Consider the following 113,178-nt stretch of genomic DNA (forward strand, 5'->3'; position numbering starts at 1 on the left):
CACCCACACACACACTCACACACACACACACACACACACACACACACACACACACACACACACACCAGTTTGGTATGGGACACGTGCGACGCAAACACCTTTTTTGCTGAACCAAATGCTGCTGGAGAATAAATTAGAGAGTCTTGCCTGGAATACAAGAATAGAATAAGTGTGTACTTTCATTTCTCTGGTTTGGCAAATACATCCTTTGCACTGCACAGATATTTCACTTAGTCATGTCTGGAGTAAATGCTTTTCATACTTAAGGTCTGTGTACGGATTTTCTCTGTGCCTCCCAGCGTGACACATGCTTCAAAAATGTTAGTTCCAGGTAAGAATCTTTGATTTTTAATCTCCTTTTGGAGCTCAAGTCTTGAGAACAGGAAATGAGATAATATGCCTGTGTGTGTATGGGTGTCAACTATGTAAACAAAACTGTTGAGGAACGTTTTTATCAGTGCTACACCTGCTAATGAAAGATACCGTGTCACATGTGCTGCTGTCAGTGAATGGCTCAAACACACAGTCTCTCATTTCTGCCGCTAGGAGTTTCTCTGTCAAAATAAAGTCAAAAACTTAGCTAGATGACGTTGTGCAGGAGTGAGGGATGAACGTTAAATTGTAGAACCGCCATCATAACAGCAAGAACTACAGCCTTGCAATGTCGGTGTATTCCAGGGTATTCCTGATTATGAATGTTTGTCACAGTGTGTGAAGTATAGAATACATGGGTAAAACATTTGATTTCATTATTTGTGTTTACCATCACAGGGCCATGTGAAGTCTGATGTTTAGGACCAAATTGTTAAGTCTTATTTGTTTAGCGTATATACTGGGGATCTGCACAAAGCCACAGACTGAATGAAGGCTTGAACCCTGGTTCTGACAGTTGCCTTTAGAAACGCAGTCAGTTTTCATAACCACTGTTCCCGCTCTTGAAGTTGATGTATTTTGGGGCCACTTTGAGGTTTGCCCAGTTGTTTCAAGTATAAAAAGGGTGCTATTTAGGTTTATATGTTTAAAATAATTTTTTTTTAATAATTTTTTTTTTATCTCAAAACAAGAATAAGCAAGATGATTTGTCGGACAGACATGGTAACAAAATAAATCTGTCAGTGGAGCAAAGACAAACACATTCTGGATTAGAATGGCTGACCTCCTGAAGACGGTCTCTGCTCACAGAGGTAAGCTACCTGAAAACAGTGCTGATCTGAGTAATGTGGCCTATCAGCACCTTCAGTCATTTCAGACAAAGGCAATTAGTTGCCCGTTAAAATGTCAACATAGTGATGAAACTATACCATGACATGTCAGAAAGTAGAAATAAAAGAGCAAATAAAAGAGGCTGACGATACATGGCAGAGTGAAACAAACATGACAATGTTAGGGTAAGGATGGCTGAAAGAAAGTTGGAAAAATTCACCATTGGTCTTTAGATTTAGGGAAGCAAGTTATACCAGTGGGAAATAGTGCATGCTGTATAAAAATGCTGTTTTGTCCCTATAGGTTTATTGTTGAGTCTTGTGCTGTGGGTGTGTTTTGAGCACACAAAGCTGAGTCTTTGACTGGAAGCAGAAGAGGATCTGGGTTGCAGGCAGCAGGATTTGACATCGGCTTATTTCCTGTCATTGACTGCGGGTCACATGGTGAGTGCGTGGGCGCAAGATAGTGGAATGCGTTAGTGGGGTGAGGCTCTTGCCACCACACACACACACACACACACACACACACACACACACACACAGCAACCGGATACATGCTGCTCTAGAGGAAGACATACAAGCTTATAGGTTCTAGAAGTGTGCCTCTGTATGCTTGACTACACACACACACCCACACACACACCCACGCACACACACACACACACACACACACACACACACACACACACACACACACACACACACACACACACACACACACGCACGCACACACACGCACGCACACACACGCACACACTCTAGTCTATATACGCAGAAGAAAAGGTAGAACAGAAGCAACAGCAGTCAGAGTGAGAGAAGGGTTCAATGGTACAGCAGTAAAAACAAATGATGTTCACAAATGAGCTCCAGGAGAAAGCATGTGCTTGCATACACCCACACACATACATAATCACGCACACTATGCAGCATGTGTGTCCAACAGTCTGCGTTTCCCACTGTTATAAATCTGCAAGTGAATGAAATGTTGCCATCCAATCACATCACTCAAAGGATATGCAGATGTCCCGCCCCTTTTCTAAGTTCCCTCACAGTTTCACTTAACTCCATTCTCTCTTTCTTTGTTCACTTTTAGCAATGGACTAACATTTTATCTGCCTGCCTCAACCTCAATTTGTATGCCCCCTCTTCTTCTTTTGTTTGCACAGTAATTGGTTGTGATGGGCCGCGGCCTGTTGCTGTGAACTCCTCTTCAATATAGGACAATGCAAATATATGTATATAGGTGCATGTTTGTGACATTGTGTGTGTGCTCACAATGAACTTCAACATCCTCTCTGATGAAACTGAGGGGGCCTCTTCTATTACACCATTGTTTTCCCTGTATTTACTTCTTTTTAATCACACTGACTGAGGAAATACTATATAGGCACTTAATGTATGTCACTGTAAGCCAATGACACCCCATGTGGCCCCACTGTAACCACACACATGCATACACACAAGCACATGGACGCTTGTGTGCCAATAGTGCAGCCTTGATGTGGGCTGGTGTGCTGTGTCTGCTCTGAGTGTCTGCAGCTGGAAGCCAAGGCTGCTGGAAGAAGAGAGGAATGAAGAAGAGAGGAGAATAAAGATATATGGACAATAATGAGATGATACAAGAACAAGAGAGAATCAAATATGAAATGTCATTGTAAAGGAAAAAGGGAGAAAGTATAACCAACGAGAGAAAAGTTTAATTTGTTAGGCCTGAAAAGAAAAGCAGGAAAATCATTTAGTACCACAAGGAAGAATGCAGAGAAAGGGATAATGTGATCAGTGGGTGGAGGAACAGTAGGAGGCTGCAGGAGGCAACCAGTCCAGAGGGGTTGAGCTGTGGTGAAATGTGGCAGTCAAGGACTGGGAGGCTGAAAATGGAAAATGTGACATGCTTTAACACAGCAAGAGGGCCCCCATTTGAGGCTGTGTGGGTGTGGGTGTGTGTGGGTGTGTCGTTCAGCTGGAGAGTTCTGGATTTGCAAAGGTGGTCCAAAACAGGCCAAACCAGGCTTTCCAATAAATAGAATCTACCCTGGCAGGCCTCATGAAAGCAAATTTTATTGATTCTTTTGGAGACTTTAAGTCACCCTATTCATAGTTAACCTTGGGGACCTGTATTAGCCTTCTGGAACTCTTCTTTTGTTTATTTACATCCCATAATCTTATCACACTGTTTTGAAATGTTTTGAATAAAAACACACATTTGCATGTATATATTATTCAGTGTCATAATTTCTATAAGCCAGTTATGTTGATTATGAGTGATCCAAGAAAACATTAGAAGCAATTAAATAAATTATGATAAATTCTACCTTTGCATCATCTTAAGAGGTATTGGTATCTTAGATATTCCACAGTAAAAACGCACTGAAGCCGGACTTGAACTGGTGATATTCTCACTGTGAGGTGACGGTGCCACACCATCAACCCTTGATTTTGATTGTTTGTAAATGAAATGGAGAATGGGCAATGTCTGACATGAATAGAAATATCAATGGAAGTAGAGGCAAGTAAAGTAAAGTTGAGTGAAGCACTGTTTCCCACTTTAGCCATAAAGGTGGATGATGGATTGATTGATGATGGAAAAAGAAATACTGTTATCCATATTTTCTTTCTACTGTTCGATGGGCTTTTCTTTCTTTCTTTCTCTCTTTTTTTTTACAATAACTGATTAAATCCTTAAACAGGTCTCTGAAAAGCATTTAAAATACAGAGACAGAAATATAACTCTGCTTTATTGAACTGCTCATAGAAGTGCAGAATTTAGATATTTTCTTTCTATTACAGGTTCGCCATCCAAGTCAAACACGATTTATTACTGCAGACAATACAAAAAGAAAAACATATATGCATGAAGCCCGTTTAATTTGTTGCACAGGTGATTTTGCATTCAGTGGGGAGACTTCAGAGCGTTTATGGCGCATTGACTCCATCTAAAGGTGAAAAAGAAACGTGCAGGCTGAGAATAAATAAGTGCACTGGCCGAAGATGAGAAAGCAGGAAAGTTTGAGGTAAATCCAATTTTATGTGTCCGGAAAAGTATTTTATAACATGATTTATCCAATATAATCCGTGCAGTGTTCATTTCCTTATCAAAGTGGAATCTGCACTACGTGGACCAAACACAGCTTGAGAGCTCCTTGAGATATGAATCCATGTCAAATTTGTCAGATCATGTGTTGTGATCAACAAAAACTCTTTTTGTATGAAAATAGAGGATAAAAGCTTAGTCTGAAGCATTAATCATTGGCCTTGGTTCTCCCAGTGAAAGAATCCCATGATGAAGTGCACACCAGTGGAAAAACTACATAATCAGCGTCTTCAATGGTGCCACCACCAAACCCTGCACTTATTTATGCAGCTTACAATAGATGAATTCATCCAGAGTGCAGTTCAGTTCCAAGTTAACCACAGCCTTTCTGAGGACGGGCACGCAGAGAGAGAAAAACTCCTGCCTGAAACACTTGAGAAAATCTGTGCACTGAATAAAATGCGAGAATATAATTATTCTGGAAATCAATTAGCTTCACCAAGTTGTTGATTTCTTTTTTAATCATCCTTTCATGGACCGTTGAGGGATTTTGAGGAGAGACAGTCCCATACTGATTGCCTTTAAAAAAAAAAAGAAAAAAAAAAGCTAATAACTTGAGGTAAGTTTATGTACAACAATAAATATTGCTTGTTCTTCATATTAAATGCTAAGTTTCAATCTGATTCATTGGAATCATTTTCCTCTCCACAGTGCCCCCCTGAGGAATGAAAAACAATGTGAAAATGTTCTCATGTTATCCATTTATCAGTCTCACACACTCCATCATTCAACTTAGTGTCACGTGGTGCTCGAGTTTGTTAAAAACAAGATACATCCTGGAATCACCAGTCCAACACAGGTTTAACACAAACACCCACTCATAGTTAAAAATCCCACCTATGGGCAATTTAGACTCAAAAATTGACCTCAAACACATTTTTTGAACAGTGGATGAAACCTGGAGTATCTGGAGAAAAGTCATGTAAACAATGTGGCTACAACTTGAACATGAAGTGGGAACCTTCTCTTTCTGAGCCAAGAGAGCCAACCACTGCACAGCACAGTCAAGCCATCTCTCTGATATTGATACTGGGCTCTATCCTGAAGGTAACGACATTCCTCAGCCAGTTTCACTCCATCATCTGTGTCTGTACCTATTTTGTTCTCGTATTCTAAAAACTGACAAAATCATTGAAGACGGAGGAGCTGATTGCCCCCTGGAAGCTCTGTAACTCTGCCGAACTCTGATGTTAACGGTCAAAAGCTGTGTTTCACAGCCCGGAGGTCTGAGCGCGTCGACAGCTGGTGTGTCATAATGTAAAGAAGCACTTTCCATTCAGCTATCCTCTTACAGTTTCGCATCTCGGATTCTCTTCGACACAGTGAAATCCTCACCCTCGGGGCCGCTCGGTGCATGTATGTATGATGATGATACTGTGCTGTGCCTCTGCCAGGTGGACCTCTTCTTACTCCCGGTGTCACATGGGAGGAGTCTGTAACTGCGTGCAGGAAAGCAAGCTCCTCTCATTTCACTGGCAAATGTTGTCGCCACAACCAGTCACATTTCTCTCCTCCTCCTCCTCCTCCTCCTCCTCCTCCTCCTCCTCCTCCTCACTGTCCTCCTCCTCCTTCTTCACCACCACCTCTTTCTCTTCCAGTCCTCTCCTCCGTCTTACATCCTTGCACTCACCGTTTGCCTGTCAGACGTCCCACAGAATCTCCAGAGGGTAAGATGCCATGGAGGCCACAAGAAGAACAGCGCTGTACGTCTGCTCTGTTCTCTTCACCCTGACAGGTGAGTGACGCGGCGCTGGAGTTGACAGTGTTGTTTTGATGCAGCAAGGCTGCTGTCTTTGCTTGGCTGTGAGGTAAAACTGAGGGGTGAGTCAAGGAAGTTTGATTGCGGTGGGCAGTACAAGAATGTTTATGTAAATCTCTCATCTGTGATGGATTCGTTTTTTGAGAAGAACTTGTGAAACCGGGTTGCAAAATTGGAACGGCAGAGAAATCGGTAATTGCTGGCACAAAAAGTCTTTCCAAGGCGTTTGCTTTTTATAGAATAGAATCTTCTTACTTGAAACTATAATTGTTCCACAAGCACTTTGTCTCCTCTCCAATCTCTTTTCAGTCGAGTCTTGTGCTTCTTCTGCAGTCTCTCCATGGTTGTTTTGCATGTTCTTTCCATAGTCACCACTGCGTGACTTTACAGAATTAGCTCTTCTCCTGTTTGCTGGAAGTCAAGGCACACAGACGGGGTCAGTGGAAAGGAGAAGTGACCTCAACCACAGCTCTGTCACTCAGACATAACATGTACGTGCGCTCAAGCCGGAAGATAAATCGAACAGAACAAGTGTCTGAAAAGCCGACTGTCCCCTGCTTTGATGTTTCTATCATTAACCCTCCTTGAGGAGCTCAATTTGTCCGATCTGACAACGAATAGGAGATGTTGGCATTGGGACACGCACCCGCTGACTTTATTTAGTATCCAAACAGCTTGGATGTGTGTGAGGGTGATAAGAAGCAGGTGCTTGTGGGTCTCCACATGTAGCTGTTTGAATCTATGTGTGTGGGCATGGCTACTGAACTAAAGATGGCCCATTGTCATAGTAATCTCCTCTCTATCACCACAACAATATGCATAGTGTTTGGGGACAACAGTGAAGGAGCGGGCTTCTCCCTCAACCTCTTCCTCGGCTCTCAGCTGGTGTAAACACAGGCACACGCCTGCTACTGACACACACACACACACACACACACACACACACACACACACACACACACACACACACACACACACACACACACACACACACACACACACACACACACACACACACACACACACACACACACAAACACACACACACACACACACACACACACACACTTACGGACAAAGAGCCCGGCCGGAGGGCCAGTTCGTCTGGAGCGTGCTGCAAGAACGTCCGCAATGGTTGTATTATTTAGGACATAACAGCAGACACACAGAGGATCTATTGTAATCAACAACATTGGCACTGAGTCCACAGAGACCTGCCTGACCAGTAGACATGTAAAGGAATAACATAGGTTTAGAAGGAAAACTCAAACTTTACTTTTCCCCACTTGTTGTGTGTCAAAAAGAAAAGAGAAAAGGAAAACAACATAACAGTTTGTCATGACTATTATCCTGTCAATCTGTGCATCTGAAACAGAAAGAGAGAAGTTTCAGAGACAGAAGTGAGAAGGAGATTACTATGAACAAAAAACTGTGAGGTTTTAGTAAGTTTGTTTCACAGTAGCGCTGCCTACTCACATGCTGCTGCTTAACTCAACCTGGCATCCACTCAGACGCCAGCGTTTCGCCTCACTTTTTAACTTTAAAATGTCAAACGAGCATGGGTCACATCTCAGAAGAAAGATGCCTTTCAGACCAGAATAAATTCAATGATTTAAAAATCACTAACTAACAGATGGTGTTATTTTAATTCAGTCAAAGCATTTCGCTCAGATCTGTAGTTGTCACAGCAAAACATCGATAACTTGTTATATCGTTTGTTTTTGGTTCCTGTAGCCAGCGAACAAACTTCCCTGGCAACCAGGCACAGAATAAACACACTGCAAGGTGCAACAGATCAACAGTTGTAGTTACCTCGAACAGCCCGGACGTTTGTTCAGGGACGAGTGTGGATCAGAGAGAAGCCTCATTCTTGTCTGACAACAACTCTGTAGGGAGCTGGGTCAATATTAACTTTACTACATTTTCAGGACCTGGACAGTTTGAAGACTAGGATGCAGATTATTTGACGAGACTGTCAAAACGCAAGTGACTTTCTTTCGTCAAATGAAGTTGCTTGTTGGCCCCACACAATTGGCTTGTTGGATTGGGGATATTTTTCCTGTGTTAACGTCTGTGTTGAAAATAACTTGTCGTAAAGTAATGTGTAACATTAACTCTATTACTTTTGACAGTTTTGCGCCAGTATCAGATTTTTTATTCAATTTTTTTTTAATTAGATAAATAACACGGTTCTAACAGAAGTTTCGGTGGGCTTATCGCACCCCCAATTAGATTACCGTCATAAGACATGTCTGCATGTTGATAGTTAATTATTCATTCCTTCAAGAACAGGTGTTCAGTACTGCATACCTGAATTACATACCCCCCCCCCCCCACTTGAGGGCCTGTCTTTGAAAATTTGAAACACTAAGAGTGACTGACTCATGCAGACCAAATCAATGTTTTTGTGCCACCATCTGACTTCCAATTGACCATGTAAACTTCAGCTGAGCCTAATGAATGACTCAGTTCTTCCACTGCCCCACACAGTGCTGTCAGCTGATGTGTCACAACAATTCAGCCACGAGCGCCTTATTAAGACATCTTCAATATGAGAGGCAACTAACAGCAAAGCACAAGTAACTTCTCAAGGAAGGCATTTTAAAGTGGTAAATTCATTAAATTATAACCGTATTCTTTCTTTCTTTATTTTTTTTGCTTACTAATTAACAGTGATTAATATGCAACGCAGCCTTGGATAATACAACAGGTGGTGTCTATTGCCGTCTCAGTTGCTGTTTGTCATTTTTGGTCATATTCAAAATAATTTAAAGACAAAGTGGTGCTCGATGATTTTCTGTTTTTGCAATTTCCTTTTCAATTCGTGGTTCAGAATCCCAGTAAAACATATGCTGCATCACTGGAAATCTCCGGACGTCCTCTTGAAAACACAACAGGGATCTGTAGAGTAGCTCCAAGGAGTAAAGAGAGACGCCTGCACTGTGAATAATATGGCCACCAACCAAGGACTCAGTTCAATAGGCTGTGCCTCAACATGACAAGACTTCATTGTAAGAATGCAAATTGAGAATAGCAATATTTCGTTGTTGTCAAAATCCATTAATGATTGTCTTGGCGCAGCATTGAAGAAACCCACACTTTTTAGTTTGTCCTCTTCGTCATTCTTTTCTCTGCAGTAATTGCTCCTATTCAGTGCAGAATGATAAAACTCAACATGGGGGCTTGCCCTATTTTTCATGTGATTCACTCAGTTTGGACTAAGATTCCAAACCACCTTAAAATGAATGTTTTAGTGTTTCACTCAAGACATCCTCACTAGGTAGGATACATTTCTGGATGCTCAGTTTTGCTCCAGAATATTTATGTTCCAGCTTTGCATGTATATTCATATTGTCTATCAGGTGTTAAGCTGATCGGCACTTTATAAATAGATATTGCAGATATTTGGCCTCTCTTCCACATCACAATGGAGTACTCAAGTAGTTTCACGAAGTGTCTAATGTATGTGAAATACTGTTGATCTATGTTCTTATTTATACAAGCAGTAATAATTTGAATGGATGCTTTGCCACACAAAGGTAGCAACTGTAATGGGCACAGTGGAACATTTAGCAGCTCAGAATTATTCACCACAGAAGTTGGCAGTAATTAAAAACAGTGAAATGAGACAGCTCCAAATGGATACCAAATCCACTCCATCAGAGATGTTCATACAAATTGAAAAACTGCCACCACAAAGTCATTCAAGTTTAAAAATCAGACTCAGGATCATGCAGTCTTTTTATTTGTCTGAGGAAGTAAACGATGTTGGACTGGAATTAACGATCTCCTTTCATTTGCCCATTTTGTCAAAACACATGAAACGCACACTGATTTCAAGGTATAACATGATAATAATGTTCAGAGTGTGGGAAACTAACTGAAGGTGCAGCAGGTTATCCAGAAATCACAAATACTGCTTCTGTCAAGACAAGATCAAAAATTAAAAACTAAACAGACAGACCAAAGATAAAACACAGATACTTACTCATACGGAAAGAATGGAGACGTGACAGTCAAGGTGAGCCAGACAGTAAGAGCAAAGAAGTCTTATGAACCAAACAGACTGAGAAAAGACCTGAATCAGACCTGAACCTTGAACAAATGAGACAGAGACAATTCCCGAAAAATAAAGACTCTGGTAACATTTACAGTTCTGAATTATAATATTCATTATCTAGCTCTATAATAATGTAACGTGGTTTCCATAGTGTGATGATGATGAGGAATCTGACGAGGCCTTCAAGTGCAGAATTTTTCTTTGGCCAATTTGATTTTCTCTCATGGGCCAAAAAAAATGCGTTTTGAGGTTCACTAGTCACTCTATATTGCCTGTAGGTGTAAAAAGGAGAGTTAGTCCTGTGATGGGCTGCTGAGCTATTCAGGAATTGGCTGCAGCCCACTGTGATTCGGACTTGGACTGAGCACTATAGAAGATGGATGAAGGGGTTGTAAAATGATGAGTGCATGCTGTCCGAAACAAGCTTGTACTGAATGAAGTCTGATATTTGAGAGAACCTCACAGTAACTGTACTTTAACTCTGTGTTGTTCCAACTCTTTCCACTGCAGAGGTCAGCTCTGAATACATACACATGCCCTCTCTGGTTCATCGTGGCATTGAAGGGAACCCGCTGTTCCTGTTTGTGGAGACTCTCTTTCCACTGGAAGACGCTGAGATCCAGGGCACCTGGTCTCACACAAGGCTCAGCGGCACCAGGACCACATTGGTGACGTTTACCAAAGAAACTGCAATCACTGACATGATATACCGCAACCGCGTCCTCTTCAGAGAACCCAACATTTCTCTGCTGATCCAGAACTTAAACCAGGGCGATGAAGGGACGTATCATCTGAGCCTCAACATAGAGTTTCACAACAAAACCGGACAGGTCATCAAGGAGGAGAGAAGTGTTAATGTTACAGTGGACGGTGAGTTCTCATGTTTTAACATTTATTTGTTGAAGAGTTTAATAATGTTTACGAGACAGGGCTCCACATTAAACGTTTTTTTCTTGGTTTTTTTCTCAGTCCCTGTGTCGACTCCAGTCATAGAAAAGAGCCCATCGCATGCGGTTGTTGAGGATAAGGCGAATGTAACGTGGATTTGTTCGGTTGGGAAAGGAACACGGGTTGTGTTCCAGTGGCTCCGGAATAATGTGTCGCTGGTTCCCAGTGAGAGGTACCACTTCTCCCGAGGCAACTCAACACTGTTAATCAGCCCCGTGAAAAAAGAGGACAAGGGAACCTATCGATGTGTGGCCAGCAACCCTGTCAGCCGGGGCGAGGACAGCAGAAGTCTGGATCTCAATGTCTACTGTGAGTAAACAAGTCTGCCCGTTTCCCCCAACGTAGATCACCAACATATGACCAACATAGATCAACATAGTTCAACACATTTGGCATCAGACCAGCCACGTTGAACTTTTGGAGGAAATGTTATTGGTCCTTGCTGATTTCTGGTCTAGGTTTTTTTCTAAGCCTTTTTCCTCCATTAATTCCACCTCTTAAATGTCAAAACACGGTTTTATTAGTGGTGAATATTAACATCAGATAGTTCGCTGCTTTTTCAGTGGACTTTGATGCACCAGAATAATTCTGTGATTTCCTTATACAGCAGTTTCATTTGACATTTGTTTACCTTTATGCACATTAAGTTGGATTTTCCATCATGACAAAGTCCATTGCAGTAAATTCTCGTAAACTGTTAAAGATCTTTTTTTTCCTCTGAATTGTAAAGAATATCATAATGGCGACTCACATACTCAATTTTTTCCCGTCACACACACGCGCTAGGTATATTCTGAACTATGTAAATCTGTGAGCTCAGCCTTACAGACGGCCGAAAGCACGTGGCTCTTATGAGATATTATTTGCATAAGAGCTGACTTATCTCACAGTGCTCGCCTGTTCTGCCATGAAGGGTGTAGATGCTCTGATAAACCTCACTGGTCTTTTGTTAGGTGAAACTGAAAACCAGCCAATCGCAAACCAGTCCTTGTGAAATCATAGCGGGGATCTTCTCGAGAATAAGAATTCTGTAGTTAAATATTTCACTCACAATTTCCAGGCTCATGGGCTTTCTGTGTGGAGTTTGCATGTTATTCCTGTGCAGGTGCTTCAAATACTCATTCTAATACATACCAAAGACATGGTCGTTGGATTGACTGGTGTTCTCAAGTTGTGAATGTGTATTTGTGTCTACCCTGGCGACCTGCCGGCGGTGTACCCTGCCTCTCGCCCATTGTGATGTGGGATTGTCTGCAGCCCCACCATGAGCCTGAGTTGTCATAGAAACTGGATCGATGGATGGATCTTAGCACGCACACAAAGTAAAATTGCAAGGTTTTGTTCCTGCAGCCAGGAAAGAATCAGTCATGTCATTAGCATTTCTTTTCTCTGAAGGCTTTTGTTTCAAGAAAGCCGTCAGTTTATGACAAGTGATGATGTGACATTATGGGTAATAAAATTGTAGCTCCACAGAAAACACGACGTATCTTACATGAAGTTACGTAAGAACTTTTCTGTCACTCACTTGGTATTTGGAAGAGTTTGCCTGGATTACTGTAACTGTGTTGGAAAAGAAATTTGAAAATGTTTCTTTCTTCCTAATGACGAGTAGCGTGGTGTCTCTGTTGCATGTCGTATGCCAGCACACATTCGGCGACGCTCTCGTCCACCCGCACAAGTCCCACACACTGACAGCACTAATATGGCCTAGTAGTACATTGGTTTGATTTCACTGATCTCCGATGGTACTGACATTTTAAAAATTGGTGTTCACGGCAACCTCAAATTATACTCATAATGAGAAAACCGGCACCCAGGGAGAACATGGACACTCCACAGAGGGAAGGGCCGATAAGTTAGTCCCTTTTTTTGTATGTTTTTCTTCTTCCCTGCCTCTGTCCACTGTACAAGACAATGAGATTTGTGTAGCAGTATCCCTACAATCAACTGAAATGTTTCCTGACCCGCTGTCGCCCCACACAGATGGCCCCTACAATCTGGAGGTGAGCTCCGTCCAGGGCCTGCGGACAGGGGAGGTGTTCACCATCAACCCCGGAGAGCAGGTCTTCTTCAAATGCCAGGCCGACTCCAACCCCCCCAACAGCTACGTCTGGCTCTCCAAGAACACGACCCAGGTCATCAACAAGGGCCCGTGGCTGGAAGTGCGCTCCTTCAAGCTGGCCCAGGCGGAACAGTACCTGTGCCGTGCGTTCAACAATGTGACGCAGAAGCAAGACGAGGCGCAGTTCACTCTGGTGGTGGCCAGCTTAGGAACAGGTGGGCAGAGGGTGGAACGTGGCCGAAGGGAGCAGAGCGTGGGTAGGGTTTTGGGAGTCTTCTGAGATAAACACTGTGTAAACAGTTTGTCGTGCCAAAAGCAATTGAGTGTGGTGGGCTTTGAGAAATACATGTTGCCAAAATGACAAACACTGGCTGGCTTTGAGAACAGTCAGGCAGATAAGCTACTGGAGCTGGAGCAAAACAGCTGAGAGGTTAAAAAAAAAAGAAAAAAAAAAAGCAGATTATAGTTATAAGATGAAATATGCATGGTTTTATCTTTGTTGCTAGGATCCAACGTCTGCTGCCTCTATTAAAGTTCACTGGCTGGGAAAGTCAACAGTGGATAACAGCTGTTGTGTTTGTTGACTAAGTTTTATAGCATGTGGAGTTCGCCTGTGTGCTGATCTTCAAAATAGATATGTTGTCTTGGAGATACTGAGAAAGGCACATTAGAATTTCTACTGACGCTGAACATGATTTAAAATGCTGTTTATGGAGTCAACACAAGTCTTCTCATTCATCATATTTTGATGGACGTCTAAATCTCTCATAAACTTATCGAAAGAATCTTCTCGGGACGACAATTGTACCAACTTTTTACAATCATGTTACATACATACACAACACGTGACTCCGATATTAGAGAGTCAGATACTTCTGAAGATAGTTTTAGAAGTAGAAAATGTAATTTTGATGAACGTGCAAGAGAAAATAATGAAAACATCCACATGATCGAGCCTTTGAAGAACATCCACCTGTACGAAATGTTCTTGTACATAGTTGTTGACATTATATTGCACATTACTAATTCAGACACACAAAACATGTAACCCTATACAGTCATATCTCGATTTATGTACCGCTCATATCAAGCCTTTTCTTCTCTTGTTTACTAACACGGAAAGAGAAGCACATCCAGGCGGGTGAATCGGTGTCTCATCTGGCGGTCATCACTGTCTGCTCTTTGTTTGTCATCGGCTGTATGCTGCTCTTCTTCCTCAGGAGAAACTGCCATCCTAAGAGAGGTCAGACAGCATCTTCCTTTTCTTTTTGCTTTGTCATGTTGTTTTTCTGCCACATATCAGTGGTGGTGTCAAATCTTTTTCTTTGAGGGCCACCATCCTGAGGGATTGCTGTTTTTTTTAATTTTTTTTTTATATATATATATTAAATCTCTGTAAAATACTGCCATGTGTGTTTTATATTTGAAAGCCAGTGGCCCTCCAGGACCAGGATGCAACAACCGTATTCTTAATCCCCCTTTCTTCAGCGCCTCACATAATGTTAAATGTGAAATCCTGCATTCAAACGCCCTAGTTTTTAGGTTGATAAAATAGTTTGCTGCAACAAGCCTCTCAATAGCGGAAATAATCTTAAATGTAACGAACTTGAAAGAAATGTCAAACATCTTCATCTGTACATTTGTCAACAATTCATTCTGCCTTTTCTGTTTTTCAACAGTGCTCATGTGCATCTACAACAGGTAAGAGACTTTAGTATGAAATGAAAACGTGCACGACGCTTCAATCGGTCCATAAGCTTTGGGTAACTTCTGTCTTTGGCTCTTATTGACAGACCATTCACAGAGCAGAAAAGACCACATCGTTCAGGTAAAATATCCTTTTTATGTGCTTATGTTTCCTTCAGCATGACTTCGCTATGCAATGTGCTCCTGTGTGGACGTTGGTCTTACATTATTCTTCACATCATAAAATGTTAATTAGTAATGGCCAGTGGGCTCTATAGGCAAAGAAAAGAAAAAAAAACATGTCATAGTTATATGCCTTCAATTTGAAGTTTTAGTGACATCCTCTCAAATTTAACAAACAACTTATTTTATTATTCTAAATAGTTTCCATTACATTTGTATTTTATATTATTACATTCCATTTGAGATGTTTTGGGGTAAAATAATAAATACTTTTAAACTCTATGTATTGCTTTGTATTAAAATGACTTTTAGTTAACCCTTTAAAATGCAAGTATAGATGTAGTGATGTTACAAGTCAAATCAAACAGAATCTCAGCTGCAAGAATATCGAAACATCACCATCACAATCAACACCAACTAAATGAATTTCTAAGTACAGAAATGAACGTGGCATAATTCAATCAACCCATTTGCCATATTTAGGATGGTATGTCCACTTTATATCACACAAACAAATTATACAATAAAGTAAAGCAAAATCTTCTCAGATGAAGAGAATTTAATGGTAAATCCCCCTAAAACTCTGTAGGCCCTCCTCACACTTCTACAATAGGACGATGCAACAATAATCTTTGGTTTCTAAAGTAAGCAAGCTTAAGATTGTTGGAACTTCAAGTAAAAAAGAAGTTATCATCTTCACAGTAGCTCTAACCTTCATTGTTCTGTAATTTACTCCAAATCACCGTAAAGCTTGATGGCATAAACAAAACATTATGTGCTAACAGGTCACGAGGACGCAACAGAAGACTTTGGAATCTACGAGTTTGTCTCCATACCTGGGAAATCTGAATCTGCACAGGTAATTCACATTTTGCACACCGACTAAACACAAACACATAAAGAAGCACGTATGTTTACTTTAAAAGAAATATCCTAATCTCTGTTTCTTTCCAACCAGGCATCGTGCAGGTCTCTGGCCCGCCTCGAGTCAATTCAGGATATCCACACCACCATTTACGATGTGATCCGGCACGTTCCTGAAACCCCGAGTCAAAGTCTGCTGAAGTAACCTGAAGTGTTCGTTTCACCATGGAGACTCATGTTCAGCTTTATTTTCTTGGGTCTGTGTTGCCAGAGTGTGAAGCACTGATTTTGGTGGCCCAGCTTCTTTTTTCTTTTTTTTTTTGCACAACAAGGGATGAAGGAGATTTGTGTGAACACACAACCTGATCATGCACTGCTGTCATTAAGTCTAAGACAGATCTTCACTGTCTTCTGCTGACACTACTGTGAGATGACAATGTATGAATGTTTGTTTGGATTTCTCATGTGAAAGTTTGAATGAAGATGGAACTATCTTGCTTTTTTTTTTAAAAAACAACAACTATCTTTTGTTTTAAAAGAAACGAGCCTGTTAAACCATGCAAGTTATGTCGAAGACCAACAAGATGCTCAAAATACAATACTTTGTTTATCAGTTAAATGTGTATTATTTTCAACGCTGATTTATCATTAATAATAACTTTCTATTGTAATATTTCCGGCTAAAAGTATGTTTTGTGAGAAGCGTTGCAATGAATGTTTTTTTCTTGTATGAAATTTATTCAGGTCAATTGTAAATACTGTACACACAGATCATTTTGCTAAATCTTCAAACATTATAGTCTATCACTTTGTTTTGGTTTAGTCTATTTATTCCTCCTGCTTTCCTTTTCCCCCCATTTCCCCAAATGTAGCATTCCACCCCCCCCCCTCCCCCGCTCAACAGAAGTCATTGTGAATTGCTCAACCATGAAAAATCATAAAGAAACAGTAAATATTTGTACAGTTTGCATTCACATGTTTGTTTTGTACTTTATTAAAGATATAACTGTTTACTACTTCCCTCTTTTAAAAATATGCTTTTGTTGCCGACAACCAAACCGAGACAATAATGCCCTTCACTCTTTAGTTCTTTTTTTTGTATCTCGGTTATATTACTCTTTGTGTTTGCCTTGTCTTCATAGGAAGGTGATAAGAAGCAATGACTGGAAATGAACACTTGTTCATTCACACACCCTCACAAAAAACAAGAGAAAGAAAGAAAAGCAAAAGCCAGCAAAGCTGTCAGTTGTTCTGTTGCTTCACAGTCAGTCTTTGTCTGATGTCTTGGCTGCGATCGCTCTTCTGAACTAGTCGAATTCATCACTGCAGAAACTGTTGCCGTGTGCCTATTTCTCCGAGGCCCGTTGTCTTGGTATGCTGTATACCTGGCGTGATGAAGACACAGGCAGCGACAGACGGATGGTTCAGCATGTGGCAGCGTGCCCTCCACTCGCTCCTGCTGACATCTTGTCACGAGCGGATAAGAGCATTCAAGCGTCTTTTTTCTCTAAGTTTATATACAGCACATACATTGTTCTATCGGTCTGTAAGCCCCTATACATTTTTCATGTTTTCATAGGTGGGTTACTATTAGACAATATAGGGTCAGTGTCAAGGTTACTTAGTTTTGATGGTTAGGAATAGGAGGAAGGGCTGGTTTCCTGCTCGATACAGGTTAAAATTTCCAAGGTCAAGTCGAAGAAATGACCAATTAACATTCCCATTAGTTTTTAGTCTTGTTTGCATGTGTCTGTGTCGAGAAAAGCAATGCCAACAAGCTCCGAGATGACAAAGTATTTAGGAGAACAGGGGAAACAGGCATAAATCACCGCGATTGGAAAAGTAACTATATACCAGGGATGAATCTCTTTTGTTCCCCATAACCTTCGGATGTCTTATTTCCGAAGAGGGGCATTTGTTTCTAGTATGATGCAACTCACTACCAACATCCTGCTGCCTCCTCGTTACGTCTGTCCCATGCTGAGTGCTTTAGTCAAGTCACAACAAATTAAACATCTAAATACATTTGATTTAATTAAAATACAAAATGATTAATACTTGATGGATTTCCCCCCCTAAAAAAAACAAAGTTTCAAAAGCCTATTAAGAATAATCCCCATTACAGAAAAACCAACATATTTTCAATTTTATATCATTGGCACATAATGATAACCTTACAAATAGTTCTTTGTCATTCTATGACTCTTCAATTGATCAATTATGTGTCAAAAGTCAAGATGATCCTCTTCTCTCATCTTGCATTATAAAGTGTGGCTGATCATAATGCTGCCCTGCATAACAACAAGTAGTTTATTAAATCCAGCTCTAAAAATAGCTTCTGAACTGCCCAACTGTGTGTGCCGTGTCTTTGTGGTGGCATCTCCGGGTAGGGGCTGCCATCTGTTCCGCCTCAGTGTATGCTTTAAGGGAGGATCCACACTGTGGATGAGTGCCTAACAAACAACAGTGGAGTAAATTCACCTGAGGAGAGCGACCTCACCTTTCATTTGACTGGGAAATAGCCCGAGGCATCATTAACCAGGAACTAGAGCTCACGGTACCTGCTGTCTGCTGCATGCTGTCTGCATTTAATCAAGAGCTGCTTGACATAACACCTAAAGGGACAATTACAGACCAAGATGAATTAGTCTGGCTGCATCGTTTCTGTAATTATTTGGAACAGTTCACAGTGCAGTGTTAGGTCTAATTGCTTGTTTGGCAGAGATTGAACTACATGGCACTGCTGTCATTTCATGGCATGGCTACTCTTGCTTATTGAAGTGAACGTAGTTTACTAAACAGTTGGACTCAGAAATAGGACCCAAATCAAATGAAAGATGAGGACAACAGCAAACATACACGGTACAAACTTTGTGTGAGGAATCGAACTCTATAAACCTCAGGGCACTTTATGTACAGACATTTTTGTGCCTCTTGTTATTTTACTGTATTCCATCTGTTAGCTATTCAACACTTCTGTTCTTGTGTATAGCATATAATAAAGTGTGTATAAATTCAGAGCTGCGTTTTATCCATCCATCCATCCATCTTCTCCCGCTTATCCGTTTCCGGGTCTCGGGGGTGGCAGTCTGAACACTGTCACCCAGATCACATTGCACCGATTAAGAACCTTTCCTGCAGGTGGTGAGCCCACAGGAAGGTGGCGCCCGGCGTGGGACTGCTGCGTTTTATCTTTTGTTAAAATTTAACATGCAATCATTTATCAATTTCATATATGCCCTTGTATATATGAATTCGTTCATGCTGGTGGTACTTTGGCATATTAAAATCGTATAGTGCATTTTAAGAATGCATCCTTTCTATCTATCTATCTATCTATCTATCTATCTATCTATCTATCTATCTATCTATCTATCTATCTATCTATCTATCTATCTATCTATCTGTCTATCTATCTGTCTATCTGTCTGTCTGTCTGTCTGTCTGTCTGTCTGTCTGTCTGTCTGTCTGTCTGTCTGTCTGTCTGTCTGTCTGTATAATGTTCTATATACCCTTTTTGTCTCTGTTAATTTACTACCACCCAGTGGTGTGTGGCAATTATGCACCTATCGCGTTAACAGTTTACACTCCTTTTTGAGGCATTTTTTTTCAAAATATTTTGTTATTGTTGTTTTTTTATTCTCTCACAACTGAACAACAAGGAGTCTCAGTGTCACTCATATATTTTCAGTTTGTGTGTACAGTGTTATCACGTTACAGCGTGCACACGCAGCAAAAACTACATCTCCCAGAATGCCTCACTGTGTCTGTGCCTGCCTTCCCGGTCACGTGACAGTCAACCATGGCTTCCTCCTCGTAGTGATGGAGCCGCATAGTTGACAGCAACACAAAACTGAGTCTTCAGTCAGTCTGCCCACGGACACGAGTAGGACTTACGATGCAGAAGATCAAGTCTCTGATGGCCCGTCAGGTGAGCAAACCACGCCGGCGGAGTCCGAGCTGCTTGGCGGTCTGTCTGGCAGGCAGCTAGCATGACAGCTAACGGAGCTAAGGGGCTAACTTGACAGCTCATCGTGTGGCTCATTAAAAGGCTCGTTCAGGCGAACTAACGTCAGTTTAATCTTCACTGAATCACATGAAGGGCCTGCTTATCTCTTGTCCTTTCCCATATGCCCAGTTCGCCTGTAAAGATGAGCACAACAACATGGCATCACAGTGGAGACTGGGCGATTCGGGAAGTTTGCAGTTTGCACATGTAGTGATATTTCACAACACATCTCCCACACTAATCTGCTCGTCGCTTCCGCTTTCTGCTGTATGCTGTATAGGGGGCAATAGACAGCAAACTGCGGGACATGGGGATCGTGCTACAAATAGAAAAAACACATACTGACTTAATGTATGACTTGGATTTTATTTTGACAGGGCCTGAAAAGCCCCCAGGAGAGCATGGCAGACTTGAGTCCTGTGGAGAACCTGAGGATCCCCAGCAAGGTAAAACTCATAATAAGGCTGGCATTGCTGTCAAGTGGGGGCCTGATGCATGTTCATAGCATCTTCCCATAACCTTTTACTGTATCTCACTGTCATACACTCTGAGCTGTTCTCATAGTCATTGTTATGCTTATTGGGTATTCAGTCAATTGCTTTCCCTGTGCAATAGTCATCAAATTGTTATGGTGGAAACATACATTATAATTCCTGCACCTTTTGTAGGCTTCATGTGGGTCTCAGGTTTCAACAAGTCCAGATATCTTAAATCTAGTCTTCATAATGTTTTGAAGTTGTTTAAACTGGTTGGCTCATACAATTAGAGCTACGTTGGCAAAACTGCATCTCTACCAATAAGGTACAACTACCACCTAATTTGCATGTAATTTACTGGGCTTCGTTTTCCTTGATTGCCCTCTGTTGTCGTTCATGGTTCAATAGTCATTGACCAACAGACGTCATAAAATGTCAAAATTTTTCAGTTTGCAGAAGGTTTGTTTGTTGCAAAGTGACTCAACAAAATCTCTACAATTTTAAATGTACTATTGCGTATGAATTTACACTTTTGTCCAGCTTGTTGCTCATTTTGAAGTACACAAACCCTAAAGAGGTGGTGTTAATAGTACTGATGCAGCAGGCTGTGTTAATGATGTATGCTTCTGGGCATCCTCCACTATGCACAGCATTATGTGGACATTCATGGCTTTGATTAAATGACACCTACTGTCTTACTATTTTTTAGACTCTAATGTACAGAGATTGAAGGACATCATTTCATTTACTCGAATGGATGGAAACATCAATTTTCCCTGAACTGTGTGAAGTATAGTCTGCTGAAAAAGCATCTTACTGTTTCAGCACGACAGCCTTCGAAAATGTAATTAGTCATCCTTTGTCACAGGAAGCATTTGTCATTATTCACTTGTACAAATGGAATTTGTCAGGAGTGGGCAGAGCAAAACCGCAGATTGGCTCCATATAATGTATTGTCACTTACTTACACCTCAATGCACTGCTGGTTCTTTGTTTTTGCTGTGACTTTGCTTCGCAGTGATGACCTTCTACTAAAGTAGCTCAGTACCATTTGGAAGGTGACCAACTCCATTTATTTCCGGTGGGAGCTGATGTCAGCCAGGTCGATTGAACTAGACATTTAATTTCTGCCCCTCTAAACACTCAACGATTACATTAGACATGTTGTTTTGGTTCGCACCTCAATCTGGCCTGAACATGTATAATAAGTAGCACTGTGAATTTAAATATTCTTCAAGATGAAAAAAATACAAGACAACATAAAATTAGGTTTAAGAGATAGAATGGGGAAAACAACAAAATAGGAACATCAACATGCCTCGTGTACTGAATATCAATTACATCCCAGAATTTAAAATGATTCAACGTACTTCTTGGGTTCCACTAATCACATTAATAATGAATCTTCATCAACTATCAACTAAAGACTGTAACAGTGGAAAGAGCTTATCTCATCATTGTTGCTATGACAATAATGATGCATATGTATGGTGTATATGTAAGCAGCATATGCACACCATACATATGTATGGTGTGCATATGCTGCTGTTCTACAATCCTATTGCTACATCATATACAATTTTGAGTACTGATGTCCTGCAGTATGATAAGTAATTTGCAAGAAAGAACCCTAAATATAATTGACTACTTGAAAATGGACCATTTGAAAACAAAAAACTGCTCAATGTATATAGTTCCATAGATGGTGACTTAACCATCCCTTTTTTTTGGAATAACTTTCATTTTCAAGCAAACTTGAACCCTTTTAATTAAAAAAAATATAAAATTTTTGCTGTGATATTTGTGGTAATCACCTGGGATTTAGTGTCTTACTCAGCTCTAGTTTTGTTCTCTTGGCATGCTTTGCTGTGGTATCATGGATAATTGCTCCAGAATTTGAAAGGACTGCTAAAGATAGAGCTGAAAAAGAAATAGATTTCTTTTTGCCCGTTCATCCATGAGCGTTATGAGCGATCATAAACACAGGCTGTCCCTTTTGAAAAGCTCTTAACAGATTTGATTTCTTTGTCAAAACAAGGCCTCCGCTCATGGCGCATAATAATGTTTTGAATTATTCTTCTAATAGTTTGAGGATATTTTTATCATGCCACTGCAGTGATTTTCAGACACTGGCGAAGGCAGAAAAACATGCAGCGGCAGAGATCAGTCTCAGATAAGATAAGCTGCTATTCATTCTCCAGGTGTAATTAGATCTTGGATGAGAGCAGACGGCAGTGTCTGGTGACGAATGTGTTTATTTTCACGGGGTGGGTTTCTTCCTCCTGCCTTCAGGATCGGTATCGGGCGGCGTGGTCAAACTGGATATGCTGTAATCCGACACTTTTCTTTTTTTTTTTTGGTGTAAGGCCCTGAAAAGTTCCCAGAGTGGCTTTGGTTCTTATCACACCTGCCGTGTCTGGATGCAGCGCCGTCATAAGATAGATTAGAAAAACAGTGGCCAACGCTTAGTTAGGGTGGATGTTTGTGTGCATTACCCATAAATCCACTCAGCTGCATGTAGTGCAAACACCTGCCTATTGTGTGTGCAACCAAAACACAGGGCATCATTGTTTGATGATATTACGCTTTGCCTCCATTTACTTTGGAGTTGGGCCTCTCAGCTTACACGAGAATCAAACAGGTCCTCACGCGGACCTGCTTCTGTAAACCCACAGTCCTTGTTGTTGATTAAAGTTGAGTAATCCTCTCGGTGTGTCATTACGGCCGCTGCAGACGGCATGATTTACATCCCCGCTCTGTGTAGGAGAGTGAGACCAAGGTGCTTGGCGACCCTGTGTTATTATGATTCGGATACTTACTCATTGAAAGCGTTGGTGTGTTTCCAACTATTGTAGCCGTGATTCGCACATTTATCATCCTCCAGGAGCTGACAGCAACATCTGGCTCACCGAAGAAGTGGGCGATGCTCGTGGACTAATAATTGACAGATGATCCCCTGAGGGTTAGATGGTGATTGACTAATGAGCAGCGACAACATAAACAAAACACTGTATGGCGTGATTTTTGTCTGGCATCTTTTGTGGCTTCAAACTGTCTGACAAAACAATTAACTCAACACTGTCATCACGATCTCTGAGTACCTTTTCACCATTTTATAAAGGAAATGTTGACAAATTATGGAAATGAATACATTTTAAATTGCCATTTCACAGGATGGTATAATCAATCTGTCTTAGTTTTGGGCTTGGAAAAAAAAAATCTACAGATTTTAGGACTTTAGTGTTTGAGAAACCAGATGGCCATTGATTTTTACATTTGTCTGACAAATCCTCAGTCTTAGTATCAAAATAACTGACCCATTAATGTGACTTTGTTCCATCAATGTTTCACAAGCTTCATTCAACTTATAGTCGTGGGCAGCTTGTTTGCAGTAACGATTTCCCACCAGCAGGAGTCACCCTTAATGTGCGGATGACATTTCAGACACGCTCACAGGAATACATCAGTTTACAGAAGCAGAGTGCATCACCTTCATAACACTGTGTTATTCTCATAAATTACAGTTCTGACATAATTATCTGGACACCTCCAATGTGCAGTGTATAATTTCTGAGGGCAATTTAATACCCTGTCATGGGTTCAAAATAGACATTGTGAGTGGGCTCACTTTGGTGGGTCTCAGATCGTGGCTAAATAACCCAATCAGGGCAGCTATTGTGTGATAATGTGTTCAAAGGCCTGGCTCTGCAGCCATACGATAAAACCATTTGCATGGGATCACAGACACAGAGTAGGACTCATGCGCTGGATTGAAAGATTTTAACAGAATGCAACATTATCATGTGCTAAACCAGCAGCTGTCAACAGTGTTTAGGGCTTGATTGTGCTGTTAGGCATGATTGTATCCTAATGTCCCAAAAGACAACAGTGTTAAAGCCCTTGTTTAACAGCAGGCGAGAGTATACACCCAATTAGACCCGCATTCATATTCAGAGCTGATTACAACAAGGAGGTTTTGATTTGTTCATCTAATGAATGAATCCATAGTGGAAATAATTGGCTCTGCTTTTGTCTCCTCTCTTTCTCACAGGATTTTCCATGAACCTCCTATTGTTTATTCCCTCTTTTTGTTTTATCAAGACTGCCGTGTTGTCTGGTTGCTCCACGTCCCGCGCTTGAGTTTCTACATTCAGTCGGCACTCCAGACCGATATCCTCTTTGATTCTTTGATAAAGCTCGTTAAACGTTCCGCTCTCCGGATGCAAATAGATTTCTAATTTCCACAATGAGACGAGGGTTTCATGAAATTGCGGAGCCGGAGAGGGTGACGGGTGGTTTGTTTGTCCCTCGTCCCTTAAAGGGAAATTTGATCAAAGTGTCACAGCGGCTTGTGTTTTTTTTCTTTTCTTTTCCCCTCACAGGGCACTGGGGGTGGGTGGTGTGGGTGGTGTGGGTGGACGTCAGTTGTGTTTTGAGCCAGCACAGCAGCGGGGATCAGCAGGGAATTATTTAACCCCCGGTGGTCCCGCAAAGAGCCATCCACTTAAAGATGTTTGGCTTTTTTCACGTCATGGCGAGTGGGAGTCTGTGGAGAAATGCAGCCACACAGTGGAAATTAATTTTGCAGAGTTTTGCAGGAGACACACCATTGTGTGTTGTAATGCTCACTCTTCTGTCTTTCTCTTTTTGCTGTAACTTTCCCTACCAATGAGTCATCCAGCGCACCCCCTCCCCTCCTCTTCCCCTCTCTCTTTTTTTTTTTTTCACTTTCTCTCTCATTTGAGCTCATTTCCCACCTACCTTTTTGATAGCGGAGCGTGATCTCCTACCTCCAACCCTCCTTTTCAATCTCACGCGCTCTCCCACACATTTCCCCTGGGGCGGGGCTGCTGCTGCTGCTGCTGCTGCTGCTGCTGCCGCCGCTGCTGCCGCTGTTGCTGCCGCCGCCGCTGCTGCTGCTGCCACTGCTGCTCCTCCTCCTCCTCCTCCTCCTCCTCCTCCTCCTCCTCCTCCTCCTCCTTCCTCCTTGCTCCTTTACCTGATTCCAACACAGTAATATGCACACTTGCCTGAAAACCTCTGCCTTGTGGGTGCATGCACAAGCGCTCGCAATAAGCACATTTTAATGCTTCCATTCAGCCTTCCCAATTGCCTTGTACAGTCATTATATATGACATTAAAGAGATCGTGTGTATGTAATTGAATTAGATGAAGCTATATTTTACCGGGTGAACTTAATAGTCACTCACTGCAGCATAGCCTCGTGTAAACGTCACTCAGCGAGACAGACTGTCACCTACAGTAGCAGATTTAGTTACTTGGATGGCACACTTCATTGCCTTGATGCACGCCTCTCGCTGATAGTAGCCGGGAGAATAGTTGTGGTTAGGCAGGTGTGTAACAAGGTTTCCTTGATCAGTGTCTGCTATCTGGTGACAGTGTTTATTTAATGCAGTCTGAATGCATATGGAGCCGTAAAGACTCCATTTATCCCATCATTCCTCATCTATCCATGATTGCTTCCTTCCTAAGCCTGTGCCCTATTTTTAGTGCCGGTATGCTTTAATGTGCTGATGTCCCACGCAAGCTAAAAGTTTGAACCAGCATTAACGCTTGAAATGTTTAGTATTTTTACTCATACCCAGGGTGACCTGTTAAAACATCCATTTACCTACAAGATGTTGAAATAAAATACAAATGATAGGGAGGGATTCAGGCAGTAGTCTCAATTTTGTTTTTATACCTTCACTTACTTCTTTCACAACTTTTCCCTGCATGATGCAAAATTACAGTCGCGCACACACACACACACACACACACACACACACACACACACACACACACACACACACACACACACACACTTGTATTGACATGTGATCCTAGCTCAGCTCATTAAGGCAGACAGGAGGGAGTGTGGGCTTAAAACCCTTCAACTAAAAGACTCTCTGCAGCAATAAGCCTCGACGGATGCACAGCATGTTAATCGATGATGCTCTGATGTTGCACAGAGATTCTCAGAAGAGAAATCCCCCCCCCTTTTTTTTTTTCGTTCATTCACATCATCATCTCTTTCTGCTCATGGCTGCCTGCCATCCCCCCTGACAGCTGCCCAACGAAACAAGCTGCAATCTTTTCCCAAACTCAGTGATGAGCACTACACCCACACCTCTCTTCTTTGCCTAATGCCTTGGTCTGCATTTTTCTTTTTCCTGACCTGCTCTCAATTTGTCCTTCATACTCTGCTTTTGTCCTTTTTCCTCCATAGCTGTTGTTTATCCAGCCCCATCCATCCCCCTTTTATTGTGATTTCCTGCGGGACCGTTGGCAATTTTATTTCTCTATATGATTCTCTCAATAATTATATTTGAGATTTTTGCTTTTGATACTTGGATATGATGTGAATCTCTGGTTTGACCTCATTTCTCTCAATGGCCCACTGTGTCTGGGACTTTCCAGTACTTGTGTCAAGGACGTGTTCTGATCGTCTTTTTCTCTTTTTGTCTCTGTCCGTCTTCGCTGGCCCGGCCGTCCTGTCAGGAGGAGTTGCGGGAGCTGAGGGAGCAGCCCATCGACCCCCAGGCGGAGCAGGAAATCATTGACAGCATTGAGGAGGTCTACTTCTCAAACGACTCCTTCGATATGGTGCAGCACGAACTGGAGGTCAGATACTACTGCCTGAATTTCACCGCTTGTGCTACCGACTGAATGAGCGCCACTCACTTGTAAAACGATAAGGCACTCACTCCGACTTCCCACGCCCAGTCTCTCCTTTAAATGATAATCCCATCAAACTCACCACATCTCAGTAACTTCGATAACGGCAATATTGCATTGCTAATATGAATAAATATGGTTTATTGCCTTTTGAACCCTCCCTGACTTGTACAAATGAAGCTTTTTCTCACCTGAGTTGCTGCCTCTTGCGCTTCTGCTGAACCGCATGCATACCATTGACGTCTGGATTGATGGATTGCATCCGCTCAACAGAAGAAGGGTGTGAAATCTCATTAGATTTATCTTGGTATTGCTACACCATCTGAAATGAGACTCTCAGTCAAGGGGAAAGTAATTACCTATCATCCTCTGGGCCATGGATTTGTAATATCTTCTTTCCCACGTAAGAGTTTGTTTGCTGTTTACTTAATAACATACTCTACTCTCTACTAATCTGACGTATGATCTGGGAAGGTGTATTTATTGAGGAAAGACTTCTTTGTTTTTCGAAGGGGGAAAGAGCACATGCACGGTAAGGCCAGTCGTCGCTCTTCATTTAATTAATGGTGATGTAGCTTCGAAAAATCATGTTACTAAGAAGAGAATGATTTTTAGATTTGGCACCTAGTCAGAAATGATTTATAATCTCGAATCTCGTATTTGTTACGAAGCCGCAAGCAGCTGTACACAAGCAAAATTGGTCTACGACGTTGTGCTGAGATGCAGAAGTTCTGGATTTCATCAACTGTGTAGGAGGAGGCACTGTCATTAAATTTCTGTGCCTGTGATTACAGAAACTCCCACCTGAGCTGAATCTGCAGGAGCTGGAGGAGTACAGAGATAAGCTCAAAAGACAACAAGCGGCGGCAAGTATCTTCCTGTCCTGTCACTCATAGGCGCATGCATACAGGCTTACTGTATAAGCACACTGTGGTGTTGTACCACGGCAGGATGATTCATTGTCACTCAGGAATTAAAATGTGTGTTTCTGTCTTTATCATTCTTGACCCTATTTTTGTAGTTTTGATAAAATTTGTCTTGTTTATTTATTAGCAGTCTTGTCTGTCACTCATGCTGTTTGGCTGTAATGTTTTGGTTTTTATCTGCATTTGGTTTTGGATGCCATAGAAATACAATGTACCATCATGGAATAGTGCATGGAATCATGATGAACATAGTTTGGCTTTATATTTTGAATTTGCAAGAAAACCTTTAATATTGAATGAAAGATTCTTACAAAGTAATGCCAGTTACTTGGGACTCAGTTGATCGTCCTGCAGTTGCAGGGAGATGATGGATGAAACTCCTCTCTCTCTCCATGTCCATATGGCAAAGTGAGCAAAACACAAATTGCTCCCAAAGTGTGTTGCAGCCGTTACTGTTTATGAATGTGGCTGGAAGTGTAAAACACTTTAAGAACCATCTCTGTGTAGATTCTGCTCTGTGCTTCTTGGGCTCATTGTCTTTTTGTTAAATAAATCTTGTCCCAAGGTGTAGTTCTCCTGCAGGCTGTCAGATCACCCTCCAGGAATTGCCAATATTTTTTCTGCTTTTACGTTCCCCTTTACCTTTACAAGCTTTCCATGGCCTGCTGCTGAGAAGCATCCACAAAGCATGATGCTGCCTCCACCATGCTTCCTGATGGAGAAGAGGTGTACTGAGAGTCTTTGCTGTTCACCAAACATTAGCGTCCAGTGTGAGGGCTGAAAAAGCTCAAAAGTTTGTCCCGTAACACCAAAGAACCTTCTTCCAATTGACCCAGGAGACTTTCACATGTTTTTGAACGAATTCCAGCGATTAAGTCCTCCAGACCGGTTATAGATGTGTTGCTTGCCACTCTCACTCTTCTCCTTGCATTCCTCCTTGGAGACAACCAGCAGGCAGATTTAATCAGGTGTCAAAATTCTTCCATTTCTCATCGACAAATTTGACAAAACTCCATTAGATGTTCAGTGAGTTGAAAGTCTTTTTATAGCCATCTCTGACATATAAGTTTGATTGATCTTTTCTGTGAGTTTCTTTGAGTGGTGTTTTGTCTTCATATAGTAGAAGGAATGAATACCAATGAACCAGAGACGGAAAGTCCCAGACAAAGGTGTTTCAATCACTTCACACACTCTAATTGTAACACTGCTGACATCAACTCGCTGGACCTTTCTTGAATTATCTCAGTCATTTTAAATGGGGTGAATATTTATGCTCACATATATTTTACGCTATAATAATTTGATGAATTGCCATTATTTTGGAGACCCACAGAGTCATTGGTGGCTGAATTGGCCAATTTAGAAGAGTTTGTGTGGAAATTCTTATTTAGGAAAAAGAAATCTAATTATATTGACCATGGTTTCATGTGTGAAAAAGGAGACAAGGTGATGTGATTACTTTATATTGGCCGATGAACCAAGTATCTGATGAAGACAACATGGTCTGGATGAAAGATTTCACACAAGCTCTAATTGATCTCGAGCCATTTGGTTGTTTGGTTTGACATCAGTCACAAATTCCTATTTTCAAAAGTCAGAACAAGTGGGGTCTTGCAGAGAAATAAACTGGCTGGGGGGGGTCTTTGGTTAAGAGATGTTTTGACAATTGTGGTTTATTATGATTATAAAGAGAAAATGTAAAAACTGTCAACACAAGTTTAAAACAAATCTGAAAGTCTCGCCAATTGTTACCGGAAATTGTTTGTTTTGGTTTTTTTTTATAGTCCTTGGACACCTCCGCTGACTTCACTCACCATTTTAGTTGCTTATCCTGAAAAGTTTATGAAAATGCTTTGAAGCAGGCTCACATTGTAGTTGTATAAATTGTAGTTGAAAATGATGATACGTTGAGAAAAGAAATCGCAGAAAAGTTTTTTTCTCATTCAGATCAAAGCTTTGAAATTCTGCATCGTTCTTCTTTATTGTCGGGCCAGTCCATTACACCGCCACCACACTTTTCTTTGCTTCCCCCGCCACGTCCTTGTCTTGACAGTTTTTGTTTTTTCGCAGTTGAGACGACGCTCCAGACTTTTTTGCCCTGTGGCATGGGAAGACCCGCGTGTTGGTACAGCCACAGAGTACACAGACTCACGCTCACATCTTCTGTCTCTCCTCCCTTCTCCTTTTGGCTGTCAGCCTGCAGGCACCGTGTGGGAATAGCCAGGGTAATTGGTCCAGTGTGCTATCGGACGGAAAATGTGCAGCTTAGTTTCTCGGCAAGCTTATCAACGCAAACCTGTGGCCCTGTCTCCATATGAGACTCTCCCAACCTGTTTGTAATATTGTCCGGCTGTTTTGTAGAATGTTTCATTATATGGCGCCTTTTTAAAGGCGCTTACATCAAGCTGTTTTTATTTTATCTTCCGCTGCCTTGTCTTATCTAAAGTTATGAGTGACTACACTTGTTATTTTTGAATATTGCTTTCCTTAATCTACTGTTATTATAAATACAAATACAGCCACACTCATCTCTGTCTGGGTATGTGGCTCTTTAAACACACTACCTTCTGCCCTGCACTCGTCCTAAACCTGCCCCCAAAAACAGACGCTTTTCCACTGATTAAATGAGGTTGGAATAAATGTGTTGTTTTGGTTTCTGCAAAGCAGCACTGCTGCAACCACAGGGAGGCCGTTTGATTGATTCCTGTTTTGGTTTGGGTCTCTCTGGCGTGTTAAAAGATTTGTTTGGCAAACAAAATCAATGTGATTTTTAACCATTGCCAATGAGGTGCTGGATGAAGATGGAGATATGGTAATAGATCAAGGCTTGAAGAGGCAGTGGAATTGTCATATTTCTTTTTTATTCATTTGACTTCATACACACTGACACAGTCTCATGTCCATGGCCCTTAGAATCAAGAAGTGTGCCTTCAGTTTCCCGGTGTAGGGCCGTCTGTCCTTCTGGTAGATGACGATATCGACTGTCACCTCACGTCTTCTCTTTAACGTCATTTGTCGTGGTGTAAAGCGGCTCTCTGTAGGCGTATGGGCTGGCAGGGACTTGAGTTCATGAGATGAATGTGAGAAACATACAATGATGCTCCACGTGTACTGTACCATATGTGCTCGTACCCCTATTTACATTCTGTCCTCACCCCTGCTGTCTGCGGGCGTATGTTTATCAGCGGGTGGGTTGACTTGCATTGTTATCTGAATAATCTGCAGTCGAATGGAACGGACCTGTGGTTTTGAAGAAAGCGGCACCGCTGCCCGGTCGCTCTTCTGCCGTATCCAAGCTTAATTGGCATCTTTGACGCAAGCGTGGCAGAGGCTCATCTCGAGGCTAATTGCCTGTTTCATGCTGGTAGACTTTGGCCCGTGCGAAAAACGGTCCAGAGAAGCATGTTGTTTTTGCTGTAATTCTCAGTGTAACACTGGCATGTTAAAAAGCTTGAATTCATGTGAACCAAACGCCTTTACCATATTTTTGAGGACTTTTTCCAAATCTTAATAAAAAAATTTAAAAAATCTAATAAAAATAAAAAATATATCCAACTGCTGCCACCATTGACACGCCTAGATAAAAATATTAAAACAACACAATAACTCTGAATATATACGAAATTAAACATTCAAAACCAACAACTTTGTGTATTTTAGACAAACATTTAATTTTTCAGGAATTGTTATAAGAGAGTTTCTCAATCTTGATGGATTAAAACCATCTCAACATATAATATCTCTCGGAAATACGTTTAATTTCAACACCTCGTATATATCTTTGCGCACGCTACTGCGATCGTGACAAACACTTGTTAGATGTCCAGATGATGCCGACAGCCTCCACAGAAAGGGTAAGCCCCATAGGATCCTTGTTGCTGTTCAGAGTGTCCAGTCAAAGCAGATTCATGGAACATTGAGTGGGATGAGGTGTGGGAGGAAGAGGTGCACAACCAGCAGGTAACCACGACCTGGAGAAGACTGTCAAGTGGAAGAACTTCATAAGGAGTGGAGTGAGGATGGAGTCAGGGCATCAAGAACACACACACACACACACACACACACACACACACACACACACACACACCTGATAATGGCATGTAAAAGTGTTAAATTTACAGTGTGAAAACATTCCTGAACCAGACTCACAAGAGTCTCGCCTGTGCTAAGGAGAAGAAGAACTGGATCATCATTAATGGTGATCGAAGTCATTTTTCTACTTACTGCCATTGATGAACAGAATAAATCCGAATAAATCAACCGGCCAATTAAAATCACATTATCTAACCACTCCTCTCTGAATAGATTATTTCTATCTAATTGAAGCCACAATCTGATTGGAAGAGGTGGTGAAACCCTGTACGTGACCTGATAAGGTCCATATGTACAGAACATGGGATTGGGGATAAACGGCGGTGGCAAAACCCAATAGCCTGATGAAGGAGCTGTTGGTTGATTGGCCAACTCCTCACAGCTAAACCCCAAAGAGAGAAGGTCTATTATCAAGGCGAAGATGAGAGACTTGAGAGTCATTATACAGATGAGCTGACGGCTGCTATCAAAGCAACCCAGGCTTCCATATCACCTCAGCAGTGCCTCAGGCGGAAAGACTCTATGCTTTGCTGCATTCGTCTTTTCATTTAAAAACTACCTCAAAGCCAGGTACTTTTTTAAGGAGGTTTACTTTTCTCCATGTTTTTTGACATTTTATGAAATGCAGTAATATTTTGAGATGCTTGTTTTTTTTAGTTGTTTTTTTTATGAGCTGTGACCAAAAAGACTTGAAGTGATATAGTCGATGATTCATAAAAGGCTGACCTTTATACATTTTTGGGGCTGGCTTATGAATTACACTCCTCCATTTACCAAAAAAGGGATATTCTTTTTAGGAATTTCCGCTCCCACGTCGGCAGAGGCGATGTTGGTAATATGAATGAACACATTAAATTTTTAATGAAACTTGAAAGCTGGAGAAGAGTCTCCTTCCTGCAGCAGTAATGAATTCTGTCCCTCTGCTCGCTTCTTTATTTTTTTTAATGTGAGTGATTCTTATGCAATTTATGCCTAAACCTTGCCTGGCTTCAGGCTTCCTCCTCATGTTTGAGTGTGAGAATACAAGCACGACAGAATACAGCGCACGCAAACAGAATGGCTTCAAAGCTGGGGTGTGGATGCAATTATTACTGTTTGCTTAGAGGCAAGAAAGCACAACGTTTTAGAAATGTGTTTCACAAATGAAGACATTAGAGAAACTAAGCATCCTGAAGGAAATCTTCATTTTGTTCACCACAGCAAGGTGCAGTGTTTCTTTAGATAAACAGTTCTACTTGAACCTCAGGGCTTATGACTGCCTCCACCTCAATCTGATTGTAGTTTATATCCTGCTGAGCGAGACGTGGACAGTTTAGTTGTTAATTCTTCAGTGAGAATCAGTCCGCTCAAGAAGGTTATTACTGTTTAATAGATTTCACTATGACCATTTTTTAATCCAATAGCTATATTGGCACGATTTGATTATTTTAGTTTATTTCAGTTATTTCTTATTATATTGACGCTTGTCAATCTTTTTCTAAATATACTTTGTTGTCAGACGACTATGATCGTTCTGAGAACCACAACATTTTGTGTAAAATTACTTCACTGAAATTAGGATTCAAATGAACATGCCCGTCTTTAATTCTAAGTTAATTCTTACTTCGATATAGCCTGGTTCCTCCCATCACCAGTGAAACCGCTATGTTTTCACATTGGGGTAAACTGGCCCGCCCACATCTAAATCTATATTTGCTCTCTCAGCAGTCCTTCCGTTTCTAAGTCTTCTCTTGAACTAATAGATGATGTGTGGCGGAGGTAGAGTCAAGTCTTCGTCAAATGTTTTCCTTTTCTTGACTTCCCTCTTATTCCACTTTTTTCCCCCCATTTCCCTCCATGTGCATAAAAGGTTTTCATGCCGTGTGTGGGTCTGTTATTGTTTATTGTCCTTCACAAATCTTGATCAGTATTTATTCCATCTGTTAGATATGACATGCACTCTTCTTGCTTCGTCGCCCTGTCAGTACACAATCAGCCTCCATTTGTGTTGTGTGAAGACATGCTTCGAGTTAATGCTTATGGCCTTGTGCCTGTGGTGTTTTTTTTTCCGGGGGGTAATCACAGATGTTTTTGGTTTATATACTTCAAATCTTGCACGTTTGAAAAGTGCTGGATGGTAAAATGAGTGGGGTGCCAATAGGTGGCGTTATGGCATTATTTTGAGCCGGTTTGTAGAAGACTGGGAAAGTCGATGAGGGATGCCATATTGTGAATTCCTCTTGTTTTCTGTATGCTCTTCTGCTTTTTCTCACACTTGGTCCGATGACTGATTTATCATAAAAAAAAATTTCTGTGTGACAATGCCGTTTCTCATACATTTGAATGTTGAAAGAAAAGACACAAACTCGCCCCTGTGGAATGAACAGTTCCTCCTCTGTCTGTTCCTCTTGGCTGTTGTCTGCCACGTATACGTAACATATGTTGAAATCCCCTCCCCTGGTTTCATCCACTGCATATGTACGCCGTCTTACTGCTTTGAATACACTCAATTTTTAGTTTTTATGCAAATGCCATCAAACTCCACTCGGTGTGTGAAAGTAGTGGTGTGTATTGTTATTAATTGTGCTGTCGTGACATAAAGGTAAAACTCACTGAGTGGGAGAGAGATGGTTCATTCTATCTTCTCAATAGGGAACCATCCTTGGTTATCATAATCACAATAACTTTGAGTAGTCATTCTCAAATGTCTTCCGTTGTGCTTCTATTTTTATTTTTTATTTTTTTACCATAACCAGCTAAGGCCAATGATTTTAAGACTTCAACCAATGGACCAAAGTGGACAAGCTCATTGTCATAAACATACAAAGGTTCTAATTTTAACGACGTTGAAACGGGCTCTTCACTCAGTTTTAAAGGAATACAATGTTCCCTCAACTGTCAAGTCTATCAAATTGACAGTTTATGTTATTATGTAATATCTTCCATATCTCGGTTTCTAAACACTATATATCAATATAATATCAAAAAAGTTCATACAAAGAGCCATACAGTGGGGCCATTGTATTGATAGCAATGGCCCCACGAGTGCAGTCCTACTACTACTTGAAATATCTTTGTTTTAACTCGGGTGATTAGTACGGGTGCACCCAGCTGTCTTTGTTCCTCGGTGGCCTTGTTTGTATGTATGGTCCTTCGAAGCAGATGAAACCACAGTTCATTCAATTTCCGCTGACCCTCTGTGTTTTTTTGTTTTTTTTTCTCGTCTGCTAAAAGCAGCGGTGGACATCCCACATGGCAGAAGGGTCACACTGATCTCACGACCATTGCGAGTGCTTTAGTGCTTTACGCCACCGGCAGGGCACCAGCTCTTTAAATAATTACAATTTCACCTTCACCGTGAATCAAATCAGTAAAGGGGCACAAAACACAAAGGGAACACAGAGAACAGAGACTTATCTTTTAGAAGTGAGAGTAACACTTTTGAGAAAGACACTGAATGAAATAAAGTCAAGAAAATGAGACACGCCATTAAAAGGCTTTAGCGGCATTGTGCCTCGGATGCAGACTTGACTTAATGCTGTTCTCCTCCCTTCCTCAATAGCAGGATTACTCTTGACTGAACTGTTTCTGTGATCCTACATTTGGGAAGAAGACCAAAATATCTTTAATCTCTTTGTTTTTTTTGTTTAAAACCGTTGCTAACGTCTCCCTCTTTCTTTCTCTGTCCATTCTTTGTCATCTAGGTCTCTAAAAAGGTTGCAGATCTCATTCTGGAGAAACAGCCTTCTTATGTCAAGGTAAGCCAATCCACTTATTTTGAACCCTTCCAAAAATAATGTTTGTTGCTTATATTGAATTCAAAGACACAGCACTTTTTAAAAAAAATTTCATCGTATGACACCTAATGACATCAGGCTGTTTTGATGCTATCGGGGTCTCAGTAGACCTGCTTCTGTGGAGTGCTGACAACACGAGGTTCTAATTCTGCTCACCATGTTAATAAGAAATTAAACTCCATCCGTGGGGAATAAAGAAGGGAGCAGTAAGCAGTAACTTAGTTTTTTATTGGTGTTGTGAATTAGATGCAAGTCCCGTAACCCCATCCTTTGATTGCAGTATGATTTAGCAGTTACCTGAAGAGACTCGAGCAGATGCTGCTGTGCAGCAACTTAAAAACATCATCAGCTCACCCACCTGATGGCCAGCTCTCTCTCCTCTTTTATAGGGCATTCACAGAAATGCCAAACCCCAGAGGGTTATGTAAGGATATTGCAATCCTTTATTTTAAAGTCAGTGTAAATCACCGTTATTGCCCCAGTGCGGCTGTGCCATTTTTTTGTGACACAGACTTCATGCTCCCTTGTTTTCACTTTTCACATGGGCATTGTGACAGACCACACTGGATTTATGAGACGGCATCTCTTTTAAAACTACTAATGATGGAATATGTTGTAAAACATTATATTCGCCAAAAACCTACACATTTCTCAATCTTCTATCTTAAAAGGGATTTCTGTAACAGAATAGCACCCTGCTAATGAGCACCACGTTCATTCTTTATAATGTATCATTAATCAACCGGTACCATAAATAAGACTTACTAAAAGCAGTAGGAGTATTCCTATTTCAAAACTTAGACTAGTTTTATGCGTTTAGTGCTTTCCCCTGGCACAGGTTTTCATAAGCTGCAAATTAAACTTGAGCTCTGAAGTTTGTTGGACCATAATAAATTTGAATTTAAAGGTGTGATCTAGGAAGCACCCAGCTGATCACTGGCATCTCAAACAACTTCAGTATGTGATGAAACAGTGAAATTGATGACCTGTGTGGGGTGTGTTCTCTCAATGTCAGCTCTCTCAATGTCAGCTGGGATTGGCTTGAGCCCAAATGACCTTACGCTGGATAACGCAGGTATGGAAGGTAGATGGATGAAATGGTCGCGCGATCACTTCCATTGTTGAGGGTCAGTCAATAGGGTCAATCTTTGAATAGTAAATTGGTCATTATTTCTACAAACCTCTTTGTGACGGCCAAGATGAGAAGACAGTGAGGCTTATTAGCAGACATTGCCGGGGATCTCGGAGGGGCATTTCCATTGAAGCATTTCAGAACTACTTTCAGTCTCCACATGCCCCACTTCATTTTCTACATCCGCTCTGCCAATGTCACCATGAGAGAGAAGACAGCAAGACATTTTATCTTTTCAGTATGAAAGACAGCCCAAGAAGTTCAGGATATTCGTTTGTTGGTGCTCTTTTCTTAATCTGTACATATCTTTGATATAAATCATGAAAATGTGACCACACAAGGGATATCTTTTCCACCCTATCTTCATGAACATCTTTCTTTATATAGATTTTCTTGTCCTCGCTCACACAGAAGCCCCCCACCACAATGTGTAATGACACTTCCCCCCCTAGTGCACATGTGCAGATCAGTAGACACATAAATTGCACAGACACATATACTCATGCCTCAGTGCGTACAATAGTGTGCTACTAGGCGTCCTTTGTCATTCATGGTTGTACAGTGACTAACCTCTTTGCCCTCTAGCGAAACTTGGACTCTGCTTGCACTCCGTGGTGCGATTGGGCTTCCTCATGCAGGAAGGTGACACAAAGGCCACAGCCACAATCACAGTTTGTTTGAATTTGCAGCCATATTTTTCAAATTTCTACATGTCAAGTTTTTTTTCAAGTAGACAGATTGAACTTTATTTTAGTGAAGCAGTGAGGTGATGTCTAACAGCGGACCTCTTGTCACCTCATTTTTAGAGGAGACAGTTTAAGATTGAGTGGCCACACTACATTGCCCTGAAACCTGTCGGAGGACGTGCTATAGAAATCAGGCTGTAATGAACCTGCGCCACAAAGCCCTGACCAGGTCATTCAGCACCATTGAAAAAGAATGGACTTAGACTGGGATTCCATTATTTTCCTCTGGAAATGCTTCTTCGTCCTGGTTACTGCCGGTTCCTTTGTCTGTGATTCCCACTCTCCTCCTTTCAGTGAGATTGGTAATTTGTCAGAGATTGGTGGTCATAGCTGCCAATTACACCGGGGTCTTAAGGCGTTGTCGTTGGGGAAAGCAGAAATTGACAAAAAATGGATGTGACAGGTTGGTTAATATCTGCAGACATGTGCAGGTGTGGTCACATGCACTTTAGGTAATTGTATGTGACTGTAATGACATAAACACATTGCATGTCACCTTCAGCTGGAGCAGCCTGAACTTGTGTGTCCTGAAGGCCATTTCTCTTTGCTTTTCATTGCAACACAGCGAGAAGACGTCGTCCAAACAATGGCATCATTAGGATGTACAGATGGAATGGTAACGGGGAGCCAGTGCATAGTCAATGTGGTGGTAGGTCACTGCGAGGACCTCTTCTGAATATATGAATAAAGAAGTCTCCCTTGCGACGGACATGTACTCCTCCTTAACCTTCACTTCCCACACCAGAGCCGTATTTGTGAACAACGTAGGAGTTTGGTACTGTAGTGGAATCACACGAGATGGCTGGTTTCTCTTGTCTGTCTGAAGTTCATATGAATCTACTAAATGCTTGCTTTTGTTTTTTTTTTTTTTTATCACGTCAAAGTATACAACCTCTCCATGATTTGAAATATGCCTCATTATTTGCAAGAGCCCTCCGCTGTTCGCGTCTACATCTTTTCTTACGCAACCTAAGCGGATTGGGTCCTCGGTCTGTCAGGTTAAGTGTAGCTTATAGATGGTGTAGACAGCTCAGAGCTGCGGTGTAACAACAAATTGGGGCTCCGGGCTATATAGTGAACACTCATCTTGTTGAGCATTTGTGTGTGTGTGTGTGTGTGTGCGCGCGCGTGTGTGTCTGTTTGAACAGGTCTGAGCGTCCGTACTGGTCTTGTATTGTTTGAGCTTAATGTGTTGACATAACAGAATGTGCGAGTGTTTCTGTATATTTTACAAGAATCTCAACATTTCCCTGCAACTGTGATTGAGTAGTTCTTGTTTCTTTAGGACAGCGAACAGAAGATAATTCAGCCAAGTGGAACCACATTGTTTCATGTGTGTTGATCACTGATTCGTTTTTCACCCCATAAAAAACAAAAAAACAAAGAAAATCAGTCGCTTGGCACTTTGATTCCTGCAACTCGGTGCACTTGTGCCATTCTCCGGTGAACACGTTGATGGATCTAGCTCCAGTGAATAGTTCTTCATTATAAAGTTTAAACCGAGTAAAGATTTGCAGTTGGCAACAGCCATCCATTAAAACCGCTTTAAGTAGAAGAGAAAGGCAGAGGACGTACTCGGAGTACATCTCAAGGCTAACTCACATTGACTTACTGCAAATCACCCACAGACACATTCACAAAAAACGGGGACTTTAGAGTTGCCAATTATCCTCATCAATACGTCTTCAGAATATGGGAAACCCACCCAAGCAGTTTCTGGAGTTTGTTGTTAGTTGTTGGCTCATCAACTCACTTACTCGTGTCAAAATCTGCCGTTTCTTCTTTTCTGGTGCTGCTGCAGGGTGAGTCACTCCATCATATCGTGGTACTAAGTTGTGTTGCGAGGCTGATTGGGCGGTGGCTCGCTGCTCAGGTTACCAACTTTGGGAGATTTCTCTTTTACGTCATGGTAAATTTGTTTAGCTTTTTTTTTTTTTTTTTTTTGACTGAAAGAACGAGTACCGCCCTGGTTGATTATCGGGGTAAGTCATCTTGTTGCAGCAGGGCTTTCCACTATAAACTCACTGAAAATATTACTAACTCTACTTTATTCAAAATAATTCGGACATTGATCAAATTAAAGCTTCGGTCAGACAATTAGTCCAATGTAATATTGAATTTTACGACTGTTTATACTGTTAACCAATGTATGGAGGTAATCTACGTTGAATATTTTACTAACCATTTTTGGATTATTACTGTGTCGTGTGGATGTTGTTTCAAAAGTCCTGTTGAAAGATGATAGAGACGTGAATAAACCTTTTGCGAGTGTTATTGGATCTTCCTGAGGTCTTTGTCAGAACTAAAGCTCTCGAGGTCACGGTTAAGTAATTGTGATTGTTGATCTCATATTCGCTGCTGAAAGTCCAATTTGGATTTTCGATGTATTTCAATGAATTTCCATGTGCAGTTGAAGTTGGTGTTACCGATCAAATCTAGACCGAATGTTGGTGTAATATTTAAAATCCCAATCCAAGCGCTCTCTGACTCGGGTATGACATTTTCTATTCCAGAAAATAATGACGGACAAAAACGCAGTTTGTCCCCTGGACGTGCGTCGCTGTGGCTGCTCTCAGCAGAGGTCATTGAACTGGCATAATGGCTAAAGTCTCAGAGCAGAGTGCCCATTGATCTTCTTGGTACCGAACGCTTGAAAGAGAGAAAAAAAAAAGTTTTCTTAGATATTTTGCCTTTTGAAAGTCCTTTTTCCAAGCCGCGCTGCTCTTTGGAAGTGATGAAACATGTCTTACAATAACAACGTCATCTATAACTTCTATCTGCTCACAGCGGGGCGCCGCTCACAGAGGAGTGTCTGTGAGAATTGCTTTTCATGCCATTGCCGTGCTTAGTAGGGAAGTGATTTGCTCGATAAATGGCATTATTAGAGGCGCAGCTCACTGACAGTAAAGCAAATGAACCAGCCTCACAGCATCTGTGCGTCTTGCAAGTTCTGAGCTGTTTCATAGCGACGGGATATTTTAGAAGGTTTGTCGCAGCAACTAAATGAATTGTTTCAAATGTGTAAAAAAAAAAAAAAAACTGCTTTAAAGAAGAAAAAAACTCATATTATTCATGTATTTTACTTTCTGTTGCTCATTAAACATTTCTTCACTCTCTCGTTTTTGTTCACAGGAACTGGAGAGAGTGACCGCGTTACAGACCAACCTGCAGCTGGCAGCAGTCATTTGCACTAATGCACGAAGGTAACAGTGTCGAGTTACATACATATATTCACTAACTGTAATAGCTCATCAGGATACATGTTTTAATCAAGCCAGTCCTCTTCTTACAAATGATTTCATCTCATTGTATTCCTGAAACCTTTGCCGGACCCTGCAGTGCCATATTTACTTCACTAGCATTACCTTTTCAAGTAATTTTGGGGACTTTCCTGAGAGAGACCTGATACGTGGTGAGAGAGTAGAGAAGTCTGTAGATGAATCTCACAACTGGCCATGAAAGACAATTTAGTCTATTTGGTCTGAGCCCTGTTACTTTTTGTAAATTAAAAGCAATGCATTTGATATATGATGTATTTCTGAAACAGTATGAATATGTACTCATTATTCCACATTGTTCAGATTCTTTAGGCACAGTTACTGCCTGTAGTCCTGATTAAGCTGAGAAAAAAAGAAAAGGGTTTCTTGTTACAGTCCATTGTGTTTTGTGAGATATTTTACTTCCGAAACATCCAAAATCAAGCAATTTACTTCGCTAAATGCAGCACACACACACACACACACACACACACACACACACACACACACACACACACACACACACACACACACACACACACACACACACACACACACACACACACACACACCATCACCAATTCATACACCTCGCAGCTTCGAAGCCTGTATTATCTTGAAATGAGGCCAAGTCGAATGTGCAAAGTTGAAGACACAATAGACCAGCATTTACATGGAAATCTGACTGAATATTTGACTGAACACCTCCTATAACTATCGATATCAATCGGTGTCGTAGCGACATCGGTCTGTTTTGTGTTCTGCTTCTCATTGTATTTGGCTGCGAACGCCACATCGACTTCTTTCACTTAGACAACTGAGTGTGGCGAAGGAGGGATTCACCGGAGCCAGTCTGGGTCTGTTGGCCAATCAAAGAAGGCGACAGCTATTGACAGGCCTGCTCAAGTCTCTGAGGACCATCAAGACCCTGGTAACAAACTGTGCACGTGACAATATTCAGTGTTTGAATTACATTTAGCTGCAGTGTGAATGGCAAGTGCCCTAGTATTTCATTGGATTCTTAAACTGGCCTTCAATTAATTATTATTCTTGTTTGATTCAGCTCCAAAGCGAAATTTTTTCGGCAGATTGTTTGAGCTTTCGTTTCGTTGCGTGTTTAATTAAATTGAAACAAAAATTCAGGCCCGGATTAAAAAGCTCTTCTTTTTTTCGCTTAAGTTGAATCTGGCTTTTTAAGGATTTTGGTACAACTTTAAAACTACTTTTACATTGATTCATATGTATTTCTGACTTGCATTACGATTTACTTAAAGAAGGGATGATCACTGTTACTGTAGACATTGCTGTTTGAAAATGGATTAAGAATTCATTTATCATTGCAATGTTTCTTTGGGTTTTTTTTGTCGTCAAAAGTGATTTTAAATTAAGATTCGGCTGATTTACACATACACTGTTTTATTAATTATCCAATTTGTTTTGATCATTTGTTCAAACCGTAATCATTACATGTTGACAACATTGTCACAGCAGGAAAATGTGTGAAAACTTGTCTTTGAGCCCGTTGTCACTAAATGTTATGTATTCCTTGTTATCTCGTGCTGCTTTGATATCTTGCCTTTTTCATCCCCTCCCCTCGCAGCAAAGAACAGATGTAAGACTCAGCGAGATGCTTGAGGTACGATAATAATGCTGCACACGCCAACAAACATACAGAGATGCTCATAATTGACTGGAAAGGTCAGACAACAGGAGGAATACTGCACTGAAAGCAAAACCCACACAAACAGTCGATGCTCTGATGAATGCCTGTCTAAAGTGAAGGTCAGCTGTAGTTTAAAAAAAAATTAAGAATAAATAAAAAGGATTTCACCTTCAAGCAAAAGCATTGTCTGTCTCGACATCTTTTGCCGTAAAAGTCTTTTGAAGAAAATAGTTATATGAACCTGGATCATAAAACGGATGTAGCACTATCATTACCTGTCATCATGCAAGGTTTTACTGTGGTACTTTCAAATAGATAGAGGCTACCCTTAAACCACATATATTCTTTTCTGTTTAACGTGAACCATTAAATTACATCTCCTCTCATTTAGGAGGAAGACTATCCAGGTGCCATCCAGCTCTGTCTGGAATGCCAGAAGGCCGCCAGCACCTTCAAACACTACAGCTGCATCAGGTACGGGCAGATTGATGCAGCCACATCCATCTCCATCCAAGTGGTGATGGCATGGCTTTCATTTTCTGGGTTCAATGGAACATTTCTTGATTTATTGCCATCTAAAATGATCTGACGTGATCTGCTTTGCCAGTAAAAACGTTCAAATTGGCCAGCCTATAAAAATAAACATAAGTTTTCAGCTAAATTTCTTTTTTTATTATTTTGTTGTTCCTTTGGGTTTGTTTTCAAATGACAGCAATAACACGAATCCAAACATTTCCCCTCTGCAGAGTTTGTCAGAGGGCTTTTAACCTGGACAAACAAAGTTCATAGTCTTATCCACAATGTTTTTAATGAGAGCTGTTTTGCTGCTTTTTTGTTTTTCATTACAGTCATTAAAGTTTGACTTTCTGCTCTCCTTATATTCAAAAGTACGACTTGAAGGGTTAGTAAAGACTGTACGGGAAGATGACCTTCTTTAAAACTATAACATGATAATAATAGTTATTTGTGCAAACTTGACAACAATGTGAGCACATTAACTAACGCTAACAATCCTAATGCTGATAATCCAAATTATTATTATTTTTAGGTAAAGTGTATTTGGTGAAGGTGTTGCTCAGTTATTAACCCTTTTTGTTCGAGTTCAGTCTCATTTCGTTCAGCGAAATGTGTATCCAGATAAAGCTACTGTGTCTATACCACACTACTACGCTTCCAAATGTGGTTTTACAGTTTAGGATTTATATTTAGAACACAGCCATGCATATTAAAGTCACGTCAACAATGAAAACGCTGAACCTCGACATCACTTAAAGAAAGAAAGACCAGAAAAAGAAACCATGTCGGCCCTGCTGTGACATTGCCATTTGAGTGACAGATCTGCTGCTGTGCAATGGTGATCACTGATTCAATATTATGCACGGGGCATTGTTGTGGTGCAGAAAAAAAGCTTCACGCTGCTCCCTCCCACACTGTTTATTTGTGTTGGTATGACTTTTGTTTTCACAGACCCTCATGACTGGAGTTGCGAGACATAGTGACGCTCATTACCTTTGCCGGAGTGGTGGCGTGTAGAACAGACTTCGCACTATTTGCCACCACTGTCAAAACCCACCATCACAGACCTGTCCTTGTAGAAATGTGTGAACATGAAAGAAAGTAGTTGTATATTATATACCTGTCTCTCTCTGGCATTATCGACACACATCTCTGATGTATAAATAGTTTTGGTGATGGCAGCTGAATGGAAAGCCTACTACAGCTTACTACTGTTTTATTTGTAATAGTTTGGTAAATTTGTTCACCGGTTAGAGATCCGTCATACTCTACATTTTCACTTTCTACCCGGCATGACTGTCGCATGGTTCTCTGTAAGGAGCTTTCAGCAAGCCTGTTAGAATTGTGCTTAATCCTGTCATGCAGTTTTAACTTAAATGGCAAAAGACGGTTTGCTTTTCTCCGTGTCTTTCCTTTGTCCACGTTCCTTATCTTTTCAGAATGAACAATGTATTCTCAAGTAGACGGTGACCAGAGATGTTTCCGGTGACTAATTTTACTGTCAACGAAACCAGAAGTTCAATTCAAATGAGTCAATTAGTTTAAAATGCTAAAATGTTGAGTAAGCAGTCAACACTTTGAACAGTTTTCTTTGAAGTTTTAAGTTGCAACTTTTAACAACCATATCAGACTAGCAGGAGGGTTGAGGAATATATTGCAAATTTATCATTATCATGATATCAATGCATTGTGCATTCATGCTCTGCATGTCATCCTATTTGGCCAATCAGATGGAGCCCTGCTGCCCAAGCTGCTCGCCACTAGGTAGATGTGAGGTTACACAAAAAAGCACCATAACCCACTCACTGCTGGTCTAAATTAGAGGCAAGAGAAAGAGCACTGTTATTCAGATAAAAAAAACAAATCTCAAAACCAAAAAAACATGAACATCATATGCTTCAGTGTTTTTATTTATATCAAATCATGTTGCTATATCAAGATTAGCCGATGTTCGCCTGCTATTATGCAGTGTTTAGCATCGCGAGCAGCAGCAGCTGCTGTTTGCAGGTTAATATCCAGACGCGTCAGTTGAATGGGGTTGAGCATTGCTCTGGTTGGGTGATTATGTCAGTTTTTTCCTGATGCAACCTGCATGGTACCCTTGTTTTCGTTTTCTAGATGAAAGTACTGATAAACGTTCCCGGTTTTGCAAGGGCATTGCTCTTCATTTTCCACCGTGAGATATTAAAACTGCCGTCTAACATAGTGGACTTCTGACTGATGGGGCTGGAGCACCAACTAGTGGCAAGTGTTTGCAGTGCCTTGTACACGAGTAAATAAAAAAACTGACTAATATTGATCGTGGTACCAACTGGCAACATCATGGATGTGTACATTGTTGAGACAAAATGTCAAACAAATAGCAGTTACATAATATCTTCATCTGTTTCAGTCCATCTGCATCAGTTGGTCCAGATGATCAGACCTCAACATATTAACTCGTATTCCATAAAGTTCTGAGTGTTTTTTTTCTCTTTACAGCGTTAGTTAGTTCATGCTGAATCATATTGTTTCCTGTGTTTAATGAGTCGTTCCCTTTAAAGCTCATCTCATAGATGGAAACAATGGCCTTATCTGCCAATAAAGATGTGACAGAGTTCTTTTTAAGCATATTCTTTTGGGGATTATATTTTTTTGTTTTTGCCATGAAACCACCACTGCAGATTAAATTGTAGTCATTTCATACTTGTCAGACAAACTATCTTTGGGGTTTTTCAAGGTGAGGCTCCACTACATCTCCACTTCAGTCCGTGATGGGTGTTCATCTGCATGAAGGAGTGCAGAGGGCTTCCTCCTGCATTCATCTGTGTGTCACTCTCAAACACTTTTCAAAGTGAGGCGCTGACCTGCACTACCTAACACTGAGTTGATTTCTGTGTTGCAATTGGCGTTTTTTTTTTTTTTTTTAATTTGTCCCTGACACTACTTTTTTAGTTTCTGCTTGGTTGCTAAGAAAAGAGGATGAAGATGATCAGTACTTGTATTTCAGGCTCTTTGTTGCAGCAGCAGTATATTTTAGGACGAGCACCATTTTTCTTCAGTGTATTGTGATTTCTGCAGCAAACCGGCTTTATTCTGCCTCAATATCTCCTTCCCAAATGCTTGGATTGAATTGTTTTTTACTTTGGCCTTTTGAATGATATTTAGAAAAAGATTGTACTCTATTATTGTTGTTGCATAAACACTTTGCAGCAACAATGGCCACTCCAAAGGATCGTAAAATGCTTTCTTAACTGGTGTAAGTCTTTGAGCTGAGATGGCATAAAACTAACAATGTAATTCTAATGTAATGATTTCTATAAATATTTCCACGGACCATAGGTGGAAAGAAAGCTGCTTAAGTGAATCAGACATCAAAGGTTTTAATGAGCATTAGACAGTCAGCCATTAATAATAAAGATATCCCAGTAATAACCCCAGTGATATCTCACAAATCATTCATGGCAACACTATAGAAAAGTGCAAAGACATTCTGTTTGTCTGGCATGGTCAACTTTTCCTCCTCCGTCGCTGGATATAGTCCTTCTTACCCTCTTGCCTTTTGGCTCCATCCTCGCCTCCTCTGCTCCCTTCCTTGAGTAAGTGTGGCTGCACTTGTTCCTTCTTGCTGTGTTTCAATACTTGGTTAGTTTCCCTTGACCCCACATTGCCTCTCATACTTCCTTGTAGCAGTGGCTAATACAACTACTGCAAAATGAGAACAAGCGGAAACCGTGGCGAGACTTACCTAGAGGCCCTGCGGACACCTATTGCCAGGGATAATTGAAAAAGCGCTAGAGAAAGGGGAAAAAAAAACCAACCCCTCCCTGATTACCGCATAACTCTATTTCAATCCCCGCATTCCCTGCAGGGAGCAGATTGTTAATTAGGTTTTTCTCCTCATCTGTTATTTATGCATTCTGTCTGATGGTGGAAGGATGCCAGCGTGTGGGGTGGAGAAGCATCTGTACACACCAGAGTATGCGCTGTAACTGGACATTGTAGTAACTCATAGAGGGGGTGGACACGGCAGGTGACCTTTGTTATTGGCCTCTTGTGCTGTTCTTCTAAAGCTTTGAGATCGGTCTTCACGGTACGTTGTTCTTGTAATGTCAGTCAGGAGGCCATGGATGGAATTTGTGCTGCAGTTTTTCTTGCAGTCCTTCTGCGGTTTGCTAATACACTGGTAAATTACCTAGTTTAATTTTTTGGGGATGGGATGTCGGCTACTGTGCCAAGTAATGTAAAAAACTGACTGGCAGCCAAATGGTTGTAGAGCCAATGAGGATGGCAGCTCTGGTTTTGATTAAACCATTTAGAGACAACATGGAAAATATAGGCGCTTCAGTATAGTGTTGGCAAATGCCTTTTGCTCACTTGGTGGATCAATTTCATGCTAATGCTATTTTGTGAACAAATGTCTAACTTTTCTGCTGCGTTCCTATGGGATTGTGGCCATCTCTTGTTCAATGCTTAGTCTCAGTGTTTCATGTCTGCTCAAGAGGACAAATTAGGACGAGCAGTAAGTGCAGGCTTCGTCTGCATGTCTTTAGCATACTCATGAAAAAGAAATACATTTAATTTAGTCTGTGTCATAGCTCCAGAATCCTACTTACTGATCAGAAATAAGAGTGATGAGTTTAATTTTGTCATCCAAACCTTTCTGAATCTGCTGTTTGCATAGTTTGTCGTGAGCCATGTTGAGTCCTGGTGCTGCCCAACTTTCCTTGTTTGTTCCCCTTTGTTGGCTGTCCGCCATGCTGTAGTGACCAAGTCCACTTTACTCCTAAACACAGGTCTTGTGGGATGATTTATTTATTTTTTTCCTCTCCTGCACTCTTTCCAATACTGTTTATTTTGTTGTTTATCTCCCATTACGCTCCAATGTTTTATAATGAACAATGCCTCAGCTCGCCTTGGCCTCGGCTCCTCCTGTGGGCTTCCTCTGTAGGTCTGCCAGAAGTATAAAGCGTGGTCTCACTCTCTCCTGACCTGAGCCCGGCTTTGTGGACCCTTGGAAATGTTTCTCCTCTTGCCAGGAGCTGACATTGATCAGCTCGCTGACCTGCTGTTGAGCCAGCCTTCAAACTTTGTTGCTTATTTTCTTGTTTTGGTCTCCAGTCAGTTTTCCCTGCGCGACGGTGACGAGAACTTGACTTCTGATGTTGTAGCTGAGAATTCCTTCTGTTGTCAATGCTATGGCACATATCACCTCCTTGGACTCGGATACAGTAATGGAGACTGCAAATTGAAGTCCTCCTGTTGTTAAACTGGCTTGTCATGCTTGGATGCTAAACTCGAACACACACTGGTTCAGATCATTTCCTAATATTCTAGAAATCCTTGTATTTTTTTGTGCTCACAGCTTCCTTTAAACAATGTTTGAGAGTCTCTTAACTGACTCTCACTTGTTTACACCCACACAGGCAGACACAACAAGGGTTACAGTGCGTCAAGCCGTAATATGCATGCTCCTTTTCTTACACGGTGGCCTCAGTCTGCAGTCTCCTCGAAGTTTCTCTTCTTCTTCTTCCCATCCTCACTCTCTATCCGCAACTGAAGCCAACATGCTTAATTAGCAATTTGCTAAGGACACTCTCTCCCTTGAGCGACTGCAGGCTCACAAGGCACAACATAAGAGCAGGCTGACCTGAAAAAGACCCTGAGCAAAGCAGGGACACAAGCAGGGGAAACTGTGGAACTGAGGATGTTTATGAATGGGTGCAGCGCATGATTAGTCGAGTGGGAATTGAGGGAGTCGGGCGTCTGGGGATCAGCAAAATACTTGTAATTTCTTTAGCTGCTTCTCGGCTTTGGAGTTGAAAGTATTTCCCAAGAGGAGCAAAATCTCAGTGTGCTGAAGAGATGTGTAGGCTGTTTGTGTCTCTGACAGCACTTCACCCAGATGCACACACTCACACTCAGGCATGCCGTGAATGGACACTTCAAAATCAGAAGAGTAAAACTTTCCTACCTATTGTTTCAGTTTCATTGGTGTTTGTTTCTTATTCTGTTTAGAATGCAAAATAAGTATTAGTAGGTAAATAATACGCATGGATTATGCTGTGCCTCTGAGTGTGCGCTGAGAAATCCTGAAAGGGTTTCGTAAAACCAATCAATGCTTTTAAGATTACAGCATTCATTAATTTCTGGAGTGTCTCTGGTTCAGGGAGTGAGTATTGGAAATAATTTACGAGCATATTTTCCCTGTAATTTAACTCCCATACCCTTTGTTTATGCGATCACATTCGCTGACCAGCCCAGGATCCGTTGTCTTACCAAAGATTGAGTTACCAATAGATGACTTGACATATATCTGGCTTTTTAAGTCAAGCTTTGCACTCATTGTCTTGCGATCTATAGCTGTAGTTACCTCTAATACCTCCAATGACAAACGCATCAGTAGATGTCGCTAAACACTACATTCTTCTCACCTGGACCAAAGAAACTGAAATCAAAATTATTGTGCGTTGACTCTACATTTACTGTCAAAAATCTCCCTTTTCTTCTTCCACAGTGAGTTGAATTCCAAACTACAAGACACGCTGGAGCAAATAGAGGTATGTGTTTCCCTTTTCCATCCTTATTTCATTACTGGAGAGTAATATCAGTGAAAAGACTTTTAGCAGATTTTGTTTTTCTAAGCTTGTAATTTTGGAGGAGCTTTCATCCCAATGAAGCAATTTATGTTTTATTTTGGCATTTTGATAGTTTGGTTCTGTCATTCTGAGCCTGCCAAATATTGACACTTTCAGAAAGTCATTAATGTGTGTGTGCTGCCGCAGTAAATTATATCTGTTTCATCTCTTGCTGTGTCGTGATGCTTGCGTGTGATAAATGGTATGCAAAGCAATTTTCTCCACACCGCTGCCGCGCCGCTTGAGTAGATCAATTACTCACAGTTCTGTCCGGACACAGGAAAGCAGCGTGCATGTGTGCACACATATATGGGTGCTCGCCGAGGTGCTTGTTTGTTTACCAGTCAGCGTGAATGAGTGAATGAGTAATGCAAAATCTGCTCAAATCATAAAGGTAAACGCGTACACAAAGCAAAGTCCCACATCTCAGAAATCAGCCTGGGTTAATGGGTTTCCGTACATGCAGTTCACAGTCAGGTGCTTCTCCTACCACACTGCCTGGAGGGGAAAAAAAAAATCTCTTGTCTGGATTTGCATATTCTCTACCACCACACATCCACTGCACACCTTGAGGTTGACTGATTGTGTCAGGGTTGTTACACATTCCTGTCCTTTCTGGCTTCCCACGGACTTTCTATACCTCTCTTTTCATCTCTTTGTCAAAGACTTACACACACACACATATATACTCCCACATCCACATCCAATTACCTGCCCTTGGCCTTGTGTGATAGCTTTACATCTGCACATCTATAACTAAATCCCTGGTCTTAATGTTGATAATCCCTTGCTTTTTCACTTTCCCTCACTTTACCCCGTCTTTCCCTTTGTCATCTTTCTATTCCTGGCTTCAGGAGCAGCTCGATGTCGCCCTGTCGAAGACTTGCAAGCACTTTGATGTTGTGCACTACACCAAGGTCCAGCTGGCCTACTCGCTCCTGGGCAAAACGCAGGTCAGTTCTTTAGCCAGCATGACTCAAAGTGACAGGATGGGACGCCCCGCTTCTTCTTTTTCCGCACATGTCCTTTTGTTCGTCTCTCTGTTGTCTTGTGGGAGTTTTGAAGAGTACGTCAGTGTTTTTAATAGTATCCTCTTCACTTTTCATCTCCTCTTTAATTCTGCAACTTATGAGTAACGATTTAGTTAACAGGTTTCACATCCTTTGCTGGCTTTTTGAAGAATTAAAAAATAAATCACTCACAGTCAGACTGAGTAAACCATACTGAAAGCATGAAAATCTTTTTTTTTTTAAATTGATTTCCACTTCAGCTCCTCTTTTTCATTAAAAACCTTATATTACCACAGTGGCATGTTTTGACCCCAGTTGGTTCAGTATCTTTTGCTTGGATTAAAAAGAACTTGTGAATCTTCAAACCAGCAGAGCTACTAATGCTTTCAGGTTGCTTTCTTTGTTGTCAGTTAGCTGTCATCCACAAAAATCCTCTGGTGAAAGGAAGTATTAATATTGGTGCTGTCAAACCATTACGATTTTAAATCAGATCAGTCACAAGGTTGCCGGGAGTTAATTTCAATGAATCACGATTAAAGAGCGTTCATTAAATTTATATTAATTGCATTTCATTTGGCAGTAAACAGAGTTAAGAAAGAAGAGAATATGTACTTGTGTTTTCCCCAAGTTAGTAGTCTAAAAGGTTTTGAAATCATATCTTTAGTGTTAACCTGTTAATTTGACACAGAAACAAAAAGTATGTGTTTTCCACTCTCGCAGTCAGCAACTAATATCTTGCATCACTGTAATTAGCCATTGAAGCCATTGTTGGAGCTAATAGTTGTGCTGTCTTCCTCTTGACATTAAGAGGTTTGATCCTCGAGGAGGTGATGGAGCCATCAAGACTGGTTGTGGATGAGTCATGTTTTTACTGTGACTGTGATAATGAGCACTTTCAGGCACAAGAACAGACTGAGGAGTTGTTGAGTACGTTCAAACGCTGGCCTGCAGTGCTTATTATTGTTAGTAATATCTGTGTTTATGCTCTCATTCTTTATCTGAGTTTTGCATATGCTTTTGCTGTAGCACACACACACACAATCTCACACCTAATATACTGTAACATATCGGGTTCGTTTATGTGTTGTTTTTTTTTCTTCCTTAAGAACATGGTCTCTTGGCTGTCACAGCCGTTTTCTGGCTCTAATGTATTTCCCTTATTTCCCTCAACATAAATAGCCTGACATCCAGCGTGCTGTTCACTATTAATAAGGCAAAGCAGTTGCTGCACAAGGACTGATATCATTATTTCTGTGTATAGTGTTTATCACACAGAGGAAGTGAAACTCTCTCAGACGGAAGGATGGAGTGAGAAGAAATGTTTAAAGGATTTCTGTGGCAGGAGAGAGAGGCAGATTGAACAGGGGCAACACTATGTGGTCGCGAGCTTGTGGTACGACAATCTAATTGCACAGCAGCACGAGTAACGCCGGGCTGTGCTCAGAAGTGCTCGCGCTTCTCCTGCAACTCTGGTGTTCTCATTTCTCAAGGGTTCCAACGCAAGACATTGAGTGAGAGGATCAACGCGGAGAACGGGGCTAAATTTAACCCAACGTTGAAAGTGAATAGGGAATGACAGACTAAAATTGGAAAGTCGTGAGCAGATCTTTTTCCTCACTGAAGAACCTTGGGTATGGGGAAACATTTGGGCTTGATAACTCCACGTTTCTTCCGCAGTATCCCAGATGAACCAAACACTCCGGAGAGACTTTCATCTTTCACATTGCACAGAGGCCATCGCAGATTTTTTAAATGTGTTTTGAATGGGGAAGCCGATGTAAAATGAGGACACTTCCAAGACAATAAACCCTATCATCTCCCACTGATCTTAATGGAAATAATGACTCTGGTTTTCAGGGTGAATTACAATATTTTCATCTGCTTACAAAATGAAATCACTGATGAGTTATGACAAATAAAGTGACAATGAACTCATGCTTTCTTTAAACTGCCTTAATCGATAATATCCTCATAGCAATACCTCCTTACACGATGTGTAGTAAGAAGAAAGTGGTTGTAATAATTTCGCAGAAAATGTAACGTCTATTTAATTCCCTGTTTTTGCATTTAGAGACAGTAAATATGAACGTAAGCTGAACCAACTGATTAAAGTTTAAGACAATTTGCTGAAATTTGGAAATCTTACCGCACTTTTCCCACTGCATATATGTTTTATTATTTACAAGAGGTTGGAATAAATATCCGCAGAATGCATTCAGCTGGAAATAAAGACATTTTTAAGTGATGTTCAACATCCTGAGAGTAACCGTTTGTTTTTTCTTCACAGGCAGCTTTCTGTGAATATTTAGGAATTTGACAAAAAAGCTAGAGGTATTAGACATTCGATTATTATTGCTGAAAGTGAACCAAACTGGAGGATGATGAAAACATATGTTATAAATACTATGTGAATCTGTCATCTTTTGCAAATTTCTGTTGCATTCTTTTGTCTGCAAACAATTTTCAGTTCCTGGCAGGTTGGCAGTGACGTCTTGACATTACGGTTTTTCTCAAAGTGTTTCTGCTGTTTTCTGCAGACTGCGATGGACCAGTTGCACATGCACTTCACTCAGGCTATCCACAACACCGTGTTTCAAGTGGTGCTGGGATATGTGGAGCTGTGTGCTGGCAACGCCGATACCAAGTTTCAGAAGATGCAGTATAAAGATTTGTGCACGGTAAGGAGAAGGTTTACGCGTGCGTGTGTGTGTGTGTGTGTGTGTGTGTGTGTGTGTGTGTGTGTGTGTGTGTGTGTGTGTGTGTGTGTGTGTGTGTGTGTGTGTGTGTGTGTGTGTGTGTGTGTGTGTGTGTGTGTGTGTGTGTGTGTGTGTGTGTGTGTGTGTGTGTGTGTGTGTGTGTGTGTGTTTATCACTCTAACACTCATTCCGCCACAAGAGATTATAATTGGTTACATGTGGATGTGAAGACATTATAAGCCTTAATTTATTTTCAATAACTTTAATAAATCCAACAATTATTATATAGCCAAGTAAAAAAACTCCCCTTTTCATAACAAAGGAAATGGAGTGAAATGAAGTAAGCATAGGGGACGTGATTGAGAGGAATGAAAATTGTTATTACTTTACTAAGAGGTATAGTGTACTCTAGCATGTCACGGTGAGTTAATTAATCTTGCTCACAATATCGAGCCGGTGCTGTGCAGCCATTTTATACCGGGGTATAAGCTCTGTCTGTCTTTTCCTTACTCGGCAAATAGAAGTAAATCTTATTTACATGGCTAACAAACCATGACTTAACCCATTCATCATGCACTTGCTGGAATTGGGCTTTCCTCCCCCAGCGGATACGTTGCGGTTTGACCTCCAGCTCAGAGGGGCACTTAGAGGTATATGTGAAGGTCAGGCAAGCTGCATTGGCATTTCATTTTTGCGCTCCTTCTTGAACACTTTTTTTTTGCATTTTATGCATTTCTTTTGTTTAGAATGATGATGGCCTGCTGGGATGGATGTATATGTTATGGTCTTTACTTCTTACTTCCTTACCTTTCTGCTGTTTACTCCAATAATTAGTTGGGCTTTTTTCCCATCTAGCACACCTATCTGTTACATTTACTACAATCAGAGTCATGGATCAGAATTATGGTGTGCATGAAACTGTTCGCTAGTTACTGATGCATCTCAATATTTACTTGCCTTTTGATGGATTCCCTGTCAGCACGGCGTACCGGCTGGGTGACCCATCTACCACACGTATTGTACACATACTGTACACTCATTAAACTTAAGACCGGGGTTTTTCACTGTTTCAGTTGCAGCTATGTGAGCATGATTGATACAGCAGTGCACAGCTGAAACACAAGCACACTCTCAAATGAAACCACATGCAGTTGCATTGCATCAGTGACAGCATCTTTCGCTTGGCTGCAGTGGCTTTCATGGAAAAATCGAGGGCTTTGTTTTATGCCTAAAGAACTGGTATAGAATACAGAGTTTTGTGCATGTGGGTGTCCAAAGTGTAGTTTTACTTTTTCAGTGGGAGATAGACTCTGTGCAAAGTGATGCATGTTTTAAAGGAGCTGTGTACAATATATTTCCTTATTTATTCATGGATTCAAGTTTGACCTGAATGTGCAAGCACTTAGAATTACTTGGTAATTTCCTGTGTACAGCCTAATAAATGGTCCTTTAGTGCTTTGTGCAGAATGGGTATTCACTACATTGCAGTACCACAGTATTGGCAGTAACTACCAAAGGTAAGGACTAAGAACAGCTGCTCTGATACAAATAGACTATTACTGCGTAACGACTCGTATGTCTGCACTGAACAGTATCATCTGCTGTCTGATCCGGAGTAATTCTGATACTTATGTTCGAGGATCAGTGGAAAATTATGTTGTTATTTACCACATCTGTACTTTTAATAAACATCAATAAACTACCGTACTCTCGCAAACAGCTGGAAGCAAAAATGTTTAAAATGTAGCTTCTTTTCATTCTTAACACTTGTGTGCAACACTCCATGCAACACTCCGATGTGTCTGACTGTGTATTATTTTGACATTATGAGTTTGCAGCGGTTTGAAGGCAAATTTGCTACTTAAACTGATATATATATATATATATATATATCAACCATATGGAATAAATATATGCAGCTTTCCACCACTCATACAAAAGAAATATGTCCTTTCTGAGCATTTGAAATGTCTGTCAATGTAACTGCGGGATTTTCAGCATTGAGGCACTCGATGACTTGTTTCCAATGTCTCTCTGGCAGTATAAAGGATATTACCTGTGAGATGCCAAGGCTCAAGTCAGCGCAGTCAGAGAAATGTGCAGTTCTCTGCTACTAAAACAAATTTACTGAGTGAGACTTTGAAGTCTCCTTCAGTCTAGTGATTGCTTGTGCAAAAGCAAAATCCTGGTGTTTGTGGGGAAGAGCAAGCTTCTGACGTTTTTCCCCTGATAAATAAAGGTTAAGAAAATGTTACAGTCGCATCGCACCCTCTGAACTTTCAGCTTACTTATGCGCCTTAAAAATTCAGGGGAAATGGGAGCACTCAGAAAGGTCAGTTCTGATTGTGAAGGGGTCTTATTAATTTTACATCAACATCTCATCATTATTGGATAGCCTCACTCCTCATCAATTCCCTGGCCTGTCGGACTTTCCTCTGGTTTTAAATGGGAAAGTTCACTCCTCAAAATCTTAGAAGTCTCTTATAGGAGAAAGGATTATTGCTTAAGCTTATTATTCATTCACGTAATGTGTTGTCTGAACTGTACAGACCTGGGTTTTAAAAGCATGGAAGAATAAGCCTTGTTTTGGTGTATGCTGATGTCTTCGAGAAGGCGGTGACTTACTTCACTGTCCCAAAAAATGAGGAAAACTTACAAGACTTGGTTAGATTTATTATTAGATTTATTTTTTAAATCGCATACAATTCATGTAAAGACAAATTTCACATTGAAGCATTTCAGTGCTTTCGTCTCTTAACTACAGATTATGATGCTTCATCTGCTCACTTCTTCCCCAAACTCAACTGGACACACTCTATTGTGAGCTGCACTCATTGAACTATTCCGCTGCCAGATTACTCCATGAGTTTGGTTTTGAATTGTGTTAAACTCCCACACCGAGTTGTGAATGTTGGTTAAAAAGAAGAAAGAGGAAAATCGTTCTCAGTTTTTGTTCCTGCTTGTGCAGCAGGTCTATAAATTGCTGACCATGGTCATTGTTTGCAGGTTAATGAGTTTATGTCTTCCTCTATGAAAATGCGGTTGTGTAATTGTCTCTAAATCATGGAAAGCTGCATTCTCACGCATGTATTTAGTAGTTTGCATGGCATTTCTTTTGTCTGCACTTTTTCCCCAACACCCACACGCCACTGAAACGGTGGGCTCAGCACTTTGTGTTTTCGAACCCTTCTTGACACGGCTTGGCATGTGATGTGTGCATAATGATCGGTTACCGTCTTTAGACAATTATACGGCTTGTGGAAAACACACTCCAAGTGTGCCTCTTCTCGGCCCTTCTCATCGATGTTGTTAAAGAGGTATTCGGCAACAAGGCTGAAGGTTGGTTCAAACGGCAGCGTTTTTAAGTCACGGTTGAGGTTACCTCTTCTCATCAAGTCCCACCGTACGCCCTCTGCCCCAGTTGCCTGGCAACTTGGGTTGTACTTCGGTTCTATTTGCTGGTGCCAAACAAGTGATGTCGATGTGAAACAAGTTTCTTGAGAACCGGTTTATGAGCTTCCTGATCTGACTGCTGCTACCAGAGCTTCATTGAAATTCCAATTACATTTTTGTCTGTAGTCCTTCATCTTCTTTGTCTTTTTTTTTCTTATTTCCGATAGGGTACTTCACATCCATGAAAGGCAACTTTACAAAGGCATAAACTCAACAAAATCATCACAGATATATCGCCTCTTTCCTTCCACATTCCAAAAACATGCATGCCAGTCATGCAAGACAACCGCATTTTAAAGTCTCGATCAGATTAGTACTGAAAAATAATGAGAAAAAATGAGGAAAGCCAGTGAACACTGAAAAAAACAAAAAAAACAAAACTATTCCGAATGAAAACATTTTTTAATGGATTTTTTGTTATTATAATAAGAAACCAGATATTATTCATGATATAAAAAGACAGAAACTACATCTTTAGAATCCAAAGTGCTGATATGCTGCTGCACTGACTGTTACTGGTTTATTTTAAACCTATTGGATTTTTAAAAATGAATTGTCTTGACAAATCATTTAAATGTTCATACATGACATCTGTGGCATATCTGTGATCCATGAAGGGAAGCTCCCTGCTTCCAGGCGGTCAGTTATGCAGCTCTGCAGTTTGTGAACAGTGAAGATTGAAACTGAATTTGATGGTCAAAACCTCTTCGTGCTGGTCCTTCTGATGACACTCGCCCGGTCTAGAGTGTGATGTAACCTTCAAGCTGTTAACCAAGCCGATAAATGAAAGCTGTGGTTTGTGTCAAACTGGAGTTCTTGTCTGATCCCGCGTCTCTGAGCTTTTATTTTCTCACAACAACCTGCTTTCTAGGGAATGCAGGACTGAGAAAAAAATCGTGATTTTATCCAGTCAATCCACCTTGAATATGAACAAATAAAAAAAATATGTAAATGTACCAATATAAATCAATTTAAAATATAAACAAATACTTTTTATTTGAAAAACAAAAGAAGCAAATAAACAATTAAAACTGCTTTTGAATTGTAAATTTGTAAATCAGTTTCTGTTTTCATATCGCAAAAGAAAATGGTGATATTGTATAACATTTTACAGCAGTGGTCAGACCACAATAATCTGTCATTTCTGGAGATTTTGCACATTATGTGACAATGTTCATGCATGAAATGAGTTTGAGATTCTTTTTGCACAGGCCAGCTCCCGATGATACTGATTGTTGTTTTACATTCATAATATCAGAAGAGTTTGACTGTTTTATTTAGCCAAGGCCACATAACATTGTTTTTTTTCCAAGTATCAATATGGTTGATCAAGTTTTTTTTTTTTTTTCGTTTCCCCGTGCCCATGAGCTTAAGAGAATTACCATATTGAAAGCACAGAATAAGGGGTAATTAAGAAGCAGCAATGGGAATATATTTTTTTAACAATAGCTGCCAGGACATAAAAACTATTTGCAGTGGATAGCCAGTTGTCAATCTACTTTACATGGCCAGCTAAAAAGAAATTATCCTTGCAAATGTTTTTCCCTTAAAGCTTCTGGGACCTGCATCAGATGCAAAAGACTAATGGTGGGCAACTTAACTGTTGCTGTTTTGTATGCCGTCTATGCTGTTCACAATTGTTTTTCTCTTTGCAGTCATTAATGTGTTGGCAATTCAGTCTGTAATTACAATGTTTTTTGTGAAAAGTAGCAGGGGTCTACAAACACTTACTCATTATCATTTTTAAACAAAGTAAAGTCTGGCGGTTGTTGACAACACAGTTCGTTGTGGTTGTAATTAATTTGCTGAACATTTTGACAGAGCTCTGATGACTGTATACTGTGACTGGCTGCTTCTCTGACAGCTGGACTTTACTCTTTGAGGTACATTGAAGGACCGAAGGTGGTTGTAATATTAAGGCTGATCAGTTGAAGTAAATAATTATCAAAAATGCTCCACATTATTACGTAAGCCACACTATTGGCAAACTCCTTATTTATATTCTCATATGATCATTAAGCTGTAATTGATACTGTGAGGTGCACTGTAACTGTGTCAGAGAATGTGCACACACAATAAAGTTGCAATTTTATGAAAGCAATAACTCACTTGAGGCCCGAAGCGCACAATCATTTTATGAAAGCTGATGTGTCATCGCACAGAGTGATCATCTACCTCCACAGATATATCATGAGTGTACATCACTGTGCTTGTTACCCGGGTTGAGAACCCACATGGGTGGGATGATGCATTTATGAACTTCCCATAATTGCTTTCACCTAAACATTCAGTCAGCAGGTTGGAGATCTCCGAATAGGATTTATTCTTCAAGAAACAATGAAAAAATGTTCAGCAGCTGGGGAAGGGAATTCAAGACGAGATGAAAATGATATTGAAAATCAAGAAGTGGCGCTTACTGTAGAAGCTGTTTTTATTTGTTTGTACTTATGGGTCTGTATCTCCCTACCGAAAGGGAGCTATGAGGTGGTTCCTTAAAAGTACCTTAGATGTCCTCCGTGTTCTTTACTGTACAGCTGGAGAACCACACAGTGCAGCAGTAGGTCAGGAGGCTCTCTGTGGCCGACGAGGGAGTTTCAGTTGGTTTCCAGTCGATTGTTGTTGTGTGAATATGGCCGTAAACACTAGGTTTGCCATTAGTTGTGCTTTTAGGTAGTTTAAAATATTAAAGAGACTGCTAAAAGGTGCACTGTGCCGTGTACTAACAGAAGGATCAAATGACTCCATTCATACAGTAATGGAAGTGTTTTTCTTTTTATAATGAATACATAAAAACCTGAGCCAAACCGGTGTTCATCCATCTTCTTTGAATTTGGGATACCCTTAACTCTACAATGAATCTGCTCAAAGATGATCAGAGATACAGACAAACTGAGTTTCAAGTTGACTGTAATTTATGATTTTCAACTCATTAGAATGTGTACATCTGTGTGATTTTCAAATATCTGCCCTCAGTGTCCGTATCCCAGCAACATCCCCATTTTAATTGGTCCTCATATTAATTAACACTTTTATAAGATCAAAGTGTTTTGTCTGAACGCAGAAAATAAATGTTTTCCCACTGTCCTTGAAGGATTTTTATCACTATTCTTTAATTAGATATAATGATGCAGAAGCCAATTATTAATCTGCAGTGCAGTTTTAAGTTCTGCACAACTAACTCTAACTCTTGTTACTGTCTCCCTGTTGGCAGCATATCACTTTGGACAGCTACATTCCCTGCCTGACAGACCTGTGCAAAGCATTGTGGGAGGTGATGCTGAGCTACCACCGTACCATGCAGTGGCACGAAGAGCAGGACAAACAGGAGGCGGCATCCACTCCAGGTAGGAGTTCTCCTTCTTCTAATCCAAGTTTATATGCATTCGTCAACACAGAAATAACTGTTATATTTCTTTATAATAAGTCATAACTTTCAGGTTCCATTGAGGGGATAAGCTTCCTGCACAACATTCACTACTACAATTTCACACAAGCGAGGCTTTCTTCAAATGAACCCTTTATTTTCTACCTTTTCACCTTTTGAGTGTCTCTGTGTCAGGGTTGTTCATAAAACGGTGAATCTTTTCAAGCATTTGCTGGAGTGCCCGCAAATCTGTACCTACATCAGTCTGTACCTACAGTCTGATTTTGTAAAGATTGGGTTTACTGAGAGGAAGAATATGGTCTAAGAAAAGAGAGTAAAGTATCAAATATGTGCACTTGCTTCAGTGTGTTATGACACATGTTTTGCAACATTTTCTCATTGCCCTCTCGGTGTCGAGGTCCTGGGAGGCGGCAAGCAGCAAAATAATCACACTTGAAGTTCTTCCCCCAGCGACAGTACTCAGAGATGATGTCACAGCTCTGTGAGGATGCGCTAATGCTTTGTTTCAATGTTAACACCATCAAATTTAAACAAGATAGATGGTCTGTCCTAACTGTGGGAATACAAATGATATGTAAACATTATCTATTTATGTAATGGGATTAATCCGACCCATTTCAAGGATAAATATGTGCAGGGGTGACGAACCATGAATGATGCATTTTTGTCTTTATGGAAATGTGACTTGTATGACTTTGAGTTTGCACTATCTTCATGCTAATACAAGCAGGAATTTCCAATCCTAACTATAGCAGTTAATCCAGCTGTTTTTCAGGCCTTTCCACTTCCCATTGTCATCTCTTTGGAATATATTAGTTCTTAATTATTTCACGATAGTTACTTGCAGTACTCTCGTCTTTCAGACAGTACTTTCGGAAAATGAGTTGACCTATGCTTAACTTAAAGCCCATTAAGAGCAGCACATCTGTCCAAAGTCAGCCAGATGTGAACGCATGAGCCACAGGAAGCTCTGCACTTAAAACCGAATTTCTTCCGAATGTAAAAAAAAAAAAAAAAAGTACTCTGGTTTTTGGTATATAGCACGCTGTTTATATAATTTGTTTTGGCTAAGATGTAGACAGATATTCAATACAAACGGAGACCTGTCACATTAGCTTGTGCCTTGGCGCTCCAAGTTGAATGATAGCTTATTTCCTTTTCCCACACTGCACAGAATTCATTAGGTGATTGGATGAGAGGACAAAGGGTGTCCTGACTGGCTGCTGACAAGCTAACTTGTCACGATCCTTCATTAGAGGCCACCATCCTCAGAGGGGAAAGGACACACTGTCTTCCCCTCCATGAGGCACATCTATCATCTCCCTGTTTGATTGGCTGTCACCTCTGTCCCCCATGCAAAGGTGTCCTCGACCCCTGCTTTGTCCTATTTTTCACCTTTCATATAGTTGTGTGTGTATGTGGGAGGAGCGTCCATCAGATTAGAAATTCACCTTTGCCTGATCTGTTGAAGTTTAGTGACAGTGACCTCCCTCTCAAAGCAGAAACCATCAGTCATTCAGCCTCCGTGAAGAGTTCCTGCTCGCATTTTTGTGAGGCGCACGCACACACGCGCACGCACACACGCGCACGCTTCTATAGTGTGTCGGAGTAAATCACCAGTTTGCGTATTTTGCAACACATTCATTTAGAACATGAAGCTGATCTATGCTGAGTGTTGGGATATATTTAGACTGTGGGCTCTATTATGGGTGAAAATTGACTGTCACACTACATTACTATTCACAAACATGCCTTAATAACTGAAGTGGAGATCCAAGCTGTATCTGATAGCCTGGTTTCACGTGTAATTTCACTCATTTTGTATGCATACTTAATTAATTAATTACTTTCAATGATTGGAAGTGCTTGAATTATTCTCATCAAAAGTGGATTTCAACTGACCGGTAACTAGAAGCTATACATTAATGCAAATATATTCCTCAAGTTGTTCAGGATCTTTATGCTCAGAATGCCCCAAATCATACCTGATTAAATGATTTATACGTCTGTGGACTGTTGTGGCACAGTGGCAAGTGGTTAGCACTGTAAAATGGCTCAGGTTTAAATCCAGGATGGATTTTGCATGTTTTCAAAGTGCTTGTGTAGGTTTCCTCCCCCATCTCCCCATACAGAATATAACAGGTCTAAAAGATGGAGAGATGGGCACAGTATGAAGTGTCCTGAATTATAATCCTTTGAAATTAAGCTGGATTTAATAGCCAGGTGGTGTAGGATATTACTGTGTGGAGTTAATTGTGTTACTTTCTTTTTCCTTATTGTTCTGCTGGTTATTTTGCTCTCCTTTTTGTGAGAAACTATTAGACAATATGTAAATTTGATTTTATATTGTCACATGTCATACAAAGCATGCTCTTCATCAGTGTAAAATTTTCCTTTCTTGATGTTCAGTGTCTCCTTCACGTGTCCTCTACTTCAACTTCCTGCATTGCAGATGATAAAGATGGCCAGGGGCATGCCTCTTTGCCCGGTCAAGCCTCCTATGAGCTGGTGTCATTCTTAGATCAACATTTCACTTTTGGTTAAAAGTCATTGTGGTCTTCTCTGATAGGTGAATGTACATCAGGGCTGAGAGACGGACATGTGAGAGACCAACTCTTTGCTTTATCATTATCTTGAGATGAGAATCTCCTCTCACATGCGACCATGTGGGCACTGTATTGCTTTTGGCCAAATTAATGGACCAAACACTATAAAAAGGATCACAGGAGTTGAGGGAGTTGATTAAGGGAGATATATAACTTTATAACTCTTCATATAGTTCCTCTGTGTCTTGTCTTGTCATGTCCTGGTCAGTATCTGCATTAGAAACCGTGTGAAACAGAAGTTTGAAGAGTTTGATACCATCATTAGATCATCCTTATATTCTCCTATGGTCACCTTTTCCCTCCAACGTTCAAAATATGTTCTTAAAATGTCTCTAATACCAAATTGTTGATGGGAAAACACAGAAAACCTTGTGGCCAGGAGAATATTAATTGCTTACAATTATTAAGTGTCTCATGTCTTCATGTTGGCCATCGTTATGAAACGTACCCAGTTTCTGAATCTCATTCTCTTCATTCAGTTTTTTTCAACACAGAATGTTTTTTGCAAATGAAATTGCAGCAACATGACCATGGAGCAATTGAAGGTCTCACGGTGAGAAACATTGTGATCAGCTGATTTTACAGTGTGTGCACTGTGCACAGGTTGGGAGAAATTCTCCCACCACAACTATTTGCCATAGTTTTGGCACAATGCCATACTGACATTGACAGCAGCCCCATCTGTGCACACAGTGATCAACTTGGACCTCCACTGTCAAACCTGCATCCTGAAAAAGCTGCACAAGTCCCTCTGTGATTGGTATGATGCAGTCGGTCCACAGTTCAGTCAGACTGTGAAGCTCCGACCTCTCTGTTACTGGATGTAAATCCAGAAAACAGGAATTCAGCCAACTGTGTCATGTCCCCCCTTTATATGAACAATATGGCCCCACTGTATTTATTATCACCCCTTCATCAGCAGGATATCTTCAGTGTAGGGAGGCCAGGGATGTGCAAGTTTACTGTAGCTTTATGAAAGCACAGGAAAAAGAAAATATAACAATTGTGCCACTGTTTCTCACTGAGCTTGTTTCTTCTAGGCAAGCTTCTTTATTAGAAATGCCTTGAGTTTCCCAAACACAGGATGAGCAAAAATCTGTGAGCCTGTATAAAACACCCATGCTTTGTCAGACAGATGTGGATGTGAGCGGCTTTTCTTGCACCACATTGCAGTGCGTTTCTCATTAACTTCAAGCCATGGCACATCTTGAAGCCTGTTTTCAAAATCGACTCATGTGCACCCTTTCCGTCTATACGACACAAGCATGTCAAGTGTAAACATGAAGTAGTCCGTAGTTTTTGTTATACAGTGGAATATTCTGGCTTCAATTATGGTAGTACCAGACACAGTGTGTTGAACCGTATTATTTGCTGCTTTAGTTTCTGATTTATAAGCATGGGTCAAGGTTTTGATGGTGGTAGTTGGCATCCAGAAGGAGGACATGAGCAACAGTGTGGGATGTGGTCTTTTGAACTAGTTGGAGGCCAGATGTGCCGCTTAGCTCTGGATTATTTGCAGTGTTCTAACTGTGTACGCAGGCTGCTCCACCTGTGGGAGATGTCAATGTACGATGTATATAATATATAATGACAACAACTTTATATTTTTGCCATTGAAATCAATAAGATACCTTATCACAACCCCCAGGTATTCGGAAACACTTACATCTGTGGACTCATCAAGGAGGAGGCTGAATCTCTGGCTCCCCACATCTGCAACCAACTTCTTTCGAAAGTACTGGGCTAGAACACCATTAATCATTTCAGTACACGTTGTCCTGTGCATTTTCAAGTGAGTAGCAACAGTGGAGTCTGAGAACGCAGCTTTACATGCTTCCCCAATGTGATCACAAGCCAGCATGGAGCAGTGTTAAGCAATAGCTAGTGCAACATAGTGGCTTCAGCTGGGACTGCTGCAGGAGGGAGGGAGCTACTGTCAGACTGTCAGGTCTGTGACTGCTTCGGGACGGAGGAAGGGCTCACTGCAGGACCCGCTGCTCGTGGACGACAGTGGCTGCAGAACGATATGTGCTTTCACGTCAGAGTCGCCAAACACACTAGAAAGTCGCCAATAACACCAGAAAAAGTCGCTAGATTTTTCGCTAGTCGCTTTTCACAAAAAAAGTCACCACCGGGACCTGAACATTGGCCAGATTTAGCGAGTAAATCACCAAGTTGGCAACAGTGCAGGTTTAAACCCTGATGTGTAAAGTTGCCGCGTCACGATGTTCCCCATGGCTCACGTCCTTTTTTTCTTCTATGAATAACACAGTTCATCAACACAGCTCTGTCCCCGCGAATAATTTAAGTTTTCACTGGTGATACTGAATTTTAAAAGCATTCCAAACACGTTCCCTGGAGGTAGGCCTCAGAGATGAATCGGACCCCGTGTTTCATATAAACTCAAAGACCCATAAAAAGCATGAGGTTACAGCCACCAGCTGATGGGAAGGGATTCTAATCAGCCATGGTAGTAAAGAGCACAAGGATCCTTGCTGGCCTAAATCTTATTTGATATAATGCAATGAAAGTCTCATCCCCTTGTCTGCCAAACAATCTTGCTGGTCTGGTGCCCAAATCAAGCATTGCCCATTGTTAGCAGCAGGACCTCTCCCAGAGGATGTGAAACATTTAATCGACCCCGGACTATCTGTATACGGATCTGTTAGGCAAGAAGGCAAGATCAATCTTCAGCTATGATACAGTGAATGGTGAGTGATGCTGGGGCATGGTTGGTTTGGATAAGCTGACAAAATGATAACATATCTGAAATTGAATGGTTTTATATTTCACGTTTGACCAGTTTTGCTGGTATACCGTGTCATATGTTGAAATGTTTTCTCACTAGTCTGGATAATTTTCACCCGTGTCAACAGCGTAAAATGTAATTAAAAACAAGATGGAATTCATTTGCAATCGTAATGAACCTATATTATTCCCTACAGTACTTGAAAAACATATTTACTTCATGTAAAATATGAACTCATTTTGAATATGAAGGCATGGCACATCATGAAAGAATTCATGCACTTTGCAATCACATTATTCAAATTCAACTGTCTTTGTTTTCCATTTTCTTCCTTTGTTCTCAAGACAAAATTATTTACATTTTCTAGTCCATAGATGTAATGAGAATTATAGCTTTTAACTGATCAGTTTTTTATTAAAATGTTTAATTATGAGAACCCACTCATTTTCACAAACTGTTGTGTGATGTGCTGTTAAATACCATTTTCATGGTGGTTTCACATCGTTTCACACCTTTACTATTCTTGTTGTGAAAACAAGTAACATAGAGAAGGACCCTGTCCTGTTTATCAGCGGATAAATGAATTTCATTCGGCAGTATTCTGCATTTATTTGAAAACGTCAGGGTGACTTTGAAGGAAAGCAAAGTCGTTTGTGCCTCGATATAAGAAAAATATAGACAGAATTTGTTCCCATCTCACTTGTTTTCCCAAAGTTTTGTGCTGAACCCCTGTCAAGGTTCACATTATGCATCAAACTAAGGATGGATTCTAAGTACGTATTGCAAATGGCTATAAATTGAGTTGCTTTTTTCCTTTTTTCTTTTTTAAATTTACATGTTTACGCATAGAAGAAAAACCTACTAACCTCTGTATTTAAATGGTAAATTAGCATAATTACTGAAGTATTAAAGAAGATGATGTTCAGACTGTTTACTTGGATTTGATTTTAATCACTGAAAACACATCATAACAAAATTATATAATTACAAAACCTTGACGGTTTTTGGTAGTAAAAATTGGAAAAGGAAAAGGGGCTTCATGATGATGAAGGGAATTAATCAGCTTGATAAGCTATTTATTTTTTTTTATCCAAATGACCGTTTTGAAAATGTACTTAAATGAGTAGTTGTCCAATAAAAGGGCACAGAGCAATGTGTTTGGATTATATGTCATTGATGTGATACATAGAGGTGCAGCTGTTAACACCACTTCATCATCAGCGTACCTCTTCACTTCAATGTGTCTATTCTGTTTTGTGATTCTCAGGAAATTTAAAGCCGCTCTGTAGATACGGACTTTTGGATTTTATGCTTCAGTAGGGGTGGCAGATGCATGGTGTGAGTGTCTGAGTGGGAAAGGGCAAGAGCCCCGCGGATTTATTTGTTATCAATAACCCTGGAAGCCTTTATATCAGGAAGCGCTGACAAAGTATATGTGTGTCACATTGACGTCATCTTATACATCCTAAATAATCGCCAAAATTTAAATGATGATGAGCTATCGAATGGTCTAATTCCAAAATCTGGTTCCACAGAGTTCAGTCTTTTCACACCATTTAAGCTTTCATTTTCCAACATGCATAATGCATTTTGAAACGGCTCTGACTGTGCTTTATGGAGGCTGTAAGGTCAGATGGTATTGCAATAATTGCAGGGTCCTGTGCTTAGAATAACAGGATGACTTTAGTCAACTTTGAAGATTTCAACAGAGTTTCCATACTCGATGGGAAAGTAAAGACGTGTAAGGTTAGTCAAACCCTTGATTCATCTAAACTCGTCGGAATTTCATCATGCATCGCTGAACGATTCGTGATTTCCATATTTTCAGACTGCTGAGAGCGATCAAATGAGGTCAATGATCAGTAAAATCCTTTTATAAGCTAACACACTTTAAGACGGCCTGTATGTGTTTTCAAATGTCAATGAGGGTATCGTACCCTGCAACGCGAGGAATCATTCTTTTGTAAACACACCTTTTGGCTTCGTTGAAAAGCCCGTTCAGACACGACAGGAAACATCAGATTTATTTGAGCTTTTTTCAGGTAAACGGCGATGTGTTTGAAACCTCGGGGTTGCTGCCTACATTGTCTGCGTCACATGGAGAAGAACAAACACTGAAGGAGGAGATTGTGAGCAGATGATGGAGAAAGAACCACATCTGAGAGTCTGACAGTGATCGGGACTCCAACACCTTAGTTAACTGTCCTCAAACGTCAGTCCGACCTCTCCTGTAGGAATACGTGACCTCTGCTCTTGTCAGATGCTGACAGTCAACCGCAGCAGGCACACAGTCTGCAGCTGAGAGTGAAGCGCTTTCAACAATCCTGAAACGGCTGAGATCTGTTGATCAGAGACACTTTCTTGTTCATTTCACAATACACCTGAGGAATGTTTTTATTCTGTTCCATCAACAATAACAGAAGTCTTTGCTTGGGTTCAGATGCAGCCCCATCTTGCCTCATTGTGCAAACATTCATTTTCAAAAAATGTAATTAATTTCTTTCAATCTGAAAGCAGGTCAGACAATTGGTAAATAAAAATTGCATAACAAAAGGTTGTTTTATTGTTGTTTTTATGAGCTTTTGAGTTCATTTGTTTGTCTTCTTTTCTTTTTTTTTTTGAAGATGGTGCCGCTGCAGCCGGGCCTGATGAGGTGTTGGTAGACCGCAGTTATGTAAAGAAGAAGCTGGAGCATGGGCTGACTCGAATCTGGCAGGTTTGTAGAGAAGAGACTTGCTTCTGTTACTTTTCTAACCTTTATACCCTCAATTCTTTGAACTTCTACTTCTGTCTGGGTTGCCCAATCATAAGATGCCCTCCCAGAAATCACAGTTTCTTCCATTTCTCTCCTCAGGATGTTCAGTTAAAAGTGAAAGCTTACATCCTGGGAACAGACATGTCCAACTTCAAATACGACGATTTCATTGTGGTACTGGACGTCATCAGCAGGTACACCTCAGGATCAGAGCCGGCGGCTCATTCTTACATATATAAGAAGTGAACCAATGTGACTCATTCTCTCGCTCTCAGTCCTTTTCCATCTGGTCCTTGTTTTTGCTTTTAATAATTGGTCAGTGTTCATTTCCATAGTATGGCCAGTATGCATTTACCCACTTTCTAATCATGTCGAATCAGGCAAACCCACAAAAAAACTAACATGCATACTCATAATGACAGAAACCTGCTATTAGTCTTCATGTCTTCAAGGGAATTGAAACTTTAATGTCATTTTTGTTCTTACTGATTGCATGAATCCTTTATTAAGAAATTACAGTTCTCTATTCTAATTTAAACTAAGAAAACCTTTACTTTACTAGTGTAACCTGTGCGTTACTGCATCGAACAAAGACCGTCTCAAATTGAAATATGCTTCCTTTTTTTTTAAGTTCCTTTTTACCTGGATCTCTGGACGGAGACATGTCTTGTTGTTGAGCTCATGAAACTATTGTCTCCTTGTGCCTGTGACTATCTGTGCATACTTGAGATAAAATCATGTTTGAATATAGCGAAACAGCTGTTTACCTACCCAGCCGCAGCAAGTTAAACAGCTTAAAATTGTGTCCAAATGTGAGAATACATCATTTTAATTGCATACTTAAGATGCAGAGTGGCATGGCCTCTCCCGTTCACTCCGAACTGTACATTGTTTTGTTTCCTGATTGGCAAGCTAATGTTAGTGGAGGAAGAATGTTTACTTTATGTGTCTCAGCTGGCAGATTCACACTTCTTCCACAGGCTTTCAATATTTGGAAGATTAATGCCAGTTTTTTGATTAAGCAAAAAAAAGGGTATATACCGTACAGGTGCATTTCATAGTGTCTACAAAACTCAGTCAGGTCATTATCCCAATAATAACTTGCAGTGGCGGCATCCGTTTTTGCATGTGTGACTGTAAAATCAATTCAGTTCAACTCAGTTAAACTGAAATAGTGCAAATACAACATGGCCATTTCATATCACAGAAGATAAACGCAACAATCCCACCAGACGACGAGGGGATGGGATTGAAAGAAATCTCAGCAAAACCCAGACTCGGAGGTACTTTATTCCTGTTGTATCTACTCGGGGTTAGGGGATAGTGAGAAAGAAAAGAATATGACAGACAGAATTTTTTTTTTTCGAGTTACCTGAACTAGCTGTAACTGCATGCTTTCTCAAACGGGGAAGTTTTAAGACTTAAAAGTAGAGACAGTCATCCTTCCTAATTAAAACTTGGTTCCAAAGGGCGAACTGATAGCAGTCCGTGTCAGATTACATGGGTCGCTTATGAAGTTATTGCAATATTCAATGTAATCTTAGCGAGTTTTCACAACATATGCTGTTCTCTAAGCAAACTGGGATTTGAAACTGGGTTGCCAATAGTCAAGGTGAAGACCCAGCCCTATGTGTCATCACGACTGTAGTTTCAGTTATTTTCACGCACAGTTTCCATGGAATAACTAAAACTATAACATTCAATTTGCAAAAGACTTATGCAGCTTCAATAAACTGCTCAAACCTACAAAAATAAAAGATAACAAAAACTACTTCTTGGGAGAAAAGCGATTTCTTCAGCCAGACAGAAGTAGGTCTTTTATTGGGCTTGGCGGTAAAGGCCAACTGCCTATTGTTTGCTGACGATTCCTCCTCCTCAGCCAATGAGGGACCTGCAACAGCAACGGTACTCACATCAGGACTAAACCCAAACAGGCACCCTGCTCCTACTCCGGGGCTATCACAAGCACTAAGAGTGGCTTCAGAAGTTCAATAGGCACTTCACTGACTCCTTCTCACTATCAGATAACTGGTCAAGTGACACAGAGCCTTTTTTGTCACTGCTGTTTGTGATTGATTTGTTTTGCTTATTGTAGCTTTTAAGGCGACATAAGCTGTAAAACACAATCCTTTGGGCGGGGTCGAGTCTCTTTCCCTAAGAGGTTTAATTTTGCTGCAGGTTTAGTCGTATATCTCCTTCATGTTTCCGCACCGTGTTTCTATTTGTGATCACACATTCCTCTGAATCGTCTCTTGTCAGGTTAATGCAAGTGGGTGAGGAATTCTGTGGCAGCAAATCAGAAGTCCTGCAGGAGTCCATCAAACGGCAAAGTATCAACTACTTTAAAAACTATCACAGGTCAGTTGCTTCTCTTGGATCATGTGATACTTTTTTCATTCCAGATTCTAGTTCACAAAGTGATGAGCATGCTACACGGTTGATGAGGCTGATTCTTAGTTATTTTTGCTTGAGAGAACCTTTACACACAGTCATGACTGACTGTCTCCATCACTTTGTTCCCAGTGTAACTGTCTCCTGGAGTCGATGTGTAATTACACGGCAACACTCACTGAGCTGGAAATGCATTTACATAACCCCCTGCCAAACTCATTAATATGTATTTTCTTTTCTGCACAGACAGTGCCAGATCATCAGGAATGATTTGCATTGATCACTGCTAATGTTAGCTGTCAAGAGTCATTGATGGGATGTTTAAATAGTAGAGGTCAGTGAGCTTTCATAAATGGCAATAATGGAAGACAATGAGACATAAAGAGGTACAGCTTTAGGTTAGGAGTGGTTAGAAGGAAGTGACACTCGTCCGGATGTGAAAAGAGAGAGCAACAAAACAAGAATTGACACGATATTGAGAGGAAGAGGAGTTGGACATCAGCAGCACTATGGCGACTCTCAGGCATACACAGATTAGTACCACTCATCTAATCGGCATTTAATGTGCTTTCAGTTTAATTTATTCCACAAGAAAATAGCAATCTGTGAACTTGCTGTCGGTTAGAAGTACACTGGCTCATCAACAAGGGGGTAATGTTGGCCTGCAGAGCGTAGAATGACATTGTCAGGGGCAAAATGATAGGAATGCCAAAGAGCTTCACCTCTTTTTGTACCTCATTTTCTGCGATTAATTAAAATGCTTTCACAAATTAAATGTGTTTAATTATCACCGTGTTCAGTTTGGGAAACGTCACTGGAGGAAATGAAGCTAACCTCTGCAGGCTGATATTTGACCTTGTGTACTCCGTGTCAATTGAGTTTTACTTGTGCCTGTTCTTGTTCAGTGATCTTTCGCTTCTTATTATTCAAACACCAGACAGGAAACAAGGGATTCTCCAGTTTTTTGAAGCTGACATTTCACACAGAAAGACCTTAAATTGACCCAGCAGGTGCTTTGACCTGTGATCACAGTTGGCAGTGGGGTGTGAGTGTGTGCATGTGCCTGTACGTGTGTGACACACACCTTCCTCCTCCTCATCGAATGTCAGTGACCTTTACAGGCTCTATCAATGTTGGTGTTTTTTGTCAGTATTCTTCTTTTGGCGTAAAGAAGAGACCAAATATGTGACTTTTAATGCAGAAACATTTTGTCTTTTCTAACTTTTTGTTCTTTTCACGATCCCTCAGGGCGCGACTGGAAGAGCTGAGGATGTTTCTGGAAAATGAAACTTGGGAACTGTGTCCAGTCAAGTCGAACTTTAACATCGCCCAGCTCCACGTGAGTAAGAAACGCACCGCCGAGGCGAGAAGGTGAAGCCATGAGGCTTTTGTTCGATCTGCCACTGTCACTTGGTGTGCATCTCACCAATGTGGAATTTGCATAAGGATATGAAACACAAGGCTCAATGACTTGTGGGCGTGAGTTTGAGCATCTGTGCATGCAAGTGTGTAAAGTTCACTGCATATTACATAACACAGAGATAAAAGACTCTTGTCCCTCGTGGGATTCGTGCTGGAGGATTTTATTCCCCATACTCGTGAGAAAGAGTCAAAAAAATAAAACCTGGGATAATGGAGCTTCATGTCGAGCATATAGCTAAAGTATCTCACACAGTTGTGTTTTATAACCAATTCAAAGTAGAGATTTTTATTGCGCGCACAACAAGCTGCGCAGCACACCTTAAGCAGAAACAGCGATGCATAAAGAGACGTGTCAAAAAGACAGATGGAGTTAATTCATTTTCATCACTTTCTCATCATCTCTGTTTTGCTTGGGCACACGCTGCAGTAAACAAACATGCCAAAAATCTTGATAATAAATCAGCTGGCATGGGAATTGTCTTTACGTCGACATAATTTTGCTGCCAGTGTATTGTAGGACCTCCCAAGCAAACCAGTCCACATAGAATGTGGTTCTCATTGTTTTCTTTTAGTTTTTTTTTTTATCAAAAGTTTGCCCCAACCATAAACAGCTTGTGAGGGAAGAAAAAAACTATGATAAGAAGCAAATTGTCTTGCAAACAAATGATTACTGTGGTGCTTTTGCCTTCAAGAAATGTTAATTACCGTTATACATCTCTCTATATTCAAAGCTCATGAATGCCTGGAGTGCATTTTATTTTATTTTATACTTACACATGTTTGATTTATTTCAGCCAGCTTTAATTAATTAGAAGTTATGCTGGATATCATTGCATCTTTATTTGTCTATCATCTTTAAGATCGTAAAATAACTCCCAGTGCTTAACAGGTCATTGACAAAAATGCCAAATTTAGTATATCTGAATACACTTAGACATAATATTATGACCATCTGACTGGCCTGCAGCTATGCAGCTGTATACACAACAAACAATGATGGACTGACCATGAGAACCAGCATTATTTCTGAAGCCAGTACGGCTATAGTATCTATTGTAGATTTTGTTTCCCACATGCATCCATGAGCCTTTGCCGTCTGTGATGGTGTTGCTGGTGTAAACAGCTGACAAGAGCTGTAGTTTTGTTTAGTTTTTTTCTTCAAAATGCTCTGACCCCACTCTGCTCAAACTCGTTTAACTGGGCCCATTTTCCCAGCTTTTAACACATCAACTTTTACGTCAAAATGTTCAATTTCTACTTTCTTATATCCCGCAATAATAGGTGCCATGATTCTAAGAAGTGAATCAGCTTTATCCCTTTCTCCCATCAGTGGTCATAATCTTATGATTGATCTGTGAATATACATACGGACCGACACAGACAAAAAACACAATGACATGTTTGTGCTTGATAACCGTGACTAAGCTACCTCCCTCTTACGTGTGTTCCATGGGTTGACGTCTGTCTCGTGTTTGTCTCTGTGTCTTCTCTGATCCAGGAGTTCAAGTTTATGGGCCAGTGTCGATCTCCGTCCGTTTCCCCGAGCAGACAGACTGCGTCCTCGAGCAGCCCGGCCCAGGAGGAGCTGTCACTCTTCCAGCAGTTCGTACAAGAGGGAAACCCTTTTGAGATGCACATCGAGCACAAAGAGGAAGAGACGGAGGATGTACTAGCATCTAATGGAGTAAGTGTCTATAGATCAGAGTGGGCACACAAAATATTTGAAAGCTGCTCTGTGAAAATCCTTTGGTTGGTCAAAGAGTTAAAGGAAAGATAAGGTAAAGTTTAAACATTTAGTTTTTACAGTTATTAATAGAACAGTGTTAGGATTGTGTACTGTCCTCGTCTTCCTATCGACATTATTTACTCTGAACCAGTTTATACGGTCTTATATGGTACTCCCAATTATATAAGATTGACTAATAAGCAAGTCTATCTGTCGCGACGGAATGCCAAACAGGTTTATAAACAGCCAAGCTGATTTGGGACATAATCACTTTGGGTCATTAAGTGCTTTATTGCTGCACTCAAGCTGTCACCAGCAGGGCCATAACAAACTTTCCGAAAGCTGCAAGGCCAACAGTGCAAAACCTGCTGTAATTATTAAAGCTCTTTGACAAACTGTCTGACTTGTAATATAAGCTGTTAAAAAGGGAATGAATCACTGGGTAACTCCAGCACAGGGTTCAGGATGATCTGTAGTGCTGCATAGTATTCTGCAGAATTTCTGTCTTTTCTCTATTCCTTCGTTCTCAGTGTGTTGATATGATGTAGTTGAGCATGTAGTTTTAAAAATGTCCAACTAATTAGCACATTGCAATATTTTTGGAGTGAATTTTGCTTGTAGGTTTTCCGTGGCCACCACTTGGGTTTGATACATAAGTAAATGAATAGAAAGACTGGCGTCCCTTGCTTATCATTTAGTATGTGTAACTGCATCTTATGGCCTGCAGTGTATCTATATCAGGGTTTATTGGGATAGCTCAGCCACACATAGACACGATGATATTGAGAATATTGCTTTAAAGTCCAAAATTAAGAGTCCTAAATCACAAAAAAATTCCTTTGTAGGTGATTTACCAAAGGGAATTGTGTATTTCTTGCAGTACATTGAGAAGGATTTTACCAGGTGCCCCAGCACTCTGACTTTTCTACGCTGATAATGCTTTCGTTGCAGGTTCATCATCAAAACCAATTTTCCACTGTCTAGCATGTTGGGTTTATAGAGGCGTGAGGTTGGCTTGCCTTTAAGCTTATAATCCTTCCTATATGATACTTGTGTATCCTGAACATGCCTTTAACAACACAGAAAATATTGTCTTGTTTCAGGGGGGTTTATCTGAACTCTCCTCTGAGAGGTGAACACTTTGTGGTGAACTCGGACTCAGTGTTTGTTTTCAAGTGACTTTTGGATAGTTTGAGCTATGTATATTGCAGTTTTCATCTCGAGTCAGTATAACTATCATGGTATTTGGTAGATATTGCATTGAGGCATGCTACATGATTAACAGCAGTGACACGGTTGGCAATGGCACATTTCTTTTCAACATCGTCTCTGTTTTTCTCACTTCTCTTGTGTTTTATCTCTCCTGTGTGCCGGCACATTTTGTTGACTTCTGTCTGACCTTTTCACTCCCCCATTTCTCCAGTATGAGTCAGACGAGCTGGAGAAGAGTGTGTATCAGGATTACGACAGCGACAGTGATGTTCCCGAAGAGCTCAAGCAGGACTATGTTGATGAGCAGACCGGTGATGTTCCTCTGAAGAGGTCAGTTCCAAGTGGCGTCGGTACAGTTTTTCACGTCTCTGTTCAGACACACATGCCGACGGGATGCCAAGCACAGTTAAGCTTGTTCCAGTGTCAATCATTCCTACCTCCCTCAAAGAAACATTAATCGCTACATCTTCTTAATCGCTTTTTCCAACTTGGAGTTGTAGGGGGGGCTGGACCCAGCTGAGTATAGGAGCTAGGTGGCTGGGTGAAGGCAGGGTGGGCAATAACACACACTCCTATTCATGCTTATAGGACTCCAATCAATCTCAAAGAGAAAACCCACACATGCAGAGGGAGAACATGCATTAAAACCCCCCCCGAACCTGGACTTGAAGTTGGACTTGGTATTCATTTTGAGTCCAGAGTGCTAACCAATTCACACCCTTGCAGCCCTCATGCAAACATGACTTTAGAGTAAAGTCATGATCAAAGTTTGAAATTTCACCCAAGAGATCACATTTATGCTAATCACGGGTACCAAATAAAGTAATCCCTCCTCGAATCTCTATTTTAGGGGCATTCGAAAAGGATGTGAAGTCATGCGTTACACCACTTTTCATGCCTCAAGCAATGGTAATTTTAGCTCACCCCTACCTCACCCTGCTAAGTAGGCAGAAAGCTTTTATAAGGCATTTTGTCTACCCATGAAAAATTTTCTTTCTTTTCCGCTCCCACCTACGTGATTGGTGAGTATTGAGAGATTAGTCGCTGTTTAAGGGTGAAGGCAATCATGCGCTCACCCGCATGTTGTGTAAAAGGATTCATTTTCCTTTGAAAGAAAACCGTGAATGCGGTTGAGAACCCTTTTGCGTTTTGCTTATTTTATAACTGACAACCATTGAATTATAACAGATTTACAATTTATGCACACTGTACCTATCTTATGCGGTTTCATAAATATCTGCATATATTTAGATGCTTGGTTCGTAGCACCATGAGACGTGTAAGTTTATCTCCCTTTGATCTGTGCCTGCATGTGAGCTGATCTCAAAATTTTAAATGGCTTTGTACTGGAATCATAACATGCAATATTATTACTTATGCTGTAGCTTCGAATGACCTGTTATGAGGATCCTATGTTGTCTTTAATAACTTATTAATGGCATTGTGATTGTGGTCACTGTCTCATTACTTCACTGCTTTGACGACAGCATTTTCGGTTTTCCCCCCTGAGTTTCCTTCCATCGTCTCCAGATTAATGAAGAGTTAGCCCGGAGTCACTAAAATGCTGATTTTCCGATCCTTTATGCGGGAATGACCAATGGTTAATTATTCAATAGCCCACATGGTCACATCTAAGAATTAGCTTGCCCATACAAAGTTTGGAGCCCATGAATTGAAAATAGATTTGTAATATAGCACAATGAGCTTAGTGTCAGGGGTGTGGCGGTCCAGGATCACCAGATCACAAGCGTCACCAGTGGGGTCCTCCTGCATTGTGTAATGGCTGCTAATTGATCTATTATCTGACTGAGACCCATGCTAAAGGTTTCGAACCCGTCCTGTCATCGCTGGGTATTACTCAAGTTAATTACTGAGTCTCTTTTCTCATGTTCCCGCCTCTCATCCCCCACCACCACCCTGCCTCCATCAGCGTGTCCCGGGAGACTATAAGAAGCAAGAAAAAGTCTGACTATAACCTTAATAAGACGAACGCACCGATTCTCACCAACACGACGCTCAACGTCATCCGGCTTGTTGGTAAGGCACGCACGCACGCGCACGCACACACACACACACACACACACACGACCTACTGTGGCCGCGTCAGGCCGTAGTGAGTCTCCTCTATGACCTGCTGAGATTTCCTTTTATGCATCAATTAAGCCCGCAAATGACTGCGATCTCCTCGCTCAAAGTCTGTGACTGAGACACACTAATAATGGTTAGCCTTCGCCCCGAACTCTGACCCTCTGTTTCTCTAAGAGGTGCTTACATGTCTTTGTGACGTGGTTCTGAAGACACGGAGACCTTTTCTCGGCAAAGCGTGTTCAGGGCTGATATGACCCTCATAATGGGACTTTCAGTGTGAATCATAATTATAGGAGCCAGTTAGCTTTTCTGTGTTGTGGCCTTGGTGTGCTGGTATAGTTTGGTATTTCTTTACACAATCTCTGGTTCAGCGGGAGGAAAAAAAAAAGTCTGTTTTCCCTTGAGACTACACAGCAAAGCTTTCCTACCCACACAGGGTAAAGTGGAGGTTTTTTTTTTCTTTTTTTACACGATAGGTACAATTGATTTATAGTATATTGTGGAGAAACTGGACAAAGTCGAAGTTTTATTCCACACAATCACATGTAATTCAGTCTCTGTAGCACTTTGATGGAGTTAGATTGGTCTCTGAGTCCTTGGTGCAGAATTTAAGTGTAAAGGCGTGAAAAATGAGAGTGTGTGAGCAATAGTGCTGTCTCAGTGGCAAAGCTGGTAAGATTGGGTTTAGGCTTTTTTTTTTTTTCTCTCTCTCTCTCTTTCACTCATCAGTTCTGAGTCAATGGTAACCCTGTTACACCCCTGTACCTCTGTAGTTATTGCTTTTACTACCTTTCAACCAAATTAAATCCTGGCAATTTGGATGCAAATGCAACACAGTCCTGCTTAAGTTCTTCCCTGAAGGATGTGGTGCCGTTGGAATTAATTTACTGTAGTTTATCTCTTTTAATCCGTGCAAATTTACTTAATCGTAGAAACTCTTCATTTGCTGTAAAGTGATGCCGGGTTTAAAAATGCCCCTTTTGGATAAAATCAAGATGGCAGGTAGTACTTGCTGTCGTTGCGATCAGAAACACACAAAGTGCACAATACATCTAAATGTTTTATTTGTGTTTATGTCCTTTCTGCACAGGGAAGTACATGCAGATGATGAACATTTTGAAGCCGATTGCCTTCGATGTCATTCACTGTGTTTCTCAGCTCTTTGACTACTACCTGTATGCCGTATACACCTTCTTTGGACGCAATGACATGGTACAGTATTTTAGTTTTTTCTCAATCATCGCACGTTTTCCGGTGTTGGCTTTGAAGAAATACTCGAACCCCTGTGATTGAATATCCATAGCAAATTTGCTTACTTTTGGCAGCAAAATGTTACAAAAGTTGTTTTAATGGGTATCTAAAGTGGTATTTGAACAACATAAATATTTAAATTAATATACAGTTTTAGCTTAAATTTTTCAATTATAGTGTTTACAATGATAACAAATAGCACAGGGCTTAAAGCACTCTTTTCTACGTTTTTTTAATTGAACTTGTGTATATGGAAGGGGTCTGCTATGACTTTAGTCACAGCAGTGGGTTTTGCAGCAGGCATGTGATCCAAATATTATCATCCACTTGCTGAAAATGATTTTTTTTTTTATCTAGAAAAGTGGTCTCCTAGCAGTAGGTCCTGATTGAACACTCTGACTCAACTCAGTCTGGCTGCTTTAATCAGAGAAAAAGTTTTTTGTCACATCGATTATGAGAATTGTTGGCCACTATTTGGATGAACCAAAGGATAAAATCCTATAACTGTGTCCTTTAGCAAACATATCAATCAGGGGCTTTATTGTTTTTAATCTCCAAATGGAATATATTTATATTTCCTATGGTTTAAATACTGAACATTTATTCAGTTGTTTTATTAAGCCCCTGCTTTACAGCAGTTTTGGAAGCAAATGTGATTAAAATCTGAGATTATCTTGACAGTCGAAACGCATGGAGGCAGCGTTTTGTGGTGTAGAGCTTTAAACCGCCAATAATGAAAAGCAGCCTTCTCCGTTTCTGTCATTTTCCATCTATCTCTGTTTTTTAATAGAAATAGAAATATGAAATTGGATAAGATGGCAGGCTCCACTGTTTTCTAATATAAATAAAAATATAAAACTGGATAAAACAGCAGGCTCCACTGTTCGCTTCACATCTTATCTGTGTGCGGCTGTCCTTTATGGTGCCGCTGAGAATAAAGCTCGTCATTACCTCATTATACTAAATAAATACATGTGTTTTGGGGGTTGCTATGACAATGTTTTGTTGTTGTGATGACATAATTTTAATCCCATTCAGAGGAAGTTAATACAACTCCTTGATGTAAGTTGCAGATTACCATCTCTGTGGAGAGGGGCTCTTGGAATATTGCCTGGAGTTAATGTTATTTTTTTTAATGGTTATTATATGCCATACAGTGAGATGTGAAATACCCACTGCTCCCGTATTTTCTCTTTGTCAGTCTCCTCTGAACGATGCGTTCAGCCCTGTCCCTACAGTCAGTCTTAAAGGCTATGGTGCCATTTGCACCGTGCCTCACAGAGAGAAGAAAACGTCATTTCTGTCAGTATCACCCTTTGGGAAGTGGTAATGATGGCAACAAAATGACTTGTGTCCCGCAGAGGTGCAAGAGATAAAGAGGATGAGCGCTCTGTGAGGGCTTCTCCAAGTCAGATTATTGGCATGTTTGTGTGTGTCGAGGAGGGATGAGAAAAGGTGACACTCTGGTTGGGAGTTGCTAAGTTGTCAGCGTGCTGCTTTTCTTATGCGTCGAACCATTGCGGTCCCTGTACAGTATGTAAATGAGAAACATTTTCTCTTTACTTAATTTCAGTATCCATTTCATTTGAAGCGCTCTCCTCCATTTGACACATACAGTTTCACCGGATGTCACTTATGTCAGTCAGACGTGCTTTTCCCTCTGTTAATTTAATGTAGTTTGCCACATCTTTAATCGAATTTGTTCTGCTCTTTTCACTTGGCATCGCTTATTCGTCATCCCTCCTGCTTTTAGCTCACCTTTTTCCCCCAGCCACGTTGCAGCTGTAACTTTCACGTCAGCTTTTTATCCGCAGTACCTCGGGTCCTGGAAAGCATCGTTCCATGAGCCCGCCTATTGTATTAATAGTCTCATGCAAAGAGACTGAAAGCAAAATGCAAATGTCTCCATGAATCTTTAAAAAGCTTCTTGAAATTGCTATGCACATATGCCGGTTGTTTTGACCTAGGATCTGATCTCTTCACACTGCTGGAATCAGGATGGAGCTCCTTGACGTCTTCTCTTGAAAAGTAATGGGTGGCATTAATATTCAAAAGGGTAAATATGCCCATTATCTATGTGTATTAGCCCTGTATTTCACAGATTCTCTGCAGCCATTACTAACCAGGCTTTCAAACTGCGGGGACCAGGAGAGGAAGATTTACCAACACAACATTTTGGAGTGATCAATGCTTATAAATTATGGAAACCTGCACCACATAGGAATAACCTGGAGGTTTCATTCAAGTGACTATTCAACAGAGACAGATGAGACATACCTTCTGGGGAGAGAAAATAAAGAGAGAAAGATGGAGGGATGATGAAGATGGAAGAATATGTACTCCAGTTTGAAATATGAGAAGAGAGAATCTGCTGACTGAAACAATGAGGCAGGAAAAAGGGGGCTAAGGCAGCTGGATGGGAAGAGCACATCAGGAGAGTATCTGACACCCGAATAGATGGCTTCTTTGAAAAATTAGCAACGGCACAAGAAAAAGTTATTTTTCTTCCTCAACTTCTGACTCCCACGGACAGCTCCTCGTGCTGGATGTTATTTATCTTTTTTGCACATGTGCAGTTTATATATGGATCAGAGTTCTCCTGGAAGAGCATCAATAATAAGTTTCTAGTGATCAGGCTGGAAAATGTCTGGCTTTTACATTAAGTGGTACATTTTATCAGCCGACTCCTCACTGATCAACCATCCAGTCTTCTCCTATATTCGTTTTAACTTACATTGGGTGACACCGGGGGGGTGGGGGGGGGTGGGGTGCTGACGCCTGCTGACTATGGACTGGTAATGTCCACAATGGATAAACACTCATGATCACACCGACAGGCAACTTGCAACTCCCACACAGATAGGCTCCCAAGTCGGAAATCAAATAAGGAATACTCTTTACTGTGAGGCGAGAGGACTAACCACTACATCACCTGCTGTACAGCCCTTTGAAAGATGACACTATGATCAATGTGAACTTCATGGGAGTTGTTTGTAAAACTTTTTTAGCAACACAGGGTGTGCTTGTATCCTCATAACTTCATGGAGAATTAAAGAAATGCCCGTCTGTTGGGCGAGAATGCTCAGAATGCACTCCCTCATGTGACTTATACAGCACCTTCAGAATATCATTAGTAAATGTGATGTGTGAGCTCCTGAGGAAGATGGATACGGCTTTACCTGACCTGGCTGATCAGCAGTTTCTAGTTTGTGAGACTTTTTCTGGTCTTTAGTCAAAGCCTATTTAAATGCGAGTCAGGAATAGTGTAGAGTGTGCAAGAGTAATGGCCCACTCATTACTGCCATTAATCCAATGCTGTTTGTTACCTTGTTTATTTGCTTCTTCTTTTTTTTCTGGGGGGGGGGGGGGGTTCTATCACACTCCCTCCAGAGTTTTACTTCTTGATTTTGAGATATTTGCTTCTTGTTTTTTTTTTCCTTTCTGCTGTCCATTCATCTTCCATAGCCTGTCCCAAGCCCATCTTTGCCAACTCATGGTGGCAGAGAGATGGGTACAGCCAGGGTTGTGGGCCCTGCTTGCCTGGTAAGAGTACAAACTGAAGTGTTGAGATTTATAGATTATTCTGTACTGGCTTGTGAGTACAGAATACTAGTCAACATGCATGATGTTTTGATTTTAAAGTGCCTCAGCCTTGACTGACATCCAGCTCATCTCAAAGTGATTTTCGAGGCATTTAGGTTTTGAGTTTGCTGTGTTATTACCCTCTCCACTCTCCTCTGTTCTCCCGGCTCCGTTCTGTCATCTACTGTAGACGCTGTAATTGTGTCATTTTCATGTCTGTTCTTCCCCGTTACTGCCCCGCTCTTTAGAATTAAAGTCGTCTACAAGCAGAAAGTAAAGATTCCCTTGTCTCCGACTGCGTGAGAGGAGAGCAGATGTGTGCATTCACACACAAGTGAAGTGTGTGTTCTTAGAAGTGGGAGTGTAGACGCTAAACTCTCTGTGTATGTGTGTCTACAGTATGAGTCATCAGGTCTGGGCCTTATCAGCAGCAGACTGCGAACCACACTGAACCGAATCCAGGAGAGCCTCATTGATATGGTAAGACTGTGTGTCTCACTGTCTTTCTTCTTCCCCACCTTCTTCCTCCTCTTGCTGTCGCTTCCTTCTGCTTTCTCTTTTGCTTGTTACCCCATCGCCCTTCTCATTATCTGACACAAACATGCTCTCTGCTCTCCATACTCCCCTGTCGTTTCGCACCTCTCTCCTCTTTATGTCTCTCCCTTCAGATTTTCGTACATCCACTCTCTCCATCCCGACTGCACTGCATGTGTGGCTGGAAGCCGGTGTGCCCTCAAAATGCATTACAGGCCATCATTATCTGCCCAGTGGTCACCTAAACGCATACACACACACCTCTCTCTGTTTTAAATGGACCGAGAAAGGTGAATGTGGGTGACTCCATTATGGCTCTCAAGCGCTGCTCCCTTCTACATTACATGATGACAATTAGTGTGATGGAGTCCACACTTTCCTCTTTTTGTCAGACAGTGTATCTTTCTACAGCTTTTTTCTGAAATGGTGAAACACGTGTCTTTCCACAGCTCAGCCCTGAATTTGTTTCCATAACTTAGAGCCTTCTTGGATAGTTTGTCAAATAAACCACACATGGATTTTGATCTGGACTCAGTCTACAGTGGCATGAATATTCTTTTATTCAGTGGGTTGTTTCCTTGGAGAACAATCGTGGTAGAAGTGTGAGCGAATGGCTCACTGAGCTCATATAGTCATCCTTTCGATTCAAATTTAAATGCGAATACCAAGCCCCTTTTCATTCACTTCAAAATCGTATCCATTATTTGCATACATCAATTGTTGGGAATTAAGATGTTTTTGTGATCCAGCCTTATTAACCAGACTACAATTTAGTCCCTTTACTTAGGAAACAATAACGTTCAGAGTTGCTTTATTGGATGATAAACATCAGTTAGATTTGTTATTCATATGTCATAAGTGTGAGTCATGATACTGCACCAACTCTGAAAATGAAAGTAGGACATTGCATTCTTCCTGAATAACATTTTATTTATTTTTTTTAATTTTGAGCCTTTGGAGCTTTTCCACCTTTTACTCAATTTCATTCATTCATCCTTCATTTCTGTGCTTTTATTGACAGAGACAGACACAGTGAGGTTAAAAGACTAAAAAATAAAACGACTGTGATTGTGACTAACCGTGTACAGCACATATCATTTAACAATAAAAAGCAACAAGTGGAGAGTAGACCTAATATTCCTGTGACTTTTACTGCCTGCAATACTTTATGGGGTTGATGTTGTCAGTCTCGCCTCCAAAGCACGAATGTGAAGAAGATAAAAGATGGCCACGGGAGTGAATTGTTTTCCATCTAGCATCACTTTTGCGTGCAGTTTTTCACAGTAGACGGCACACAGCGTCCACAGCGCCGTTTCAACAAAAGCATTTATTTGACTGTGAAACATAAAGGTATTGTGCCGTGATAGCAGTGTCATCTACTTGCCTGTAATGTTTCAAGCTGAGCAATTCTGTGCTGTTTTAAGAAGACATTAAAAAAAAAAAAAAAAAACATAAAGGCAGATGGAGGAAAACAAATGAGTTTGTTTTCTTCCGTCAGGGGGCACTATAGCAGATATTTGCACATTAGTGATTTTCAGGGGAAGTTTTGAGTTGTCTTTATCTGGGACAGTTTACACACAGAGAAATACCAGCAACAGAAGAGGGGGATCCATATATCCATTTTTGAGTTGAAAACAACATAACCTATGCAACTTTGTGCCTGACTAAATGCTGCTTTATACCGCCTCAAGCTTTGCAACTACAAACGTCATCCCTCTCTAATATATGACGAGGTCTGTTTTTTCTCATATGCAAAACTATTTTAGCTCATCTCAATAAATCATTTCATTTTGGGAAAAATGCCGTGTTTTCCAAACTTCTACAGGAGTGCATATTTCTTTTTTTCAGCTTTGTCTTGCATTTCTTTTGCTCTTCTGCGTTTCACATTATGACCCGCATGCATAAATCTAGCCTACGCACGGGCCAGAGTTGATGTAAATTGTCATCTATTTATTACAATTTATTCCACGGTTCTCTTAGATGTATAAATCCGTTTTTTATTTTGAACTACTTAACTTCAATATGCGGTAAAAAAAAAGAAAGTGTGCATGCATTTACTGAGAGTACAGGAACTTCTCCACCTGCATACAAATCCACACTCTCACACACTCCAGAGATTGCGACAGGATAGACCTCATTTGTAAACAGATTATAAAGTTAATTGCACACCGCATGTCAATTGAACTGCCGAACCCTTGTGGTTTTATTCCTCCGCTTTGGCGTCGCGACTGTTTGATTCCAAAACCAATGTGCTGGTAATGACTCCGAGTCCCACGTGAACGCCGGCGAGCTTCCATCTCATCTGGTCTCAGGTACAGAGCCGCTTCGCTTCAAACTGGGAGCTCCGCCGGGGAAAGGAAAAAGATCATCCCTTAGTTTATGTTTTCTCTCCCTGTCTGAGATATTCTTGATTAGCTTTCGGAAATGCTCTCGGTTGCCTTAGTTTGACAGTTTCTATTTTAATCTCACTCACTGTGGATTTTATATAATTCATTTAACCTGCTTGGAAAGTTGCAATTTCCAGCAGAAACTTCAGAGAGGCTTCATTGTGATCTCAAGGAACTGTTTTTACACAATATTTAATCACATGTTAAGTTCTAACATGAAAGGATGGAAGAGTAATTTGTGCAAATATTCAGATTTGCTTATAAACTCCTCTTTAAAAAAAAAAAAAAAAAAGAAATCTGTGATAGTGCGTGGGACAAGTCAAATGGTTTTTGCCAGATCAAAATATTGCCCTGAATTTGGTCTTCAGCCATATTTATGCTGTCAGGAAAGTTCAGCTGTGACAGCTGTGGAGCGCCCCTGCTTCAAGCAACTTTGTGATGAGAGCTGACAAAGGCCAACCGTCACAGTGAAGTGAGAGAAAAACCACCTTTGCTTCACTGGCCTTTCACTCTCAAACTGCCAGGATTTTATCTTTCTATCAGTCTGTTCGTTCCTCAGACTTCGACAGACTTTCTCTTGATTTTTGGGTTTTCCTTTCATTCCTCCTCCTCCTGTTTGTCCTATCACTTCCTTCTCTTTCAGCAAGCCGTATGAATGATGACACGCCTCTCAGCTCTCGACACAAACAACAGCCATTATTGTATTATTGACATTTCTGACTGATTATACATTGGCTTGCCTATATGTGTCTATATTTCACTGTCAGCCGAGGCATGAAGAGGAGGTCTTGCGGCTCGATATTAAGCTTGTTTTTTGTTGGTTTTTTTTACGTTGAATACAGTACTCACGGTTGTTTGTAGAGTTGATTTGATAGACGCATGTTTGTTTTGTGTGTCCTTGTGCCTGATTATGGTCCCTTAACTTTGGCAGGTGTTCAGGACAACTCTTCACGATACACAGAACGCTCGCTGGGAGCCTCGTTTCATGCTTAGTCCCAAACAATTGTTGAAGAAGCATGAACACGAGAGTTAGTGATCCTCTTATTATAATGATTGATAATCAAAATCTGGCCACATCAAATGGACACCAGCACAGGTGACTGAAAAGCACGTTAGGAATATTGAGATTCACTCTGTTGTTGTTCAATTTATTTGCACTTCATGACTCCACTGGTAATGGGAGGGACTGTAATCTTCTTTTGTGTAGGACCAGTTGGCCAGTGGCAGCCCCGTGTGAAGTAGAATTCAGGATTTTTCCGGCTGCACACAGCAGTCAGAAGGCGGGAAATTTCTGTTTGGCACCAGTCCTTTGGCAATTATGATCCCTGCAGAAACGAGGCAAAAACGGACTCTGCGAGTCACCAAAACACATACCGAGACTTTCGGAAACCCCACAAACAAACGAGCACATTTCCAATTTGAAGTCCGGCTGCATGTCATCTGACAGGGAACGCTGTCCGTTCACTTTTCACGCTCTCCTCCCGTCTGTCTTCCAGTATCAGTGTGATAATCCCCAAGCATGTGTTGTGTTTGTGGTTCACCACACTGCCTCGGCACGCTGGCATGTTGCCTCTCACTAGGGGAATGAACACATTCCCATTTTCTATCGCACACACTGAATGCACGCTGAACCCCACGATTTGATTAAAGTATCTCACGAGTGCTCGCCACTGTCGACACCGGTCTCTTTACTGTGGCCTGGTGTTTCGCTCGGTGAATGGCTCCGTGGTCCAGTCCAGAGGGATCTGCCATTTGACAGGGGCTATGGATCATAATTAATCGCTGTGGTGTGACTGCTTGCTCTGTACACTTCATCAATTGGCCCAGCTTCAGGTCATGCTTCTCCGCTGTAATGAGGAGACACTTTATCCCTTTCGATACAGTAGCTCAGCTCTTTTGCCTGCAGCAATTCTTCAGTTTGTTTTTTTGCCGGTGAGTCATCACATCTCCCGCTATGACGGACATGGCGAGAAACACAATAACACACTTTACTTTTAAACCCAGTGTTCATTCTTTTTAGCTCGTACATCTTGGTCATCTCTGTTCATTCATAGCTGCAGTTTGACTGGTGGAACTTTCTCCAAATACTAGAAACCATCACGGAAACATTTCAACAGCGGGATCGGAGACTAAATTTTGTTATCCTGTTATTTTTTCACACCTCAAAAACACCTCGATCGGGCGGGGGACTTTTGATATATATTCAGGAACTTTAAAAGGCTGGGTCTGCAGTGTTGGATATATGTGATTAGTCGACTACATGCTGTTTGTTTTCCACCAACCATGTAAAAAAAAAAAAAACTCGTCAGACTGTAAATGGCTGAAAACAGCTGAAAAGTATTTTGGGGGGAATTTGGATCAACTTTGAAGCGAGAGCTCTTCTCCTTTTCAGTGTTGCGTCGAAGAACCTGTTGATTTTAAAGCTTTGTTGTTGAATGACTTTGGTCTTTATCTTGTTGCCCCCCTGGAATGAAAATGCGTTTGCTGTGGTGGAAACAAAGTTGACAGGGAGACAGTAACCTTTCCAATTTCTTAAAGAACCAAAGGTTCCAGGTACTCTTGGTTGAAATGCAACTCATGTTTACATTGCCTGCACCTCAAAGCTTTTCGTCTCTATATTAAGGTTGATTTATCATCCCCAAGCAGGTGAGCAGCCCAACAGCTGAGGGGAAAAGAAATAGCCAAGAATGGGCTCGGAGGGGCCTGGAGGTGTCGGAGGAAATGGATGAAAGCCCTAATTCCATTTGACATTCATCTAATGAGAACCAAATTTCTAGTATCAGAGTGACAAAGAGACGCAACGGGATCCACTTGACAGTAATTGCCTGGCAGCCATTAAATCCACTTGGCCGTAAATCTCTATGGGATAGGTTGGAGAGGAGTAAGCAGTCAATCGACATAGATTAAGATACTTTAGCTGAGTGATCACTTTTCAACTTATACTTTCAAGCTTCCTTCATGGTAAGTGTGGTGACAGAATTACAAAAATATGTTGGTTTACTCCTCCTCTCATTTTAGGATTCTTGATGTTCATGTCTGTTTCAGAAGACAAATTAATGAAATGTAAACAATACTAAATGCAATATCAAATTTGGCATTAAACAGACATACAACATAATTTGAAAGGCAAATTCCAAAAGAGAATTAAATAAACAAAACTTGTTTCAAGTAATAAAAAGATCAAATATGGAATGAAACTAGAGGAATTAAAAATATGCATGCTTTTGATTTATCTCTCCATCTTTTGATTGCTTGTTTAACTCCGTGTTCCAGCTCAATTGTCTCCAATTTCCAATTTCTCTGCTCCAAGGATTTCCTCGCTTTTATTTTCAGCTGTAAGAAAAGTGAATGTGTCAGCTCTGGACCCCCCCCCCCCAGCTGTGTCCTGCTGCTTGAAGATTCCAGTTACCTCAATAGCAGCTCAGATAGCTAACCACAATTGTGCTGCACTAAAAGAAAAAAGAAAAACTCCTGGGAAACCCCTTCGGGAAAAGTCACTAATCGTAATCGAGGCTCCAAATCAGTTGAGTTGTGACTCATCAGCGCCTGAGAAGAACTGAGGATTTTTTTCAGGTCAATTCTGTGGCGACTTAGGTGAAGTGAATAAGCCAGGTACTTGTGTCCGCGATGCCCGGTTTCAGGACTGCTGTGCTGGCTGGCTCTGTGTCGTATGCAAGGATGAGGAGAGCAGGAATTTGCCCTTTGTAACTCAAATCCTCTGTCATAGAAAAGGTATTTGTCTTAATCGATGCAAAGCTTTCATGATACTTCTCCCTGAGGCGTTATGGAAAGAGGATGACATGTCCCATGTGAATAGCGCTTGAAAATAGTAGAATTACATTGAACGAACACACAGAACAAGTTAAAGAGATGCACACATTTATCGGTTTTGTCTGTATTCATTAGGAATAGCTTCAGCTGGGTAAATAGCTCGGGCTTTGATGTGTTTGAGGAGAAACAGAACGGCTGGATAAACATGAAGTGACTGCTGTGTCTCTGTTTTTCACTCTCATTCAAAGCTTTGCTCTTATCTGTTTTAGAATTTCCTCCCTGGACGCTCACTTTTAGAAGTTTTCTCATCATTCGTTACTCCAGAGCTTAATTTCTAATCACTATACAAGGCAGAAAAGCTCCTGGACTTTGATGTACTTGATGTCTTTATACTTAATAATGCAGTTGGTCCACATGGGAAAAACCATTTGGCATTGACGCCCCCAGACAGGAGCTTGTTTTCTTTTCTTTTTTTTCCCCCCTTGCTGAATACTGAAGTTCTCAAAAGATGATCAAGTGGACGTTCAGGCTGCTGTTCTCTCTCATCTACTAGATGTTGGCAAAGCTCACAGAATCAAGGAAAGAGACACTTCCTGAAGGTGTTCGGGCATCGATGCTCGCCAGGATTCTTAATTATATTATGGTTCAGTTTCAAGTGACTGCAGTCACAGAGAAATGTGTATTGTAACCAAGCATTCTGAGTGTATTTATTCATTGATTCATTCTCACAAAATGCATATGAAATGAGTCATTTGAAATCACAGTCACATAATTTAGCCATTCAAACGTTTGAATGACTTCAGTTTGCTTTGACTATTACTTCTATTCAATCTTATCGAGGAACAGGGTAATTGCAATTAAAAAGAAAAACAACCCAATAAAGCTTCAAAATCTCTGTCAGTCGAGTTTTAGTCTTTTTTTTTACTTATCGTTTTGCCCCCCCCAAAAAAGTCTTAAAACGGTTCATTGACTTGAGAGTCTGCCCCAGACAGATAAGACGGTGAGCTCACAAACAAAGGAATTGTCTCCCTCCAGTTCTGCTTTTTGGCCTCATTGTGTTACTACAGATACACATATATTACCATTTTTTTTATCATACTAAGTACAGCATTTTCTGTCGGTAACCTTTAAACACCCAACGGCATATATAAAATAATAAATCGTGGCTATTAATACTGATGGGGAAGAAAGAAATGGCTTGACTAGATTAATGCATGAAATCTCACTGCTGCAACGTGCTGGGAAAGCCCAATGAAGAACACTGGGCTACCATTAGCTGCTGTGGCTAACAAAGCAAAGAATGATTGCCATGTTTTGTTTTGTGTAATTTTCGTGAATCAAGACATTTGGTGCTGTGTGATGTACAATTTGGGCTTTGGTTTACAAAGCGAGTTGGTCTTCTTCTTTACGAAGACCTTCGTTCAAACTGGTCATGGTATCTTCATTCTTCTAAGAGGTAATTGGACTGGATTGAGATTTCATCACTCATACAGAAGTTTTCATTAGTTCTGAACAGATGACGCCTTTCAAATGTGATGAGCTTGCATGTTCTCCCTGTGCCTGGGATGGGTTTTCTCCATGTACAAATGACTGTGCCCTCTATGTTTAGAACGTGAATGGTTCAGATGCACCGAGGAGCTTTATTTTGTAGCATTGTGAACTCTCAGCTTGCAGATTAACCAATTCTTTTCTCCTCAAACTAAATTTGGACTTTGTGTGAAATAACAGATTTTTGGCTACCTGGCAGCCACCCTGTCACTCACACTGCTGTGGCTGGAACGACAAAAGGAAAGAAAATCCTCCAACTACTTAATGGAGAGATTGATTTTGTTTGGGCTTGACGACCTGACCACACAGTGTGACCACGCTGGAGGGTCCACTTCAGTTGTTCATATTAATTTACACATGCAGTTCGAGTTGAATTTGTAAAACAGGCAGCCAGTATGGCAATCTTTAGAGGTGTGAGATTTCTGGAGAATACTCACCAGTTGGATTTTAGCTGTGCTCCAGACTTCAACTGTAGACGTCCCGTTGTGAGGCAGGAGCGCTTAAACCACTGCTCCACCGTGCGGCTCAGGCAGTGACACTGAAACATCCAAGAGAAACAACATGATGAAAAACTGCTGAGGATGGTGGCGGGGGACATCGGTTAAGCCTTTCATGGATTGTGAACTTTTGAATCTCCTGTGTTGTTGGTTTGTCGTGTCCGAACCAAACAAGTGAACTAAGCGCAGGTTTCAATGAACATCTCCCACTACAATTGTGTAGATAAAATCATTTATATAATTGAATTAAATTGATCAAATGCAGCATTTATTGCTTCTCTACTGTAAATTCATGGCTCCGCTCATCTGTGAAGTGCCTGGAATAATTCTCTTGTACATTAATTGAAAGATAATTTAAGTAGAGCATCAGCTGCGTTTTTAAAAGATATTTCCGGATTTTATGATGTGTTTTTTTTTGTATCTGAGGCCACTGTGGACATCAGTGGACAGCCCACTGCGGCTCAGTGCCAGTGAACAAACTGTTCCCAACCTTTTCTTTCTTTTCTTTTTTTCCCTCGTTGCCTTCAAAAATAAGGATTTTACGCTCGACCTCACATGGCCGGTGTGCCTGCTGGTTCATGGAGCAACCAGATATCTGGAAGCTACACAAACCAAAACACAAGTCATATTTAATAGACTCAAATACCTGACATGTGTTCCCCCAACACCCCTCCTGTTATCTGCTCACAGCTAATGGGCTGAATAACGTTTTTATACAACAGTATCAGAGCATTCCTGCTTGTTTCATTCTATTGTTTCGCCTCACTTTTTTCAAATGGAGCATTATTGGAGCTCACCGTATGCTGATAATCAGACAACACTGAGCATATATTATTTAATATATAAAGGATTCTGTGAAGTAGTAGAGGTTGACGCAGTAAACGGAGTTTACATTTACATCTCATTCTGTTACATATTTTTCTTTCACATACAATGAAAAATGTTATTCATCTTTTCAATTTCAGTTGTCATCATTAAAAATAGAGGAAAAACCTCTGTTTATTTTTTAGGTACATTGTTTTGAAGTTTCATGACTTGTTGAAAAAAAAACAACTAAAATATCAAGATATTTAAATAAAAATACAGAAATGTCACTCTTTGAAATAAATTAGGGGAAATAAATGAACTTTCCTTTTTTTCTTATTCACTTTTTTGACTCAATTTACCTTCTTTATTTGGTAATTTCAGTGTCCGTTAATACATATTCTTGTAGCATTTATTTCTGAATCCTCACACTGAATCACAGCAAGCTGATGTCTCATATTTGTCATGCTCTATAGCGGCGCGTTATGTAATAATGGTGCAATATGGAATAATGTAATACATTTTCAACTCAATATGTAGTAACACCACATTTTGTAATAACTTGTTACATATTACAACAGTTATTACAAAAAGCGTGCGTTCCACTTTTTTTTTAAGAAAATGTAATAATTTGGCGCATTATGTAATAAATACCCTTTATCCATAGACATGGTTTTATGTTTAATAATGAGAAAAAAATTTGAATTCAGTTGGACTATAATTAATGTCACTCTTTGCTTTTTGTCCTGCAAACATAATTTGGTAGAATGCAGGGCTCTAAATCAGGTTGAACTCTTTAGATCACCTCCTATTGTGGCTGGTAGATTTTTAAAGTTACAAGCTGATCGGTATTTCCACCATTTTTAATGTCTTGAAGAAATGAAACCAGATTGTAACCGCCACTGAGTGCATTTAATCATCTAACCCACATTTTGTAATAATGGTTGTAATTTGTAACTAGTATTTTAAAATGCGTTCAAGAATTATATTAAAAATATGTGGCGTTATTACATAATGAGTTGGAAAATGTATTCCATTATTACATATTGCACCATTATTACATAATGTGGTGCTCCATGCTCACATACCAACCACAGTGCTTCTACCTTACTATCTACATGGCAGCGTTTCTCTTTGCCATAAACTCTGGTCATGTTGAATAAAGACACCTGACGGTACAGTGTTATTGTATATGTATATTACACTCTGCTCACACTGGACTGTATTTACACCGCACCTTTAATTAAAAAAAATACATTTTCTCTTTTAAAAAATCTTTCTCTGCAGTGATTCATCTTGTTTTTTGCCGTGGCTCAATTAAGCTCCTAATGATGCATCTTTGTGTTCAGTTCTCTGCTGAAATCACTCGGCGCCATCGCCTCAGGTCAAACACTGACAGCTTGATGATCATTTACATTTGCACACTGGAGTGAACGTGTTCACAGTGAGAGATGGAAATGAGCCTTTTTTTTTCTAACACCTGCCACACTGATGTCAGTTGTATGGAAAGGAAACTGCCTCCAGGAATTAGAAAAGAAAAAAATTTAATCTACTGAATGTGTTTTTTGAGTGTATTCAGCCTTTGGCTCTGACTCAGTTCTGCAAAATGCATTGTGGGAATGTTTCCCTGCAGGGGATGTTTTCCTTATGAACTTAGTGCAACATCTTGCAACCAAATAAATCTGATTTATATCAATTTCATATTGTATAAAGTCAAAAACAAAATTCTCAGCATGTTTTTTATTAAAAGAATTTGATTGATTTATTATTTATTTATAAGGGTTAATTTCTCATGCTTACAATTTCTTGTTGATCTTCAAAAGATTCGATTGTTTTTTTCTTGGATTGCAACAATAAATAAGTACAACTAATCCACCACTTTATTTAAAAAGTAAGACAAAAATATACTTTTTAGTATTTTTTTTTTTTTCCAGACGACAAACCATCCTTAGATTTCAAGTGTTTTGATTCACATTCTAGTGGAGACTGAACATTCTGAGACAAAAGCAGTGAGTTGCAGGAGGCTGTGATGAGGGACTTGTTGATTTTCTTTCTCTTTTTTTTTTTGTGGATCTTAATTGGAAATAATAGTTTGTCAGTGAGTCTCCCTGGTGGTGCATCATACTGTGTTTAAAAAAAAAGAAGCCATAAGTGTCAGGTGCAGGCTGTGTTGATCTGAGCCGACTCTTACTTGCTCTTCTCAGCGGGATTTTAACACGAAGGAAATAGTTTTCAGTGAGTGTCGTCCTGCTGGTTTCTCAATTGGGAGCAGTCAAACACTTCGTTTGTCAGTCACTTAAGAAATTAGCCGATCGGTACCTGATACTTGTTACCACTAATCAGATCGCTGTAGTGTGTATGATCCACGTTTCACGTAGAAAAACACTCTTCGCTCCTTCTCATGGGCACAACAGAAAAATGTTTAAACTCTGCTCAGATATCTTCAGCAGCTGCAGGATATAAATCAGATGAAGTATAATCTCCTCACTGTGAGTCATGCTACACAGAACGCTTCGCCCCATTCCCTACTTTCTTCCATCAGCCCTGTGAATGACGTTGAAAAATGCATCTCAGACTCCTTGATTCATCCAATATGACATTCTTCTGCTCGTATTTGGCGGCGCAGTCGGCACATGGTGCTAGTTTGCTTTTATCTCACTAAAGCGGTTTGTCATTTTGATTGAACGCCGTCGTTAAAGCGAACGCATAATTGTCCGAGCTGTTTTATCTCTCTAGATATCAAATAGCGGCTCCACGTTAGCATACGGTTGATTACCACGTGTCCATAATGATGACTGATGTCTTTATATGGAAGGTATAATCATCTAAAGATGATCTTTCCACCAGCTGCGGCTTGTCTGTAAGCAGCATCGCAGATTATTGAGTTATTTAGATAACTGGAAGGCCAAACAGGTGGATATACTACTAAATTGTTCTATTTAGGGTTGAACAAAACTGACTTTCAACAAGACAAATGGGAATAGAATCGTCCTATTTGTAGGAATTAATTCACAGGAGCTTCGGGGAGCGGAGCAGCTGCACATGGTACACATTTATTTGCATCCGGTATATCACTGTGCAGTGTTTTTCTCAGTATCAGACATGATTTGCATGTTTATCCCCAAAAATCATAAATACACAGGGCAATAATAGTAATTATGTTGACGTTACGGTATAGGATCAGATTATGCAAACTGTTGTAAGCTTGTAATGAGGGGAGATCAAGTATCTAATATACTTAAAAAGGCAAAGTAAGTGCTGAGGGCTGACACTGTATAACATTTAATTTGAGTTTAATTCCAAGATCGAGATAAAATCCCGTTGAGGTTTTCAAGCCTGCCCTGCATCTTAAAACTATATTTATATATTGCTCGTCTTTTCGCCCTCGACAAAGGAAAAACAGACACAGAAATTCTCAAATGTCATCGTGTTGTTTAGTTCCTTCTCTTTTCTCTCACTTTTTTTTTTTCTTAACACATTTTATTTTCATCCCAGGAGATGCTTTTACCTGAAGCATCCCTGCAGAGTTGTAGCATTTGGAAGAGAAACACAACTTTTTTTTCCCTCCAAAGTCTTTCAGACTCCTGCAGTTATGCTGAAAGAGCGCAGTCAATGAAAGGTCAGGCTTCATGCGGAGAGATTAAAAATACACGAAACCAGACTTTGCTGTGACGCCGGGGTAAGGTTGAATTGATTTGATTAATTCAAATGAGAATTTACCTCCTCCATTAATGGTTGGATAATGCATGTTTATATATTTTTTAATGGCTGATATATTAAAATGAAACTGAAAATCTTTTCTTTTCTACCTCTACGACTGCCATTCACATCCAAAAATCAAACCCAAACCTCGCTCGCTTGTCTTTCGTCAAGTACCCACTGCTTCACATGTGTTTGCATGTCACTCTGTGAGCCGTTGTGCGTATGGCTCACAGCCCGGCTGCACAAAAAGTTCTCTTATTGTGATCCAAATTGTAAATCAGTGTATTAAGACACGAGTACTAATGGCCTTTCTGGATGAAATCCATCATTACTGCATATTTTTGTGTTGGCTCTGATGTGTGTGTCTCCTGAAGACAAACTTTTATTAGTTTTAACTCGATACAGCGACCGACAGGAATGATTTCGTCTGGACGATGCTGGTTTTGTTTTATCACAACAGGAGAAAAATAATGACCAGCAAATTGTTTACACGTTATCACTGGGAGTCCCCATGGTTTCTTCAAACCTCAGGACATCGTACATTTTAGGCAGCGGCACTGTGATGTAGTGTTTTGCACTCTTCACTTAAAGTGAGAAGCTTCCCGATTTGACTCTTGAGTTTTTCCGTTTTCTTCACACAGTGTAAAACCATACATTTGAGATTAGTTGGTGTCCAGTTGCTCATAGGTTTGAAGGTGTGTGTGAATGTCTTCTTGAAAGCACTACCAGATAAGGAGGACTAAGCTCATCATTTACTTTCTTATTATACATGATGATCTTAACCGAGGATGTCATTTGAATCAAAGTTGTCTTTCCTTCATGTTTCCAGCCGGTAGATAAAAACGGTTCATATTCGCCCTAACTGCTTTTAGGAGAGCTACTTCTGGACTGCATCAGGATGCCGTTCGAGTCAAAGTAATATAGTTCAGATGTTTATCTTCTGAATGGATTTCAGACTGGTATCTGTAGGTGTGATTAAATGCACAGCGATAAGTTGGAGACTGTGGAAAGGTTGTGGTCATCGCATAGGAGGAGACGGCATCTTTCTCATGAGTCAGAGTCATAAATTGTCCACTGGGCTGAATACATGTTAGCAGCAGTATGTATGCCGGGCTTATAAAGTTGTTTTAGTAAATGTCTGTTAGAAGCAGGCAGGATGTCCTCTGTTTGAAGCTGCTCCATAGTCGGCGCTGATAATTTGTCTTAGGCGTTCTAACCAGTTTTTACCAGCATGGTGGCCTTTTATCACGCAAAGTTTGAGACCTTATGAATTCTTAGTGGCGGCTTTTTTACATGAATGTGAAGTCATGGGGCCATTTCTTTTGTTTGTTTTGATTTGCACCATGATTCTTATTTAGAACATAACTCATCCCCACTTTGGCGACTCTGGAGTCTCAATTATAAAAGCTTTCCACTGCTCACCTAGAGTAATGGTGCTCGTACACGATATTGGAGCGAGATTATACTGGACTGCAGTGTGGAAGTGGACGATATGGTACAGCATTAATAGCTCCCATTTGTTCATTAGCTGTGTGATTGCTATTGATCGGCCAGAGGCAGTTTTCATGAAAGCTTTGTAGCATGTAGACTGCGAAGCCGTCTGTGCCAATATGATGCATTATGCCACCTGAGGCACGTTTCAGAGGAATAATACAATCTAGCCTCCTGTGAAGCTCAGTTGCTTCTTATGCAGATCCACATTATTGTGATTGATGGGGCACGAGTTAGGCTGAAATCTCTCGCTTTCAGTTTCAATTGTTTTTCAAAAGGTGTATGGGAATGCATCAGGAGGAAGATAAATGCTGCTGTAAAAGTAGTGGCGTGGTCAGCAGAATTTCACGGTGTGTAAGCTTCACATGTACAGCTTCATTGTAGGTATGTCAAGTTGACTGTTGGAAAACTGAAGACGGCAACTTGCACATCAGCACTACTGAATGAACAAGAAGCTAGACCAGAAAATAAATACTTTCATTTGTCTATGTGCTTTTTTTTCAAGATATATTCCAAACTAAATCTTTAAAGCAAATACTATGTAATCACAAAGTGTCCCTTTGTTGTAGCTTTTGCATCCAAACAGGGAGTTTCTCAGGACGTGACAACGATCTGTACAAGAGTGAGAGCTTGTGTTTTTGAACCATTCAATCAGACAATGATAGCATAGTAAGCTGTTTAAAACTTGGCTTTGTAGATGATTGTAAAAATCTGGGTTTATTTTAATGATAATTCCTCTATATAGAAGTAAGTCCCGCCACTTTGAGTCCGACTGTTTGGCCCCTTTAAATGACTGTTTTGATGGCGCCTCCTCCCCAGAACAGGACATAAAAAGACAGCAGGCAAAGTTACCTGCTAATAAACATGAAGCAGTTTCTTGTGATTTTGGTTTTCTCAGTTTGAAATGCTATAAAATGAAAAGACAAGGCATTTCTCAGACTCTGGACAACTTCAACTCTTGATGGATACTGCAGTAACCTCTGTTTCACCTTAACAAACTAACATGGGCATGGCCAGTATAAGCATCACAGTCGTCGACCTCTATGTTTTTAGCAAAACATCTCCTATTCTCAGTTGGTGCACTTGATGATGCGCATGTTGAAATATGAAACACTGTGCTTGAACGTGAGTACTGTACACAGAAAACTACTTGTTGATATGCAGCTAATAAATCATGTATGTTTTTTCAAGTGTCCTTTATCATAAGTATTGAATGTTGAAATAAAATTGACATGTTATTGTGTATCTTTATCTTGACTTTAAAGTATTAAGGTATATAAATATCCTTCAGCAACACCTTCAGGTTCAAATTTTATATTTCTACATTTTATTAAGTGCCTTATAAAGGGTTACACACACACTGGGTGTTTCACTGAATACCTGCCTTCGTACACATTTGATATGTTCTCTCAGATGAGGGGAAACACTAGTTCAATTAAAAATGGTAATAGGCAAAATCAAACTATGCATAATGAATGCAGATTTCTGACTCAGCATGCTGACACCGGCATCCATCTGTGCTCCTTTCAGGAAGCTGCCGGGGAGAGTGCAGGAGTCCACGGACCCACCGAGGACAGAAAGGAGAAGGTGCCCAGCCCCCATCTCAGCCAGCTGGTGGTCCTGACTAACAGTGGGACCCTCTACGGGCTGGCACAGAGGGTGGTGGCCACCGAGTCCCTGTAAGTAGCATCAACACTGCCAAAGAAAATCTGTGGATCTTTGTCTATTACAGTTACTCCCCTCAATACAAACACGCACTCTTACATAGCTCGGTCAAGCTATCGGCTGAGCTGACTACTTTTTGTGCACTTTACAGCTGCTTCATAATGAAAGTCTATGAACCCGCGGCTCAGACGGCCGACCCTGGAAAAAATGCTGAATAGGTTCCGACAAAAACTTCCATGTATCAGTAGCAGGCGGCGAGCTCAGAAGACTAATGAAAGGCAAAGAGCCGGAGTGTAGAGGTGAAGATATTTCTTCAGTAAAGTTTGAAAGGAAAGGATTCTCCTGCGAGTACAAGATTCATTTCGGGCAGAGCTGCGTGAAAGACTTTCCTTTTTTTCTTCTCCATCTTTAAAATGATTAGAAAAGGCAGCTCAGCTAAGTGTGCAGTGTGGACACCTCTTGACATCTTCAGCTTTCCTTCAAACACCACATCTGAAGTTGTTTAAGATTAAAGTGGACAAATCTAGATCTCGATGAGGCGGCCATCGTGCCGCTGCTCATCCATCCAGCTGTCGCCATATTTGCACGAGCGTGATCAGATCACTGCAAACTGCAGGCGTTTGCTTGTTTCTGCTGCCGCGCTGCTGATAAACACAAGCTGTTCCAGATAATCTTAATGTGATTAACGTGGATAAAGAAAATAAGAACTAAACAAAGTGCTTTGAGTTCCTGCACCAGGGTTGTGGTTGGTGTGGACAAACAGCCACACACTCACATTTAGAGTCACCAGTTCATCATCGGTTTGTGGACTATTGAAGGGCCGCGCACAAACAAAGGTCTCCAGCCGTTGTGTCTGGACTTTTAGCCAGGTGCCATGTGCTCGCTCAGTTTTCAGTTAGTTTAACACTTGAGAGCCTTCGGAGCCATCGATCTGCCCGCATCTTTATTTAGTCAGTGCTGGATACACTGTGCAACATGGGTATTCGTTTTGTCTGCATTGATTTTTTTTCTTCTTTATTTATTTCGTTCTGTATTTCTCACTTCACTACTTCGCTGGGTCCCAATATTTTGAGGAAAATTGAAATCCATTCATGTTACAATCTGCTGCCTCTAATGACACAAAAATAATATTGTGCCTTTGAAGGCAGGACTTTATAAAGGTTTGGAAGTCGCTGTTAGTTTCAGAATGGAATGGCCCCACATCAGAGATAACGGAACATAATTAAATGTGTGACAACAGTCAAGTCTGTTTAACTTGATTTAGAGCCGCAAGGAATACATTCACAGAAAATCATTATGTGGCCATCAATGGAGGTTTTACCATTTTACTAGCTTTGACCTCAAGACTTACTTTCCCTGTTTTGTAATGATATTTTACAGTACCTTTGTGCTTTGGAGAAAAAAGCATCAACCACTATAATAATAATAATTGTTATCCAGTGTGATTGACACGTCCAAGCAAACCTCAATCAAGAGCAATATAAGACTTTGTGAAGAGGCCTGTCACTGTCAAATAATACAAAAACAACATGGAGTAATTACTTGTGTTACAACAGTCTATTTTTCAAAACATTTTGTTGCACCTCTGCACTGAATTATATACTCATTTTATATACTTTTTTTTTCGTTTTTCTTAAGTGTTTTTCTGGCTGAACAGTTTGAGTCCCTTCAGTCGCACTTGGATATGATGATGCCTGCAGCAAAGAAGCCCTTCCTGCAGCAGTTTTACTCTCAGGTATTGTATGCTTTATGCTCCAAAGAGACCATTCCCCTGAAACGTTGTGATAGCTGATCATCATGGGAAAACTGTCTGCGGAAGTTGCAAGGAAACGTCTCTGTTCACTGGTACTTAAATGTCTGTTAGAATTTGATTTGATAGCAGTTGTCACTTCAGATTCAGCGGAGAGCAATATTATAGAGATGAAATCGGTAATAAACGTATGAGACTGATACAATTTCACAGTCTGTTGGACGCTTAAATCAGTTAACCAGATGTTAGATATCAAATGTATAAGTTGACTATTTGGCAAGCATCTTCATGTACCTGTTTAAATTCAAAATACAGATGACTTAAAAAAAGAAAGCTGTTGGTTTCATAGTAATTATAGCTCTGGTCACAAATACAGATTTCTCAGTTAAGAAATTAACAATACCAGTCCATATGAGTTTTTCCATTGCGTAAAATCACAAAACACTTAGTGAAGCCTTTGGGAGCTGAAAAGGTAACAGAACCTTTGAATAAGCTTTCCATGTGTCCATCTAGAAACGTATTATACTTGTCTACTAGTAGTTTCAAATAGTTGTTGTTGTTTTTTTTACTTCAATGCAAATGTCTTTTGTGTGCGCAGCAGCTTTTTTCTTCGGTGGCAGATTTCAGCTCTGTCCAATGGTTTTCTTTTAGTTTTCCCATTTCGTCCATCTTTTTCTTTTCATCCTCCTTTTGTGTCACTGCTTGTGTACTTCAGGCTGTTGCTGTTCTCAAAGACCTGAGACTGTCTCCTCAGACCGAGTCTGTGTCACATATGCATTGATTGCTCATTCTGATGTGTTGCCTGCCTATTCATTTGCATTCCCTGCTGTTTTGCATTGTAATGACTTTTCTTCCTCTTCTCCGTCTCGAAAATTGTGAGACAGTCCTGTTCTTGCGGACGGCTCCTTTTTTTAATTTCCTTGTTTTGTCAACTTGACATTTGAAATGTTCAGGTGCAGCGGCAGAACTGTTTTCCCCTAAACAACCGATGAATGTCACGTCCTGTAATTTCACTCTCGGAAATGTTAGTGCAATTTAGCCTTATATAATGCACGATATCATGTTTGTGTACATGTACGATACATATTTATGGAAAGCATCAACTGGCTGCTTCATTGCTTTTCTACTGTATGCAAACTGTTAAAGAAGATGCGATGTCATGAATACAGCACATCTCTAACACACATACGTGCGTCCTCCCTTTTCATCTGCAGACTGTGTCCACAGCCAGTGAACTGCGGAAACCAATATACTGGATCGTGGCAGCCAAGGCCATCGACTACGAACAAATGCTCCTCATGATGGCCGGCGTTAAATGGGACATCAGGGAGATAATGTCACAGCACAATGTATACGTGGACGTCCTATTGAAGGTAATTTACTGATAGAAATAGAAAGTCTTGGCATTCAGCCATTATTGATCGAAGTTGAATAAATGAATGAATAAAAGTTACCTAACACTTCTGGGTGTTTGGAACTAAACTAGTTGAAAATTGGCAACTAGATTCAAACATGAGTTTCTGGTAATGGGGGAAAAAAAGAAGTCTTTTTTTAATTTTAATTTTACCTGGAAAATATTTTTTTATGTGTACAAGTTAAAAATGAGTAGAATTTTGAAGCTGGTTTTAGTTCTGACTATTTAGTCATTAACTGTTTCAGGAAGTGCAGTCTTACGAACTCGAAATAATAACATTTTGTTTACCATTTACTATTGTCATTAAGAGTTTTGTTTTATATTATATGTTTGTGTTATTCAGAGGTCCCCTACCTCTTGGTCCCTAAAGTAATAATATCTGGTCATCCCATCTAATTGAAGCTTGGAGCTGCTGGTTTGTAAACCCGGAAAAATCTAAAAGTAAATTTGTCCCAGTGCTGCTAGTTTACCATTAATTTGTTTGGCATTCGACTTTTGTTCAAAGGCAGCAGACATTGCTTACATTACATAGACATCGCCTCATTAAGGTAGTTGCATCATTTATGCCATTAAAAGATCCATATAAGGAAAGACTCCAAGGCTGCTGGGCTCTTTAAATAGAAGCTTTTTCATCTTCTCCTTTCCAGTACCTTACTCCATATAGGTTTGTTACTTTTCTCTAAACTAACACTAACTGGCGTCTTTTCCGTGCCATGCAATACTGACAGCATGTAGACACGAGCAGATGCAGATTTATGCTTTTCCCATCGTGGTGTTTTTATTGCGCTGAATAAATACAATCGGAAGTTCTCCTTCGAACATCTGCCGATTGGATTGCAGGAAGCTGTGAAGTTCACTGTGGCCCCTCTTGAGTTTAGAATCATTCTGAGACCTTTAGCATCAATTATTTGGGATGGGGTGAATAATTCATCTCATGGGTGAGCTGCTAAGAGCCGCATGCAGATCTCCCCTGAAGTTTTGGCTTGTTAAAGACGTGTGAGCTCGCCGCTCCAGGAAGTATTTTGGGAAATAGAAGTTGTCGACTAAATGTGTGTGTCTTTATGTGTACTGGCTGTTTGGTCCTTTGTAAATTTTGCAAAAGCAGGAACGGGGAAAGGAGCCACCGCACTGGCTTCCTTGCTTGTGACATTCGGGGCCAAACAGTGGTGTGAAGTCATGACGAGAGCGGCCCAGAGCCAAGACAAATCTCCATATATGCATCAGCATGTCTGAGAAAGCGGCTGGCGAAAGATGTTGTGGAAACGGAGGAATACATACAAGCTTCCTCGTCACAGATTAGTTATTTGTATAAGGAAGAAGACCTCAAACTCACATTTCTGAAACTCCATAATGGCTCATAGAGTTTTGCCTGGCTCAGACTAATTTAGATTTTGAGCCAACGCGCTGGAGAGGAAAACCTCGTGCTTGAAACACCTCAGTGTGTCAAAGCGGTGCAGCTGATGGACTGACATGGCGCATATCGTAACTACTTTCCCCATCAGGTGCTAATAGCCTTCCCTGTCAGCTTGTCAGACACTCCTAATGCATATGGTTTGTATTATGTGTCCACTGATTGAAACGAGAGTATTATGTTTTCCTGTACTGTCGAATATTTTATTCATGACTCCAGGTTGATCACGGGTATTCAACAATGGCGCTGATTTGCATATAAAGTGGCAGAGAAATGTAGAAACCCCACAATGCCCACATTGACAAAACGCTATGGTCAGAAACCAACAAATTATTAGACCCTTTCTGTATAAATAAATATTTCACTTCTGTGTGTGAAATTAACAGCACGGCTGGCCCTAAAGTTGTAATTCATAATTTAAGTTGAGGCCCTCGCACACATTATTGCAAACCCTCACGAGAAAACTATTCTGAGATATGATGGGTACTCTATTTGTACTGCATTTCCTGCAAACAGCTGCATGATAGCATATCATTGCTTCCATAATGGAGCAGTTCAGAGCTTTGTAAGTGGAAATCTGGTCCGTGGTAACTTTTTACAGCTACAAAGAAACGGCAATCAAAACACGTCCTGGTCGGCTGTGGGCCTCCTGTTCAAACACTGTTCTACATCTTGTATCCTGGTTCAACATCTTTCCATCTACCCATCCCTGACTCACTCACAATTCTTCCACTTGCCAATAATTCCTGTTTTTGACACATCAGTTTCAAGGACAAAATGTGCACTTGCTGCCTAATATGTCCCGGTGCCATGATACAGATGTTATTGGTGTTATTTCTCTTCATCCGTCAGTGGTCTTAATGTTATGGCTGCCTCTCGTATGCAGTCATTAAGTGAAAAGCTGAGTGGATTTGATGAGTGTTAACGTGCTGTTAGAACTTTAAAAACCAACCACACTTCTACTGCGAACTTTCTTTCACAAACTGCCCTTGTCTTTGAACTATTTCAATATTTGAATCAGTTCGGACCACATGATCATTGAGCTGGCCTTGAAACAGTATTGTTGAAGTTGAACAACCAACACATGCTGTAAGCGGCATGTCGTGGCCTTGATTCATTTTAATATATAGACATTATATTGAATGACCAAAGGTTTTTATTGAAGGAGACCTTGGATGGTTTCTCTTTCATGCAGTTTATAGCAGAAGATGGCCTCCTGCAATACTTGGAACCAAGTGTGAGTCAGACAAACTCCATTCAACTCCAACTTTTTTTATTCAGCTGAAGTGTTCCAGTGAGACGTATCAATGGTGCATTGGCAGTTTTTCTCTCTCAGATTTTCCTTTTAAAGCTAAATATGAGCAACTATTTCATTTATTTAAAATAATTGACAGAACCTTAAAGCTCAAGTAATAATGTACCTATATATCTGTACTATTTTTCAAACTCATAAACATGTTCACCTCTGCTTTTCCCTCGGATTCCTCAGGAGTTTGAGCAGTTTAACAAGCGGCTGGGTGATGTTTCCAGACATGTGCGAATCCCCCTGCCCGTGTCCAACGTCCTGTGGGAGCACTGCATCCGCTTGGCCAACCGGACCCTCGTGGAGGGGTAAGACTCAAACCAAAAAAATGTCTTGTCGGGATACAGGAACATTTCTTTTTTAGGGTTTCTTATAAAATTGCTGGTACTTCTTTGATAGACCCCTTTTCTTTTTTTTCTTTTTTCAGAATCTGATCATCATTATACCGTATAATATTGAGTTTGTTTATTTTTAATTTTTTTTTAAACTTCCAAATCTACTTGTCTTGCTGGAAAAATTAGAGATTGCAGCAGACTTACTAAACCATATACATCACGTTCTTGTCAATACTCTGGAAATATCTCCTAAGGTCTAGGATAAAGCTGTAAAAGAAACTTTCACTTGATAGGTGAGTGACAGTGGTGTGACAGTGTGAATTGAGGCAAAGGTTTGATTGACAGGTTTTTCACAAGTGGAGCAAAGCGTAGCTCCGCTCTTTATGCTTGTTTCAAATCAATACTGGTGATATTTTGAAGCCTTGAGAGAGTGAGCCAGCTCCATACCAAATATAGATATTCTCAGCCTATTGTTGGTAGATGGATCTTCAATCGCTTCCTGTCCATGTGCCAAGTGTACTTGAGCAAAGTACATTTCGCTGAATACTATGTTCCCCTCAACAGCTGTTACCATCAGTGCACGGCTGTGTGAATGATTGTGTGCGACGTAACAAACACTAAAAAAGGCTGTTTACATTTTAAAATGGTCGAATGCTCAATTTACTCCAAATAAGAATCTATCTGCCGTCACGAAGATTTCTGTCCTTCCTCAGTGCTCTAACAACATGATGCCATATCCTCAAACAAGAGTCATCTTAAAAATCAGGACAACTTTCAGTCATTTAAAGTTGGTATTTATGATTTTTTAATATTGTGTTTGTTAAATGTTTCCTTGAAAGCAGAAATATATGTGAAAATAAAAAACACAGAGATTTGCTTAATCCGCATTTCAGAGCTATGAATTATTCAGTGTCGTGGTGGAAGTAAAGCCGTTGAACAGTGCTTCACTGTTTCAGAGCAGGGAGGTTTGGAAATGAAAGTCCACTCAAACTAGATCTCCTCCTCTCAGGTTGCAGTCTTGAAAAGTGCCGCCAAGCTCGTGTGGCGTCCAGACACCAAACAGCATGTCAGAGTTACCGCGTCAGATTAGCCTTTCTCGCTACTTTCCTTCATCTATTTCTCTCTCTGTGTCCACCCCGCAGTTTTACCATCTGCTTATCGACATTTCATTTTTTCTCCCCGTGTTGTCGAGCGAATAGAAGAAATAAGCTGTGATGGAGACGAGTTCATTTCCTTTGTTGGTTCCACCTTCCAGGAAGTAACTCTCAACCCTTCCCACCTCCTCCCCTCCTTCTGAAGAACCCGACACAGGCCACTCACACAAACCGCAAAATGCACTCGACACGTCCCGTGTAATGCGTTTCATGGCTTCCCCGACTTGTGAGGCAGAGATTTGGACGGTGATAGGTGACAGAATATATAAGGGCACCTGCAGCCCTGCCGACTCCTCGCTCCGAGGCTGTGTGGAGAATGGTTTGGAGTTGAATGTGCGATGAATCCAATCGGACAGACGTTGCTCGGTTGTGTTTTGTTTTTTTGAGTCCCACATGAAGCAGGAAGTGAACTGCTGACAGTCGTTACCAGGTTCCACATGTTGTATTGGGAGGCTGGTGACGTGGCCAGAGTCATCCTGCGAAACTCATTTAAAACAGGCTGCCCTGAAAAAAGGTTCAGAATCCATGTTTGTTAAGTAGTTTATGAGTAAGAGTGTTTGGTATTAAGCAGACAGCTTGCCCTGATCCTTCAGAGACGGAGAGAGAGAGAGAGAGAGAGAGAGAGAACATGTTTACCTCCTCACACTTTGACCGAGCTCTTTTCCTCTCGGTTGCGTAAGAGAACTTTTGAACCCCTTCCAGTGAGCAAATGTCCCATTACCACTGTGATGTTCAGCAAATTTACGCTGCTGTTGCAGACTTCCACCGCCCGCTTGTTCCCCCTTGTGCTCTCCCTCCACACACACATACACACACACACGCACACACCCATCCCCTCTGGCACACCAAGACGAAGTGGTCGTATTTGTTTGTTTGTACTCCAGCTCCGTTCGTCCGTTATTCAATTTCTCTGTCCAATGCTCGTCTCCCTTCAGAGACTCGTAGAAAGAATAGGGAGCTCTGTTAGGAGCTCAAACACCCGGCGCCAAAGTCTGGCAGGCCCGACGGGAGAAGACAGAGCGAGGTGATGAAAGAGGGAGAGAGAAGGTGAGGCAGAAAATGGAAACAGAAGAGAGGAAAGTTGAGGTGCGAGACGGGGGGGAGTTTCCAGAGAGCAGAGCGGCCTGTGTGGCGTGTTAATGTACTGGAGATGCCACAGACTCTGATCTGCCAGTGGACGACGATCCCTGCTGCCAAACACATGAAACACAAGTACACACACACACACACACACACACACACACACACACACACACACACACACACACACACACACACACACACACACACACACACACACACACACACACACACACACACACACACACACACACACACACACACACACACACACACACACACACACACCGAAATGAATGTGCACTTTGCAGACATTCACCGACACGACGCAGACAGCTGTGTGGAACAGCTCCACTTGTGTTATATTGTGTTGTTCCCTTTTAGAGAAATCTCTGGACGCGCCCAGTTTCTTCACACGTTCCTGCAGCTTTGCTTTGCTTAAATCACATTTTCAGTCTCGATGTCTGAACCAGAGTTTCCGAGCCGTGGACCTCAGGGACGAACAACCGCGTGTCGCAGCCTCAGCACACCTGAACGAGATCGATGGCTCACTCCTTCGAATAGTTGAAGGCGAGAGGTGTGTTCACACCGGTCAGATTAGAAGTTTTTCTTTCCTTTTATTGAAATGTTGGCTTATGTAAAGGAGTCTGCGTACACATCGAAACAATGTCTGCCTCAGAACAGAAGATGGCGGGCTTCAGAAGCATCAGCTTATCGAAGCAGATTGAAACTGACAATAGAGGAAGATCTGCTGTTAGAAAGTTGACCACAACAACAAGCTAATAAACTTTGTTCAGCCGAGAATGGAAACAACATTTTGCATAATATAGAACAGAATCAAACAAAATCCAAACTGCATTAAAAAAACATTTCAACAGTCACAGTTTTGACACCATTTTTTTCAAGTAATCATAAAGAGTCAGTTGGCAGAATAGCAGCCATCACAGTTTGATTTTTCTTTTACAGAGACTAATTTCAAACTACTGCGACCCACTTCCTTTTCCAAACCCGGGTTCATAAGAGGGAAATGTCTCAGAACTGAGTTCACAGCCATGATATTTCATTTAATCTTTTTCACTTCTCTGCAGGGCTTTTCTAGGAAGTTTTTCTGCTTCTATTTATAACATTTTGACTGTAGCTATAATAAGGCGTTCCCATATGAGAAGCTGGGACACGCAGTAGGGAAGATGCAGAGGGGGAATAAAAATCACATGTGTGAGCTGGTAATCTGGTAATTTTCTGAAATTCACTTAACACCTCCAACATTTACTTTTGCAGTGCAGTTGATCTTATGAGTCTATTAAATAAAGAGATTACTGGATTACTTTGGCACACTGCGAGGTGTCCTCTTGGTAACGTTGAGAAAATAGTGGAGAATCAGTGGAGCTCCTTCACATTTTTGAGACGTTGCTGCTTTCCAGACGGAACTGTGGAAGACTGCCATCGCTGGTTGGTGTGTGACGTGGCAATGAAGCCTCGGGCCAGACATGCGTGACGAGCGTCTGTGACGCCGTGAATGCACCAGGATGTGAAATCGCAGTGATCACGTCGGTTCACCAGTCGTTGCTCATCGTCTGAATGTTCTTTCCTCCGCCGCAGCTATGCTAACGTGAAGAAATGCAGCAACGAGGGCCGCGCCCTGATGCAGCTGGACTTCCAGCAGTTCCTGATGAAGCTGGAGAAGCTGACCGACCTGCGACCCATCCCCGACAAGGAGTTCGTGGAAACCTACATCAAGGCCTACTACCTGACGGAGAACGACATGGAGCAGTTCATCAAGAATCACAGGGTGAGGCGGGGAAAGCCGTGGCTGGATCGGAGGAGTAGTCGCCGCGCCGATATTCTGACCCGTTGTGTTTCCGTGCAGGAGTACTCCATGAAGCAGCTGGCCAACTTGGTCAACGTCTGCCTGGGTTCACACATCAACAAGAAGGCCCGGCAGAAACTCCTAGCAGCTATTGACGACATCGACAGACCCAAGAGATAAACGGAGGCGGAGGTGGGAGGGCGGGGGCGGGCGGACCGCCAAGCCAGCCCGCAGATGAACGCACTCCATCAGAGGAAGCTCGCACAGCCGCTATCGAGGCGGAGCTCAGCTCGAATGTCATCATCTTCCCTTCAGAGAGTTGAGACGGCGTCAACAAGCCGTAGCGTACTCTAATATCTATCAACCCGTTCTGTCGGTTGCTTGTTGAATGCTCCTCATAGACGCGGATGTTAAGCCTCACTCTCAAGCATGTGACTCCGCACATGCAACGCATGCTTTCATGCAGCAAGTGTTGCTTCGAGTATCTTTTTCTGCAAACTGTAACCACCACTTAGGTCTGATATTAAACTCTCACCCCGGCTTTGTTAGAGTGCCGCAAATATCAGATCTACCTGTGTAACATCGTGTTGATCTTTATATTATTCCGTCTATTTTCTCCAAACACGCTCCGTTTCAGTCGCACCTCCTTCTTTCAGAATGTAAAAAACAAACCAAACCGGTGAACATTTGGACATTTCTACTGTTGATCTGTATGAAATATAATGAGAATATTTTAGGACTTGTCCCTCGTTGTGTGAATGTGAAGACTCTGGGTTATTATTCACCCTCGATTCCGCCCTGTGCCGCCGTGCAGCATTTGACTTCACTGCACCTGTAATTCTCCTTTTGCTCCCGTGTTTAGTTTGATTGTACCATGAATATTATGAATCTAATATAATGATGATTGTGAAAGTGATATAAATCGCTTTAGTTAGCACTAAAGTAGCTGGACTATATCTGCACCAGCTGCATTTGTTTGCTCCACCATCTGTCATATCCGAGCAGTATTTATTGCTCCCGGTGTTGTGGAAAAAAAAAAACCAACTGAACCAGTCTGTGAACTTTCTACAGAACATGAGGTTGAGCTTTTTTTTTTTTTTTTTTGTCATTTGTGTGAGTGTTGTAGTAATCTGACTCCCGCACCTCACATCACGTTCTTTAGTTTAACCTGATCCAAACTGTGGAAGAGGTTCTGCCAGATTAACACACTCTAAACAGCAAACAAACAAAAAAAAAAAAAAAAAATGAAGTTTTGATTTATTTTGTGTGCAACTATTCCAAGAAGAAAACTGTAAATGTGAATGTTTTGAACAATGTCTGTATTTATTTCTGGCTTCGTGTCCTCTGTTTGAGTTTTTATATGATGACGTCTGTTAGCACCTGAAGAAATTCCAAATATTTAAAACTTTATGTTAGGGGTAAGTGCACCATAGTGGAAAATCAGTGATCTGTGTTAGAGATGTAACTTAAACCAGAATGATTCGAACACAATAAACACACTAACAATGATCACTGCTGTGTCGTCGTCTGTGCGCTTTTCAATCCGGTCTAAATTCATGCATCGTTCCCGTCCTCTCAGATCTCCGTCGCCGTTGTTTTGTATCAGAATATATGAGCGTTGCCTTTGAGCGGCGCCGCTGTCCCTCCTAATGATGTTTAACTGAGCCGGGAGCGGGACGCTGGCAGACTAATTAATGTGGTTTCCCTACGCGGTTTCAGGCCCTCGCTCTCTCAGGGCTGCTGATGAGAGCTGAACACCGATCTACGATCGTTTCATTTTGTGCTACTGTCACACGTTTCACTTTTTTCCCCCGGTTGCTCAACCTCGACGGGTTCTGGAGGACTGCGTCAGTCCTGTTGGACTGAAGTTAAATCGATGTTTATGCATACATGATTTAATATTCAAGTAATCACAATTTGTGTGCGTAAATGGACGGAAAGATATCACTGCAGCAGTAAGTCTCTCAGAGCTCTACTCAGAGCAGCTGGCATTTCGTACTAATCCCAGCAGAGTACAGCCCGGTCAGGTCACCAGTTCATCACAGGGAAAACACACAGAGACTGAATTTGTAGTTTAGAGTCACAAATTAGACTCGAGCAATGTTTTTGGACAGTGGAGGGAAACCAAATTACCCCGAATAATAAAAAGAAAAGAAGAAAAAAAAACCCACACATACACAGAGAACATGTAACCTTCACACAGCAGGGCCTCCGACCCAAACCCATCACTTGATGAGTGTTAACCACGACACCGCTGTGCAGCGGGAAGTCGTATTTTCACACTGGACGTGTTCGCTTGGAAACTACCGCAAATATTAGAGACTCCTCTCAGCTTTATTGTCAATTCAGAGTGGACATGGCGTTTCCTCTGACCACAGTATTAAAGTATATGTAACTAATCTAGTTATAATATGTAATAAATGGAAAACGTGGCAAAAAGGCAGATCTGAATCAAAATGCCTGGATCACTAATGTCCACCACACCTGTGACTGCTCAGGTTGTGTGTGGAAGGACATCTGGTTTAAAATAACCTAAAAAGACCAAAGTCCACCGTATCATTGCGTGACTTATACACTCTGCACGTACAATGCTGCTTTTTTCATCCAGACTTTCCTCAAACAGTCTTGATTCATGACCCTCCTCTCGTTCCCACTGCCCTTGTGAGATGCATTACGGCGCCCAGCTGGACGGTTCGCCTCCTGTGACGCCGTGGCCCAGTTCCCCGGATAAAAGACCACGCTACTGCACGTCTGCCCTTCTGCCAAGTTCCACAAATGAAGCCTGCAGAAACTCCACTATCACTGACTTTTGCAGTGGCTTGCAAAAGTATTCATACCCCTTGGACTTTTCCACATTTTGTCACATTACACGCCACAAACATAAATATATTTTATTGGAATTTTATGTGAAAGACCAACACAAAGTCTCACACAATTGTGAAGTACAAAGAAAATTATACATGACTTAAAACATTTTTCACAAATAAAAAACTGAAAAGTGCAGCGTGCAAAAGTATTCAGCCCCCCTGAGTCAATACTTTGTGGAACCGCCTTTTGCTGCAAGTCTTTTGGGGTATGTCTCTACCAGCTTCGCACATCTAGAGACGGAGATTTTTGCCCATTCTTCTTTGCAAAACAGCTCAAGCTCAGTCACATTAGATGGAGAGCGTTTGTGAACGGCGGTTTTCAGATCTTGCCACAGATTCTCGATGGGATTTAGGTCTGGACTTTGACTGGGCCATTCTAACACATGAATATGTTTAGTTTTAAACCATTCCATTGTAGCCCTGGCTTTATGTTATAGGATGGTTGGCCTGCTGGAAGGTGAACCTCCGCCCCAGTCTCAAGTCTTTTGCAGACTCCAACAGGTTGTCTTCCCAGATTGCCCTGTATTTGGCTCCGTCCATCTTCCCATCAACTCTGACCAACTTCCCTGTCCCTGCTGAAGAGAAGCACCCCCAGAGCATGATGCTACCACCACCATGTTTGACAGTGGGGATGGTGTGTCCAGGGGGATGTGCAGTGGTAGGTTTCCGACACACATCATGTTTTACATTTAGGCCAAAAAGGTTCAATTTTGGTCTCATCTGACCAGAGCACCTTCTTCCACATGTTTGCTGTGTCCCCCACATGGTTTCTGGCAAACTGCAAACGGGACTTCTTATGGTTTTCTTTTAACAATGGCTTTCTTCTTGCCACTCTTCCATAAAGGCCAGATTTGTGGAGTGCACGCCCAATTGTTGTCCTGTGGACAGATTCCCCCACCTGAGCTGTGGATCTCTGCAGTTGGTCCAGTGTCACCATGGGCCTCTTGGCTGCATCTCTTGGCAGTGCTCTCCTTGTTCGGCCTGTAAGTTTAGGTGGACGGCCGTGTCTTGGTAGGTTTGCAGTTGTGCCATACTCGTTCCATTTCCAGATAATGGATTGGACAGTGCTCCGTGAGATGTTCAAAGCTTGGGAAATCTTTTTATAGCCTAACCCTGCTTTAAACTTCTCCACAACTTTATCTCTGACCTGTCTGGTGTATTCCTTGAACTTCATGGTCCTGTTTGCGCCCCAATATTCTCTTAACAAACCTCTGAGGCCGTCACAGATCAGCTGTATTTGTACTGAGATTAGATTACACACAGGTGGACTCTATGTAGTCAATAGGTCAACATTCAATCATTCAGCAGTCATCAGGCAACTTCTGAAGGCAATTGGTTGCACTCAGAGAAAAGGGGGCTGAATACTTTTGCACGCTGCACTTTTCAGTTTTTTATTTGTGAAAATTTTTTTAACTCATATATAATTTTTTTTTGTACTTCACAATTGTGTGAAGTACCAATAAAATATATTTATGTTTGTGGCGTGTAATGTGACAAAATGTGAAAAAGTTCAAGGGGTATGAATACTTTTGCAAGCCACTGTACATGGCCTCTTGTCCTTCACTGTCTCCTCACAGACTTCATTCATG

The 113,178-nt window shown here is 40.9% G+C and overlaps 2 protein-coding genes across 3 annotated transcripts; both read left to right on the forward strand.

Annotated features, from left to right (window-relative positions):
* The first annotated feature begins 5,764 nt into the window (after positions 1-5,764).
* Positions 5,765-16,875, forward strand: hepacam2 (HEPACAM family member 2). Its single transcript, XM_080485520.1, has 9 exons — positions 5,765-6,028; positions 10,623-10,982; positions 11,082-11,369; positions 13,044-13,337; positions 14,246-14,365; positions 14,802-14,823; positions 14,916-14,950; positions 15,777-15,850; positions 15,950-16,875. Exons 1-9 carry the CDS (start codon positions 5,971-5,973, stop codon positions 16,058-16,060), a joined length of 1,362 nt encoding a protein of 453 aa, XP_080341646.1. The 5' UTR covers positions 5,765-5,970; the 3' UTR covers positions 16,061-16,875.
* Positions 16,876-19,635: 2,760 nt separating this feature from the next.
* Positions 19,636-110,233, forward strand: vps50 (VPS50 subunit of EARP/GARPII complex). 2 transcript variants are annotated; one of them, XM_080484502.1, is made up of 29 exons: positions 19,636-19,786; positions 20,242-20,310; positions 26,842-26,964; positions 27,813-27,884; positions 35,720-35,773; positions 40,823-40,893; positions 41,761-41,878; positions 42,548-42,583; positions 43,002-43,084; positions 49,623-49,665; positions 50,598-50,696; positions 53,291-53,431; positions 60,114-60,246; positions 68,267-68,358; positions 68,497-68,591; positions 70,657-70,755; positions 72,037-72,127; positions 73,709-73,894; positions 75,360-75,478; positions 77,079-77,185; positions 78,327-78,448; positions 81,953-82,030; positions 82,469-82,549; positions 98,334-98,482; positions 100,107-100,203; positions 101,433-101,591; positions 104,533-104,654; positions 108,515-108,704; positions 108,783-110,233. In XM_080484502.1, the coding sequence occupies exons 1-29, from the start codon at positions 19,754-19,756 to the stop codon at positions 108,900-108,902; spliced, it is 2,982 nt and encodes a 993-aa protein (XP_080340628.1). In that variant the 5' UTR covers positions 19,636-19,753; the 3' UTR covers positions 108,903-110,233. The 2 variants fall into 2 exon arrangements, with proteins under 2 accessions (XP_080340628.1, XP_080340629.1); XM_080484503.1 differs by lacking the exon at positions 81,953-82,030.
* The last annotated feature ends 2,945 nt before the right edge of the window (positions 110,234-113,178 follow it).

Source organism: Lipophrys pholis, assembly GCF_963383615.2.
Source record: "Lipophrys pholis genome assembly, chromosome: 17".
In the NCBI taxonomy this organism is placed as follows: domain Eukaryota; kingdom Metazoa; phylum Chordata; class Actinopteri; order Blenniiformes; family Blenniidae; genus Lipophrys; species Lipophrys pholis.

Excerpts from the sequence above, each read along its gene's own strand:
- hepacam2 (XM_080485520.1), top strand. The coding sequence starts at position 5,971 with ATGGAGGCCACAAGAAGAACAGCGCTGTACGTCTGCTCTGTTCTCTTC. Across the intron at positions 10,983-11,081 it reads TGTTAATGTTACAGTGGACG|TCCCTGTGTCGACTCCAGTC; the intron begins GTGAGTTCTCAT and ends TTTTTTTCTCAG. Across the intron at positions 14,951-15,776 it reads GAAAAGACCACATCGTTCAG|GTCACGAGGACGCAACAGAA; the intron begins GTAAAATATCCT and ends ATGTGCTAACAG.
- vps50 (XM_080484502.1), top strand. The coding sequence starts at position 19,754 with ATGCAGAAGATCAAGTCTCTGATGGCCCGTCAG. Across the intron at positions 41,879-42,547 it reads TGAGGACCATCAAGACCCTG|CAAAGAACAGATGTAAGACT; the intron begins GTAACAAACTGT and ends CTCCCCTCGCAG. Across the intron at positions 70,756-72,036 it reads TACTTTAAAAACTATCACAG|GGCGCGACTGGAAGAGCTGA; the intron begins GTCAGTTGCTTC and ends ACGATCCCTCAG.